A 144,179-nucleotide genomic window follows, 5' to 3' on the forward strand; every position below is an offset into this window, starting at 1 on the left:
ACATAAACTAACCACTGTGTCGTCTGGTATCTCACAGAAGGTACTTTAAATCCAGAATGTATTTTCAAGTAAACCAAAATGTTGCATTAAAATCTCATTAGCAGTACCGGTATATGTTCTAAGTATGTAAGCCTTATAGTCGTTACGTAATCGTGCAACTAACAAGCAAGAATGTACACACACAATAACACTGTGTCGTCTGTTCACAATAACAATGCATTCGTAATTTCTGTTTAAAAATGTTCCCTAGGTTCTAGGGTGGATAGTTAACTTCAAAACATTGTTGCAAAGCATACTAGTAATGTAAAGTGAAAATTTTTATATCAAAGACTAAGTTAAAACAACCGATTATCTCTCAATAAACGGTTTTACATGTGAAGTGTGGTGCAATCCTTTAACTCTTCCTAGTACGCAGAGTTTCAACTTCAACGCAATTATCATGCGATATACGTCGATAAAGAATACTGGAAGTTTTCTCAAGGTTAGCGTCTATGTTATTTTTCTCTGAGCCACCCGGCGCACGTGGCTGCCTACTGTGCGAGTCATTGTCTGTCTCTTTGTTGTCGCGCGTCGTTATTGGGATTTGGAGACCTAACTTCTACAAATTCACCTTGTCGAGAGTGCCCTGCTCTGTTTGAATCTCGCCAGTTCTGATGCAATTCAAGTCTGTCGTTACGATTATATCGTCTGTCGTCATGTCGGTAGTTCCTGTAGTTTCTTTCTTGTCGATTAAGTGGTGGAGAATTTCTCCCTGAATTATCACTGCACGGTGGACCGTTGCGTCTGAAGTTATTCTGTCTCCCGTGATAATAATAGTTCTGGTTGCCAAATTGTCTGTTTCTATGATTGTCTCTGTCATATTCATTACTATGGAAATGCGATCTTTCTCTGTAACTATTACTCTGCCAGTCGTTGTCATACGGGTGGTGTCTGTTTTGGTCACGATTTACGTTGTAAGAATAGCTTTGTCGTGTATTATTTCTGTCATCGTGGAATTGTGACAGATGTGACCTGTAATTGTTTTGCTCCTGTTTTCGCGTTCCGCGATTGTCAGTGTCAATTTCTAATTCTTGTAAGAGTCCCTGAAAAGCTTCAATGTCGTCTTTGCAACGTCCTGCCAAAATAATATGTCGTAAATGTTCAGGTAATTTGATTAAGCAAATGCGGATGTGTTCTGAGGGGCTGTATGGGTTTGACAGGTACTGATTCTTGTGCAACATGTCTTCAAAATATTTCACAAGACTGGAAAATTCAGATTGTTCGAAATGTTTCATCATTATGATGCTATGTTTTACTCGGTCTTGTGTAGCTTGAGACCAATATGCTGAGAGGAAGGCATGATAAAATTCTCCTTCACTGTGGCAATCGTGAATGAGCGATCGCATTCTTACAGCTGGTTCATTCTCTAAATAGCCACACATAAATTCTAATCTATGCTCTAATGACCAGATTGGAGGAAAACAATGAGAGAATTGATGGAGCCACGCTTGTGGATGAATGTCGTTGCCAGAATTCTTAAATGTTATGAATTTACGTGTAGTAATGAACAGCTTATAGTCAAAATCATCATGTCGGCGAGTCGCATGTCGGTCATTGTTACGTCGTTTCGGCGGTTCCATTTCAAAATTCGGTGCACCTTGCCAATTTCTTTCATAATTTCCGAAATGCGCTGTGTTATTATTTTGTGGCTGCTCCGTATTTCTATGTCCCTCTTCCCGTATTGGGGTGCGAGTGTCCTCTGAAATACGTAATTCTTGTATTACCTGTGTCAGCTGATCTTGTACTTCCCGGATTTCTCTTTGGTGTTGCGTATTAATTTGATTCTGATTTTGTTTGAATTTCCTAATTTGTTCGCACTCTTCTGTGTCATTAAAGACTACCGGTTTTGTGTCATTCAGATTATCATCTACCTTCCTAGATAAATTATTTAGCTAATCCGAAAGTTCAACTACTTTCTCTGATAATGAACTAATTTCCTCCATGTGTCTTTCTGAACCAATTTTCAGAGTATCTACTGTGTCCTTTAAGTTTTCCTGAGTTTTTGCAAGTTGCGTAACCAAATCGGTAGATGCAACTGAGTCAATTTTAGCTTGCAAGGTCTCATGATTTTCATGAACAATAGTTTGCAGTTCTTTTATGGCTGCTTCGTGATTCTGTAATGCATTTTCATGCCGCGAAAAAATAGGTTGAAAATGCTCACAAATTTGTGTTTTTACGTCATTACAGACTTTTTGACATTTCGATTCAATGTTATGTAACCCAGTAGTTAAATCTTCACGTGTTTGTTCAAGCGTGGTGTCTAACTTCCGAAGATTTTGTTCCATTGTGTCTAACTTTTGAAGCTTTTGCTGTGTTTGTCTCTGCTTTTGTTCCACTGTGTCTAACTTTTGAAGATTTTGTTCCATTGTGTCTAACTGTTGCTGTGTTTGTCTCTGGTGTTGTTCCATTGTGTCTAACTTTTGAAGCTTTTGTCCCATTTGTTGCATTAATTGTAATAACAATGCACTGGTGTCTGAAACATGTTCCTCAGTGCTATTCGACAATGCATCTGAACCGGCAATATTCGCATTTTGAAATGCAGGAAATGTGTCTTGACTTATTTGAGAAAACGGCGAGGACGCAAAACCTGAATCTACAGTATTTGTAGGATTGTGTCCTGTCATTTCGGATTCCTGAGGTAAGCTGTTGCCGACTGATCGATCGATAATGCTTCCCTGTTCACTAATTGTTTCACTGCCTACACCATTATTTGCAGCCCACTCCATTTCCCTATGCACAATTACCAAATTACTACTTTGAACATTAGTTAATTCATTACACAGTGGCGCTAACACACTGCTTTCGTCTTCTCTGTCATTTCTCAGTTTACTTTGGAGCCTAGTATTACGTTTTTCACACTCCATTATTGTCACAATATTTCACACGATAACACAGAAAAGCACAATTTGAAGGGCAAAAATAAGAGAACACATTAACGTAGCACTGAAAATAGTATCTCGTTAATTGCAAGCGCAGCTGCGAAATACTTGGTGCAAATCTACATGCATGCCAGAACTGTTTTACTGTACAAGAATGAAAAACTACAACTACAAAGGAAATTCTCTCTACAATTACGCGCTAGCAATAAACAAAGGCTGCACTAATTGCACAAACTACAAGAAAAAAATCAGAAGATTCCAGTGAGGTAACCTGGCAGGGTCGCGATATGAAAAGTCCCCTTAGAACAATTATACAAGACTGTGCTTAAACCGACACACAATATTTTTAGCGCAACGCAATTTGACTTTCAAAAATCCCTACAAAAAAATGGCCCTAACTAACATTAACCTATACGTTTCACAAATCGCTTACCTCACAAAAATCTTGGTTACTCGAACTACTGCAATATAGCGAGCGCCACTACTGCCAGCTAAATAAAAGATTCAAACTACGGAAGGCACTAACTACTGATAGGGATAGTTAGCAAATGAAAGATTTTAATAGAGAACAAACAATGTATTTACCTTAATATCATCAAAAGTCATAATATATATAGCAGTTCATGACATCCAGTCTTACAAATTTCAAAACTCCGCCATTTCTTTCCCCACATCCACGACTGCTGGCGGCTCACCTCCAACTGCGCAACGCTACGCGCTGTTCACATCCAGCTGCCGCTGCCCAACACTACAATGGCAGACAACAATGCAAACTAGCCACAGACTGCACACAGCACAGCCAGTGATTTTCATACAGAGCGCTACGTAACGTTACCAATAAGAAAACCTAAACAGCCTACTTACACAGTGAGTTCGTGCAAGGTACCATTACGGCCAAGGAGTATCGTACACTGGTTTTAGACTACATACACCCCTTCATGGCTATGATGTTTCCCTATGGCAATGTTTCAGCAAGACAATATGTCGTGTCACAAGGCCAGGAGAGTGATGGAGTGGTTCGAGCAACACAGTGGTGAGTTCCAATTGATGTGATGGCTCCAAAACTCGCCAGATTTGAAACTGATCAAACACATCTGGGATGTGATTGAATGTGTCGTCAGAGCTCATCCCCCTCTCCCTGTAATTTACGGGAACCTTAGTAGTGAATCGTGTGTGAAGATGTGGTGCTAACTCCCTCCAACGACCCACCAAGGCCTTATTGCTTCCGTGACACGACGAGTCGTCACTATTATCGGTGTCAGAGTTGGACATACCAGCTATTCGGTAGGTGGTCATAATGTCCTGGCTGATCAGTGTATTACTGTCTCTGTAACTACTTTTGTTTTTTCACTGAGCAAGAGAAATACAGTCTTAACAAGCTCTCAAACGTTAGTTGACGTTTATGAATGCGGTTCTTGTTAGCAGCAGATCATTATAAAACGCGGCTGAGAACCGCCGCGGGCCGCACGAACACTTGATTCGTACCGCATGCGGCCTGCGGGCTGCAGTTTGACGACCACTGATTTAAGTCCTGAATTTAAGAGAGAGATCTTTTAATCTGACCCTGTGCAAGGTAACGCTAACTAGGTACAGCCGCAGTTAGATGCATTATAGATATTTGCAGGTAACTGATACTTTTCTTATTTGTACCACCGACTACAGCTGCATGGGACAGGAAAGCTGGCAATTTAAAGGAACCGTTGCAAACCTCAACATTCATTGACATTTGCTTGACCAATTGACATCGAATTTCACAAAAAAAGAATTGAAAATTACTTTATCTAATTGTCCCGTCTCTATTCGGAATTGAGTGACAACCAAGTTGGAGGAAGTGCAGCATGAGGCGTACTCTGTGCAATGAGAAAGCGGATACTACATTGGAGGGTATGCCAATCACGCAAGCACGAGACACGCTTCGCTAAAGGAATCTATTGAATCCGAATGCTGACACTGATACGTTAGCAAAGAAAGCTACATAGCATGTACTAGACAAGTTAGAGCTTCACTAATTAAATCTTCAATAGTTAATAACAGGAGGGACCATTCGGAACCAAGTCTTTCTGTAAGAACAAACCAGACGCCCACCCGAACATTCTAAATTATGTCATTATCTCACTATTCTGCAACAGAGGAAAGATGAAATACTGATAAAGCTGTCAATTAATCTGGGTTCCACAACGTGTCGCTAACCACACTTACATTTACACGTTTCTTACCATTTCAGCCTGCAGGCTGCAGCAGCTCCGTATGACAGCAACTTCTGCGGTCTTCCGTCATTCATCTACTACATCCAACAACGATCTGATATGCGCAGCGCCCAAAGCTTATCTGATAACTTCAGCACTGAATTTACTCCCAGCTACTCCCCGTGTTTACCTGTGTCGAGCAACGAAGTTTTTCTTCATAATATCTATATTCCCAACGCAGTCTGACCGAATTTGATACAGTTAAACAATTATCTGACTACACTCTCAGCAACCCCGAAACTATCTCGATTCTCGACTGTAGTCCTCGCGCCCCCAAAGCTGTCTGCCTACACTACGGCGACCAAGATGGCACGTTGCCCACGTTTTTTTCACGGTCTTCACCGAGCAATCCTCCGTTTCACTTTCCTGCGCGACGGTACAGATCAATCAGACTCCGAGAAGAGCGCGTAGGAATACATCTTATTTTGAGCTCTTCTGCCGAGAGAAAGCTACCAGAAGCCCTACAAGCATTTCCCGTGGAATCTGACGAGTCAATGAAACACGTCTCCCGAAAATTTGGCTGGAACGTCAGTTTCTCCAGGGACACATGCCCTGCGAGCCACGTAGGCCGCACAGGAGTTTGCCGTTGGGTGCTCCTCCAGTTTTTTTAGCTGTTCTTTCCGCTGTTCTGCCACGAAAGCTAACAGAAACTCCCTCCCTTCCTTCATCAAGGCAGAGTAGAAATTAGTTCTAACACTCAGCTAAACGTACATTCTTTTGCACTGCTGTGAGCGGTACAGTATTGGAATTTGTTTTTTAGAAAGGGCACTTAAAAATTAAAATGAAACGCACGTTACGCTGATACTTCCTCAAGGCATCGGTTTATCCCACAGCATTGAAAAACAGGCAGAAACATAAAATGATAATACATTAATAATCCTAGAATCGATGAAAGAGATGTAAAGGCAACGTACGTCTTATAGCGTGAAACCCAATCCGCACGTTTCTCATGTGACATATTGAAAGCTATGGATCAAAGCGGTCAGGTACATTTCGTATTATTCGATTTTCGAAAACAATTTACAATACCTACGCATTGTATCAAAACTACGTTCGCACTGGTGTATCAAAATTTGTGACTGGGCTGAGTATTTCTTGGTAGGGAGTACGCAACATATTATCTAGGATGGAGAGTTGTCGACAGATGTAAAAGTAAGTTCAGGTATGCCGCAGGGAAGTGTATTGGGTCATTGTTGTCCATATTGTGCATTAACGACGTGCAGACAATATTAACAGTAACGTCAGACATTTAGCAGACAAGGCATTACTGCGATGAGATACTGTCTGAAAAAAGAAGCACAAACGTTCTCTAGGTCCTTGATAAGATTTCAAAGTGGTGCAAAGATTAGCAACTTGCTGTAAAAATGGCTCAGAGCACTATGGGACTTAACTACTGTGATCATCAGTCCCATAGAACTTAGAACTACTTAAACCTAACTAACCTAAGGACATCACACACATCCATGCCCGACGCAGGATTCGAACCTGCGACCGTAGCAGTCGCGCGGTTCCGGTTTGCGCGCCTAGAACCGCTAGACCACCACGGCCGACAACTTGCTGTAAGTGTTTATTAATGTACACTGAGGTGACAAAAATTTTGGAATATCTCTTAATACACTACTGGCCACTAAAATTGCTACACCACGAAGATGTGCTACAGACGCGCAATTTAACCGACAGGAAGAAGATGCTGTGATACGCAAATGATTACCTTTTCAGAGCATTCACACAAGGTTGGCGCCGGTGGCGACACCTACAACGTTCTGACACGAGGAAAGTTTCCAACCGATTTCTCATACACAAAAAGCAGTTGACCGGCGTTGCCTGGTGAAACGATGTTGTGATGCCTCGTGTAAGGAGGAGAAATGCGTTTCCCACTTTGATACAGGTCGGATTGTAATCTATTGCGATTGCGGTTTATCGTATCGCGACATTGCTGCTCGCGTTAGCCGAGATCCAATGACTGTTAGAAGCATATGGAATCGGTGGATTCAGGAGGGTAATACGGAACGCCGTGCTGGATCCCAACGGCCTCGTATTACTAGCAGTAGAGATGACAGGCGTCTTATTCGCATGGTTGTAACGGATCGTGCAGCCACGTCTCGATCCCTGAGTCAACAGATGGGGACGTCTGCAAGACAACAACCATCTTTACGAACAGTTCGACGACGTTTGCAGCAGCATGGACTATCATCTCGGAGACCGTGGCTACGGCTACCCTTGACGCTGCATCACAGACAAGAGCGCCTGCGATGGTGTAGTTAACGATGAAACTGTGTGCACGAATGGCAAAACGTCATTTTTTCGGATGAATCCAGGTTCTGTTTACAGTATCATGATGGTCGCATCCGTGTTTGGCGACATCGCGGTGAATGCACGTTGGAAGCGTGTATTCGTCATCGCCATACTGCCGTATCACCCGGCGTGATGGTATGGGGTGCCATTGGTTACACGTCTCGGGCACCTCTTCTTCGCACTGAGGCACTTTGAACAGTCGATGTTACATTTCAGATGTGTTAAGACCAGTGGTTCTAGCCTTCATTCGATCCCTGCGAAACCGTACATTTCAGCAGGATAATGCACGACCGCATGTTGCAGGTCGTGTACGGGCCTTTCTGGATACAGAAAATGTTTGAGTGCTGCCCTGGCCAGCACGTCCTCCAGATCTCTCACCAACTGAAAACGTCTGGTCAATGGTGGCCGAGCAACTGGCTCGTCACAATACGCTAGTCACTACTCTTGATGAACTGTGGTATCGTGTTGAAGCTGCATGGGCAGCTGTACCTGTACACGCCATCCAAGCTCTGTTTGACTCAATGCCCAGGCGTATCAAGGCCGTTATTACGGCCAGAGGTGGTTGTTCTGGGTACTGATTTCTCAGGATCTATGCACCCAAATTGCGTGAAAATGTAATCACATCTCAGTTGTGGTATAATATATTTGTCCAATGAATACCCGTTTATCATCTGCTTTTCTTCTTGGTGTAGTAATTTTAATGGCCAGTACGCAATACTACCGCCATCTGTGTTTGTGCCTATTGCTACCCCATGACTTTTGTCACCTCAGTGGAAAATCATCACTTCACAAAACGAAAAAACACTCTATGAATACAGTATCAATTGCATTCTGTCAATTCATCCAAATTAGTGGTTGTTGCTGTTTGTAAGGACTAGAAACGGAAAGATCACATAAGCTCGGACGTAGGTAAAGCAGCTGGCAGATTTCGGCTTAGTCCCAGCTATAAGTGAATTTGCGGGAAGCGAGTGAATCTCAGCACTGCCGGAGAGCTCACACACTACTCAGAGGACGACGGTGGCGACGCAGTGGGACGGAGAGGTGCCGGCGCACAGACTGCGGCCACCACTGGCGGGACTTGAGTCGCTGTTTTAATTAAGTCTGTTTGGCTGCGCGTTGTGTTAATTAACGGCCAGCGGACCCCTTGTGATCAGCGTCCGACTCCCACCCTCTCCCCGCTACAACGGACTCTGCTTGCTCGTGACCGAAGCGCGAGGGGCGCTAGATTGCCGTCGGTCACCACAGACGTGAGAACAATACTAGCCCACATGGCTGGAGGGAGACAGCGTCGTAACAATATCGTCTCACAAAACCGCAAGAATAAGAAACAACTCTTACACACTGCGAGCGGGGCATGTACATACAGCGACGACGGCGTTTGCGAACTAAAGCACCATTCCTGTGTGCAGCTTCCAGTGGCACGTTAGTCTACTGCAGTGCCCATCGCATTTCATTCCTATACTAAGTCTAGCCTGTCACCAGTGGTCGTTTTCGTTTACGCGTCGGCGACAAAATTTTCCTGAGTTGTGAGACCTGTCTGCTGTGCAGTCTGGTACCAGCACGGTTACAATAATAATAATAGTCGGTATGCACGCGGGATTTTCCCTTGGTCATACCTCACCTTCTGTTGTTGATAGAAAGGTAGGGTCAAGTGTTTTGGATAGCGATTGGACTAGGGACCGTTTGTGTACTCGTCAGAGGAATCGTCTTAGTGTCACTATCCTACAGTACAGGGTCAAAGTACGAGGGTGAGTCAAATGAAAATCTTAAGTTTGTAATAACAAATCGAAATTTCGCGCCGTTATCCTGTAAGTTGGTAAGCGTGCTACAAACAGCGTGCATAATGGCCTGTAGGTGGCAGCATAGTGCAAATGCACACATACCGTCGCAGTATCAGGGAAGAACAGCGTTCTGTTATTCCGTTTTTGCATAGTGGAGATGTGAAACCTATTGAAATTCATCAACGAATGGAGGTTCAGTACAGTGAAGCATGTTTGTCACAGCAGCAAGTCTACGAATGGAGTAGGAAGTTCGCAAATGGTGTGACTTCAGTGGAAGATGCTCCTCGTCCAGGTCAGGCACAACGAGTTGTGACCCCCCAGTATATTGCAGCAGTTGAAGCCATAGTGAAGGAAAACCACGGGTGACACTGAATGATATTGCAGCATGTTTACAGATTAGTCATGGGTCAGCACACCACACTGTGCATGATGTGCTTCAGTTTCACAAAGTGTCTGCAACATGGGTGCCAAGGCAGCTGACTCCTGAAATGAGAGAACGACGTGCTGATGTTTGTGAAGAACTTCTTCGAGGCTTTGAACGAGAAGGTGATGGCTTTCTTGCAAGAATCGTTACTGGGGACGAAACCTGGGTTCAATTCCACCAACCAGAAACGAAGAGAGCGAGCAAGGAATGGCGCCATTCCTCATCACCAAAACGAAAGAAGTTTCGAACAGAACCATCAGCAGGGAAGGTTATGCTGACTCTCTTTTGGGACGAAAAAGGCGTCATTTTGGAACATTGCATGCCTAGAGGGACCATATGTTTGCACCACTCAAAGACGCAATGGGAGGAAAGAAGTTCCGTTCTGATGAAGAGGTACGCCACGCGCTACATGAGTGGTTGCGCGGACTACCAAATGAATTTTTTTCTAAAGGAATTTATGCGCGTTGTAAGCGCTGGAGGACTTGCATTGAGCGTGGGGGAGATTATGTTGAAAAGTGATACAGCTTTGTACCACTTCCGCACGATAAATAATATTTAAAAAAATATTTAAGGTTTTCATTTGGCCGGCCGGAGTGGCCGTGCGGTTCTGGGCGCTACAGTCTGGAGCCGAGCGACCGCTCCCGTCGCAGGTTCGAAACCTGCCTCGGGCATGGATGTGTGTGATGTCCTTAGGTTAGTTAGGTTTAATTAGTTCTAAGTTCTAGGCAACTGATGACCTCAGAAGTTAAGGCGAATAGTGCTCAGAACCATTTGAACCATTTTTTTTTTCATTTGACTCACCCTCGTATAAATATCACGCACTTCGTGCTGATTAAGCAAATGAAGCAAATATGGTTCAAATGGCTCTGAGCACTATGGGACTCAACTGCTGAGGTCATTAGTCCCCTAGAACTTAGAACTAGTTAAACCTAACTAACCTAAGGACATCACAAACATCCATGCCCAAGGCAGGATTCGAACCTGCGACCGTAGCGGTCTTGCGGTTCCAGACTGCAGCGCCTTTAACCGCACGGCCACTTCGGCCGGCCTGAAGCAAATAGGTTGGTTCTTCTTGCGTTTCATGTGCTCTACGGTGTACGTGATGGGACTTATGGAGGCACCACTAGTTCATGGGCGGTTCCTCGGGAAACATCAAGAAAATGATTTTTTTACTATATTTTCGTCGTGACTAGCGGACCAAGACACAGCCGTGGATTCGGATGCGGCTATGCACAGCAAATGGCCGAAATTTGTATGATACATTCCTAAGATTCCGATGTCGAACAACCTTGAAAATATTCTTGATATCTTTATCCGTTTCCAAGATACAGAGGTTCAAAGTTACCCTACTTCTAAATGTAAAATCCGGTATGACCCGAAATATAAATAATAAATAACGGCAGCAAGTTGCTCAAATTTTAACGGTGTATTCTGTAGGCATTTATGGAGAAGAAACATCTCAGCATTTTCAAAAATCTTTATCGGTTATCGTTAAACACCGCAAAAATTTGCTTTTTGGGTACCAAAATCTAGCCATGGATTCTGAGACGGCTATGCTCGGCAAATATCTGTAATTTTTACGATGCAATTCTCGAACGACCTTAAAAATTTTCTTCATATCTTCATCCGTTTAAGAGATACAGATATTCAAATTTACCCTACTTATACACGTAAAATACGCACGTAAAACCTGGCGTGAGGTGATAATGTAGTTTATAAAGTGACGTACAACAGAGAAATATGCTGTAAAGTGCCTCCGTTGCCATCTGAAAAGCCCACGTTGTAGTACTGATGCGCATGCAAAATGTTTTTGCCCGTAAAATCATTTGTGAGGTGTAAAATTGGTTTTGCGTTATTTAAATTTCACTTAGAGTAGATCGGGGGAAGGAATTACGAGTTTACATTCGACAGTAAATTGGTGTTCACTGAGGGGCCTTTTCTGTGTACAGGTGAGTTGGTATCATGCTGCCGGCCGCGGTGGTCTCGCGGTTCTAGGCGCGCAGTCCGGAACCATGCAACTGCTACGGTCGCAGGTTCGAATCCTCCCTCGGGCATGGATGTGTGTGATGTCCTTAGGTAAGTTAGGTTTAAGTAGTTCTAAGTTCTAGGGGACTGATGACCAAAGAAGTTAAGTCCCATAGTGCTCAGAGTCATTTGAACAATTTTTTTTGGTATCATGCTACTATTACTAATCACATGTGTTTTGAATTTTCTTATGACTAATGTAATTTAGGCAGCTCACCTTGGGCATTGGGGTGAGATGGCAGCCCCCAGCGCTATTTTTTGAATTTATGATACAATGTAGTTAAATACACAATTCGGAAAGCAAAGTTAATAGACTGCAAAGAGGATTTAGGAACCTAGTAAATAGCATGATTGCTTCCACATTAAATCAGCGTTTTTTACACAATTGTTTCACACATTTTCTTCTGTTGTACAAGTTTCACGCAACCGCTTTCTGCACACGACACACTGAATCAAGTCTACTTGTGGTCCATTTTTATCGTAATAGGTCATGGCACACCGACCACAATAGTTACAACCGAGCGAAGTAGCGCAGTGGTTAGCCCATTGGACTCCCTCTGGGGAGGCCGATTTTTCAAACCCGCGTCCGGCCATCCTGCTTTAAGTTTTCCGTCATTTCCCTAAATCGCTTCTGGAAAATGCTGGCATGGTTCCTTTGAAAGGGCACAGACGCCTTCCTTCCCTAATCCGATGGGACTGATGACCTCGCTGTTTGGTTCCTTCTCCAAACTCACCAACCAACAATAATCATTGTGATTTTGTGACCTGCTTGTTTCGCTAATCCTAAATTGCTTTTAGACCTTATTCTCTGTCACCTAGCTCTTGCCTCTTCAGTTCGACTTTTTCTGTGAGAACTTCAGTTTCTTTTCTTCGAACTTCACCAGACTTTGTTTCAGAGTTTTGTATGGGATGCCACATTCTTGGGGAGACCAAAAACTATTCATTCCAACAGTCATTACATGCTCCATAGCGTAGGGGTTCTTCAGGCCACAGACCATTATTTTATGTTCTTTCGTACGTTCGAGGCATTTGCTATGAAAAATGAGGGATAAAATTCGTCATGTTGCCCCTATAAAACAGTCGCATCTCTCCCAAGGATCGGGTTGAGATGCCACTTTCCGTAAGTAGCACTATATGTCCATCGCATGGAAACTGCGGATGGGAACATACACTATAAAGTAGCCGCTATGCCCAACATGCCTAACATTTGCTTCTTCTGCCTTATTCAGACTCTCGGAAGCACTTGAAAATATCTGTGCACCATTAAGAAACAGCCCGCTTTAGCTCTTACCTTGTGTTTGTTGGTTTAAAATGGGAGAAACAATAAACACAGCGACATACGCAGCTGCCTTCCCGTCACACTATAGTTGTGACAGCTTTAGGCATGTCGCCCCGGCCGGCCGGAGTGGCCGTGCGGTTCTATGCGCTACAGTCTGGAACCGAGGGACCGCTACGGTCGCAGGTTCGAATCCTGCCTCGGGCATGGATGTGTGTGGTGTCCTTTGGTTAGTTAGGTTTAATTAGTTCTAAGTTCTAGGAGACTGTTGACCTCAGAAGTTAAGTCGCATAGTGCTCAGAGCCATTTGAACCATGTCGCCCCGGTAGGCATCTGCCCCCGATCCACTCGAAGTAAACTGTAAAAATTTTACTGACCATTACAGTTCTTTTCATATGAGTTACATGTCTTGCTACAATGGCGAAAAGAAGTGTCCCTGCCGAAGCAAAAACAAAATTCGAATATATTTCTTTTTATTAAAAGACTTACTGAAAGGTGGAGTATCAGCTGCCTCATTCTACCTTCCTCAGTACCTGTAAAAATTTTCCCAGAAATTTTGCCATGCAAATATATTCGTGATTAGAATGAAATTTTCACTATACAGCAGAGTGTGCGCTGATATGAAACATCCTGGCAGATTAAAACTGGGTTCCGGACCGAGACACGAACTCGGGACCCCTGCCTTTCGCGGGCAAGTGCTCTACCAACTGAGGTACCCAAGCAAAAGTCCTGAGTTCGAGTCTCGGTCCGGCACACAGGTTTAATCTGCCAGGAAGTTTCATATTCGGGATTTTTTATGCTAAGAGAGACGAAGACAGCGGCAGTGGGAAAGAGACGGAGAATTAATTAATACCGGAAGACAGTAGACATTTGTTTCTTTTATAGAAATAGCAAAGGAGACAACAATGGCAGTGTGAGAGAAAGAGAAGGATAGGGGGGGGGGGGAGGGTGAATAAAGAGAAAGTGGAAGTGGATGACAGACAGTGGTAATGAATTACAGAGGGTGTGACAATGACATCAGGTAAGAGAGTGATAGTAACAGTGAGAAGAGACAGCAGCAGTAGGAAGAGAGGAATGAGATATTAGCAGTAAGAGAGAGCAAGAGGAAGGCAATGAGAGTGAGAGGAGTCAGTAGCAGTAGGACAGAAAGTGAAAATTGTAAAACTCTTGAAGTTAAAAAAAGTTTCTGTTTTGTAAAAATTCTCGCGAGAAATGGGAGCTATGAATGTGGGCGTTGCGAGCCAATTGGACAAGTCTGCTTTTAGCTTCTGATCGGTAAAGATACCATGGCAGTTAGTCTTTGATTAACTTGCTACTTGAAAGATAATATGCGACTGTTCTGAAGATGTTTGTCGTCTGAGTCACGTGCCTGCAGTTGTGTCGTGAATAGCTGATCTTATGTTGATAAACGACGAAAAAGAGGAAGAAATTTGGTTCAATCATCACATAACAAACCGGATCTTAGACAACGAGCTGGGAATGAGAGAGAACGGTAAATGAAACGTATTTTGTTAGTAATGACTTTCTCTCAGTGGCAACTAACGAGGAGAACACGACAAGTGCAATAACCCGATTTCCCAGAAACTTCGCTCAATGGAAGAGAAGCCAGAACAAGCGAATACGTCTCTCGCCTTACGCATATATGCTCGACCGTTTCTGAGAAAACGACCACCAAAGTTTTCGGTGTAATTTAGATACCTTTTTGCGCACCACAAGCTCTGCCCAGTTGGTGGCATAGTGGCTAGTGTCGCAACCTCCCAGTTCTGCGTCCCGTGTTTGAAACCCGATTACTGTATTTCTCATCACGTTGGAAGTATATATATATATATATATATATATATATATATATATATTTATATTTATATATATATATATATATATGTGTGTGTGGGGGGGGGTATTTTCAGGGGGCACAATCTTTTTCAATTCTCCTATTCTTATGTTTCATTCTTATATCAGTTATTAAATCTTACAGTTTACTCTTATGCATATTTTTCAGGAAGATTTGGTGCTTTCCCTTGGATTTTACCGATCGTGGAAACATTCGAAACATAGAAATTCCGAACACCACGAGCAGTGCGCGAAGGCAGATCTGTCACAGCGGCATTTCTTCGTATGCATCTCACTCGGGAAGGAAACATCGTTGACACTGCTAAAGATTTCATGCGTTTGCAATAATTTTCGCTGCAAACTACGTAGAACGAATCATTTTTCCGAAAATTGGTACTGGAAATTAATTATTAATCAAGATACACTATAGGAATTCCACCGAAAACAATTTCATATAATTTTTCCACTTTTTTTTAAAAATTCATTCACCTGAGATACAATTAGTAGACGCGTAAGGACAATGTTATTTCAATACACACTGGAAAACATTCGTGCAGTAATCTTTTTCGGGCGTAGGTAGATAAATGAAAAACAAAAATAAAAATAATAATCGGGTCTCGAACACGGGGCGCAAATGTGGCAGATCGCGAGGCTGGTTGCTGAGAACCAAACTTCCAGATGTCAGACACTCAGATCGGTAGCAGATACAGAGGGGTCAAAAAAAATGCATCCACTGTTTAAAAGTCCATAACTGGTAAACTAATTGACGGAGTTGTCTCATCTTTGGTAGTGAAATAGTTTGTAGTTCCGGCAATCGCCACGCAAGCGTTGTATTGCGTTGTTTTGTTTTGTCAGATGACAGTCGCCAGATAGTCAGTGTTTTGTTCTTAGTTGCACCTAGTTACTCGAGTAAACATGGATGGCGCAAGGCTTACATTCGATGAAAGGAAGTCAGTTTTGAAGTGGTGTTTTAAGTACCAAAACATTAATGAGGTTCAACGGCAATGGCGAAATGAGTATCAAACAGTGCCACCGACACGTTTAACGATTCGTCGCATTCGAGACAAATTTGAAGCCGAAGGCTGTGTTAAAGATGTACACAAACAACGATCTGGACGACCTGTAACAGTAACAACTCCAGCTAAGTCCCGTACTGTGTTACAACAACTCACTCGCTCACCACGGAAGTCTGTGAAACAGTGTGCCCATGAAACTGGAGTGAGTCGCTCAAGTGTTCGACTGTTGTGCGCCCTAAAACACTAATCATCATCATCATCAAGTGTTCGGCGAATTTTGAAGACAGCTAAGTGGAAGTGCTACATCCCACGACTGCTGCACGCAATGAACGAGAACGACCCAAATCGTAGAATGGAGTACTGCGAGTGGTTTACTAACATGGTGCGCAACGATGAAGAGTTTGCAGAGATGCTTGTGTGGTCTGATGAGGCACAGTTCAAACTCAATGGTACAGTAAATCGCCACAATTGCATCTATTGCGCCGCCGAAAATCCGAACGTCCATGGAGACAAAGCCGTGAATTTGCCAGGAGTAAATGTGTGGTGTGGGTTATCTTACCGGGGCTTGATTGGGACATTCTTCCTTGACGGCACAGTTACCGGTGAGGTGTACCTTCAGACATCCATTTTACCGGCCATCCGAGACTTGCATGGAGACGGAAGAGTTTACTTTCAACAAGATGGTGCCCACTACGAAAATCGTGTTAGGGCATATCTCGACGAAAATCTACCAGGGATATGCCGTAGAGGTGCTGTGGAATATCCACCACGTTCCCCAGACCTAACTCCTCTGGACTTTTACCTGTGGGGAACACGTCGTTTATCGACAAAAGCCACGCACATTGGATGAAATTCGAGAATCCATCGTACATTCATGTGAAAATATCCAACTGAACACGTTGCAGTCAGTACTTCGTGCTGCAGTTCGGCGGCATCGTTTGTGTGTGGATGTTAATGGCGACCATTTCGAACACCTACAGTAATATCTTTAAGTTGGACTTTAAGCTGCACTTTCACCAAAAATGAGACAACTCCGTCAATTAGTTTGCAAGTTACTGACTTTTAAACAGTGGATACATTTTTATAGTATCAACCAAAACTCCGATTAAGTTCGCACTACGTACTGTCGTTCCGCATAAAGGCCGCGAACGTCAATTAAAAGTAACACTAGAACTACGGAGCACAGAAAAGACATAACTGTGAGTAACTAATACGTATGGCTTCCGTGGGGAAGTTAGATTATCGCTTCAAGAGTCTTGGGTTCATACCCCAATGATGACAGTTGTTTTACTGCGTTATGCATGAATGTATTATGTGGGAACACGTGTTTATGATATATAAAACGGTGGTTTAGAGTTAACAGCAATGTTATTTTGGCGGTCTGCTTTCGCTTTGTTTCTTTGAAAGTAGTAAACCCACAGAGTAGAGTTATAGATTCACAGACTATACAATCAGAACAGAAAAACAAAGACACAATTGCACCACACACGCTGAAGAAATAGTAATGACAATAACAGTAATAATAGCGGTTGTCAAATGAAGGTTGTGTTTGCTGGAATTATGTGAACTGTGATTTTGTCATCTGGTAGGTTCTTTCGTACGTGCAGGTCACGAAGAGCACTCGATTATTATTAGTAGTAGTAATACTTACGTACGTGTGACGCAATTGTTTATTCTACTCTTCCGATTGTTTATGTTTATTCTACAAATGCACTAGCGTGCTAATCACGAGTGGTATCTGTTCTGTCGCACATGTCCGATAGAATACCACATATATTTATAAAAATATACTCTGTAGATTTGCTACTTTCAACTAACGAAGCGAAAGCAGACTGCCAAAAGAACATTGCTACAAACTCCGGAAAGTCCTTTTACATATCGGGAAAATGTTCTCCCATACAACAGTTTAACGCGTAGACAGTTAAACAAAAATCAACGTTTTTTTATTTATCTCATTTTGTTCGTTTTCGTTCATTGTATCTGCTCGGGGCGGACGTCGCAAGACACCCATTTCAGTTCGTCGTTGATTCATTAATTCAGTTTTTTTATCACAGAGGTCAACTATCCCTCTTCTTTTTTTTTCGATATAGTTCGTTGCGTTTGGTCTGGGCGGACGTCACAAGACATCCGTTCAAGTTGATCTTTGATGACTTGACTCAGTTTTTTATTACAGAGAGCACGCAGCCCTCTGACCGAACACGCTGAGCTACCGTGCCGGCTCCCTCTAACCGAACACGCTGAGTTACCGTGCGGCCACTCTACCCACTGCACCAACTGTACAGCGTTCGAGCGCGTGACATTTGATATAACGACCTCTCGCTGTACCAACTCACCCACGCAAGACCTACACAATACTTGAATGAGATTTTCACTCTGGAGCAGAGTGTACGCTGATATGAAACTTCCCAGCAGATTAAAACTGTGTGCCGGAACGAGACTCGAACTCTGGACCTTTGCCTTTCGCGGGCAAGTGCTCTACCAACTGAGCTACCCAACCACGACTCACATCCCTTCCTCACAGCTTTACTTGCACCAGTACCTTCCTCGTCTCCTACCTTCCAAATTTAACAGAAGCTCTCCTGCGAACCTTGGAGGACTCGCATTCCTGAAAGAAAGGATATTGCGGAGACATGGATTAGACACAGCCTGGGGGATGTTTCCAGAACGAGATTTTCACTTTGCAGCGGAGTGTGCGCTGATATGAAACTTCCTGGCAGATTAAAACTGTGTGCCAGATGGAGACTCGAACTCTGGACCTTCGCCTTTCGCGGGTATGTGCTCTACCAACTGAGCTACCCAAGCACGACTCACGCCCCTTTCTCACAGCTTTACTTTCGCCAGAACCTTCCTCGTCTCCCACATTCCAAACTTTACAGAACCTCTCTTGCGAACCTTGTAGGACTAGCACGCCTTAAAGAAAGGATATTGCGGAGACATGCCTTAGCCACAGCCTGGGGGATGCTTCCCGAATGAGATTTTCAATCTGTAGCTGAGTGTGCGCTGATATGAAACTTCCTGGCAGATTAAAACTGTGTGCCGGACCAAGACTCGAACTCGGGACCGGTAGAGCACTTGCCCGCGAAAGGTAAAGGTCCCGAGTTCGAGTCTCGGTCCGGCACTCAGTTTTAATCTGCCAGGAAGTTTCTACACAATACTTATTCACAGATACGCTTTTCCTTTGATGTGTAGATCTGGTGTTACATTTAATTACCGTTTAGCATGTTCTACTGGGTGACAGCACATAGCACGAACTAAATAGATGTTTTGGTTCATACTCTATCTACATACAAAATTTGGTACCGATCTGAGTATCTATCTGGAGGTTTGGGTGTGATCCACCTCTTCGACTGAACTAGTCGTTCGCTCAAGAAGCATATAGAGTACCTCAGAAACTTTGGCCATCGTTTTCTCAGAAACGTCGAATATATATGTGGTGTCACCGCCACACACCACACTTGCTAGGTGGTAGCCTTTAAATCGGCCGCGGTCCGTAGTATACGTCGGACCCGCGTGTCGCCACTATCAGTGATTGCAGACCGAGCGCCGCCACATGGCAGGTCTAGTCTAGAGAGACTTCCTAGCACTCGCCGCAGTTGTACAGCCGACTTTGCTAGCGATGGTTCACTGTCTACATACGCTCTCATTTGCAGAGACGACAGTTTAGCATAGCCTTCAGCTACGTCATTTGCTACGACCTAGCAAGGCGCCATATTCATTTACTATGTATGGAGTGTATTTTGAACAGATAATATTGTGAATAATGTACCGTCAAGAGCGACGTTCATCATTAATGGATTAAAGTTAAGTGTCAAACTAATTACGTCCGCTTTCTGAATTCTCATTCCTTGTCATGTTCCAGACCTCACGTCAGTATAGTTCTTCCCTCCTCACGCCAGCCTGCGTGAGCTAAAACGCGTGCATTTCGGCCTCCTCTAGTAACACGGCGTTGGCTCTTCTGCCAACACAACAATATATATATAAGTCGAGACACACGTTTTGGCTTATTTTGACCCTTCTTCCACTGGTACAAGTTTCTGGGAAATCAGGTTATGCCATTTGCCATGTTCTACTCGCAAGTAATGAAAGAATGGTGCGTACTTACACGTAAAATGCACTTACGCACTTATAGCTTTGTCGCATACTGATTGGGATCAAATATTTCAGTGCTTGTGAGTATAAAAGAATGGCAGTGTCTCTTTATAACTGACGATGTTACTGATTTTACCTTTCTGTATAATTATAAAAAAGCTGGAAGATAAGAAAAACGAAACAGTGTAGCTCTAATAAAACAGGTCGGGGTTGGTCATTCGTAGCAGGAGTCACAAAACACGCTTCCTAATTAGATATTGGAGTCGGCTGTACATTTAAGTAAACAAATGTGGAACACGTGTGTATTTAAGGTGTGTGGACAGTTAAACGTCGCGGAAATCGGTGATGGTACGCACGCACGCGCGGAAGTGGGAAGAGCAGAAGTGGTTTAAGCGAGAGGCCGGCGGAGAGACGCGTCCGTAATTTTCATAAGAGCGCCGGCGTCTGGTAGCGCGGCGCGGCGCGGCGTCGCGTCGGGGGAACTGTCAATTTGCTCGAATCAAACGGGGCTCGCAGCGGACGCGCGCCGCGCCGCGCCGGGCCGCTATTCTGCGGAGAGTCCGGGGAGGGTAGGGAGGTGTAAGTGGAGGCACAGGCGGGCGCAGAGGGAAGCCGGTAATCTCCATCCGCACCGATGGACCACAATTCTGCGCTAAAGAGCCCGCCAGGCTGTCCGACCGCCGCCCCACCCTCCGCTCTGCACGCAGACTACTCGCTCGCCCGTGCGGCGCGCTGCCACACCTCCACCTCCGTCTGTACCTACAGCCGACCTCTCACGCCGGAGGCGCTCGCTCCACTTTACACCTGTCTTTCTTATAGGTTCAACTCCTAAACGCACTTTACTTTTGGTACACCACAGTAACTGTCGGGACTTTCCTTTTTTAAACCATTTGATGGGCAAGTCTTTTAGGTGTCATGAGAGTCAAAGGCTTTTGACTGTGTGAATCACAGCATTCTTTTAAGTAAATTAAAATATTATGGCGTGACTGGTAGTGCAGCAAAGTGTTTTCAGTCATATCTTACGAAATTGCGCGTCATTTATGACGGCGGTCCAGTTTAGGTTCGTTCTGCGCATCTGAAGTCACAAAACACAGTCAGCCAATGAACAGAGAACGACGTTGCCAGAGATCGACTGCAGTGCAGAGCAAGGACGAGTGTCTTCAGTTTTAGAAATGTTCAGTCGTAAATAAAGTAATTGAACAAAAGCAATGTCTTGATAGCAGACTTTCTTTTATAGAAAGTTTGGAAAAAGCATTCTTTATACCAATTGCTTCATAGTCTATTAATTAATTAAACCAAACAAGCAATAAGCCTCCTAATTCAGGTGATAGCAAGGAAAAGTGTTTGTATCATTCTCACTAACCGCTTTTTCGCAATAAAGAACAGCGGTAATTGTTATTTCCTATTGTACTTCGACGAAACGTGAGTAATTCATAGTCATACCAACAGTGTTTGTCGGTATTTTGCGTGACATTTTAAAGTCCTCTGTGAATTCTGTTGAATGACGAGCTGCGTTAGTGTAATGATTAAAGTAAGTGGCTGCTAAGCGAAACCTTGTTTGGAGCTTAATATTTTCTTTATTTAAAAACAATGTCGAAGTGTCTTACTTCATGAATTTTATTTGTTTGAATGTAATTTTTTGAAATTTCTAGTGGCAACTAAAATCGACCATATGGAAAGTATACGCTATGGACTTTTACCTCTGCAAACTCTTCAAAATTTCGTGCAATGGTTTACTACATCTAATGCTGCACAATAACTGCGTTGAACATCGAAACAAAATTAAGTCATTTATGGGGGAAGGTATCAGCCAAGAAGATGAGTAAAAATCAAATTTTTGGGCCAAATAGTTTTTATGAAATCGAATGATAAAGTGTGTCAAAGCAGTCGAAACACCATGTGTCTGCACAGGCGAGCAATGCAATGATGACAAAATCGCGCACATCGCGGAATGCGGGGAGCACGTCTCTGTAGCAGCGAAAGGGTTAATGCGGCCTTGGTGGCTTTACTTCATAAACTGCGCGCTCCCCCCTAAACGTAAGTTTGCGAATTATACTATGGCGCTGCTTCTCTTGGCGCGTACAACTGGCAACGCAGCAATCTCCCGCGTCTGGGCGGGCATGCGCGAACCGCCAAGATAAAAGAATTGAACTATAATAGAAAAAAAGGGTGTCATTACGTAACACTTCATCAGTAGCCAATCAGACATCATTTGACTGGGAAGAAATTACATGTGGTGTTCCCCAAGGTTCCATACTATCTCCACTACTGTTTCTTGTGTATATTAATGACCTGTCATCTGTTACATTACCAGATGCCAAGTTTGTCTTACTTGCAGATGATACAAACATTGCAATAAATAGTAAATGAAATATAAATTTAGAAAGGGCAGCTAATCACTTTTTACTGACATTAATAAGTGGTTCATAGCCAATTCACTGTCATTAAACTTTGAAAAGACGCACTATATGCAGTTCAGAACTTCCAAGAGATTTCCTTCTTGTGTGTGTATAAGATATGATGACATGGAAATAGGAGAAGTTGAGAGTGTAAAATCCTTGGGATTACAACTTGTAACCTCCCCACAGAAAATGTTTAAATGAAAATGAAAATGGAGCCAAGCGTAAACTCCCCACAAAATATTGTTAAATGGAAATGTGCCAAGCGTAGCCTCGCCACAAAAAATAATAATTAAATGAATTTTAAATATTATGACCTCTGAAAAAAATTGGCTCCCATTTATTGTCTGTGTGCAGAAATGCATTCACATTTAATGTTACCACAAAATTCTTTTCTCATTTAATGTCAAGTTTGAAACAGAAAAATTCCTAAACACCAAAATAATAAAAAAGTTTTGTAACCTGATGAATTTTATGAGGACAGCAGCGCTGCCCTTCGGCCCTGTATTCTGAATAAAAAAGGCAAAAATTCTTACCTCAATAAAACTGCAATTATATCTGCTCTTAATTAATCATTTTTCGACACAGCTTCGTGCAATGCTGGCGTATATATCTTTTTTTTTTTTTTTTGATTCTTGGAAGCAGTGATAATGCATTGGAAATTCTTTAAATTGAAATGAATGCTTTTCTTTAAAAGAGTTACTTTATATTATAAAAATTATTATTGGGGCATTTGTTCTCAACAAATTAAATTACAATTAACATACATTATTAAATATGCGCAAGGCTGCTTCTTTACCTTCTACAACAATACTCATCCTCCAGAATCCTGACCAGAGTCGCGAGCAGAGCACACCGCCGACACATGCCGACTCCACCGGACTACTGATTACTACTGTCGACTCGCGCAGACAAGCGCAGACTAGCGACAAGCAACAACTAACGACAAACTACTCTCTGGTCAGAGATTCTGTCATGCCTTGCCCATCGCCGGCAAAGCATACGTCTTACAAACTTGATAATAAATTTGGAGCAACATACTAACGAACTGCTAAAGCGCCTAAACAAGTCTGTGTCTGCAATGCGAATGATGTCAGACATAGGAGATATAAATATAAAAAAACTGGCATATTTTGGTTATTTTCACTCCATTATGTCATATGGCATCATATTTTGGGGTAACTCCACAAACAGAGAAAAAATGTTTAGAGTACAGAAGCGTATAATAAGAGTAATGAGTAGTGTAAATCCAAGAACATCATGTCGAAACCTATTCAAAGAATTGGGCCTGAAGTTTGTTGTAAATAATACATCTCTTTTTCCAACTAACTGCTTAGTACACAGTATCAATAATAGGAATAAGAACAATATACATAAAGATTTAAAATCACTTACTCTTACCCAGAAAGGAATCCAGTATTCAGCAACGCATATTTTCAATAAGTTACCAGCAACCATTAAGAGTTTAGTTTCAGACAAGGCACAATCTAACCATAATTTAAAAGAATTTTTGGTGGCCAACTCCTTCTGTTCCATCCATAAGTTTCTCAACAAGTGCAGAAGACCATTTTAATGAAAATTTAGTATAATTTAATTTTTGACAATACTTGGTTGTAACAGCCAAGTAACTACCTACTGTGTGAATGATGAATGTTGCATGGGGGCTTAATTAAAATAAAATGCAAATAATTTTAATTTTTTGATTTAGTAGCTGTCTGTCCGATTACGAAGTCTCGTAAACGGTTGGCCCTGACTAGTATTATTACGCTATCTGACTGCATAGAACAACAACAAAGAATGAAATGGAAATTTTCATTAACACAATTAATTAATTAAGTCCCCAGCAACTATAATACCTACGAAACCAAAGCACAAGTATAACTGTTCTGTGTGTGGAAGTATGACTCAACGTACGCATCTGGCACGGTTCTTCTTCAACAACACAAGAAATTTTAAATATCATTTATACTGAATTAATTAAAGGAAATAGAAATACCATAATTACTCAAGAAAACCAGAATTATACTCTAATCCAAGAACACAAGTCAGATGCTTTGTTGACTGAACCTGTAATGACACATTATTTAAGACACTGAAATAATGAAAAAAAACACAGAATATTTTACCTTCATATATATTGACGAAAAGCACTCTGATCATTACAGTATTTCCATTCGAACCATCTGCTGTCTAGCCCATCAAACAACTGCATAAAACATGGAACAACATCTCGACAAACACTGCCCACTAGCACATCTCAACACACACTGACTACTACGAGTCCTCGACAAGCACTGACCACTACGACATCTCAATAATCACTGCCAGTGGAGGCGGCGGAACAATACTCTCTAGCGCGATCTCTGGCGCTGTGGCTCAGTGTAGCCACCTTTCATATGCCCTTCCTCCACAGGCTAGAATTTGATGGTATTTTTGCCAGCATTGGTTGTGAAAATACCACCAAATTCGTCAAAAAAATACAGACAAAAATAAAAGATAATATTAATACGTAAATATCACATACTAGATAAAATTTTGGCTTTGCACTGACCTTTCAATAACCTAATATATAAAATACAGTAAGCAATACAAATTCTTTCATACATGTGACTTTACATACCAGTTTACACAAGTATTATGTGGTTAAACAGTTCAATCAATAGCGTCAGCAATGACGAATATGTGCAGGTAAGAGTCTCATAACTTTTCACAAACAGTAATACACAAATAATCAGTTTATACAAATATTCACATAAACGCTTTCCATAGCTCAAGAATAAGCAGTTGACAGTTCCAGCAGTAGCACCCAGCAATGGTCAACAGGTGCAAAAACCAACAAGTGACATTTTTTCAGTAGAAACAGTCCATCAGTGTCACCCAGTAATGTTGAATAGGTGCAGACACCAACAAGTAACACCATTTCAGTACAAGCAGTTCCATTAGTGGCACCAGCAATGTTGAACAGGTGCAGACACCCACAAGTAACATCTTTTCAGTAGAAGCAGTCCATCAGTGGCACCCAGCAATGTTGAGCAGGTGCCGACACCAACAAGTGACATCATTTCGGTAGAAGCAGTCCATCAGTGGCACCCAGTAATGTTGAATAGGTGCAGACACCAACAAGTAACACCATTTCAGTATAAGCAGTTCCATTAGTGGCACCAGCAATGTTGAACAGGTGCAGACACCAACAAGTAACACCATTTCAGTATAAGCAGTTCCATTAGTGGCACCAGCAATGTTGAGCAGGTGCACACAGCAACAGGTGACATCTTTTCAGTAGAAGCATTTCCATTAGTGGCACCCAGCAATGTTGAGCAGGTGCAGACAGCAACAAGTGACAACATGTCAGTAGAAGCAGTTCATCAGTGGCACCCAGCAATGTTGAGCTGGTGCAGACAGCAAGAAGTAACATAATTTCAGTAGAAACAGTTCTATTAGTGGCACCCAGCAATGATGAACAGGTGCAGAGAGCAGTCCATAATATTCACTAACACTGATCACACTGTTCATCAGAGTTTATAAGCACAAATTAAACATGTCCTAGTGGCACCAATCATGTAGAAAAAGTACAAGTAACAGTCCATAATATTCACTATCCTAATCACATAGTTCATCAGCAGAAATTAATCATTTCTAAGTGGCACCCATTATGTTGAAAAAGTGCAAGTAACAGTTCATAATATTCACCATCACTAATCAGACAGTTCAGGCATGAACAAGTTTGAATACACATACAAATGCTTTTACACACTAAACATATAAATTCTAATAAACACAAAAATGATATCAGGTAGTTGTCATATTAACTATTACAATACACAAATAGCAGTAAACCTATAATATTTATGGATGTCAGTGCAAGCCAAAACAACAAGTAAAATAATATTTAGGAGATAGGTTGGTACCAATTTGGGATAGGGAAAGGAAAACACACAAAACACACTCACTCATCTTTCATCCACATTAGTGCTACTGTGTAATTGAATAGTGTTAACTGTGTAAATGCAATTCTGTCAAAATTTTATGTTCATCATGTGTATCAAGTAGTGGTGGCAGCAATGTATAACAGTCAATAATAGTTAGTCAACGTCATAGTCATCATGTCAAGACCAATGTTTGCCAAGCCAGATCAAATGTACGGTTGCTGAACAACTGTCAGTGTGCCAAGATATGCAAATGCTTATTGATTTAACAAAGTGTGTGTAGACAATCTTCCTTCTACTTAAGTGTTATAGTCTGCCATCTTCATCCTCCTTGTTCCATATAGACCAACAAAAAAAAATATGCTCCTCACTTACTTTACCTCTTATCCACCAAAACTCCAATAATCATCAGCATCGCATAATCTCAATACTTCAATAATACCTTTTACGTCTACATATAAACCTTATCAGCAATATCATCAACAATACATCTTCAATAGGTCGATACATATAAACCTCATTTACCTTACCTCTTGTCCATGAAAACTCCAATAATCATCAACTTCACACAATCTCAATACCTCAATAATACCACTTCAATACGTCGACACATATAAACCTTATCGCCAATATCATTTCACTTTCATAACAACTCTTTCCTCTAGTCAGTCTCTTCGAACAAGTACAGACAAAATCCTAGTGCAACTTCAATTCATCATCCCATACAATCCGAAGACACAATGTCAACACACAACCTCTGTGTAATCCATCTGACCCAAATCTTCTACTCATTATGAATCATAAAATATATTTTGGTTACTTTGTCCATCATTAAATAAAGGAAATGCATACATGACCTCTAAAAGCCTTTAGTTCGAATAACTCTCAGTAATTAAGTACGATTACGAAGTGTTAATGATCGTGATATTTCAGTGTGTACACCACTTCAAAAATTATGGCAAACCGAAGCAAACATGTGGAGTATTTCTTGTGTCAAGTATCAGTTCCTGTTTCAATTGCTCACGAAGAATGCAGTGTAATAACTGTCAATGGTCTAAACCTAGTGTTGGTATATCATGTCGTTAGCTTCCTTCCTATTAGCATAAATTTATACAGCTTCCATAAAACCTCCAGCTCATGTGACTTCTATGAAGTTTCTTGTACTAATGTCGTTCGTCGAATTATAGCAGTTCATTTTCCTATCTTAAAAATATAAGGCACTGAGCGTAAGCAAAACATGCAATAGCGCGACAATATACCAGTAGAGAACAGAATGTCAACAAGTGGATGGAGCACAATTCCTACAACGAGGCTCTGCCAAGCAAACAATCTATAATTAACACCATAGTGTGGCCTAAACTCCATGTACGTACACCTCATATCAGCATTTCTATACGCCAAATTAAAGAGTAGTTATGACAACAAAACAGAAATGTGTAAATATGCAATCCATACGCAAAGCAGCAAGTACATATCTTATATAATAAACAGGTCATTAGCATTATAGCATAGGCAAATAAATGTTCATATGTAATCTTAATAAGTAAACATGAAGGCGCAAGCAGATAAATCACAAAGTATAACCTACATACATAACCACAGTCAGCACAATTAATCAGTTGACAATTACAATTTAAATAAATAAGCACAGCAGGCACATAATAAAAAAATATGACATCAGTGAAAGAGCAGTGCAGCCAAGCGATGCATAATATATACAAATAACAAGCCTGTTCATTAATCAATAATTGTCAAAATCAGCAAATGTACACAAGCACGTCGCTTCACAAGTAAATTCATAGAACATGAAATTTAGCACAAAGTATGAATCACGTAATCGCGAGCAGCAAATTACATCTAAAGTACGTACCTAAGTGGAAATATGTTACCTGAAAAATAAACTCAATTAATAGTTACCCTTTTTTAGTTTATTACTTTTTTCTTCGAAATTACATTCTTCCTGAAATTTTCTCCAAAGCAAGTCGTCTTAACGTCGGACACGCACAGAATTTACCTGAAGGTCTTAAATATTTTACACAACCGTATCCTGAAAAATACTGAACGTTAATAACATAATTTATAAAGTCACCATAGCTTTATACTGAATTTAATCCGAGAAATTAGACTGTGTATTTGTTTACGTCTGTCAGTGCATTCGCACTGAGCGCTCGATCAGCTGTAGGCGCGTGACGTGGGAAGTGATTGTTTGCGGTCAACGACTGCCTTGTGCGGCGCGCAGACTTCACTGTTGCTTTGAGTATCTGCCGCCGCCGGAACACGGCGCGGTATCCTTGCATTCTCCGCATGTTTACGTAGCTGTTAGTTTCTCTAAAGTATGTCATTCCACAAAAATTTTTACGTTCGATATATGATGTATTCCCTTAGAGCGCCGAGATTTAAGAGTTTCTACTTCAACAGTGTTATCATGAATGATTTTGCGAACCCTATATGGACCGTTATAAAGCAGAAAAAATTTGCGACACAAGCCTATTCCTTTGTGAGACAAACGATGAGACTTAATTAACACCTTTTGACCAACTGACAAAATTTTTAAACGACCAGGACGTTTAGCTGATTTCTCTCTTCTTGCAGCCGCAGACGCAATATTTCGTAGAGCCAGGTTGACAACTTCAGAATGCCGCAGTTTCCGTGAAGGCGGAAAAGGAACGATTTCAGAAATGCGATTTGTCGGTGCTTTGTTTTTTAATATCAGTATAGGCGGTAAAGAAGTTGAGTCATTAGGAAGTTCATTCAGGATGTTTTGAAAAATATCATGATACTGATCCCATGTTCTGTGATTCTGATGACAATAAAGTCGACACAATTTATTGATTTCCTTCATCCATCTCTCTGAAGCATTAGATTGAGGTTGAAAAAGTGAAATAAAAATTGGTTTAATCTTACGACGCCGTAGAGTACGAAGCCAAATTTTACAGCGAAACTGTGATCCATTATCTGATATAGCTTTATCAACATGACCAACTTCCTTAAGAAAATGTTTGATGAAAGCATTAGATACTGAACGAGCTGTTGCTTTGCGTAAAGGTGTAAAACACACGTATTTTGATGTCAATTCCACTGCTACGAAAATGTACGCAAAACCATTAGTAGAATGAACCACTGGACCGAACAAATCGACTGCAGCCATGTCCTTATTTTCGCTGGAATGATAGGAAACAACGGTGCTCTTTGAGAAACAGTTGGCGGCTTAGCCTTTTGACATAATTTGCATTTGGCAAGTACAGATCGAATACGTTTTTCCATATTACTGAAGTAGTAATTTTCTCGTAATTTATGAAAGCATTTTCTGGGACCAAAATGTGCATAACTGAAATCTGTAAACGAGGTGTGGCCAAATCATCCAATCTAACAAAGCGTCTAAGAAAATTACAGACACCAAGGAAACTACGAACATCACGTTTTGTGGAAGGAACAGCATAATTACGAATAGCGTCTAGTTTCTCTGGATCAGGAAGAATACCTTCTGTAGAAATATGTGACCGAGAAATTTCACCTGAGAACGACCAAATTCAGATTTTTCCAAGTTCACTGTAATGCCAACTCTTGCAAAAATACGTAATAATGAATCCAAAATTTTGTTGTGCTCACTCCATTAACGTTTAGCAATAAGAATATCGTCAACATATGAAGTAATATTGTCACGAAGATAAACAGGTAAAATTTCATTTAAACTACGAATGAATGCTGCTGAAGATACAGTAAGTCCAAACGGTAATTTCCAAAGTCACTTTTGGGTAAAACAGTCAAATCCGGTTATTCTTTACCTACTGTCTAGATAGATGGATAGTAGAAGAATTGTTTTTTATAGATGCAAAGAATAGTGAAAGAGTAGGCAGCGGTGCAGAAAACTAAAAGGGAAATAGCACCACTACAGCTCGGGGCCCTGTGAACGCTACGCACATATTCACTTAGTGTAGTGAATCCCCTGAGGACATTAATAGCTGCACATAAATTTCAGTCTGTGACTTAGTGGCAAATTTGGCGGAAGTACGTACGTAAATTGATCTAACCATGCACATGGATGGATCTCATTCTTAGAATTACGAAAGATCTTCAATTTCCAAACAGTCAAAAAGTGTTTATAGTCAAAGTTTTCGCCTTGTGGCGACAAAGACCAACCGCGTTTGTCCCAGTTTGAATGTCGATTATTGTCAAGTTCGCGCGCCTGGCGCTCTCTTGTTGCTTCCCGTAAATGAAACAAATTATTTTCTTCAAAGCCCTCTGCTATATGTGATTCTAAATTTCTTCTGCTGTCTTTTCCTATAATTTCGCCTTCGATTTGTTTGACTTGCTTTCGTAATGCCTCAACTTCCCTTTTAACACGTTCATTAATTTTTTCCTGATTTTCAACATGCTTATTTATGTTCTGGTACTCTTCGGTTTCTGCAAATGGTAATGGAGCTGTATCATCTGAATCTCTATCCCCATTTAAACTAAGACTTGTCAATTTATCTGAAATCTCCTCAACTCTTTCCGATAAGTCACCTATTTTTTCTTTCTGTTTACCTACGTCTTCCATAAGTGTCGCGACTCGGGTTTCAGTGTTGACACATTTGGTAGTTAACTGTTCATATTGTTGTGTTAGGTTATTTAATCTGTCATTTGGTACGGATTCCTCGATTCTCTCAAATATTTCTTCCTTATCGTGTGCACGTTGTAAATTTAACTCTGAAAATTTTTGTACTATCACGCGATCTCTTTCTTCCTGTTCTCTATCTTGTTCCCTTTGTCTAACCTCTACTGCAATTAATCTATTATTGTGAGAATTCAAAATCGGTTGTACTTCTTCTCTAATTTCTTTCTTTAATTCATTTTTCATGTTTTTGAAACATGTCCCTATTCGTGAATCTAACCGTGTTTCCATTGTTTCCATCTCTGTCTCTAAACGTGTTGCCACTGTTTTTAATTCAGATCCTAACCGTGTTTCCATTGTTCCCATATCAGTTTTAATTGTTCCTATCTCTGTCTTAATTGTTCCCATTTGTGAGTCTAGTGAGTCGAACCGTGATCCCAAATTTAATATTGCACTCATCAACTGCTCCGTGTTAAGTGTTTCAAAATTCTTTTCGCCCCTAACATTTCCCGCAAAACCAGTTTCCTTCGTCATAGCTGTAAAGCTATCTGTGTTCGATACTATTCCAGAATCTTCTGTCGTTAATCTCGAATTCTGAAAATTTTCTGATTGAGAAAAATTTTGAAATGGTTCCGGACTATTTTCCCGACTTATTAAATTGTTTTCCACTTCATTATTCATCATACTATTCTCCTGTGTTGGCGAGATCGCCATGTCAACAATTTCATCATTCTGACTATCCATCATTTTTGCCTTTTTCATCGATCGCGTAATCATTTACAAAACATACAAAACTCGTCACTGTACGAAAATTACACACAATGGCTCTTTATCTCCAACAATATCATTCACACGAAATGCTTCCCTCAACCACGATTAACGAACAATTGAAATAATTGCACTAAATTATCAAACCCGTAGACAAGACAAAAAAAATAATAAATTTTGCAAAATACCATTAGAAGAATGTCAATTACCAAATCTACACATGCAATATAGACTACAATTACTAAACTACAAATTACTACAACAATCCTACTGTCTACTATTTCTATAATCAGAAGAATTCCAAGGGACGATCCTGGTAGGGTCGCCACGTGCATGGGGGCTTAATGAAAATAAAATGCAAATAATTTTAATTTTTTGATTTAGTAGCTGTCTGTCCGATTACGAAGTCTCGTAAACGGTTGGCCCTGACTAGTATTATTACGCTATCTGACTGCATAGAACAACAACAAAGAATGAAATGGAAATTTTCATTAACACAATTAATTAATTAAGTCCCCAGCAACTATAATACCTACGAAACCAAAGCACAAGTATAACTGTTCTGTGTGTGGAAGTATGACTCAACGTACGCATCTGGCACGGTTCTTCTTCAACAACACAAGAAATTTTAAATATCATTTATACTGAATTAATTAAAGGAAATAGAAATACCATAATTACTCAAGAAAACCAGAATTATACTCTAATCCAAGAACACAAGTCAGATGCTTTGTTGACTGAACCTGTAATGACACATTATTTAAGACACTGAAATAATGAAAAAAAACACAGAATATTTTACCTTCATATGTATTGACGAAAAGCACTCTGATCATTACAGTATTTCCATTCGAACCATCTGCTGTCTAGCCCATCAAACAACTGCATAAAACATGGAACAACATCTCGACAAACACTGCCCACTAGCACATCTCAACACACACTGACTACTACGAGTCCTCGACAGGCACTGACCACTACGACATCTCAATAATCACTGCCAGTGGAGGCGGCGGAACAATACTCTCTAGCGCGATCTCTGGCGCTGTGGCTCAGTGTAGCCACCTTTCAATGTATGGAAAGCAAATGTAAGTATTACACCTGTAAATATTAGAAGTTTAAATTTAATTCATGTACATAATTTTACTGTTTATTGACTGAGGATCATTAAAATTAATGAAACTAAAGTTTTCTAATTACATTTTTGTAATGCGTTTATCTGACATGTTCCACATCCAGGAAGATTCGCTCTTTTATGGGTCTATGGAATGAATAATTAATCTAATCTAAATCTAAACTAATCTTGCACAAGTTTACGTGTTTCGCCATTGCTACCGAGAAACCTTTTAAAAAAATGTTGCCAGAAAATGCGGGTTAATTAATAAAGCAGGAATGGCTAGGGAACAAATACAAACCTGTAGAAGTATGCATGATTAAGCGAGAGATAGATCCAGCTTGTAGGGAAATTAAACAACCTCTGCAGAAAAGAAAAAAGCTGAATGAACATGAAGAGCTCAGGTGGCAAGCCCATGCTAAGGCAAAGAAGGGAAATCAGATGAAATTGTATGGTTCCAGAGATATTTTCCTGTCTCAAACATCTATGGTCTATATATGCAGAGTGAAGCGCTGAATGAATATTTGTACCACAGCCGAGATTCCAACCCGCGTCTCCTGCTCACTAGACAGATGCGCTAACCACTACACCATCATGGCACAGTGACTATGCAAGAATGCACGGACTATCCTAACACGCCTCTGTGCTCAGTTCAAGCCTCAACGCACTTGGTACTCGTCCAAAACTGAACAACATTGCAGACGCTCTCCGACTGTATTGGAGTAGCACCTCAGTCTCGAACCAGAGACCCTGGTTAAAACCCAGGCATTGGTGTTTTAATCAAATGAAACTACACTGACGGGAAAAAATCGCAACACTAAGAAGAGCTGTGCGACCAAAACGTAAGTTGGTAGATGTGTTTTATAACGTCGCAGTCTGGCTAACTGGCGGTAGAGCTGTATATATTGACGTGATATAGGAAACCTATTTGGGTTGCGCTGAAATCCCACCGAGTGCGTATTATTTGTCTCGATCAGGTCAAGCAATTACGTACTCCCCGGCGTGTTTAAACACAGCCACGTAGGGATATATCTGTTCCTATTCCAGTATTAATCATAGCTTCAGTACATACACAACACCAATATCTCCACTAAAGTTTTTCAGTTTACTTGACCCTAGTAGTTCGTAACAGAGCGATAATTTGTTAATGCGGCAAAGAGTTCTTATGAACGCCACGTTTCTTGGACAATCAATGTCGTCGCACAGATAATTGTTTACTGAGTACACAATATTGAATGGATTAAAAGAAGTTATTAACGCAGCAATAACACTGAATGCTGGTTTACTGCATTATTTTCACATCCTAACATCGCCGTAAGGAAGTAGCTTTTCCTATCTGGGTGGAATTAATGGAATGTAGTCAAATTAAATCTGGTGATGCTGAGGGAATTAGATTAGGAAATGAGACACTTAAAGTAGTAAAGGAGTTTTGCTATTTAGGGAGTAAAATAACTGATGATGGTCGAAGTAGAGAGGATATAAAATGTAGACTGGCAATGGCAAGGAAATCGTTTCTGAAGAAGAGAAATTTGTTAACATCGAGTATAGATTTAAGTGTCAGGAAGTCGTTTCTGAAAGTATTTGTATGGAGTGTAGCCATGTATGGAAGTGAAACATGGACGATAACTAGTTTGGACAAGAAGAGAATAGAAGCTTTCGAAATGTGGTGCTACAGAAGAATGCTGAAGATAAGGTGGGTAGATCACGTAACTAATGAGGAGGTACTGAATAGGATTGGGGAGAAGAGAAGTTTGTGGCACAACTTGACTAGAAGAAGGAATCGGTTGGTAGGACATGTCCTGAGGCATCAAGGGATCACAAATTTAGCATTGGAGGGCAGCGTGGAGGGTAAAAATCGTAGAGGGAGACCAAGAGATGAATACACTAAGCAGATTCAGAAGGATGTAGGTTGCAGTAGGTACTGGGAGATGAAGAAGCTTGCACAGGATAGAGTAGCATGGAGAGCTGCATCAAACCAGTCTCAGGACTGAAGACCACAACAACAACAACAACTTCAGTCCAAGATATTATGCAAGTCCCAGAGTCCATTAGCTGATTTTACGAAAGTTAATTCTTCTCTCACAATTCGCTTTCAAAGTTTAGTCTCTATATCGGTCTCTATATCCATCATTAACAGTTTCTAACTTTGGGTAATGTCCAGTCTTTTATTGAAAATATTCAATTTGAGACAATTTCGAATCTTTCACTATTTGGATTCTACGTGATATCCTATTGAAGTTACTGATTTGCTTCTTACAAGTTCAGTGCGTCGTAGTAGATCGCAAATCTTTAGCGTTCAAAAAACAACCTCGTCGCGCCCACGTATACGAGCACACGCTGAGGTACGACTTGCTCCGGCAAACTCTCGTAACACAGTAACAATGCTTGGCTCTTTCTTAGGTATTACATACGATTCTCAAAGGGTACTCATAAGGAGTATTCTTTGAGATCGTTCGTCCTACTCCGTGATTTCTAATCACGGTACTTTGCGATCTACTATGATTTTATTTCGAAACTAATGGGCCGGCCGCGGTGGTCTAGCGGTTCAGGCGCTCAGTCCGGAACCGCGCGACTACTACGGTCGCAGGTTCGAATCCTGCCTCGGGCATGGATGTGTGTGATGTCCTTAGGTTAGTTAGGTTTAAGTAGTTCTAAGTTCTAGGGGACTGATGACCACAGATGTTAAGTCCCACAGTGCTCAGAGCCATTTGAAACTAATGGGATTCTGTCTTTTTTCTTTCTTTCTTTTTCAAAACACTAAGCGACTTGGTATTGAATTTCTTTTCTATCTACGTGCTATTATTCAAGCAACACTAAGATTGACGCGTTTCGGAATTCAAGCTTCCATCATCAGAATAATAAAAAGTAAAAGAACCTGTTAAAACTCGCTAAAATGGAACATGCACCAGGCACAATAAAATTGATAATAAAATTAAAACATCGTGGCTACTTCCCTTGTTGCAGCCGTGTCTTCCAAGGTGCATCTCCACATAGTCGTCAAAATATAAAAAACTCTAAAATGGTGTCGCCTATGGTGTTCAACATCTAACTACATGGCGCTCTCCTCTATCGTCGTAAACTGCCCGTGCGTCTTCGTTGATACCACACACCACGTAGCCAAACACGACACTGAAACGCGAGTGAGCTCACCCGCAAGTAAACAAGGAAGTCACAGAGATGTCTATACAAACAGATAACGTATACATGTTCCAAGGACCTCATGAAATGATGGTATCCTGCCAATTACTAAAAATGCGTCAATCTTAGTGTTTTACATTATAAACAAATGGTTGAGTCGATATATTTTTTAACATTGATTTTTGGGACTTTTGGGCTTTGGGGTACTATTTTTATATTCTTCATTTTTCGTCCAAGGGAAGCGGCGTTACAGTTTCTACATTACAAACTTGATGTCTATTCAACTTTCGCGCCACGTCGCATAACAGTAGGGCTAGTAGCGCTACTTAGAGGATACAGATCATGTTCGCTTTAAATAAAAGCTAGAACGGTCGTGAGAGTTAGATAGGTTTGAAATTGGACGTGGTGAATTGATGTTAGTGAAGATCGCCTTTCAGCCAACACCTCACTGAATTTGAACGAGTTCGTGTACTAGGGCTACGAGAACTTGGATGTTTCTTCTGCGATTCTGAAGAAAGACTTTGTAGAAATGTAGCCGCTGTACATGACTGCTGGCAGCTGTGGTCACCAGAATGTACGGTCGCAAGAAGACCGGGCTCCAGTCGGCCACTTGGCACTACAAAGAGAGACCATTGTGTTCGGTGTACGGTTCTGTCGCATTGTGCTGCATCTGCGGCAGCAATTTGAGGAGCAGGTGGCACCTCGATGACACAACGAACTGTTACAAGGTTACTTCAAGGACAGCTTCGACACAGACGCCCTATATGTACATTCCAACGGCCAGAAACCACTGTGACTTCAGTGACATCAAGTGAGAGATCATCGGAGGCAGTGTGCAGGTCTGTTGTTTTTCTCCGATGAAAACCGGGTATGCATCGGTGCCAATGATGACCGCGTGTTGGTTAGAAGGCAGTCAGTTGAGGGTCTGCAACGAACCAACTTCCATGCTAGAAACACTGGGCCTACATGAGCTGCTGCGTTTCTGGCGCCAGTTTCCATCGATCGTCATTTTGATCTCTGAGTCGACCTCGATGCTTATTTGTCTTTTGTTCATCTTTGGCGACGCGGATTTAACGGCAGCGCGTGCGCTCTGCTGCGGAGGTGTGTCGGTACAACACCGACTCAAAGGAAGGCCTCGGCGCTTGTTGGTGACGTCACGTCAGCTAGGCACGGCGAACGCCAGGTCTGTTGCAGGCAGAAACACCTGGGCGTGGTTATCACTATAAATCTCTTATTTTTGGGCAAAATGTTTGGTATTGTTTTGGATTCTGCAGTTTTATTTAGATTAAAGATTTTCTTACTATCGTAAAGTTACAAATGAAGATCATAATACTGTATTACTGAATCCTGTCGAAACAAACGTAGATCAATATGAGAAGATGCTTTGCCCCATTGCAAGCTTCGGAAATTTTACATCCAAGTAACTATATTTACTTGATCCATTTTGCTATCGAAACTTACCCCAACACCATTACAATGAACTCGTTTCTTTTATTTATTTATTTATTTTCATTTGACATCGTCACTGGAAATGTTAACTAATTTTCATGTGTAAATGTCCAACTGTTGCCAGTCATTAGATTACAGTCGTTTTCAACGAAAGGAATTCTAAACAGGAAACAAAATAGCTTCATACATCGAAAATACTGCTGAACTTAAACTTTTTAAAACATGCACATTAGAAAAGATAAATATTCCCCTCTTGCAACTGAAAGGAGAAACTTTATAGGATAAAAAAATTATTTGATAAAACAAGTATCTCTCTTTTGCCTCTTCTTCTGTCCCCCACCCCCTCCCCCAACGTGTACAATCGCAAGATATTTCATTAACATTCAGTGCTCCTCACCCCATAGTCAACCAAGATACCTAAAGAAGAGCACCAATATGTTCACAGTTTCTTGTAAAAGCAACCCAGAACAAACATAACTTCCTCAGATTTACAAATAAGGTAAAGAAGCACGAATTCTGTTGCTGCTGGACCATGAAGTTGTTTTCGTTCAGTAGTTCAGGAGTGCACTATTTGTTAAGAAGTGTAATGAATTGCACAATTAATTGATTGCAGAAATCTCTCAGAACAATGTGTGTTGGCCAACTACCGCCAATAGTTTCACATTTTCCTGTGTCAGAGAGGGAGACACTACCATTATGAGTATGCCTGCAACCGACCTGGCGTTCGCCGTGCCTAGCTGACGTGACGTCACGAACAAGCGCCGAGGCCTTCCTTTGAGTCGGTGTTGGTCGGTGTTGTGTACATAGTTCCGCGTAGTCAGCGTGTACACAACTTTCCCACTAGAGCGCGCCCCGCTAAGCACAACAGCGCAGGCGCAGCGCTCGTCCGTCTCCGCACTACGAGATGGTGCTGCCTTAGAGACGGACCAAATTCTGCTTCCGCCATCCGCGTATTAACATGTAATGCAGCCAATGAGATTGCTGCTAACGTAGAACCTTTTCTCCTCGCGGATCACACTCGCGCAGTGATACCTGAACGCGCGAGGTATTATAACGAGTGCCCAGACCTCCGATTAGTCTGTCTGCATTAGTCTGCATTAGACTGTAGTCAAGTTTCAGTCTGCGCCTAATAAGATTATCATATTCCTGTACATAGCCATGAAGAGAAATGTATAGACACTTTGTCAAGTATCAGAGATATGTGAGAATAAGATTAATGTACCAAGACCAAAGGAACTTCAGATTGTCAATTGTAAATAGCATCCAGAACCAAGTTAAGTTATTTTTATGCTTGTTATTATTTTAATAAATGTGTGCGAAACTTAATCAAGTTCTGTTTAAAGTTGGTCACTGTCAATCTGCTACTCTAAGCTTGCAAGTGGCATTTCTATCGCCTGACCTAACGGCACAAGATAAACACGCCACGATAAGACCACGAGACATATTGCTGACACTCGCCTACTTCGTTTGAGCGACAAGTCAAATAATCTGATGGTGTGTGTACCGAAGGTCTTACAGTAGGCTCACCACAGTCGGGATCGGCGGTGAGCGAGTCACGTGGGACTCTGTCCGTAGGCAGGACGGCAAGAGGACGAGTCGGACAACGAAGGAGCGTGGCCAGCGGCTAAGGCGTGTTGAGTTGTGAGTGCAGATCCACCGCCCATGGTGATTTGGTTTTCCTAGAGGTGGGAAGGACAAGCTCCTTCGAGTCTGTTATAATCTACGCCGGCCGATTGAATTGTAGTCGCCGAGTTGCTTCGGTGGGTTGCGTGCGACTTAATTGAATATGCCAGTATACTAAAAATCCTTTGGAATTGTTTTAGTTGTTTATCACTTACCTCGGTGTCGTGACTATCTTGACGGCAGTTGAGGAAGTGTGGCTACGCCCAACCAACCGACATGAAGCGTGGTTAAAGACGTAGCTAGAAGTGCAGCGAGTAGTAAGTCCGGCTCTGGCGTTTCAAGACACGCCGACATACGTCCTCTATTCTACCTTGTAGTTCATTTGGTAGTTTGGCGTGTAAATGTGCACCGAGATAATTCTTGTCATCTTAACATTAGGGCATGATTTTTAGTGAACTTATTAATAAAAGTTTAAGGGCTGGCACTGGCCAAGTAATTCACGGAGGCTAATTTGTTTCTATTCAGTTGTATTGATCACCTGTTCCCTAGATTCTTTTGTGTAGTTTATGTCTCAGAATATTGTATGCCGTTGATGTGTGTCGTGTTACAGGTAATTGACAGTGGTCGACGCGAGCATACTGGGAGCAGAGCACCACGGGGGCAGAGAGATATTTAAGGCCCTGTCCTCTCCTTTACATCTTGGGTTATGTTGTCACTGTTGCGCGATTCCATCTTTCCGGTTGAGAATTATAGCACCTGAAGTTCAATTGCAGTGCAAAGTTGAGTACATTTCTATATAATTTCCTGTCTCGTGAATCTCTCGTACTGATTTGAATCCTTGGTCTGCTCGCGTCTACCGCTAATTCACACGCAATATTGAAGCGACCTCATTTTAGGGGTATTGTCATATGGTCATGTTCTGGTTGTAAATCATTCTAAGAATACTGTTGATTAACCAACTAAGTAAATTTGAAGATTGGTTTGGTCAAAATTAAAGCACCTCCTTAATTGTTTTAGTCATTTGTATGTAGTTTGTTTAGGAAAGTTGGCTAGCCAAACCTTAAAAGATCTGTGTTCTTACCTTTCATCTATTCCTCAGCGGATTGGAAGTAATGAGAGTTCTGATAGGAATTGTATGGACATTTGTACTATTTAAGTAAAGCTTTACCAGAGTATATTTACCTAGTCATATTCAGATTTCACGTTTTATGGGTCTTGCTCCTGTTAAAGAAATTTATTTGTTTTCTGTCCAATGATCTGGCCTTGTAAGGCAGTCTCCTGTATTATTGTGATTGTGATTTTATAATGCTTTTGATTGTAATAAAATATGTAGCAACTACAATGGATTACTATTGTGATTTTGGTGTGTTACTACCATTACACATTCCAATACACCTGGAGCTATAATCTGGAGTGCGAATTCAAATGACAGCACAGGAGCACTCTCGAGGTTATCCCACGCAACATGAATACAGATCTGTAATGCGGTGTTGTGATTCGAGCTGTAGTGGTGAGATTCATGTGTAGGATTACAGGGGGTGTTTCCCAACAGGACAACGCTTACCCATATACCACTGTTATAACCTAACATGCTCTACAGAATGTCTAAATGTTTCCTGGCCTACTCTATCACCAGATCTGTCTCCAACCGAGCACATATGGGACATCATAGGACGACACCTCCAGCATCATTCATCAGCATCATTGATCAGTCAAGTGTAACAGGCGCGGAACTCTGTCTCACAAATTAACATCCGGCACCTGCAACACAATGCATGCGCGTTGGCATTCAACATTCTGGCGGTTACGGTTATTAATGTAACAGCATTTCACATTCTCAATGGCTGATCTCGCGCTTACATTAGCCTGTGATCTTGCAATGGTAATCACGTAAATATGTTACCTAGACAAACGTATTCCCGAAATTTCATTGCTCTACAGTAATTATCTTTTGGTATTGCGATTTTTTTCCGTCAGTGTATTTGGTTCCAGAGACCTTTCCAAGTCCCAGAACGTTATAATGTATATATGCTGACTGAAGGCAAGCTCCACTATTCCGTTCAATGCTGAGGTGCTATTCCAAAATATTTGGAGAGTCCCTGTAGTATAGAGTTTAGGTTCAAATGGTTCAAATGGCTCTGAGCACTATGGGACTCAACTGCTGAGGTCATTAGTCCCCTAGAACTTAGAACTACTTAAACCTAACTAACCTAAGTACATCACAAACATCCATGCCCGAGGCAGGATTCGAACCTGCGACCGTAGCGGTCTCGCGGTTCCAGACTGCAGCGCCTTTAACCGCACGGCCACTTCGGCCGGCATAGAGTTTAGGGGTAATGCCAAGTGGGCTAAGGCATAAATGGGAATATGGACTGAGAAGAGAGGCTTGATAAGGTGGTCCATGCAGTTGTGCAAATGCATTGTGCCAGGATGGTATAGTGGGTAGTGCATCGGCCTAGTGACTACGAGATTCAGGTCCGAATGCCATCGTTGGTACAAAGTATGATGGATCACTTCAGTCTGCATATATATATCAAAGAACAGAAAACTGAAAGCGGAAAGGAATATTTAGAAGGCCTTTAAAAGGGAAATAATCTTAGTATTTCAATGGGTTCACTACTTCTTTGAATTTCTTGAGGGGTGTCATTTTTCTGCGAAGGCTGTTTTATTTGAAACAGCCACTTTATTCTATTATTTAGGGAGTAGCTAGGTTCGTCCCAAAGAACAGATGTCATCTACATATCGTTAAGGCTAACCGGCTGATAACCTTCTTCAGTGCGGATGCACACGATTTACCTGAACTCTGACGGGACTCGGCGGATCATCTACCGCGAGTAATGGGTATAACGGCTGGGGCGCTACGAATGTAGTGTGTGGACTGTAAGTTGAGAACGTGGGTCTCACGGGGAGCGTGCCGGTGATAAATCCCTGCAGTCGCGCCAACCTCTGTAGCCTCGGTGGCTCAGATGGATAGAGGAGGAGATCCTGGGTTCGAGTCCCGGTCGGAAAAAAAGGTCCCGAGTTCGAATGTCGGTCCGGCACACAGTTTTAATCTGCCAGGAGGTTTCATGTCTGTATGTCCGTCCATCTGTTAAGACTCCTTTAGTCAGGAACGGTAGAGGTATCAAGTTCAGATTTATGTCACTCGCTAAGGCCGACAGACACTAACTGGTGTACCTACTTCAAGCTGCTAAATCAATGCAATCAAAACATACGGCCATTTGTGTCACATATTTTCATACAAACTCACTTAACAGAACATGTAGTGTACCTCTTAATGACCTAAAATCATGAAATTTGACAAGTACAAGTAAGGGAAAAAATTCTGATAATTTCTGGTATCAAATTTTTCGAGAAGCAAGGTTCATAGTGCAAGTAAATGGGGGGGGGGGGGGGAAATCCGAAAGTTGTTGATTTTTTAATTATATCATACGAAAAAATATTTTTTCATCATTTGTTATCAGCCTGTCTATCTACCTGTACATAAGCTTCTGAGTCAATTTAGTTCACATATTCTGATATTTGCAAAGTCACTCAGCAAAACATACAGGGCACTTCCAGGTGACATAGTATCACGAAATGTGGCAAGTAAGGTACAACTTCCTAAAAATGTTAACTTATCATGAAATTTAGCAAGAAGCAAGGCTCATAGTACAAATAAGAGAAAAACCCGAAAAGGGTTAATTCGTAATAATACCACACGAAAAAATATTTCTTTTGTCATTTGCAATCAGACTGTCTGTCTGTCCGGCCGTCTGTTAAGACACCTGTTTTGCAGGAATGGGTGGACGAATCAAGATGAAAATTTATGTCACATACTAAGATTTACGGTTCCGTAGCGATTAAAAAAACTTAGGCTTCTAAGTCAAGGCAATCAAAAGGTAAGGTCATTTATGTCGCATATTTTGACACAAACTCACTCATCAAACCTGTAGCCGGCCGAAGTGGCCGTGCGGTTAAAGGCGCTGCAGTCTGGAACCACAAGACCGCTACGGTCGCAGGTTCGAATCCTGCCTCGGGCATGGATGTTTGTGATGTCCTTAGGTTAGTTAGGTTTAAGTAGTTCTAAGTTCTAGGGGACTAATGACCTCAGCAGTTGAGTCCCATAGTGCTCAGAGCCATTTGAGCCATCAAACCTGTAGGGTACTTCCCGATGACATACACTGAAGCGCCAAAGAAACTGGCATAGGCATGCATATTGAAAAATAGAGATACGTAAACAGGCAGAATACTGCGCTGCGGTCGGCAACACCTACATAAGACAAGTGTCTGGCGCAGTTGTTAGATCGGTTACTCCTGCTACGAGGATTGAATGAAAAGTGTTGCCTCCACCTTCGTTGATTGGGTTTGGGAAGGAAATATTTTAATAATCCTTAGAATGTGATCTTTAATTACCAACATTCACTTTTCCATATAATCACCAGCCAATTGGATACATTTCTGCCAACGATGAACAGGTTTTCTGAGGCCGTCACGGAAGAAGTCGACACTCTGTTTCCGCAACCAACGTCGTCATCAGGAGCATAACGATGTCCCAGCAGATGGTCTTTCATGATCGGGAACAGATGGAAGTCAGACGGTGCTAAATCTGGACTGATCCTGGCAAATTTCAAGTCTGTGCTCTTTCATTTCAGGAGTCAGCATCCGGGGCACCAATCGTGCACATATCTTCCGATAACTAAGCAAAGCAATAATGTGACCCACACGTTCTTGTGAAATGCCGATTGTGCTTACAGTTTCTCTCTGAGTGATACGACTATCGTCTTGAATCAATCTGTCAACAATTTGCTTGTGAAACTTTGTGGTTGCTGTAACAGGACGTTCAACTCTTTGTTTGTCACGCAGGTCAGATGTTCCCGCCTCAACATCTTCAAACGTACTCGCCCAACGACGCACAGTACTCACATCAATACAATCACCATAAACTGCTTTCATTCTCCGACGAATCTTCTTTGGGGAGACACTTTCTGCTGTCAAGAATTCAATGGCTGCACGTTGCTTAAATCGCACTGGCCGACCGTCTGCGCAGGGTTCCATACTTTACACTGTAACAACACGACCGTTCAATCCTAAGGCTTCCTGCCAATTGGAGCTGTAGAGAAGAGGCTACGGAAGAACCCAGTACCTGCCGCATACCAGTGCTGCCAACTGTTGAAGAGTTACGAAGGTGGAGGCATTATTTTTCAGTCAGCCCCCGTACAATGGCAGGTTATCAAGATTTAAGTGAATCTGAATGTGGCCTTACATTCGGCGCACGAGCCATGGAGCAGCATCTCCGAGGTAGTGATGAAGTAAGGATTTTCCCGTACGAACATTTCACGAGTGTTCCGTGAATATCAGAAATCCGGTAAAACATCAAATCTCCGACATCGCTGCGGCCGGAAAATGATCCTACAAGAACGGGACCAACGACGACTGAAGAGAATCGTTCAAAGTGACGGTAGAGCAACCCTTCCGAAAATTGCTACAGATTTCAATGCTGGGACATCAGAAAGTGTCTCTTCGAGGCATACTGCATGTTGAATGAGAAGCGGTAAGAAGGTTCACTGTAAACAAGGTAAAACTTTGAAATCACTGGTAAGTGTACTTCAGTCATCTGGGAGGAAGTTAATATCTCACATGTATTAGAATGTATTTCCATCTTACTTTTAAAATGTACAAAAAATTGGTACTTTTAAATGTCTTTTTCAGCCGTGCCAAGTATATCTTGGCACCTTACAAATTTAGATTGTTGATGTCGAGTCGAGAAATGTAATGATATTACTACACTTTTCCTTCGAACACCAAGGACCCATGTATGCTCAACCTTTTGAAGTTTACATGCATTAGTGCTTATTCAGTTGTTTGGCAATTGCACTTTTAAAGAAGAAGACTCATAACACACAACGGCAAACACAGAAATAAGCTGTCTATGTGCTGTTCGCGACGAATCTGAATTTAATCTCAACAGAGTCAGGAAATGCACATGATTGGGATCTGTTATTAATGCCAGAACGTTGTATATAAATTTCGTTTATTGGTTTTCAAGAATGAATGTGCCTAACTATGCCGTCTATGCCATCACATATGTAATCCATAATTTGTCTTCTTCGCCGGGCCTGTAGCTTATTCTGCGTCTATGTAATAACACTTTGAGATTTTAATCTCATAGTATACTTACGTATAGCTGGGGTGGCGTCCATAAAACATTTTGGAACATAATGTCTTTTATTTATAGCGTTGTTAATATGCGTCATGTATTTACCTTCTAGCCGGCCATTTGAACCATTTACCTTCTATAGAAATTTCGTGTAACTTTTTGACAGTTGTCAAATGACACATCGTTCCCTTGGTGCATTATGGCTCTGAGCACTATGGGACTTAACATCGGAGGTCATCAGTCCCCTAGAACTTAGAACTACTTAAACCTAACTAACCTAAGGACATCACACACATCCATGCCCCAGGCAGTATTCGAACCTGCTACCGTAGCGGTCGCGCGGTTCCAGACTGAAGCGCCTAGAACCGCTCGGCCACTCCGGCCGGCGGTGCATTATGTTTACAAGGAAATTATATCTTAGGTAATCAGAGATACTTTTTGCCAGAGGTATTTTGAATTTTGATCGAACATCTACATAATGCAGAATACATGGAGGTAAAAAATGAAGGGAGATGTTTGGAGTCAGAGTGGGCGGGGTCTGCCGCCATCTTCAATGGCCCAAACGGTAGCAGACTACTGTTTACGATAGCTTCTTGTTCATTATTTTTGTAGTGTGCACGCATCCGCCGTTTTAAATACGCTAATTTCGAACTTTTTCTGTTCCTGAATACGTATATGCTCTAGTAATGCAACACATTTGGCCTCATTAATGGAACTTGTTTTTTGTTGACATGTTTCGACTAATCGAGAAGAGAAGGATATGATATGAAAAGGAAGCTTTCATAATGCATTAAATTTCATTTTTTCTGTATTTGTACAAATGAAGCTGTAAATCCGAAAACAACGCTTGTTTGCTTACTGGTACTGCTTCTTGTTCGTTACATATTCAGCTTTCAACTTGGATGCACAGCATTTTTAACGTTCATGTTTGCAAAGAAACTTAAAAGTGTGCAACGAGGAAAAACGCAAAGCATGCTATCGTATCTTCTGGACGTCAACAAAGTGAACGATTATAGAAATGTCAAAGAAACAGAACTGCATAGAGGTATACCTCCATGCAGAATAGAATTCTTGTTTTATTACATTTTGTGCATTTGTTTCACTGTAGTTTACATATCTTCTCATTTTGAAATCCTACCTATGAAGCGTCATTCAGTGTGCGACCAGTAATAGCAATTTACAGGACAAAAAAACCATTACAATAAAGGTAAAAACCACAACCATAATTCTTGTAAAGAAGAGAAAATGTAGCTTAAATGGCTCCAATAGCGAATGAAATGTGATTCCTTTAAATTTTAGATTACGATCGGATCTATTAGTACACCTGTAAACGACGCAAACTGGTATTTTTTATGAAACAACAACGTCTCCACACAATCAAACCACCGGATGCTATTTGGGATACGACCACGACAGACATCCCCTGCGGTCGAAACTGGGCACAGGCACGTCACAGTGACGTCAGGTGAAGTACCACTGCGGTGAACCTTGGAGGTATAAATGCGGTGAACCTAATGTTTTGAGCTGTAGCCTGTTCAAGTGCGTGACATAATGACAACTCCCTTCTTTTTTTTTTCACATCCAAGGCAAAATATCTGTAGACAAAATATCTCGGATTACCTAAGATATAATTTACTTACGTAATGCACCAATGGAACGATCTGTCAGTGCCTTTAGTGTGCCTGTCGATCGCTTCACGTCGCTCTTTTCATTCAAAGTGCAAAGTGATCACGTAGAAATGCCTAAAACAACAGTGTCTCCCGCCAAGTATGTGGATCTGGTGAGAGATTTCGCCTTAAGTTATGCAGTCCACATAACATAAATGTCATGCGTTTCTTTCTTCAGGACAATTTTCAGCTGCATTCTGCAGGGGCAATGAAGACGCTCCTGCAGCGTTTTCGATGGGAAGTGTTTGATCACAATTGGCTCCCTCCGTTGTTCATCTCCGCTCACATGGATCGCTGGCTACGAAAACAACATTTTTGGCACCAACAACGAAAGGCAGACCAGCGGTAGAGAATTGGCAGAAAGAGCAGGCGGCTGATTTCTGCGACGAGGGTACTGGAAAGTTTGTACAACACCACGACAAATGTCCAAGCGGAGCGAAAAAGGTGTAGCTAACTGGAGCGAATAAAAATTTTTGGTTTTCTCTATGGCTTTTATTTCGCGACCGATCGGACATTACTTTCCCAACATCACTCGTGTATGTTATTAATAATTAGTTTTCTCAGTAACATTAATGTGATGGATGTTACTAGTTCCTCACATACTCCACTCACTACACATACATGTTGTGCTTTGTCTTGTATATTGCTGATGATACAAGGGAGAAATATACGTAACAAATGCTAAATATCGCAAGAAAACGTCTTCTTCAAATTGTAGACAGTAGTTGCAGCAGTTCAGAAATTTCTTCATTACTCGCTTCGAAACAGATACATGAATTAATTGACAGCATGACACAGCAGTAACTACATAAGGCCTACTATAGTACTGTACTCACTAATCATCATCATCATCATCATCATCATCATCATTATTATTATTATTATTATCATTATCATTTCTTTACTTTCTCAGACGTTAAGTCTGGTTGAGAATGGAAAGTGACGCGGACCTTGATCAAGCGTCACTTCCTATTAACTGTACGGTATGTGTTATATTGCATTTAGGAACTTTCGGGTAATTGAACATGTATCAATAATTACGGATTTCTGTAGTTGTACATATATGTTTGGATGTACCTGTATTGCATTGATGTACTGGTGGATATTGTGTGGTATGACTCCTGTAGTTGATAGTATAATTGGTATGATGTCAACTTTATCCTGATGCCACATGTCCTTGACTTCCTCAGCCAGTTGGATGTATTTTTCAATTTTTTCTCCTGTTTTCTTTTGTATATTTGTTGTATTGGGTATGGATATTTCGATTAGTTGTGTTAATTTCTTCTTTTTATTGGTGAGTATGATGTCAGGTTTGTTATGTGGCGTTGTTTTATCTGTTATAATGGTTCTGTTCCAGTATAATTTGTATTCATCATTCTCCAGTACATTTTGTGGTGCATACTTGTATGTAGGAACTTGTTGTTTTAAAAGTTTATGTTGTAAGGCAAGCTGTTGATGTATTATTTTTGCGACATTGTCATGTCTTCTGGGGTATTCTGTATTTGCTAGTATTGTACATCCGCTTGTGATGTGATCTACTGTTTCTATTTGTTGTTTACAAAGTCTGCATTTATCTGTTGTGGTATTGGGATCTTTAATAATATGCTTGCTGTAATACCTGGTGTTTATTGTTTGATCCTGTATTGCAATCATGAATCCTTCTGTCTCACTGTATATATTGCCTTTTCTTAGCCATGTGTTGGATGCGTCTTGATCGATGTGTGGCTGTGTTAGATGATACGGGTGCTTGCCATGAAGTGTTTTCTTTTTCCAATTTACTTTCTTCGTATCTGTTGATGTTATGTGGTCTAAAGGGTTGTAGAGGTGGTTATGAAATTGTAGTGGTGTAGCTGATGTATTTATATGAGTGATTGCTTTGTGTATTTTGCTAGTTTCTGCTCGTTCTATAAAGAATTTTCTTAAATTGTCTACCTGTCCATAATGTAGGTTTTTTATATCGATAAATCCCCTTCCTCCTTCCTTTCTGCTTAATGTGAATCTTTCTGTTGCTGAATGTATGTGATGTATTCTATATTTGTGGCATTGTGAGCGTGTAAGTGTATTGAGTGCTTCTAGGTCTGTGTTACTCCATTTCACTACTCCAAATGAGTAGGTCAATATTGGTATGGCATAAGTATTTATAGCTTTTGTCTTGTTTCTTGCTGTCAATTCTGTTTTCAGTATTTTTGTTAGTCTTTGTCTATATTTTTCTTTTAGTTCTTCTTTAATATTTGTATTATCTATTCCTATTTTTTGTCTGTATCCTAGATATTTATAGGCATCCGTTTTTTCCATCGCTTCTATGCAGTCGCTGTGGTTATCCAATATGTAATCTTCTTGTTTAGTGTGTTTTCCCTTGACTATGCTATTTTTCTTACATTTGTCTGTTCCAAAAGCCATACTTATATCATTGCTGAATACTTCTGTTAGCTTTAGTAATTGGTTGAGTTGTTGATTTGTTGCTGCCAGTAGTTTTAGATCATCCATGTATAGCAAATGTGTGATTTTGTGTGGGTATGTTCCAGTAATATTGTATCCATAATTTGTATTATTTAGCATGTTGGATAGTGGGTTCAGAGCAAGGCAGAACCAGAAAGGACTTAATGAGTCTCCTTGGTATATTCCACGCTTAATCTGTATTGGCTGTGATGTGATATTATTTGCATTTGTTTGGATATTAAGTGTGGTTTTCCAATTTTTCATTACTATGTTTAGGAACTGTATCAATTTAGGATCTATTTTGTATATTTCCAATATTTGTAGTAACCATGAGTGGGGTACACTATCAAAAGCTTTTTGGTAATCAATGTATGCGTAGTGTAGCGACCTTTGTTTAGTTTTAGCTTGATATGTCACCTCTGCATCTATTATCAGTTGCTCTTTACATCCTCGTGCTCCTTTGCAACAGCCTTTTTGTTCTTCATTTATAATTTTGTTCTGTGTTGTATGTGTCATTAATTTCTGTTTAATGATTGAAGTTAATATTTTATATATTGTTGGTAGGCATGTTATGGGGCGATATTTAGCTGGGTTCGCTGTGTCTGCTTGATCTTTAGGTTTCAGATAAGTTATTCCATGTGTAAGTGTATCAGGGAATGTGTGTGGGTCTGCAATGTAACTGTTAAATAATTTAGTTAGATGTGAATGTGTTGATGTGAACTTCTTTAACCAGAAATTTGCTATTTTATCATTTCCAGGGGCTTTCCAATTGTGAGTAGAATTAATTGCTTGGGTGACTTCATGTTGCAAAATTATCACTTCAGGCATTTGTGGTATCATCTTGTATGTGTCTGTTTCTGTTTGTATCCACCGTGCATGCCTGTTATGTTGTACCGGGTTTGACCATATGTTGCTCCAGAAGTGTTCCATGTCTGTTATGTTTGGTGGATTGTTTATTTTAATGTGTGTGTTATCTATTGTCTGGTAAAATTTCTTTTGGTTTGTGTTGAATGTTTGGTTTTGTTTCCTTCTATTTTCACTTTTTTGTATCTTCTGAGTCGTTTGGCTAATGCTTGTAATTTCTGCTTCTTTTCGTCTAATTGCTCTGTCGCTTCTTGTTGTGAGATTTTACCTAACCTTTTTCGTTTTTTTTCCGAGATTTCATTTCTTATAAATTGTGTTAGCTGTCCGATGTCTTTTCTCAGTTTTTCTATTCTGATCTGTAGCCTGTGTTGCCATGCTGGTTTTGTGGGTTTCTTCTGTGTGTTGGTTGGTTCTGATCTCGGTCTAGTGTGTATATTTAGTGTAGTGAGTGCTCCTATATAAACCAGTAGTTGTAACTCTTCCATAGTTGTGTTTTCATTTATTTTGTTGTGTATGATTGTGTTGATAGTTTTTATTGTTGTTTCGACTTGTGGGTTATTTGGTGGTCTATGCAAGAATGGTCTAATGTCTGTATTTGTGTCTTTGTATTCTATATATGTTAGCTGAAATTTTTCTTCTATATCTAGCATCTGTGTCACTTCGTGTTCTATTTGTGCTTGTTCTGGTGGCTGTCTTAAGATTTCGTTTTCCTCTGATTGTTTAATTGGTGCGTGTTGTTCTTTGTTTGTTTGCTCTGGGATGTTTGAGTCCATTACTGTATTTTCTTCTTCTTCTGATTGCACATTATTTTGTTCCAGTATTTGTTGTACTTCTTGTTTGATGTTTTCTAATTCTGACTGGGGTATCCTGTTATTTCTGATTATTACACGGATCTGATCAGCTAGTCGTTGTTCTGTTAAAAATTTTAATTCTGGGTATCTGGTAATAAATGTTGTGTATACTTGTGATCTGTATCCAGTTGTGTTGGTTCCTAGGTTTGTTGCTTGGTAATAACAGAACATGAGGTGTCGATTAACTTCATCTGACCATCTCATCCTCTGTCTTTGTTTTCCTTCTAGGGTGGTTGCAGGAAGCATATCCTGCAAAACACCTCTATTTGGATTTAAATCATTTTCCAGTTGGCTAGCAGTGTCGTTACCATTGTGGGCGGGCATAGGGTTCAAGCGTCGTCCCCGACCATGACGGCGCTTGTCCGAGGCTTCTTTAGTTCTGTCCTGAACCAACTAATCACACTAAAAGGGGGGTTAGCCCTATTAGTGGTTTGTTCTTTTCGTCGCCTTTTACGACTGGCAGAACAATTATTATTATTATTATTATTATTATTATTACTGTTGTGGTCAGACACAAAGCATTAACAGCCTGAAGTCTTCCAGTTTCGCCAGTTCAGAAGTACGAAGTGTGGCAATAAAGCGATTTACGAGCAGTAAGTATAATGCACACATTTTACACTGAAGCGCCAAACAAACTAGTATAGGCATGCGTATTCAAATACAGAATGTGTAGACAGGCGGAATACGGCGCCACTTTCGGCAACGCCTATATAAGACAATAAGTGTCTGGCGCAGTTGTTAGATCGGTTACTGCTGCTACAATGGCAGGTTATCAAGATTTAAGTGAGTTTGAACGTGGCCTTATAGCCGGGGCACGAGCGACGCACCTCAACATCTGCCAGGGAGCGATGAAGTGGAGACTTTCCCGTACGACCATTTCACGGGTGTACCGTGAATATCAGGAATCCGGTAAGACATCAAACCTCCGATATCGCTGCGTCCGGAAAAAGATCGTGCAAGAACGGGACCAACGACGACTGAAGAGAATCGTTCAAAATGACAGAAGTGCACCCCTTCCGCAAATTGCTGCAAATTTCAATGCTGCTCCATCAGTGTCAGGGTGCAAACCATTCAACGAAACATCATCGATATGGGCTTTCGGAGCCGGAGGCCCAATAGTGTACGCTCGATGACTTACATAAAGCTTTGCGCCTCACCTGGGTCAGTCAACACCGACATTGGTCTGTTGATGACTGGAAACATGTTGCCTGGTCGGACGAGTCTCGTTTCAAATTGTATCGAGCGTATGGACGTGTACGGGTATGGAGACAACCTCATGAATACATGGACCCTGCGCCGGCCGATGTGGCCGAGCGGTTCTAGGCGCTACAGTCTGGAACCGCGCGACCGCTACGGTCGCAGGTTCAAATCCTACCTCGGGCTTGGATGGGTGTGATGTCCTTAGGCTGGTTAGGTTTAAGTAGTTCTTTTCTAGGGGACTGATTATCTCAGATGTTCAGTCCTATAGTGCTCAGAGTCATGGACCCTGCATGTCAGCAGGGGACTGTTCAAGCTGGTGGAGGCTATGTAATGGTGTGGGACGTGTGCAGTTGGAGAGATATGGGAGTCCTGATACGTCTAGCTGCGACTCTGACAGGTGACACGTAGATAAGCATCCTGTCTGATCACCTCCATCCATTCATGTCCATTGTGCATTCCGACGGACTCGGGCAATCCCAGCAGGTCATTGCAACACCCCACACGTCCACAATTTCTACAGACTGGATCCAGGAACTCTCTTCTGAGTTTAAACACATCCACTGGCGACCAAACTCCCCCGACATGAACATTATTGAGCATATCTGCGATGCGTTGCAACGTGCTGTTTCGAAGAGATCTTCACCGCCTCGTACTTTTACGGATTCGTGGACGGTCCTGCAGGATTTATGAATTCCCTCCATCACTACTGTTTCCCTGGCTTTTCAGTGTAACTTGGTTGTTTTTAAATAGGGTTGAAGTGTGTAGGTCAATGCAAGTACCCACAGTGGATAGGAGTAATGTAGGGGAAGTATGTTTTGTAACAAGTGTCTACCATTGCTGAGCAATGAACCACAAATTCCTTCGCCATCCATTCTAACACACACACACACACATTATTTTTAAATAAAAGTGTTCCACGAGAAGTCTTTCATTCAACAGTTATGTGCTAAAGCTGGTATTAATGTGAGAGAGGGGGGGGGGGCAACAGAGGAAAGGGGGAGGGGGGAAAGGACGGGTGTACTAGCTAATATCTAAGTGCACGCAGGGGTAATGGTCTAAGAAAGGTTGGGAGCCACTGCGCTAGAGCAACCCGTGGGTATGGACATCACTTTTGTATTTATACATTCGAATGTAAAATAGTGAACTGGGGGCTGATTTTTAATAACACTGAATTCGGTACATCGAGGAGAACATCCACGTCTCCTGTTTCGCAGTGACAGGGCGCAGTTACAGTCGGTGTTGATGTTCCGACGCCCCGTGCGCCTGACAGCAGAGACGGGAAAAACCGTCCGCGGAGGGAGGCTAACGGCCAGGGCAGCGAGGGGGGGGGGGGAGGGGAGGGCGATGTATTGGGGAGGGGGTGTCGGTGTTTGCGCTGTTTTTGCACCTTCTCACACAGGCGTCGGCTAGCACACAGGCACACACATATATGCGCTCGGAGCGGACGCGCCCGGCTGAAATACACGCTGACGCGAGCTCGATTGCCAGCGATTGATAGCGAAATAAAGTTACGGAGCGGAAATTTTCGGCGGTGCCCCGTTGAATTATGAACGTGAATGGGCGGTCGGCGGGCGGAGGTCGCACCGCTGCGTGCTGCGCCATCCTCTGCGCTGGTGTAACGTGCATACGTCCAGCCGCACAAACAGCGGCGCGCCGAGGCTGCTCGCAATCAGCGCCACGGTCTCGCGAAGAGGCTCAATGGGGGACGAGCCGTTCGTTTATACAGTGCACAGGTCGCTGGCAATAGATGCGCAGGTTTTAACACATTACAGTACATCGATACATTATACCATCGTCATAATCATGAGACGACTTTATTACAGCTGCTGCCCTTTTTCGCATCTCACAAGGGACCCCCCCCCCCCCCCCATCGCACCCCCCTCAGATTTAGTTATAAGTTGGCGCAGTGGATAGGCCTTGAAAAACTGAACAAAGATCAATCGAGAAAACAGGAAGAAGTTGTGTGGAACTATGAAGAAAATAAGCAAAATATACAAACGGAGTAGTCCAAGCGCAAGATAAGCAATATCAAGGAGCGTGTATGTTCAGGGGCGCTATGGTACCGTGGTTAGCGTGAGCAGCTGCGGAATGAGAAGTCCTTGGTTCAATTCTTCCCTCGAGTGAATTTTTTTTTTTTTATTTTCGCAAAGTTATGATCTATCCGTTCGTTCATTGACGTCTCTGTTCACTGTAATAAGTTTAGTGTCTGTGTGTTGCGACCGCACCGCAAAACCGTGCGATTAGTAGACGAAAGGACGTGCCTCTCCCATGGGAAGCGAAAACATTTGATCGCAAGGTCATAGGTCAACCGATTCCTCCACAGGAAAACTCGTCTGATATGTTCTATAGGACACTGGTGACGGCATGTGCGTCACATGACAGGAATATGTTGTCGGCCCACCTAACTTGTACACTTGGCGAATGGGTAAAAAGATTGCCCGATTAAGGTTTTCTTGTGGATGTAATAATCATAAATTAAATGAAACTTTTCACTCGAGGGAAGACTTGAAGTAATGACCTCTCATTCCGCAGCTGCTCACGCTAACCACGGGACCACGGCGCTCCAGAGCTTACACTATCCTTGATGTTGTCTATCTTGCGTATGGACTACTCAGTTTGTATATTTTGATTCTTTTTTTCATAGTTCTACACAACTTCTTCATGTTTTATCGATTGATCTGTGTTCAGTTTTTCAAGGCCTATCCACTGTGCCAACTTATATCTGAGGGGGGTGCGATGGGGAGGCTCCCTTGTCAGTAGCCAGTTTTGCCGGTCTTTCCCTCCTGCCAAGACGTCTTGAACTTCCATAGACCAACGCCATCTAACTAATTTCTCTCTCTCTTTTTCATTCTTTTTGCGGTGTCGCCCACTACCTCTCAAAGGCAGTTAGCAGTCCAGTATCTTATGACGGTAGTGACCAAATTTCCGAAGCATATCTTGTCACTACAGTTGCGCTCTACCGATACTCCATTCTGCTCTAATTCGGTAGTTTTTGTACAATACATAAATAACGTAGTAAATGATGCGATACCGGCAGCATTGGTAGGGAATGAAATATAAATGAATGTGTGACAGAGAAACTGGGAGCCCAGTACGTCTCGTTTTTTGTTTGTTTGCTTTTTTTGCGCATAATTAGGACCGCATATCGTTTAGTGTTAGTTCACTGGGTATTTATATCCTTAAAAAATTAATTGATAGCATAATCATTACGCTTTTATGTAAGCAAAGGAGCTACTTTTGATGCATGCACAATTTACATGCACAAACATAAAAGAATGAATATAATTTTAGTTATTTTGTACTCAATAGAACGTTCTTCATCATAATCGAAGGCAAAGATTTCCCACTATTGCGATACTAGTGCGAAAGCTGTTTGTGAATAACAGTAACATGTTTTATAGAAGCTCGACGAAGTAGTGAAGCGATGTTTGATATGCTTTTGTTTAGCATTTATTTTTGTATTTTGCCTTCTTTTAGGAAACTGCGTTTTCCGGCGCTAGATGAAAACTCTGTACTTTTTTAAATTTTCGCTACAATAGCCCTCTTTTTCATTGTGCAACTCAATTCCGGCGCTAGATGAAAACTCTGTACTTTTTTAAATTTTCGCTACAATAGCCCTCTTTTTCATTGTGCAACTCAACAATTTTCGAACGAAACCAGAACTAAACATTAACACCTTCAATTTTGCTATGAATACGGTTTATTTTTAAGTAACTGACGGAACTGACTGTGTAGAACAATAATGTTCTGCAGCCCTTTATACACTCTGTAATGAAAAGTATCCGGACACCCCGAAAACCATAAGCTTTTCATATTAGGTGCATTGTGGTGCCACCTGCTGTCAGGTATTCCATATCAGCGACCTCAGTAGTCATTAGACATCGTAAGAGAGCGGAATGGGTCGCTCCGCGGAATTCACGGACTTAGAACGTGGTCACGTGATTGGGTGTCACTTGTGTCATTCATCCTTACGCGAGATTTTCACACTCCTAAACATCCATACGTCCACTGCTTCCAGTTTGATAGTGAAGTGGAAACGTGAAGGGAGACGTACATCACAAAATCGTACAGGCCGACCTCGGATGTTGACTGACAGAGACCGCCGACACTTGAAGAGGGTCGTAATGTGTAATAGGGGGACATTTATTCAAACCATCACATTCCAAACTGCATCAGGATCCAGTGCAAGTACTATGGCAGGCGGGAGGTGGCAAAACTTGGATTTCATGGTCGAGTGGCTGCTCATAATCGGAGTGGTTACACGGCAATAACATCCCTGTAGTGAGCTGGCCTGCAGAGAGTCCTGACCTGAATCCTACCGAACACCTTTGGAACGTTTTGGAACGCCGACTTCGTGCCAGGCCTCACCGACCGACATCGATACCTCTCCTCAGTGTAGCACTCCGTGAAGAATGGGCTGCCATTCCCCTAGAAACCTTCCAGCCCCTGATTGAAGATATGCCTGCGAGAGTGGAAGCTGTCATCAAGGCTAAGGGTGGACCAACACCATAGTGAATTCCAGCATTACCGATGCAGGGCACCACGAACTTGTAAGTCATTTTCAGCCATGTGTCCGGATACTTTTGATCACATAGTGTAGTTTATTCGAGTATAGTGCAAAAATTGGAAGTGAAGTGCTAAAGACCTTTTCGAGACTTTTGGAAAAGATATTTCCCTTTTGTATCTAACGTACATATTTATATATTTTATGTATTCAAAAAATGTATAGCCTACGTCTCTCCAAACGTTCATTGAAGTATCATGCAAAAATTTTAAATAAATCATCAAGAACTTCTCGAGGTTTTTGGTAAAACATTCCCCCTTTTATATATTACATTTGTATTCATATATCATATATAGTAAAAATATACAGCCTACGTCCGTCCGAATGTTCATTTGAGCATCGTGCAAAATTTTGAAGTAAATCGGTCTGGAACTTCTCGAGATTTTTGTTTAACAATGTTAAACAACGAATTGTGTTTATGCAGTAGTACTCATTTAAACCGCTTCGCTACGCCGAGGACATCTAATTTTAAGTTATTCCTGTTGGCAGATGTTCATTCGAATTCTGGAATATGTACTTCATCTTCTTTGATGAAGGTGTTTCGAAAAGTGGCAATGTCAGTGGTAACATTACCACTGCTGTCATGTGGTAAGAGTATTGACTGTTCCCATCTCAATCAATTGTTCAGATAGACAGATCTTTGTATATAGTGTACAGCTCATACCTGTACGAGGGCTATTCCGAAAGTAAGGTCCGATCAGTCACGAAATGAAAACCACTGTGAAAATAAAAAATATTTTATTTTGAACAGTTAGCTACATCTTCCAGCTATTTTACATAGTCCGACTTAGACATTTGTCGTAGAGTTGTACCAACTTTTCAATACCGTCGTCACAGAAGGCAGCCGCCTGTGCTTTCCGCCAATTCTCTACGCTGATCTACTTCTCGTTATGTGTGCCAAAATGCTGTCTTCATAGCCAGCCGTTCATGCGAGCAGGGATGAAAGGTAGAACCAATTCCGAGCTGTATGGGCGTGATCAAACACTTTTCATCGTAAACGATGCAGGAGATCTTCATTTTTCCCTTGGAATATGATAAATTTAGTGAGGGTTCTGGATGGCTTACCGCGACTATCGTTCGCTGTGGAGGTATTGAGAGTGTTGGTGGCCTTGAAAGTTTTAATAACCGTGACGTCATTACTTACCATACTTTTAGTATTGGTGAAGTCTTTAATGAGGATATTGGTACGTCTTATTTTTATTGTACGATGCCTTTTGTATTGAGAAATCGTGGACTTATTGCCCCTGCAGAGTGCGGCCGAGAATTGTCATGAAAAAGGAAAAGCATGACAGTTACGTTAAGTGAGCTGCATGACATTGGGCGAAATTTCTCTCCAGGCCTTCATATTTAGCTGGAGACACAATTTTGTAGGCATCTTTACGTGCTCACTGTGCGTCCAGAACTGAAAAGAGCGACATGTCGCGATTGACGGGCGTAACAGAGACACTGTCTAACACATCTGTGCAGAGCACTTTCGGAATTTTGCTGTGGTTTCCATTTCGCTTCTGATTGAATCTTACTTTCCGAATAGACATTGTACCTCCCAGTTTCCTTTTTCACAGTTTGGGCCAATGATGCTTTCCTCTGAAAGGCATCTAGCATTCCAATACCTTTTGCCTTTAATCACCAAGTTTCCGAGGCAAAGAGATACGCTGGCGTGCCTCATTTCTAACGTTGCCTCAGAGAAGGTCGTGAGGGACGCAGATACGCAGAATAGGAGAACGAGCTTTTATAGATCAGTGCAGATACTCTCTTATATCGATGACACAGACATAGTCGCAACAACTAGGATGGGGGTGGTGATATTGATCGCACTTTACCAGGTTGGTACGAATGATCAACCAAAATATTGATCGCACTTGACCAGGTCAGCAGGAATATAGGGCTGGATGTCAACCAGCAGAAAACAATATATAAGGCTGCTGAGAAAGCATGAAAGGAGAACATGGCATCCTCAATGACGTTGGGCAGTTATACTTTTGACAGAGTCAAGAAGTTTAAATATCTGGTACCGACAGTCACTCACCCATATGACACCTCTTATAAAATCAAACACAGATTAATAATGGACAATAGACCTACTTTCTATTAAAAAGCTATTTTCCTCAGTGGTCTCAGCGATTCACAAAACTCTTAAATGGCCATTGACAACTAGAGCTGTATAATTGCCATGGGCTACCGTCGTTTTTCGTAAGTCAGGGTACATTACGGTAGTTTTCCCAGTAGCTTTAAGGTGTAACCGTGATACCTCTTCATGAGGTGTGTTGCATATGTATTGGGCATTACCACATTGCGATCACTTTGTTTGCATGTGTGATCAGTCTCTTATTAGGTTCCCCTAGAAACCGGTAGTGGTCAACCGTCTAGCAGCTGATGAGGATATACACTATGTGATCAAAAGTATCCGGACACATCACTGAAAATGACTTACAAGTTCGTGGCGACCTCCATCGGCAATGCTGGAATTCAATATAGTGTTTGCCCACTCTTAGCCTTGATGACAGCTTTCACTCTCGCAGGCATACTTTTAGCCAGGTGCTCGAAGTTTTCTTGGGGAATGGCAGCCCATTCTTCACGGAGTGCTGCACTGAGGAGAGGTATCCATGTCGGTCAGTGAGGCCTGGCATGAAGTCGACGTTCCAAAACATCCCAAAGGTGTTTTATAGGATCCCTTACACGGATGTTATTGTCGTGTAACCACTACGAGACGGGCCGTGCATTATGAAAAGGTGCTCCATCGTGTTGAAAGATGCAATCACCATCCCTGGATTGCTCTTCAACAGTGGAAAGCAAGAAGGTGCTTAAAACATCAGTGTAGGCCTGTGCTGTGATAGTGCCACGCAAAACAAAAAGGAGCGCAAGCCTCCTCCATGAAAAACACGACCGCACCATAACACCACCGCCTCCGAATTTTACTGTTGGCACTGCACGCGCTGGTAGATGACGTTCACAGGGCATTCACTATATCCACACCCTGCCATCGGATCGCCACATTGTGTTCCGGGATTTGTCCCTCCACACAACGTTTTTCCAGTGTTCAGTCGTCCAATGTTTACGCTCCTTACACCAAGCGCGGCGTGATGTGTGGCTTATGAGCAGCCGCTCGACCATGAAATCCAAGTTTTCTCACCTCCCGCCTAACTGTCATAATACTTGCAGTGGATCCTGATGGAGTTTGGAATTTCTTTGTGATATATGGATATATGTCTGCCTATTACTCATTCGGCGGTCTCTGTCAGTCAACAGACGAGGTCGGTCTGTACGCTTTTGTGCTGTACGTGTCGTTCAAGTTTCCACTTCACTATAACATCGGAAACAGTGATCCTAGGGATGTTTAGGAGAGTGGAAATCTCGCACAAGACGTATGACACAAGTGACACCCAATCATCTGACCACGTTATAAGTCCGTGAGTTCCGCCGAGCGCCCCATTCTGCTCTCTCACGATGTCTAATGACTACTGAGATCGTAGATGTGTAGTACCTGGCAGCAGGTGGCAGCAAAATACACCTAACGTGAAAAACGTATGGTTTTGGAGGTGTCCGGATAATTAAGATCACAGAGCGTATCACGCAGATGTAGCGTATATATTTTTTAAACAGTAATGTACTGGTCTTCTGCTAAACCAAATTGTGAGGAAGAAAATGTTGTGCTGTGCTGTAAAAGTGTGTGATTTCTATTTCTTTCCCGCAATCAGTTTCCAATCCAATAGCAGAGCATGTAAACCATTAGATAAATTGTTTCTAATTCCTTGTCAATGTTTCGTTTGCAGTAACAATACACTAGGCTCTACATCAGAGAGAGGGGTGGGAGGACAGGGAGGGGGAGAGAGAAGATGTGGGGGCGGGGGAGGGGGATTAGCAGAAGGACTCAGTTGGGAGGAGGCTGAGGAGGAGGAGGAGGAGGAGGAGCAGATGGGCAGAAGGACCGAGGGAAAAGAGTTTGCGGTACTCATCCAATTCCCATACATATTGAGCAATCGTGATGCATTCCCGGGTTTACTAGTCACTCAATAAAGGCAATTCTTGAGGTCCACACTCTAAACCCACTAGGTTCTTTTCAGGTGTGCTGATATAATACACTCCTGGAAATGGAAAAAAGAACACATTGACACCGGTGTGTCAGACCCACCATACTTGCTCCGGACACTGCGAGAGGGCTGTACAAGCAATGATCACACGCACGGCACAGCGGACACACCAGGAACCGCGGTGTTGGCCGTCGAATGGCGCTAGCTGCGCAGCATTTGTGCACCGCCGCCGTCAGTGTCAGCCAGTTTGCCGTGGCATACGGAGCTCCATCGCAGTCTTTAACACTGGTAGCATGCCGCGACAGCGTGGACGTGAACCGTATGTGCAGTTGACGGACTTTGAGCGAGGGCGTATAGTGGGCATGCGGGAGGCCGGGTGGACGTACCGCCGAATTGCTCAACACGTGGGGCGTGAGGTCTCCACAGTACATCGATGTTGTCGCCAGTGGTCGGCGGAAGGTGCACGTGCCCATCGACCTGGGACCGGACCGCAGCGACGCACGGATGCACGCCAAGACCGTAGGATCCTACGCAGTGCCGTAGGGGACCGCACCGCCACTTCCCAGCAAATTAGGGACACTGTTGCTCCTGGGGTATCGGCGAGGACCATTCGCAACCGTCTCCATGAAGCTGGGCTACGGTCCCGCACACCGTTAGGCCGTCTTCCGCTCACGCCCCAACATCGTGCAGCCCGCCTCCAGTGGTGTCGCGACAGGCGTGAATGGAGGGACGAATGGAGACGTGTCGTCTTCAGCGATGAGAGTCGCTACTGCCTTGGTGCCAATGATGGTCGTATGCGTGTTTGGCGCCGTGCAGGTGAGCGCCACAATCAGGACTGCATACGACCGAGGCACACAGGGCCAACACCCGGCATCATGGTGTGGGGAGCGATCTCCGACACTGGCCGTACACCACTGGTGATCGTCGAGGGGACACTGAATAGTGCACGGTACATCCAAACCGTCATCGAACCCATCGTTCTACCATTCCTAGACCGGCAAGGGAACTTGCTGTTCCAACAGGACAATGCACGTCCGCATGTATCCCGTGCCACCCAACGTGCTCTAGAAGGTGTAAGTCAACTACCCTGGCCAGCAAGATCTCCGGATCTGTCCCCCATTGAGCATGTTTGGGACTGGATGAAGCGTCGTCTCACTCGGTCTGCACGTCCAGCACGAACGCTGGTCCAACTGAGGCGCCAGGTGGAAATGGCATGGCAAGCCGTTCCACAGGACTACATCCAGCATTACGATCGTCTCCATGGGAGAATAGCAGCCTGCATTGCTGCGAAAGGTGGATATACACTGTACTAGTGCCGACATTGTGCATGCTCTGTTGCCTGTGTCTATGTGCCTGTGGTTCTGTCAGTGTGATCATGTGATGTATCTGACCCCAGGAATGTGTCAATAAAGTTTCCCCTTCCTGGGACAATGAATTCACGGTGTTCTTATTTCAATTTCCAGGAGTGTAGTTCGATTCTTATCAATCATATAGGGGAAGGCGGGGCAAGACGGGGAGGTGGGGTAAGCCGGGGAAGGGCCTACAGTTAGCTACAGTTAGAGTGCTGCCATCTGTGGATAGCTACGTCAACATCATCAATACACAGGATCCAGTGTGTTGACATTGCTGAACCGTAGTTTCGCAGCAGTTTCTGTCAACTTTGCAAGGTACGTACAATTGTGATACTAATTTGCAATGTTTTACACCGAGGTCCTAAAACATGTGTTTCGTGAATATTTGTCCAGACTGTATATATGGCACTGAATAGTTCGTCTTATTAACAGTAAACTGCTGTGTCAGTAGTCAACGTTCACTAAATAGTGTTCATGTAGGCGTAACATAACCTGACAGTATGGTAGGGGGCAAGACAGGGTGGGGCAAGATGGGGAGCTTCCCCGTCTCGCCCCTACTATTTGTCCAACCATTACGTTCTTATCGCCTCATGTGTTTACCTCGCTGCGGGTTTTGAACACGTACATTATACGTTGAATACAATTGAAAATGAATGGTATTCGTTATTCCAACGTTACCTAATTAATTACAAAGTATGCCTTAGGCTATATGGTGAATAAAAATACACAAAACGTGCAAAGTCAGTATTCTTGCTATGCTTTAACGACTAACTATTGGAAATATGGTATTTATAGTATAGATTACCGAGAATGATCTGACTCAATAGTACTGTTCCACGGGTTTTTTTCAGATGTTTCGCAAGTATCGGCGACAAACGTGTAGGTAAGATTGGTCATTGGAGTCAATGGAAGGCGCTGTAAACGCTTTTATAGAAGGTCATATGGGTTCTTTCAGGGTTGCTCGACAGTTCAACGTGCCACAGACAACGATTGAACGACATGTGGCAAACAAACGTGCTAATTCTGGCTATACAGTTGTGAAAAGGTTAGGACCAATCACTAGTGTGTTTACCCCGGAACAAGTGGCAGAACTTAAAGATTACTTAACACAGATGGAAGGACAGTATTTTGGCCTAACACTTAAAGAACTTTGTGAACTTGCTTTTCAGCTAGCTGAACGAAACAACATCAAACATCCATTTAATACTGCAGCCAAATCTGCTGGAAGAGATTGGTTAAATGGGTTTCTTGCACGAAATCCTACCTTAACAATACAAAAACCAGAGGACACATCAATCGCACGAGCAACGGGGTTTAATCGAGTTGCTGTAAGTTATATCGGTTTTTCGATCGGTTAGAAAGTCAATTAGACAGATTCAAGTTTACGGGTGACAGAATTTTCAATTGCGATGAGACTGGTTTAACAGCCATTCCAAAAGGTCACACAAAGGTGGTTGCTTTGAAAGGGCGCAGACAGGTGGGAGCAGTTACTTCAGCAGAAAGAGGCCAGACTGTGACTGCAGAAACCTGTGTTTCAGCGTCGGGGTGCTACGTACCACCTATGTTAATTTATCCTCGAAAACGAATGCAACTAGCGTTTGAGACTGGCCTGCCCCCTGGTTCCTGAGCAGAAGTGCAAGAAACTGGTTATATGACGAAAGAACTATTTTTGACTTGGTTTAAAAAGTTTATTGCATTTACTGGAGCGTCAAAGGAAAGACCAATACTTCTCATATTGGACGGCCAGAAAACGCAAACCAACAATTTAGAACTGATGGATGTGGCCCGCGAAAATGAGGTTGTCTTGCTGTGTTCGCCACCACACTGCTTACACCGTCTTCAACCATTGGACGTGGCATTTATGAAATCTCTCAGTAAATTTTACGAAGATGAAGTGAGGTCGTGGCTTCGCACCCATCCTGGAAAAGTTGTTACGCTGCATCAGATCGCAAGTTTATTCGGCAAAGCCTTCATTCATTCAGCTACAATGTCCACAGCAGTGAACGGTTTTCGGAAAACAGGCATTTGGCCTGTAAACATAAATGTGTTTCAAGAAAGTGATTACCTTCCCTGCTCAACTACAAACATTCATCAAGCTTACACATCTGAAGTTACAGAAACGGAAGACCAAATACCAGAGATGTTGTCAAGATGTAAAACACCTGAACAATTATCAACTGACGATCAAGCATCTGTTTCGTCTAACTTTCAGGTTACCAGCCCTGAAATGGTGTTAGCTATTCCAAAGGTGGATAAAAAACCAAAAGGAAACCATCTGACAGGCGTGGAAAGCCCGTTGTTTTAACCGAATCTCCTTATAGGAGTGAACTATCTAAAGAAATTTAAAGAAAAGGAGTCCCTAAACGTGCTGCATGTAAACGAAACCTCTTCTCAAAGCCGTTTAATAAACAAGGGATACCGCCAAAAGGCCATAATGACAACGAAGAAGTGACGAACGTTACTGACGTCTTAACCACCCAAAAAAAGTGTGTGAAATCTTATGGGACTTAACTGCTAAGGTCAGCAGTCCCTAGGCTTACACACTACTTAATGTAAATTATCCTAAGGACAAACACACACACCCACGCCCGAGGGAGGACTCGAACCTCCGCCAGGATTAGCTGCACAGTCCATGACTGCAGCGCCCTAAACCGCTCGGCTAGTCCCGCGCGACTCTTAACCACCCCTTCATGCTCAAGGGATAATAAACTGAGGTCGAATGACATCGAGGAAGAGAGTGAAGAATGTTTATACTGCTATGACTTCTCTGAAGGAGGCTGGATACGGTGTATTAGCTGCGGACGCTGGGCCCACGACACTTGTGCAGGGATAGGAAGTGACGATGACGAGGCTATCCACACTTGTGTACTATGTGAAAGTAAGAGGCCTAAATAAAACGTAATACCTGATTCTACAATTCGCAGAACCATGTTTCTAAACCTTATCGTCACATGATTTCGTTATTCCAGTCCTTATTTAAGCTTTAGAGATGAATTCATGCTAGTTCCCCATCTTACCCCGCATACGGGGCAAGACGGGGAATTAGTAGTTTATGTTTCAAATCGAAATATTTCTAACTAAATGTAACAAGTTTGCAGGTTTCTTTGTATGCTATTGTAACTCAGTGGTTAAGTAAACAACTGATAATCAAACCTACCTGAATTTGTTTATTCTTGTCCCTTTTGTAAGGGTTTAAAGTTTGCTTCCCCAGCTTGCCCCGCCTTCCCCTACAATCGGTCGGCGAAAGATTCGTACCTAAAAGCCAGTAAGTTGCACAGATCACACCAATATTCAAGACAGGAAATATGAATTATTCGCTGAATTACGGACCCATATCACTGACATCGCTCTGCAATCGAATTATTGAACATATGAATTACCTCGAAAAAAAAAAGAAAATCAGCACGGATTCAGAAAATATCGTTCTTGTGGAAAAGAGCAAGCCTTCTATTCACATTAAGTAATTAGTGCTATCGACAGGGGTCTCAAAGAAATTCCATATTTACAGATAGCTTTCGACACCTTTCCTCTCAAGCGACTTCTAAGCAAATTGTGTAGCTATGGAGCATCGTTTTAGTTTCCTGTTAAAAAGTTCACAGTTCGTAGTAATTTATGGAAACTCATCGAGTAAAACAGAAGCGATGTCTCGCGCCCCTCAGTTGTTTCTAATCTATATGACGGATTCTGAGAAGACCTCTTAGATTGTTTGATGTTGTCATTTGTAAGTAGGCTGTTTAGGTTTTTATGTTGGTAACGCCACGTAGCGCTCTGTATGAAAATCACTGACTGTGCTGTGTGCAGTATGTGGCTGGTTGGCATTGTTGGAATATTCGCTATTGTAGTGTTGGACAGTTGGATGTGAACAGCGTTGGAGGTGAGCCGCCAGAGTGGTGGTTGTGGGAAGAGAGATGGCAGTTTTGAGAGCGGACGATCAGGACGTGTGTCCGTCAGAGAAACGAAATTTGTAAGACTGGATGTCATGATATATATATATATATATATATATATATATATATATATATATATATATATATATATATATATAATGACTTTTGAACACTATTAAGGTAAATATATTGTTTGTTGCTAACCATGCCTAACAGTAGTTAGTGCCTTCAGTAGTTAGAATCCTTTATTTAGCTGGCAGTATTGGCGCTCACTGTATTGCAGTAGTTCTAGTAACGAAGATTTTTGTGAGGTAAGTGATTCATGAAAGGTATAGGTTATTGTTAGTCAGGGCCATTGCGTTGCGCTAAAAATATCGTGTGTCAGTTTAGTGATGATCGGAATAAGTAAAGAGAGAAATGTCTGAGTACGTTCAGTTTTGCTCAGCTGTTTGAAAACCAAATAACGTAAGGAGTTTACCAGCACAGTAATTCATAAATTTTTCTAAGGGGAGGTTCCACATTTACCGTCTAGTAAAGTCGTCAAAAGAGCAAAACCAATTGCAAAATTATTTAGACAAGATATTTGTACGGTACGAAAAGTGGCAGTTGACACTAAATAATGAAAAGTGTGAGGTCATCCACATGTTTACCAAAAGGTATCTTCCGTTACACGTTGCGGCGAGATCTTTTCGCAAAATTTCAGTCACCACCTTCCTCCTCCGAATTCGAAATTACATGCCTAATGGGTGTATATGCAACTAAATACTTAAGGATTACAATTACAAACAATATATATTTGAACGATCTCATGCGTAACGTTGTTGGGAAAACGAACCAAAGACTGTGATCTATTGACAGAAAATGCAACAGGTGTAGTAAAGAAACTGCCTAAACCACGTTTGTGCGAGTTCTTATGGAGTATTGCTGCGTGGTGTGAGATCTATATCAGTTAGGATTGACGGAGGACAATCGAAAAATTTCAGAGTATCAGCTGCTTTTGTATTATCACGATATAAGAGACAGAGTGTACCGTATATGATACGCGAGTTGGGGCGGCAATTATTAAAACAATAGCATTTTTCGTTGCGGCGAGATCTTTTCGCGAAATTTCAATCACCACCTTCCTCCTCCGAATTCGAAATTACTTACGTGGGGAGAAATGATTATTGTATTGTAAAAAATAAGTGAAATAAGAACTCACAGGGAAAGATGTAAGTGTTCGTTTCTTCCGTGCGCTGTTCGAGACCTGAACGGTGGAGAAACAGCTTGAAGGTGGTTCAATGAACTCTCTGCCAGGTACTCAATTGTGAATTGCAGAGTAATCATGTAGATGTAGATACAGATGCATATGAAGATGGCACGAATGAATGGCACGGAAGTAACCAAACGAATAGTAGATGGAAATCCTGGGAGTCAAAGATGTCGGGGTCCAGAAGGAAAAATAAATGGAGTCATGGGTGATATGCTGAAAATGGGCTGTAGGCGTTGGCTCGCGATAACCGGCAGAGAAGTCTTGAAGAGGTCAAGGGCCACAATGAACTGAACAGCCATAGAAGAAGAAACAGAACAAGAAGAAGGTGTCACCTCCATCATTCTGTAAGCCCGCTCACCGAGCGAGTTGATACTGTGATGCACTCATATTCGGTTCAAATGCCCATCTTGGCAACCACATTTACGTTCCGCAGTTTCTCTAAATCCTTTTAAGATAAATGCCGGGACAGTTCTTTCAAAAAGGATAGGGCTAATTTCCTTTCCTATTTCCTTCACTCGGAACAGACTAGGGGTAGTTACAAAGTTTTAGTTGTCACCTTGGAAAGTAAAGTGACATTACAATTTTTTGTTTTTTTCGAGATATTTGTCTTCACTCCTTTTAGATATTGAAATCACCGCGCCGCAGTGCCATATAATGTCGCTAGAGGAGCCAAAAGAACATGGTGCAGCCCAATCAGACAAAACATTAATTACGTATCTGATTTTTCGAGGTGATCATTATAACTTCACGAATGCCCCACGTATACTCCAACTCAATGACCTCGTTGTTGATGGGAGCTTAAACCACAACATTTTTCCTGGGCCGTCTATTCAGCGACAGTCTCTAAATGTGTCCAAATGGCGGCAGAATAAACGGTGAGAGAAGAACGAGCTTCTGTGCTGCTTTCCTCGTGATGCGCGTATAGATTTAGAGGACGATGGACTGACGACGAAAAGGAAGAAGCAGAAGAAAGTTGGGTGCAAAAAGTTGAACATTGTAACTTGTGAAGAAGCGTGGAAGAGGCCTGGCCTGTATCAGCAATGGATAATAAATGACAAGTGACGACGATGATGATGTGGTTGTTTTATGTAATAGTTTCTTGGTGTTATTCGTTACATCTTTTGTCCCTGTTCTGACCAAATTGTTCATTGATTCCCCTTCAGTTGGTACTGACACTCACATTTGTCTACCTTTTTTTAGCTTCTTGGCCTATCACGGAGTCATTGGCAATAATTACAATTACGACGTATTTAGCATTGTTTACGCAGTTCTTGTTGTTTCCTTTTTCTTAAAATCCACTTTAGCAGAAAATCGTAAGAATTATTTTTTAATGCTAAATCAGTAAACGGATCAAAGCCACCTGTACACACATTTTGTGATCATAATGGCATCAAATCGGAGGATGACACAGAGAAAACCGAAGTACGAAATGTCTGTTTCCAAAATATTCACTGAGGCAGATCAATTTATACTCCCTTCCTTAAACAGTCGCACGAACGTCAAAATGACAGATATCGAAATAAGTGGCAACGGGATAGAAAACAACTGAAAACGCTCAACAGGCCACTGGACTAGACGGTATGATACGTTTCTGCATGGAAAGTGCGGAAGAACTTGCAGTTCTGGCAGCGGTGTACCGTAGGTCGCTGTAGATGCGAAACCTTCCTAATGATTGGAGAAAAGTGCAGAGCATTCCCGTTCCCAAGAAAGGTCGTTGAACAGATGATCAAACCTGTAGACCTGTTTTATGCTAGTGCGTTATGACATTTCAGGAGACTGAAAATTACATCGATCGTATGACACCTAGTCGTATGAAACATAGCTCGCCTTGTTTGTCCACGAGATCCAAAAGCCCAAATTGATGCAATGTTGACTGAGTTTTGGAAGCCGTACCATACAGTTCCACACTGCCACCTAATGAACAAAATACCAGCGTACAGAAAAGCACACGATCTATGTGACTGGGCTGAAGAGTTTCTACCAAATAGCACAGAATGTTACTGTCAACGAAGAGAAATCTCCAGGTGTAAAAGAAAACTTAGCGCATACCTCGGGGGAGTGTTATGACCATTACTTTTCACCATATATATATAAATGATCTAATCAATAATGTCGGAAATTTCATGAGTTTTTTCGTGGATGATGCTGTTATATACTCAGAAGTCGCAACGCTAAAAAGTTGTAGCGAAATGCAGGAAGGCTGCATAAGGTCGACGCATGGTGTGGGGATTGAAAAATGAATGGTTCAAATGGCTCTGAGCACTATGGGACTCAACTGCTGTGGTCATCAGTCCCCTAGAACTTATAACTACTTAAACCTAACTAACCTAAGGACATCACACACATCCATGCCCGAGGCAGGATTCAAACCTGCGACCGTAGCAGTCGCACGGTTCCGGACTGCGCGCCTAGAACCGCGAGACCACCGCGGCCGGCTTGAAAAATGAACCTCAACATAAACACACGGAACGTACTGCACACAAATAGAAATAGGTACAGAGGCGCATTATTGTATGATTACAACATTGCAGAACAATCCCTCAAATATCTAGGAGTACGCCTACAAGGCGATTTAAAGTAGAACGACAACATGAGACGAATCGCAGCTAAGGCAAATACCAGATAGATTCATTGGAAGATCCTCAGGAAGTACAGTCCATTCAGAAACGAGGTAGCTTACAAAATACTCGTTCGATATATAATAGAGGAAACAGATGATCCAAAGAAGAGCAGCGCATTTCATTACAGGTTCACTTAGCACGCGCGAAAGCATCATACTGATGCTCAGCCACCTCCAATGACAGACGTTGCGAGGTTCTGGTTCACGGTGTGTTTTATTGTTAAAGTTTCAAGAGCGCACATTCCTGGAATAGTCAACCAATATATTGCTTCCTCATGGCGGAAAAAACCACGAAGGTAACAGCTTAGAGATTCGCATGGAGGCATCCCAGCGAGTCTTCTTCCCGCGAATCATCCCCGACTGGAACAGGAATAGTGAGAAGTGACCCTTTGTCGCGGTCTGGGCGACTCCCCCCGTCGGAGGTTCGAGACCTCCCTCGGGTATGGGTGTGTGTGTTGTCCTTAGTGTAAGTTACTTTAAGTTAGATTAAGTAGTGTGTAGGCTTAGGGACCGATAACCTTAGCAGTTTGGTCCCATAAGACCTTCCCACAAATTTCCAAAATTTGAGAAGTGACAATGACACACAAAGCGCCCTCCGCCACACACTGTAACGTGACTTGCGGAGTATAGATGTAGATATCACCTTCATCTGATACTGTGATCGTCAGACCATTGGTAAACTGCAGCCTATAGAGTAAGCTTTCTTCAGCAGTTATTCCAGCATCACAAACTGGCAGGACGTTTTGCCCTTAGATCTTAAAGATTGTTTCTGATATACCGCATCCTTGTCGTAATGCTTTAGTGATTTGTATTTGCGTAAGAAATCCAGTTCTTCCCCTTTTCTGTTCTTTTCTGGGGTTTGTTGGTGTTATGATTCTCGTCGTCAGTTGTTATGATGACAGGTGGCCAATGCAAAATAGAAACATATATTGCAGGTTTTGCAGAGAAGTCGGTAAGGAGCTGGCTGCATAGTCGGTATCTGAAATAAGTAGTAGTCGTTGGTATAAAATAATATACATTGTACTTAACTTTTGTTACACGCTTCTTCATATGCTGCGTACGTTTAATTACAAACATATATAGAGAGGCATTACTTATGCCGTACTTGACTAAGCACCTTGTTAGAGGTTGTTTCCTATCAGCTGAAGGTTACGCTACATTCCTAGTTGACGTCCCGAACAAGAGTGAACGAGAGCTCGCTAGATACTTGTCACAAGCCGCAGAGAGGCGCTAACGGTGCTAGTCGCGACTATTACTGACCGCGGCCGATATCCGCAACCCCTAACAAGTGTGGTATCGAATCTTGATACCGCAGTTTGTTTATTTGCAATACGTTCCATTACAACTTTCTGCAATACCTCACGTATGTGTTTTGTGTATGTGTGGTGTGTGTGTGTGTGTGTGTGTGTGTGTGTGTGGAGCGTAGTGTAATGTTTGTGTTGTAATGACGATAGAAAGGAGACCGTGAAAGCAGGTGCTGGCACATTGCATACTCCTCGCGTCTCCATCCGATGGACGGATCACCATCACCAATGACACGTGCCCTCACTTCATGAAACACTGCAGAGAGATTTGGTATTTAAACGAGGGCATTGGAGCAAAGTCTGATGATCAAGAACATTACACCACCTCTCCGCTCCTTGCTGGCCAAATACTGGCAGTGAAAATTGTTTCCACCACCAGGATTCGAACTGACCTACGCCCAGGTCGAGCACCACCGCAGAGATGTTCGTTAGCGACCTTTTTCTTTACTATGGAAGCCCGAGGGAAGGGTCGGGGGCAAAGCGGCCAGGGCTTGCCACAATGTACCGATCCCGCCCTCCTAGAACCAATGAAGGAAAGGGGGCTTACAGGATCAAGAGATTTTTATGTGGACAAGTTGAATTTTTTTTATCCGCCGGATACCACTACCGCCATCTGAAGCTTCTGCGTCATCTTCTCGCAAATTAATGGTGGGGGTCTTCCTCTAAACCGTTTCCTCGGACGATCAAGCAAGTTCCGTTAGTCGTCTTCAAGTGTGCCTTCTCTTATTTGGAACGCCACAATGGACAGGAAGATCCTCGACTAACGCACATAAATAATTCGCTAGTCATGTCCGGTACAATTCAGGGCGGTAAGCGCCTTGTGAGTCGTCGCCAGGTGAAACCACAAGTCGAGAGCGCTGTCGGGCGCGGCTTGCAAACGTAATACAGCGCCACACCCTTCAGCCAGTTGACAACAGTTCTTGTGAAGGAGACGTCATGTGTCTTGCAGTGCCAGATCCTGCATGAGTGCCTGTAGTGTGAGCAGGTAGACTAAACTGGCGTTTGGTCCATGGGATCCAGGACGCTACTAAACTCACCGCCTATGACATAGTGATCTGCATTCCGATGAAGGAGCAGAGAGATATCGTCGGAATAAAAGATCACTGCAGCGAGGCGTCCCAGAGGGTGCACGGACGTTAGCAATACGGAATGCACTGCAATGGCCAGGCGTCGTGCAGATGGGAGATACGCGACGTCTGACTTCTCGATGCCATCGCGTAAGAGGATTTCGGTTCCTCCAGCACCATCACTAGATGGAATGTTGCTGCAGGCCGTGTACCCATAAATGTCCAATCGCAGCTCTCGAAGAAGGGTGATATCCAGGTCCCCCACCCAAAGCATGTCATGGAACACGTGTGTTTTGATGATGGAGTGTATGCTGTTGACGTTGACCATACCCCAATGGTAGGATTCGAACATCTTAGGGCGGAAAATAAAGGTGCAAGTGGTGGACCTTCAAGGGTAACTGGGCTGCTTGGCTGCCAACCCTTGCGGCGTTCATGTTCAACGCAGGTCTTCTGCGGGTGTCAGACTCCCCACAAGTGGTGCGCCAGCCCCGTGTGGCGGAGGAGCGTCAATGCTGTGTGGTGCATCTTCTACCTTCATTTCAGCAGCCCACTCATCTACATCTACATGGATACTCTGCAAATCACATTCAAGTGCCTGGCAGAGGATTCATCGAACCACATTCACAATTTTCTATTATTCCAATCTCGTATAGCGCGCGGAATGAATGAACACCTAGATCTTTCCGTACGAGCTCTGATTTCCCTCATTTTATCGTGGTGATCGTCCCTCCCTATGTAGGTCGGTGTCAACAAAATATTTTCGCATTCGGAGGAGAAAGTTGGTGCTTGGAATTTCGTGAGAAGATTCCGTCGCAACGAAAAACGCCTTTCTTTTAACGATTTCCAGCCCAAATCCTGTATCATTTCTGTGACACTCTCTCCCATATTTCGCGATAATACAAAACGTGCTGACTTTCTTTGAATTTTTTCGATGTACTCCGTTAGTCCTATCTGGAAAGGATCCCACACCGCGCACCAGTATTGTAAAAGAGGATGGACAAGCGTAGTGTAGGCAGTCTCCTTAGTAGGTCTGTAACATTTTCTAAGTGTCCTGCCAATAAAACGTAGCCTTTGGTTAGGCTTTCTCACAAGATTTTCTGTGTGTTCTTTCCAATTTACGTTGTTCGTAATTGTAATACCTAGGTATTTAGTTGAATTTACGGCTTTTAGATTAGACTGATTTATCGTGTAACCGAAGTTTAACGAGTTCCTTTTAGCACTCATGTGGATGACCTCACATTTTTCGTTATTTAGGGTCAACTGCCACTTTTCTCACCATTCAGATATTTTTTCTAAATCGGTTTGCAGTTTGTTTTGACCTTATGATGACTTTATTAGTCGATGAACGACAGCGTCATCTGCAAACAACCGAAGACGGCTGTTCAGATTGTCTCCCAAATCGTTTATATTGATAAGGAACAGCAAAGGGCCTATAACACTACCTTGGGGAACGCCGGAAATCACTTCTGTTTTGAAACTTCCTGGCAGATTAAAACTGTGTGTCCGACTGAGACTCGAACTCGGGACCTTTGCCTTTCGCGGGCAAGTGCTCTACCAACTGAGCTACCGAAGCACGACTCACGCCCGGTACTCACAGCTTTACTTCTGCCAGTACCTCGTCTCCTACCTTCCAAACGCAGGAGAGCTTCTGTAAAGTTTGGAAGGTAGGAGACGAGGTACTGGCAGAAGTAAAGCTGTGAGTACCGGGCGTGAGTCGTGCTTCGGTAGCTCAGTTGGTAGAGCACTTGCCCGCGAAAGGCAAAGGTCCCGAGTTCGAGTCTCGGTCGGGCACACAGTTTTAATCTGCCAGGAAGTTTCATATCAGCGCACACTCCGCTGCAGAGTGAAAATCTCATTCTGGCACTTCTGTTCTACTAGATGACTTTCTGTCAATTACTACGAACTGTGACCTCTCTGACAGGAAATCGCAAATCCAGTCACATAACTGAGACGATATTCCGTACGTACGCAATTTCACTACCAGCCGCCTGTGTCCTACAGTGCCAAAAGCCTTCCGGAAATCCAGAAATACGGAATCGATCTGAAATCCCTTGTCAGTTCCACACAGCACTTCATGTGACTAAAGAGCTAGTTGTGTTTCACAAGCAAGAAAGAAGGGATCGGTGATGACGTGTCATTGTGGGGAAAGGGCTTCATTGCCTGATCTTGAACCTCAGCCATAGGGTTGTCCAGGCCGTCATCTTGTCTGCGGCGTCAGATACCTGGCTTTGTGTAGTACTGGTAGCGTCCATTGGCAATGGCGTCAGCACGTTCGGCCGCGAGGCCGATGTCCGGAACCGGTGCCCTTGGTACGACGAGAGTTGTATGATGGAGGGCGTCGTGTCCTTCAAGGGCGCCTCTTCGTGTGGCGCCGCTGTCACGGCGTCATCGGCGGCTCAGCCCGTTCCGCGTGAGGGTGCGCCGTGGGTGCAGCCTCTGTGCGTATCGGCTGCATCGCTTCCACGCACGTAAGCGTCAACACTGTCGGTACCGCTGTCTGTACTGCTTCCGCACGTGACAGTTGGACGAGGTGGGGCTGTAGGCAGTCTGATCGGACGTGGCCTTCCTCTCCACAGCCGGAACATGTCCTCGATTGTCTGTCATGGATAATGATGGCGGCCGGCCGAAGTGGCCGTGCGGTTAAAGGCGCTGCAGTCTGGAACCGCAAGACCGCTACGGTCGCAGGTTCGACTCCTGCCTTGGGCATGGATGTTTGTGATGTCCTTAGGTTAGTTAGGTTTAACTAGTTCTAAAGTTCTAGGGGACTAATGACCTCAGCAGTTGAGTCCCATAGTGCTCAGAGCCGTAATGATGGCTCGGCAACCGCCGATGAACACGTGCGACAGTACGTGTTTGCGTAGCTCAGCGCGAACCTGTCGGACCTCTTTGAGAACGTGATTGTTTCAGAGGTGTTCCACTTCTCTTCTATGCAGCTTAAGACCGTGCCATACAGCCGTATCACGTCAGTGACGAGCGCGGCAGTGACTTCGACGGGCAGTTCGAGTATGCGAACCGTTTGCACTCCTATACTTGCATGGTCCACAGTTACAGTGCTGACTTCACCGCCAGCATGGGAAAAGGGGCAGCCGTTGGTGGAACGACTAGGTTGGCACACGCCTCTTTGTTCTTCATCTTGCGGTGGACTGTAATGGAAGTGATAGACAGATGGATGCCTACCAGCCCGTGAGGATCGACATTTGTGTCGTCTCTCAAATACCGTTGGATTTCATAAGTTTTTGGACGCTCTTAAGGCCTGGCCAGACAGAATGCGGCCTGTGGCCTTGAACCGCAGCCGGCAGGCCGCACTGTTGAATCGCTCGTTATTCTACAGGGTGATTCAAAAAGAATACCACAACTTTAAAAATGTGTATTTAATGAAAGAAACATAATATAACCTTCTGTTATACATCATTACAAAGAGTATTTAAAAAGGTTTTTTTTCACTCAAAAACAAGTTCAGAGATGTCCAATATGGCCCCCTCCAGACACTCGAGCAGTATCAACCCGATACTCCAACTCGTTCCACACTCTCTGTAGCATATCTGGCGTAACAGTTTGGATAGCTGCTGTTATTTCTCGTTTCAAATCATCAATGGTGGCTGGGAGAGGTGGCCGAAACACCATATCCTTAACATACCCCCATAAGAAAAAATCGCAGGGGGGTAAGATCAGGGCTTCTTGGAGGCCAGTGATGAAGTGCTCTGTCACGGGCTGCCTGGCGGCCGATCCATCGCCTCGGGTAGTTGACGTTCAGGTAGTTACGGACAGATAAGTGCCAATGTGGTGGCGCTCCATCCTGCTGAAATATGAATTGTTGTGCTTCTTGTTCGAGCTGAGGGAACAGCCAATTCTCTAACATCTCCAGATACTGTAGTCCAGTTACAGTAGCACCTTCGAAGAAAAAGGGACCAAAAACGTTATTGGCTGAAATGGCACAGAAAACGTTCACCTTAGGCGAGTCACGTTCATACTGAGTTGTTTCCCGCGGATTCTCAGTGCCCCATATACAGGCATTGTGATGGTTGACTTTCCCGTTAGTGTGGAAAGTTGCTTCATCACCAAACACAATCTTTGAAACGAAAGATTCATCTGTTTCCATTTGAGCAAGGATAAAATCACAGAAATCGATCCTTTTAATCTTATCAGCTGCAGACAGTGCTTGAACCAATTTCAGACGATAAGGTTTCATAACTAACCTTTTTCGTAGGACTCTCCATACAGTTGATTGTGGAATTTGCAGCTCTCTGCTAGCTCTGCGAGTCGATTTTCCTGGGCTGCAAACAAATGCTTGCTGGATGCGTGCTACATTTTCATCACTCGTTCTCGGCCGTCCAGAACTTTTCCCTTTGCACAAACACCCATTCTCTGTAAACTGTTTATACCAACGTTTAATACACCACCTATCAGGAGGTTTAACACCATACTTCGTTCGAAATGCACGCTGAACAACTGTCGTCGATTCACTTCTGCCGTACTCAATAACACAAAAAGCTTTCTGTTGAGCGGTCGCCATCTTAGCATCAACTGACGCTGACGCCTAGTCAACAGCGCCTCAAGCGAACAAATGTACAACTAAATGAAACTTTATAGCTCCCTTAATTCGCCGACAGATGGTGCTTAGCTCTGCCTTTTGTCGTTGCAGAGTTTTAAATTCCTAAAGTTGTGGTATTCTTTTTGAATCACCCTGTATAGCGGCGGTCACACAGAGTGCGGCTTTGACGCATCGGCAACCGGCCTGCCGCACCGGCGGTCGCCGAGTTGTCACAGATTACAGATTCGCCGCAAGCCGGAGCGGCTGCTTGCCTGTGTTGGCGCACTGAACTGCTCTGCTGTCACACTGGAAGCAAAGGCGTGAGGCGGTTTTTGTCTTGCAGCTCGTAGTGCATGCATCATGCGCACATAAAGACTTATAGAGGAGGTGAGACAATATAACTTTTTGTATGATACACGCGATCCTGATTTGGAGGTAGAATACTTTTTCCCTCGATATACTCTTGATAGAAAGCTGAATTCTCAGAAATAGTGTTATCACTGTGACGTCCATAACTTCCAATCTCAACTACTGTAAGCTCGGTAGTATGGATCAACGATCGCCAGGAGAACCAGCGAAAAGAATTGTTTGCAACAGAAGAACTGGGATCCACTATCCTTCGGGCATTTTAACCTGATAGGCTTTCCGTCTATGCTTCCAGGGCAGTCCGGACACCCCCAAAGTTCTAGAAATCCTTCTTCAGATTTCTTCCACATCTCTGTTGTAGGAGTAGGTAAATACTTGGGCTGTAGAACAGTCCATATTTCCTGGCACACTTGTTTAACAATTTCTGAGACTGTTGAACGTCCTAACCGAAAAGAAACAGCTATGGTCTGGTGACTGTCGCCTCTAGTCAAGTATCTGGAAAAGATTAAAGTCAGTTATGCCGATAGAACAAATACATAAGTTAACGATCAAAGATATGTTTGTTTAAATTCAATGACAATGCTATGAATACAATGAAACAAAACAATCTATTAAGTAGAAAGTTCTCTCTAGCGGGACATACGGAACTAGATGTTACTATCGTTTGCTGTATTCGTAAACACTGCAGATAAATTTATCACTCCACTCGTAACTACGTTGTGGGATAGCACTTTCTTCCTCCGAACCTTTCACATGATACAGCAAAAGTGAAATGGAATAATTTATATGACTTCTATTTGAAGCCCAAAGAGGCCACAAACGGTAAAACTTACCTCAAACAAATGGCTAGCCTGTGCCTTGTATCAATTGGCTTTCTCGAAACATTCTCGCGACATACGAAAATATTTGAAGAACCTGTCTTCGTCAGACTCTAGATCAATACACAGACGATGGTATTCTCCTAAGCTTTCTCTCTTGCTATTAATGCCGTGCACCCAACATCTTTTCCTTGGTGCCATTTCTTATCGCTAGTGCGAATAGCAGCAGAAAATGGTATAACAGGTGTAGGATTCGTTATGAATAGGAAGGTAGGGCAGAGGGTGTGTTACTGTGAACAGTTCAGTGACCGGGTTGTTCTAACCAGAATCGAGAGCAGACCAACACCGACAACGATAGTTCAGGTATACATGCCGACGTCGCAAGCTAAAGATGAACAGATAGAGAAAGTGTATGAGGATATTGAAAGGGTAATGCAGTATTTAAAGGGGGACGAAAATCTAATAGTCATGGGCAACTGGAATGCAGTTGTAGGGGAAGGAGTAGAAGAAAAGGTTACAGGAGAATATGGGCTTGGGACAAGGAATGAAAGAGGAGAAAGACTAATTGAGTTCTGTAACAAGTTTCAGCTAGTAATAGCGAATACCCTGTTCAAGAATCACAAGAGGAGGAGGTACACTTGGAAAAGGCCGGGAGATACGGGAAGATTTCAATTAGATTACATCATGGTCAGACAGAGATTCCGAAATCAGATATTGGATTGTAAGGCGTACCCAGGAGCAGATATAGACTCAGATCACAATATAGCAGTGATAAAGAGTAGGTTGAAGTTCAAGACATTAGTCAGGAAGAATCAATACGCAAAGAAGTGGGATACGGAAGTACTAAGGAATGACGAGATACGTTTGAAGTTCTCTAACGCTATAGATACAGCAATAAGGAATAGCGCAGTAGGCAGTACAGTTGAAGAGGAATGGACGTCTCTAAAAAGGGCCATCACAGAAGTTGGGAAGGAAAACATAGGTACAAAGAAGGTAGCTGCGAAGAAACCATGGGTAACAGAAGAAATACTTCAGTTGATTGATGAAAGGAGGAAGTACAAACATGTTCCGGGAAAATCAGGAATACAGAAATACAAGTCGCTGAGGAATGAAATAAATAGGAAGTGCAGGGAAGCTAAGACGAAATGGCTGCAGGAAAAATATGAAGACATCGAAAAAGATACGATTGACGGAAGGACAGACTCTGCATAAAGGAAGGCAAAACAACCTTTGGTGACATTAAAAGCAACGGTGGTAACATTAAGAGTGCAACGGGAATTCCACTGTTAAATGCAGAGGAGAGAGCAGATAGGTGGAAAGAATACACTGAAAGCCTCTATGAGGGTGAAGATTTGTCTGATGTGATAGAAGATAGGGGATCCAGTATTAGAATCGGAATTTAAAAGAGCTTTGGAGGACTTACGGTCAAATAAGGCAGAAGGGCGACATACCATCTGAATTTCGGAAAAGCATCATCCACACAATTCCGAAGACGCCAAGAGCTGACAAGTGCGAGTATTATCGCACAATCAGCTTAACAGCTCATGCATCGAAGCTGCTTACAAGAATAATATACAGAAGAATGGAAAAGAAAATTGAGAATGCGCTAGGTGACGATCAGTTTGGCTTTAGGAACAGTAAAGGGACGAGAGAGGCAATTCTGACGTGACGGCTAATAATGGAAGCAAGGCTAAAGAAAAATCAAGACACTTTCATAGGATTTGTCGACCTGGAAAAAGCGTTCGACAATATAAAATGGTGCAAGCTGTTCGATATTCTGAAAAAAGTAGGGGTAAGCTATAGGGAGAGACGGGTCATATACAATATGTACAACAACCAAGAGGGAATAATAAGAGTGGACGACCAAGAACGAAGTGCTCGTATTAAGAAGGGTGTAAGACAAGGCTGTAGCATTTCGCCCCTACTCTTCAATGTGTACATCGAGGAAGCAATGATGGAAATAAAAGAAAGGTTCAGGAGTGGAATTAAAATACAAGGTGAAAGGATATCAATGATAGGATTCGCTGATGACATTGCTCTCCTGAGTGAAAGTGAAGAAGAATTAAATGATCTGCTGAACGGAATGAACAGTCTAATAAGTACACAGTATGGTTTGAGAGTACATCGGAGAAAGACGAAGGTAATGAGAAGTAGTAGAAATGAGAACAGTGAGAAACTTAACATCAGGATTGATGGTCACGAAGTCAATGAAGTTAAGGAATTCTGCTACCTAGGCAGTAAAATAACCAATGACGGACGGAGCAAGGAGGACATCAAAAGCAGACTCGCTATGGCAAAAAAGGCATTTCTGGCCAAGAGAAGTCTACTAATATCAAATACCGGGCTTAATTTGAGGAAGAAATTTCTGAGGATGTACGTCTGGAGTACAGCATTGTATGGTAGTGAAACATGGACTGTGGGAAAACCGGAACAGAAGAGAATCGAAGCATTTGAGATGTGATGCTATAGACGAATGTTGAAAATTAGGTGGACTGATAAGGTAAGGAATGAGGAGGTTCTGCGCAGAATCGGGGAGGAAAGGAATATGTGGAAAATACTGATAAGGAGAAGGGACAGGATGATAGGACATCTGCTAAGACATGAGGGAATGACTTCCATGGTACTAGAGGGAGCTGTAGAGGGCAAAAACTGTAGAGGAAGACAGAGATTGGAATACGTCAAGCAAATAATTGAGGACGTAGGTTGCAAGTGCTACTCTGAGATGAAGAGGTTAGCACAGGAAAGGAATTCGTGGCGGGCCGCATCAAACCAGTCAGTAGACTGATGACGAAAAAAAAAAGTGCGAACTACTCCCGCGTGAAGATTACAAATCTTCTAACGCCAAGACAATCGCGCTATACATGCAAGCTTAATAATGAGGTTCGGCCCCCTTCCACAGTGTTAACAGGTGACGCATCAAGAGTGGCTGCGGCCGGCCGTTGCCTGTGTGCCGTCCCTGGCCGCTGACTGGTCCGGCCTCCCGCTGCGCCGTCCATGCAGCGGCAGGCCGGATTCTGTCTGGCCAGGCCTTTGGGAATCGTCGAACGTGAGTTTCACCGCCGCCTAACGGTAACAGATCGCCATGTCTAGTGAGAGCCCTAACTCACAACACGAACTTAGTACCTCGCGCAAGTCAGTAATCAAACACACGTGTGGGGCACTGCTGGGGGCACCGGGCGTCCGAACCGTGTCGCGGCTGAAAATCTTAGGCTACGCAAGCTGGTCACCTGCTGGGGTGTATTGGTGCAAGGTCTGTACAGCTGTTTAGAAACAACACCTCATGTGACTCCGTTGCATTCCATACCGAAAGCCACTGCTGGACAGTATCATATGTCTTTTGTAGGTCCCCCGAAAACCAGTCGGGTCTTCCTTACTTCTGAGGATTCATTTTTCAGTCGGCAGCTTCAGACAAAATATGTTGTCAACGCATTACCTTCCAACTTGAAATACACTCTGCTGTTCTGTTTCCTGAATCTGCTGGAATGGATTCTGTTTTTGAGAATTTTTCCATACATCCGTTATTATATAATTTCATTCGTATGTCTGCCTCCGTAGCGTAGCGGTAGCGTTACCGCCTGCCACGCAGGGGGCCCGGGTTCGATTGCCGGCAGGGGACTGGGTGTTGTGTGTCCTTAATCATCATTGACTCGCAAGTCGCCGATGTGGCGTAACCTAAAAAGGACTTGCAATAAGGGGGCCGAACTCCCAAATGGGGCCTCCCGGCCAACAATGCCATACGATCATTTCATTTTTTTCATTCATTTCTTTGCTTTCCATTCTTATAGCACTTGGATGTCTGTAATATACATATTCCAAATGAAATAGCTTCATCAACATTTCAAACAGTCCAATTTTTAAATATTGAGAGTGTTAGTTCCATAGAACAACAGGAGAAGATCATCGAGGATACGATACATGTCACAAAACGAAGATAAATAACATATATTTTCAATATATTTTTTTTAGACAGGTCGTATGTCATATGGTCTTCAAGAAATGGAAATTTTTTTCACTCACACGTTAATTAAAAACTTAATCATAAAAACTTTTATGTATAGATACCGAAAAAACATTAGTTCAAGGCCATTATACCCAAGCTTGATATAAAAGAACTGAGCAAGGATCATTTACACAGATTACTTTCACAGATCGCTTACTGCACTGAATCTCTGTGGGGTCAAATACACTCCTGGAAATGGAAAAAAGAACACATTGACACAGGTGAGTCAGACCCACCATACTTGCTCCGGACACTGCGAGAAGGCTGTACAAGCAATGATCACACGCACGGCACAGCGGACACACCAGGAACCGCGGTGTTGGCCGTCGAATGGCGCTAGCTGCGCAGCATTTGTGCACCGCCGCCGTCAGTGTCAGCCAGTTTGTCGTGGCATACGGAGCTCCATCGCAGTCTTTAACACTGGTAGCATGCCGCGACAGCGTGGACGTGAACCGTATGTGCAGTTGACAGACTTTGAGCGAGGGCGTATAGTGGGCATGCGGGAGGCCGGGTGGACGTACCGCCGAATTGCTCAACACGTGGGGCGTGAGGTCTCCACAGTACATCGATGTTGTCGCCAGTGGTCGGCGGAAGGTGCACGTGCCCGTCGACCTGGGACCGGACCGCAGCGATGCACGGATGCACGCCAAGACCGTAGGATCCTACGCAGTGCCGTAGGGGACCGCACCGCCACTTCCCAGCAAATTAGGGACACTGTTGCTCCTGGGGTATCGGCGAGGACCATTCGCAACCGTCTCCATGAAGCTGGGCTACGGTCCCGCACACCGTTAGGCCGTCTTCCGCTCACGCCCCAACATCGTGCAGCCCGCCTCCAGTGGTGTCGCTACAGGCGTGAATGGAGGGACGAATGGAGACGTGTCGTCTTCAGCGATGAGAGTCGCTTCTGCCTTGGTGCCAATGATGGTCGTATGCGTGTTTGACGCCGTGCAGGTGAGCGCCACAATCAGGACTGCATACGACCGAGGCACACAGGGCCAACACCCGGCATCATGGTGTGGGGAGCGATCTCCTACACTGGCCGTACACCACTGGTGATCGTCGAGGGGACACTGAATAGTGCACGGTACATCCAAACCGTCATCGAACCCATCGTTCTACCATTCCTAGACCGGCAAGGGAACTTGCTGTTCCAACAGGACAATGCACGTCCGCATGTATCCCGTGCCACCCAACGTGCTCTAGAAGGTGTAAGTCAACTACCCTGGCCAGCAAGATCTCCGGATCTGTCCCCCATTGAGCATGTTTGGGACTGGATGAAGCGTCGTCTCACGCGGTCTGCACGTCCAGCACGAACGCTGGTCCAACTGAGGCGCCAGGTGGAAATGGCATGGCAAGCCGTTCCACAGGACTACATCCAGCATCTCTACGATCGTCTCCATGGGAGAATAGCAGCCTGCATTGCTGCGAAAGGTGGATATACACTGTACTAGTGCCGACATTGTGCATGCTCTGTTGCCTGTGTCTATGTGCCTGTGGTTCTGTCAGTGTGATCATGTGATGTATCTGACCCCAGGAATGTGTCAATAAAGTTTCCCCTTCCTGGGACAATGAATTCACGGTGTTCTTATTTCAATTTCCCGGAGTGTATTACACAGCATTCAAGTTATGTTATGAACAAGATACTAATGTATACAGCAATAGTTTTTGATAAGTTTAGCAGAGCGGAAGATGGCCACTAATGAAGCCTTCAGGATCCTCTTAAATCATCCTTTATTAGCAGCAAAATTTTTTGTGGTTGTTCACAAGTTTCTGAAAATGAATGTTCCTGACTAATGATACTTTCTTTTTATGAAGAATTATCTTCTTACTGGTACTGATTCCCGTAAAAGGGGTTGTTGATTTGAATAATTTCATTATGGAACCGGTACACCAAGAAGTAATAGCAGGCGTCACTGCAGAATAGGTCATTCTGTTGTAAGTTTTCGTCTAAATTTTGTGGCCATTTCTACCTCTATGTGGAACAAAATTCCTTGATTTTTGTGATTTTTGTGGCAACCTTGCATTTCTGTTAGAACGTCAGGGAAAATATTGTTACAGAAATTAGTTCATTCATAAAAACTATAGAAGATGGCATTACAGTGTTAAGAGGAAGACATAGGAGTCACTGGACATAAGCTATGGAGTTGGGGAAAATGTTCTTTTAATCTCGCCGGATTGTAACAGCGAATCTGAGTTACCGTTTCGTCTGGGATTAATAGATGTCAACGATATGTATACTACCAGTCCTTGAGAAACAAGGTACTCATTTAGCTTATTTTATTAAACTGAAGAATGTTACTGGTACATCTCCAGGATGTCAACGATATGTATACTACCAGTCCTTGAGAAACAAGGTACTCATTTAGCTTATTTTATTAAACTGAAGAATGTTACTGGTACATCTCCAGGATGTCAACGATATGCATACTACCAGTCCTTGAGAAACAAGGTACTCATTTAGCTTATTTTATTAAACTTAGGAATGTTACTGGTACATCTCCAGGATAATGATGGGAAAAAAATACGGCCAGATGCGAATAGGACTCGCACATTGAGGGCTGCGTACAAACTAATTATGTGTATAGATAGCTCATCCATCCCGGGAATCGAGAGTTCCCACGATTTTTGTCTGTTATCGGGATTGATACTGACAAGATATCGGTCCCGGGAATTCCAGGTCTCTCGAGAATGTTCCAAGTTTGATGTTGGATAATATCGCGGCCGCTAATGATTTTTGTGTGACCCGCCAAGACAGTTAGACTCTTAATGTAACAATTTTTATCTTTCATGCAATGCAAAGTTAACTACGAGTATTAACTAAGGCTTGCAATCGTTTTAAAATGTACGGCCCTCCGCTGACATAGTGGCAACCGAGTGACATAGTGGCACCCGAGTCGGAACTATTGCCCACGCTTGGCCTTCGTCAACGGGAAGTACGCTGTAGGTTTTGATGAGTTTGTGAGCATCAAAATACGTGACATATGTACCCGTAGCTTTTGCTTGCAATTACTTAGAAGTTTCACTTTTGTGCAGCATCAAGGGACCGTAGACCTTAAATTTCAACTTAATAGGTCTACTCGTTCCTGAGAATAAGACGTCTTAATAGACGGATGGACAGAGAAATAGATATAATTAGAAAATTTTCCCTCTACATGTACTATGAAGCTTTTCTTCTTGCCAAATGGTTTTTGATTAGTTAGTTGCGAGTGTCAAAAACTGTTACATAAATGGCCGTATCTTTTTATTGAATTGACTTAGAGGCTTACGTTTGTTACATCACCATGGAACTTCAGACTTTGGTATGTGTCAGAAATTTCAGCTTGATATGTCGACTCGCTCCTGAGAAAAAGGGGTATTAACAAACGTACATACAGACACACAGTCGGGTAACAAATGACAATTATTTTTTCGTGGAATATAACTGCAGATTAACAATTTTCGGATTTTTCTCTTTGGTTGTATTGTGCAAACTTGCTTCTTACCAAATTTCATGATTCTAGATCAGCGGGAAGTACAATACAGGATTTGATGATTGAGTTTGGGAGTATCAAATTATGTTACATAAGTGGCCATATCTTTTGATTGTACTGACGTAGAAGCTTCAGTTTGTTACAGCGCCAAAAGGATAGTAGATATTAGTATGATACACAAATTTCGACTTGCCACGTCTACGTCTTGCCAAATAGGAGGAACAAAGTTAGAACAGGTGGACGGTTTCAAGTACTTAGGATGCATATTCTCACAGGATGGCAACATAGTGAAAGAACTGGAAGCGAGGTGTAACAAAGCTAATGCAGTGAGCGCTCAGCTACGATCTACTCACTTCTGCAAGAAGGAAGTCAGTACCAAGACTAAGTTATCTGTGCACCGTTCAATCTTTCGACCAACTTTGTTATATGGGAGCGAAAGCTGGGTGGATTCAGGTTACCTTATCAACAAGGTTGAGGTTACGGCTATGAAAGTAGCTAGGATGATTGCAGATACTAGTAGATGGGAACAATGGCAGGAGGGTGTCCACAATGAGGAAATCAAAGAAAAACTGGGAATGAACTCTATAGATGTAGCAGTCAGGGCGAACAGGCTTAGATGGTGGGGTCATGTTACACGCATGGGAGAAGCAAGGTTACCCAAGAGACTCATGGGTTCAGCAGTAGAGGGTAGGAGGAGTCGGGGCAGACCAAGGAGAAGGTACCTGGATTCGGTTAAGAATGATTTTGAAGTAATAGGTTTAACATCAGAAGAGGCACCAATGTTAGCACTGAATAGGGGATCATGGAGGAATTTTACAAGGGGGGCTATGCTCCAGACTGAACGCTGAAAGGCAAAATCAGTCTTAAATGATGATGATGATGATGATGATACGTCTACCTATCCCTAGAAAAAAGGTATTCTATCGTCCGGACAGACAGATAGACGGACGGACGGATAACAAACTGACACTGTAAGGGTTTCGTTTTTAGGATTCACGTACGGACCATAAAAATTGATAAAGGAGACATGCAAGAAGATGACTTATGACTGCAACTATTCTCAGAGAGAAAGTTTTGTGATTTCTAAAATGGAAAAACGAAAGAACAAGTCTTAATGCAGCATACCTCAACCACGTTCATTTTGGAGAGCAGGTTGTAGTGTTTCTCCTTCCTCCTCGTCTTAAGTGCGTCGTCCTCTAGGAACGTTGACGATCAGTAGCATGGTATGTTGTTTGTCCACGGATTTTCTGAACAGCAGTCGAAACCACTGTTTTCAGTTCTTTAGCCAGGATAATCTTCTGCGTCCTGGTCACATCTCACACCAATCATTCCTCGACAGACTAGTTGCAACAGGTTATATTTATTGTTGTGCATTATATGGCCAAAGTATTCGAATTTTCTCCTGTTAATGGTATTGTTCATACGCCGCAGTACTAACAAATTTGTGATTTTTTTCTGTCCTTGGCATTCTTAATATCCTTCGATGGGTCCGAATTTCAAATACCTCCAATTTCGTACCTAATACTGCGGTAAGTGTCTATGACTACACTCCAGAGAGTAGGATACTAAACACATAGCATCGTAGTAATGGGTTTCAAGTGTCTACTTACGTCACGACTAGTCAGAACTTTCTTCGTTTCTTGGAAAGAATTTCTGGTCTGTTCAATTCTACAACGAATTTTTATTGAGAGAACTCATAGTTACCATTGATTTGATACCCCAAATATTAGTATGAGGAAATCTTTTCGATCCTATCATTAGTAAGTACGAGAGTGCCCTATAGTTCATTCCCACGGGCCCATGTGCTTTTATTAAAACGTATCACGCGGTGGATAACTATTTGATGGAAGGGGGGGGGGGGGGCGGTGGGGTGAGGGGAATAGCAAACATGAGACATGTATGTTGCATCTTACAAAAAATGACGGGTATAAGAAATTATTGAGGTTCCATTCGCTCTTAAGAAATGCATAGAACACAAAAATGACGACAGTTGACATGGGACAGTAGTAATCTAAGACCTAAAGGTCCCGGAGAAGATAGGATAATTTAGCTGAATGGGATAAAAATTTAATCTACTACAAATTCACAGCGAATACACTGTGATTGCTTGAATCCATCAGAAGAACGAAAAACCATCACATAAAAATTTTATAACGTCACTGATCGAGTCTAGAATGATCATTTAGTCACTCGAGAAAAGCATCGATAGTTGATCCTAACAACACGCCTATAAACGTTCAGTAATTCTCACACCCTGCTCGCTCAAACTGGAACTTCTAACCATGTTCCACACTCAGTAGTGTGGACATTTGTGAATGCCATGTTCTATTGCAGGCTGCAATACACTAGCTGCTGATTACTATGACAGCTCTTCTCTAAACCTGTAGACGCTGTCCTCTCTCCCATGTTGCCGGACCAAGCGTCTTGTTTCTTCCGAGACTCCAGACGAAGTATATCAAGGCGCACCTCCGGAGGAAGAGTTCTATACCGTTACAGAGTCATTTCTCTTCTCTATAACTACACGCAATTCTCGTACGCCACTGAAAAAGGCTCTGTAAAATGCTGGCAAAAGATGTTTTCTTGACAAGATAACAGTACCCTCCGCTCCCCAACATTAACGAACCGTTTCACTCGGGTGTACACATTTCTTAAACAATTACGAGTTGTCCTCACACTCCTCAGCTAAATTTTCTACTTCAGCCAATACGTTCATCTCCACATCTGCATTTCTCTAAACTGGCAACTTCACTCCCACTTCTCCGCTATTTTGTTAATATTAATCAATGAGAACACCTCTTACAACTTTTTAGACATGAGCATGTTCATCCCATATAAAGCGGTGCCAGAAAGTTGGGCCAACGCTTCATAAAGAGAAAAGAATTTGTCCACAGTGCAGCTCTGTCACTTCTCATGGAATCCAGAGACTGCTATCTGTTATTGACTTCCCTCTGCACAGTATTCTCGGAAGGCGACCATCAGCAGAAATCAGTATGTCTTTGGATTGTGTTTTGGTCAGAGGCCATTGCCTGTAATAAGTTAAGAATCTGCATTCACGTCAGTGTTCATTACGCTACGTTTTACAACTTCTGTCAACTTAGGTGTGGAACAGTACTGGGCAGTGTGCGTTATGCGAAAAACTGCAAGAACGTGACTTCGTGACACCCTTGTTAAACAATTCCAGGGCTGTCGTGTGGTACCTGCCACAGACGGTCATTTCACCTCGTCTCATTGGTTTCTCCTCTACAAGCCGAGTCACAGTTCACAGGGGGAAACGTCTGGACACCATGTCACTGTCCAGGACGTCTATGCAACTGCAGAGAAACCTGCATAATAGCCACAACGAAAGAGAGGGAGTTAATATAAAAGTGGACGGCTTAATTTGGAAATAACATGCATTACTAATTAAAAGCATTAAGTATTTTACTAAGTGCCAAAAAAAGAATTAAGATAGTAATGACTTTAAATCAATTACAAATAACACACGAGACGTGCCAGTCTGGCAACGAACCGACGCATATCAACAGGTTTCCAGTCAGTCGGATGTCACAAACATCTAGCTCCAGTTCACCTAAGATAATGCATCAGTTTGTCATGATGAACAGTGTCAAAGGGTTCCTCGTAATCGATGGAACAAGCATGAACAGGGACGTAAGCATCAATTTTACTAGTGCAGATAAATTGCAACAACTAATGGACTAACTGAATATAGAAAGTTTTAAAGTAGGCCTGAAAAGGAATTTTAATGGGACTGATACTAGCACGCTTGGTATCCCAAGATGGATGGTCAATATTCAGCAAAAAAGTCTAGTCAACCTTGGCTCTAAAATGCATACATTAAGAGGTATGAGCACTTGTTCATCTTCGCTACTGTGAAACACATCTCCTCTACTGAACAAGATCTCATAACTCTTAAGCTACGCATTTTAGAGCCCATTGCTACTAGACTTCTGGCTTCGAGTGATAGTTCGTGTTCTATATATTGACCATCGCTTCTGGGACATCCTGTGTGGAAAGGGACATAGGACAGATTGACGATAAACTGATGCAACCAATTTATGAGTTTTTGCATGCAGGCAGATGAAAAATTCGACTGGATGGACAGGGAAATAAATAAACAGAAAAGCAGAACTCGTCAGGGAATTGACATTTTGCAATGAAGCGTGGTATTTTCAAGTGATAAACATTCGAAAACTAAGTGCTGATCAGCAAGAAAACAAGTGACACGTGTTGGGAATTGCTTGGAGGGACAAGCAAACAAACAAATGCGTCAGGAACAGACGGGAGTGGATGATGTAATTAAGATTGCAGTAAAATCCAGTGGGGTTGGTTAGAAAATATTACCAGACAAATGGCTGGCTTCTTGACGAAAAATGTTTGTTTTTATATTGGAAGAAATAAGAAAAGAACGAGGGAACTACCTGTATCTACTGGAAGGTAGGAAAATGAGATTCTATAAAATGCTTGAGCAAAATTGACGCCTGTGTGTATAATATGTTAAAACGCGCAAAAGTCTACAGTACTATACGCTTTGTACATTGTAACCTCCCCGCAAAATTTCGAAAGACAATATTTAAATGTTAATGAGAATAGAACCAAGTGTAACCTCCCAGCAAATATAAATGAAAATGTCAATAATTTAAATGTGAATGGAAATAGTGTTCAACGCAACCTCCCAGCAAAAATAAAAGAAAAGCCTATGATAATGAAAACGTGCGAAAAGTTATTTCCCCACAAGATTACTGAATAATAATGACCCAAATGTTGTTGAGCTCCCACAAAAATGTAAGTCAATTCAATGATAATGAAATCTCAGTCACAATGAAAACGCAAATAGACCGAAATGTCGATCTTAGGCCCTGTTCACTAATTAAACTCAAATTCTTACCTCAGTAAAACTGCATCTGCTCTTATTTTTCGCCATAGCTTGGAGGAAATGCATTGCAAATATTCTTTGAATTTAAGTGAAACTTTTCTTTAAGGAAATGCATGCGAAACTTTCTTTCAATTCAAATGATTGTTTTCTTAAAAAATTGCTTTGAAAACAAAATTATTATTGGGGCGATTCTTGGACAAATTAATTACAGTTAAGATACATTACATTATCAGATGTGCGCAATGCTGCTTCATTACCTTATTTAAAAAATATACCTCGTCCTGAATCTTGACCAGAGGGCCATGTCGACGCCCGCCGACTCCTCACACACAACTCCGACTGTCTCGCGCGTGCTACTAGCACTGACTCAGTGCAACTAGCAACTACATGCTCTCGCGACTCGCTACGTACAACTACTCTCTCGCAATTCGACCGCAACTGCACTGAACTCTCGCGCGGTCAAGCGCAGACTAGCAACGATAAATAACTCTCTGGTCAGAGATTCTGTCATGCCTCGCCATCGCTGTACTGAATACATACGCGTTTCATAACCCTCCACTGGGGGAGCAAAAATTTGGCAGCGATGGTGAGTCATTTGGACTTGCCATGAGCAACAAATTTTTTCTTAATTAATTAATTAGAACATGAATTAAATGTGGTGCACATGCACCGAGGACAAAACATTTCAGATAATGACAATGAGTACAGAACATATGACATGAGTGCACAGTTACTGACGTTCAGCACAAAACATATTAACACATGACATAAGTGCACATGCACTGAAGAATTCTTCAACGTTTTCATAGCAAAAAAATCATCAAATCACAAAATGTATATACAATATAAATGACAAGAGTGCACATATACTGTACTTCAGAATATATCAACAAATCAAAAGAAATGTACATATAATGGGTAGAAATCATGTTACAAAAATGACAAAAGTGCACATGCACTGAAAAACTCTTTAGCATTTTCATAACAAATAAACGCAATGGTAAAAATCATGTTGACAAGTGACATAAGTGCACATGCACTGCAGTTGAGAATATATCAGCAAATCACAAAATGAGTACAGATCATATTAACAAGTGGTATAGAGTGCACACGCACTGTAATAGTCTCTAGTATTTTTCTACAACAAACAAACAAATCAAGGAGTGTAATAAGGTGCACATGCACTATAGAAGTCTTAAGTAATTTCAGGATAACTGATCTTATTAACAAATGAAAGCAAGTGCACACGCACTGTATATGACTTTTTCATTTTACAAGAATTAGGGAAGGAATAGGAAGGATTGCGTCATGGTTGTAGCACTTAGGTTGCACGCAGCTGCACTGAAAGTCCATATCTTTCCACAGAAGTACAACACCAAGTGAGACAATCTGAAGTTCTTTTCCCAGAAGTATTTATCAGCGTAGCCAAGACACTGAAATGTCGTAGTAATATTCCATGTTATCATTGTGGCAGTACATCAGGTACACCAAACAGTGGGACCATAATAATGTCTCCATCGCTCACGGTGGTGGACAGCATGTCGTGTCAACACCACGCTCTTACATGCCACACCAACGTAGAATTAGTGCAAAAACCAAATATAGTGCTCCATGATCATGAGGATGGACAGGAGAAATGGATATTGCAGTAATTCAGGGTAGTTAGCTCAGAAGGTGAAGGACATTAAGTCACATAGTAGTCTTCATTGAGAAAGAATTACAGTAGTAGTTTGCGGCATTCATAGCCCAGTTATTGATCATTTCTGTACCATGTATTTAGTATTACAGAATAATGTTCATAAAATTAACTGAATATAGCAATTATTGGCATCATGGGTAATCGTATTACAATAAACAGTGGCAGTCCTTGGCCAGTTACAAAGCATATTTAGTATGACAGAATAATGTTCATAAAATTAACTGATTATAGTGAACATTGGCACTTATTGGCCGGTTATAAACCATGAGAAGTCATCATTGAAAAGGAGAGTCAATTATTGGCATAGCATTAACATAATTCATTTAGTTATACTAATTATTGGCACTCATTCGCCAGTTACAAAACATCAAAAGTCATCATTGAAAATAGGAGCTAATGAATGGCATAGTATTAACATAATTCATTTAGTTAAACTAATTATTGACACTCATTCGACAGTTACAAACATCAAAAGTCATCATTGAAAACAGGAGCTAATGAATGGCATAGTATTAACATAATTCATTTAGTTATACTAATTATTGGCACTCATTGGCCAGCAAGTATTGAATAGTACAAAACATTGTTCATCATTCAGTATTATTCAGAACTCTCTTAAATGGGTAGCATTATTTGGAACTGGTGATACATTTTTTTTTATTAGCAATGCATTGCTTTGGGTAATTATAAGGGAAAGCAAGAAGAGAAAAAGAAAAAAAAATTGCTTCTGGGTTGTTCCTGTAAATGAAAAATGTGTAACGTCATTCGTCATGAGTCAGCTGTAGCAAGGTTATGAAACAAGGAAGTATATGTGATCACATTTATAAATGATAGACAGAACTGGGTAAAAAAATGCAAGTACTAGTACAGGTTTAATAAGTAACAGGTTTAGTAAGTATCATGAAAAGCTTCTCCTGGAAAAAAAACACAAAATGGATTATTGAGCTGAAAGAAGAAACGCATACTATGCTGAAAAGTAGTGAACTTCGAATTAACAGGTAGTGAAATGTGTTTAAAAAATGTGTTCCATAGCTGTCCTTTCCAAAACCTTCAGTCATTATACTATGCAATATAACACCTGCTGTCAAAGCGAACTGCAACAAATACTTAAATAACTACAGAGCAGAAATACATAAACTTCAACATCATCCTCATCTGTAAAGAAAAAACTTCATTATCCATCACTTCATTATCCATATTATCATAACTTCATTATTATCATCACCTGTAAAGAAAAACTTCATTATTCATAGTAGCATATTCTTCATCATTACTCTTCATCAGCATTCATTATCATCTGCAAAAAATCACTTCATTACTCATTACACAACTATTCCTTATCTCTAGCATATTTCATCACTAAAACTAAGATGTGTAGTTCTGTCTGACAGCCTGCATCAATCGCCTTGTATTCTGAAAGAAAAAATTAGTTAAGACTGCTATTCAACGATGTGTATAGTATATTCTTGTTAATGCTTGTTAATCCTGATCCATTTACTCTTCCTCACGAGGTTTGCATCTTCTTTCGATCATTCCGAAGGTGAAATTCCATTTCTGTTTAATTTATTCCTTTCACGCATCATTTCTTTCTGAAATTGATGAACAGAGATTAATGTCTTGCATTTAAATCATATACTCATTAAATAATGACTGGTTTATGGTAACATAATTAAGTATACAGCATAACATGACACAAAACGTAACATGTGAAAAACATAGGTAGTGTTCAGAAGCAAAAAATGTACACAGAATATCACAATGCAGCAGCAAAAAAAAAAAAAAAAAAAATGTAAAACAGTCACGATGTTGAGATATCATATGGCAAAAAAAATATGTCAAAGTCAACTGGTGTTTGTTATATCTTAACCATTTCATAGTGCATACAAACAAAACATGAAAACAATCGTACATATATAAACAAATGATGACAACTTGCCAAGAAAAAATACGATAATCATCAATAGGTAGTCATGCGAATATAATTGCATAAGTGGTCATAAAATGTGTAAGTTCATCTGGAAAAATGTGCGCGGTCTGATGTGTAACGACAAGAAAAGCAACCTGCTTACCTTACCTTGCCGAGCACTTGCCAAGAAAAAATACGATAGTCATCAATAAGTAGTCACATAATTATAATTGCATAGGCGGTCATAAAAATTAGTAAATGGCATCATAGCATGTTAAATCATAAAGTGGTTTCATTCAATAAAGGGTTTAATGTTCGACACATGGTGGTTGCCCTTACTTTTCCTGGTTCTCAAAGTTTCGACGTGTACAACAATGGGGTGAGGAATGCTGCGAATCCGGTATGGACCTGCGTATAGAAGTTCAAATTTACTGCACTTACCTTTTATTCTGCTGGATAGATAGTGTGTACGTACTAATATCTTCTGTCCAATGTGAAAGTCACGGCGTATACAAACCTGTTTTTGCTGTCTTCTCCGGCGCTCTGCTTCATGTTTGATGTTGTTCAGCGCAATGTTAATTATTTCGTGGTGTCGTAATCGACGAGATGTAGGAAAGTTTACTAATTCTTTAATTTTGTTAGGTGGTTCAGCATTTTTCAGTATAACAGACGGAGATAGCATAGTGGATTCATTTGGTATGGAATTAATTACATCTTGGAATGAGAATATGTGTGTGTCCCAGTCAATATGTCTTTTGTGGCAGTATATTCTACACAGTTTACCAATTTCTTTCATTAATCGTTCACAAGGGTTCGAAGAAGCATGGTACCTGGATATATAGATCGGAGAAATGTTTCTAGCTCGTAACATGCGTGTCCACATAGCAGAACGAAATTGTGATCCATTATCAGAAATTACTTTCAACTCATGCCCTACATGAAATAGAAAATGTTTTACAAATGCTCTCGAAACGGTTTTAGCAATAGCTTTGCGTAACGGAGTGAAAGTAACAAATTTTGAAGTGAGTTCAACAGCGACAAAGATGTAGCAAAAACCTCTGTTAGTTCTCGGAATTGGACCAAAAATGTCTACAGCGGCCATATGTCTTAATTTAACAGGTACAATGGGATATAATGGAGGAATATGTGAAGTTGTGTCTGACTTAGCTTTCTGGCAAATTTTACATGACGCTAAAACTCGTCGTATACGTTTCTCCATGTTGGTAAAATAACAGTTCTGTCTCAGTATAAGAAAACATTTTCTGGCTCCGTAATGTGCATAACTTAAATGAGTGTACCAGATTAATTTGTTAACCAGTTCGTCAGGAATGCATAGTAGCCAGGATGAGAGCGGCGAAATACAATGTCATTGCGTACAGTGTAATGGTTTCTAATCGTAACATTATTCTTATTTTGCCAGAGGTGTTTAATTTCTTTCCACACATTGTCTTTACTTTGCTCTTTTGCTATGTCCTGTAATGACGACGAAATAAAATTTTCAAATGCAACTTGCTGAATGTACATAACGCTGAAATTTGCTTTGCAGAAGTTGGTTGCGATGTCATGGTGATTGTTGCTGAGAGAACGAGATAGTGCGTCTGCTATAACATTTTGTGTGCCGGGAATGTGAACTATTGTAAAATTAAATTACTGTAAATAAAGTTTCCATCTGCTTAATCTGTCGTGAGTGAATTTAGCCGAAAGTAAAAATTGTATCGCTCTGTGATCTGTGTAAACGGTGGTATGTTTGCCATAAAGAAAGTGCCGAAATCTCGTAAAAGCCCATACAACACATGATGTTTCCAGTTCTGTAACGGAATAATTTCGTTCAGCAGGCGACAAGATGCGGCTTGCAAATGCGATGTTTTTAATTACTGTAGACCCATCTTCTTCAATTTCCTGGAAAATATGTACGCCTAAAGCGGTGTTAGAACTGTCGGTGGCAATAGAAAAATTTCTGGTAAGATCTGGGTGCGATAAAAGTGGAGCATTCAACAAAGCATGTTTCAGGTTCATAAATTCAGAATGTGCTTGCTTATCCCATGACCAAATAGTGTTTTTACCTGTTAATTGGCATAATCTAGGTGTGTCTAAAGCAGAGTGATCAATAAATTTACGAAAAAAGTTAATTAAGCCCCAAAAGCTGCGTAATTGTTTTTTCGTTGCAGGAATAGTAATGTCACGTAAAGCTTGAAGTTTTTCCGGATAAGGCGCAATGCCTTCTGCTGAAATTACGTGTCCAAGAAATTTTATGGAAGTTTTGCCAAAGTGCGATTTACTGAGATTAACTGTGAGTCCTTGTGCATGAAAAGTTTGTAACAGACGTTCTAAAATCAGATTGTGTTCAGACCAGTTAGCTTCTGCAATAAGAATGTCGTCTACGTACGTCGTGATTCTGTCTTTAAGTTCTGTCGGAAGTATTGTATTCAAACCGCGAATAAAAGCTGCAGAAGAAATAGTTAAGCCGAATGGTAGTTTGCAAAATTGTTAACAGTCGCCAAAACAAAGAAATGCTGTGTACTTTCTGCAGTTCGGATGAAGCTGAATTTGCCAAAATCCCGATTTCAAATCTAGTGTGGAATAAATAGCAGTACCGTGAAATTTCTGTAGTAGTTCCTCTAATGTCTGTGGTCGATGTGTTTCATTAATAATAATGTCATTAATGTGACGCGAATCAAGTACGAGGCGAAGTGAGCCATCTTTTTTCTTAACAATATGTAGCGGGTTTATGTACGGACTAACTGCTGGTTCAATAATTCCTTGGTCGAGCATATCTTGCAATTCCTTTTTAACTTGTTCTCTGTGGATATATATTGAATGGGATAATGTTTTGCTTTAAATGTGTCGTGCTGTTTGACTTGAAATTCATACATAAATCCGGACATAGTACCAGGAATGTTGTCAAAAACTGAAGCTTGCTGTAAAAGAATTTTGCGTAGTTGCGTGCGTTCGTCGTCTGTATTTGCACTGCTCTGTTTAACTTTATCAGAAATCATCTGTATTACGTCGTAGTCAGCTTCGTCTGGAGTATTATAGTTATGTACGTACGTATCTGTGAACAATGTTGAATTACAGTCTATGTTACGTGTTGCGGAAATGACCTCTGTGCGATTAATTGTTTGTTCTTCAGCAGATAATGAGTGCTGAAATTCTAAAGCCAATTGCACATTTTCGTCGTTCAACATTAAATAAGAATTCTGAAAATCAACCACTGCGTCGTGTTGTACGAGAAAATTAGTACCTAAAATGACGTCTGTTGTCAATAAAGGAACAATCCAAAAATTTGAGTGAAATGTGTGACCTGCAATACAAAATGATAAATGTGTCTGTAATTTAACGTCTACTCCTTTACACGATACTGCTCCTTTCACTTTCGTTTTGCCTAAAGGTAATGTAGGATAGGTATTCTCTTTGTTACACTCGTTAAAAGTTTCTTCATTTATTACTCATAGGTGATCCGGAATCGATTACTGCTGAAAATTTCGATGAACCTATTTTAATTTCGATGACAGGGTGTGAAATGATTTTCTGAACAACTGGTCTTTCCTGTAAAAGAGTGTCTCTGATATCGTCAAAAGTAATTACATTTTCGTAAACAACATTCTGCGTGTCAACACTAGTGCTTGTGTTACTGGAAGATACGACCTGTACAGTATCTAGTCAAATTCTATCTGACGTGTTCTTATTATCTGGAGGATGTTGTGGCATTTCTACTATTTGAACTGTTCTATTACTTCTTCCAGACGTATTACACTCTGGATGATACCTACTGTCGGGTTCATTCACAAGAATATGTTGTTGTTGATCATTTTGTTGCTGGTAAGACCGACTGTTATTATACGTACGCTGATAATTGTGCTCATTATTTTTACGTCTGTCGTAATAGTCATTCCTATACGGTGCATTGCGATAGGAATTGAAATACTGTGTTTTCTGTACGTAGTTATTTCTTTGCTGCCGTGCGTTACTATTTGTTGTACCAGGGACTATACGTGCACGCGGCGAAACATTAAAGCCTTGTTGACCTTGTGCATGACATTGTTGGTTAGGTATGCTAACCGGCTGGTTTTGTTGCTGTTGTTGTGAAAAACCTCTATTGTTACTAAAATATGGTTCCTGCTGCCGATAATTTTGACGGTATTGATAATTGGAATTTTGTCTGTTATTAAAATTCTGGTGGTTGTCATTCCTAAAGTGTCTGTTACTTTTACTATTGAAATTACGTGGTTGATCGTAATTACTGTAAGTTTGTTGGCCATGGTTATAATATGAAAAATTTTTGTTTACAAAAAAATAATCAGATTGTTGTACTTCCAAGAGCTGTAACAGATCTCTGAATGCTGAAATATTTTCTTTTTGTTGACCCGTTAGAAGTGAAACTCTTAATGACCGTGGTAATTTAGAGATACATAATTGTATGAGTGCAGATTCACTATAAGGTTCACTTAAATACTGGTTTTGTTGCACCATGTGCTCAAAAAATTGCGTCACACTGGGAAAATTTGAGTTCTCATAATTTGGTAAGCTAATTAACTGATCTTTAATTCCGCGCTGTGTCGTCTTCGACCAATACGCTGACAGAAAAGCATTCTGAAATTCTTCTACTGAATAACATTGTCTCGTGATCGGTCTCATACGAGTTGCCGGTTCGCCTTCCAAAAAACTGCAAATAAATTCAAGTTTGTGCGTTACAGGCCAAGTCGGTGGAAAAGCAAAGCTAAATTGTTGTATCCAATCTAGCGGATGAATCTGTGTTCTGTCATTTTTAAACACTTTAAATTTTCTCACTGACAGAAAATGTTTGTAATCGAAATTATCGTCTCTGTATGACGGAACAGGTTCATGATTGTAAGAGAATCTATTTGTCTGTGTCTGTTCTGAATCTAAGTCCCATACTCTCTGTTGATTACCTAAATTATACGCACTGCGTGAGTCTGACAAATGTTCACAAAGTGGCGTCTGTTGTGATATGTTGTTAACTGAAATATTTTTCATCTCTGTTACTTCTTGCTGTAAACATGACAATTTTCTGCGTAAGGTGTTATTAGATGAATCGATCTCATTAACTGTCTGCTGTAAATTTTGAAATTCAGGTGTTTGATTAAATGAAACTGGTGAGGTATGGTCTGATTTATTGTCATTAGTACTTTCGATAACATCAATACGACTGGCCAATTCATCACATTTTTCAGTCAGTATTTTTACCTGATCATCGGTTTTAGTATCAGAGGCATTAATCTGTTTTTGCAATTTACGTGTAGTTTCGTTCAGTTTTTTAACGTCAGCTTTGACGACATCAGGTTCCTGTGTTAGTTCTAATTGTTCGAGTCTGTCGGTCACTGTCTGAATATCTGCTGTGTGTGTATCTGTTTTTGATTTAAGATCAGAAATTTCATCACGTAATTCCGCGTTCAACTGTTCAATGGTATTAATTTTGTCGGACACTGTAGCAATATTGTTGTCTACGTATGTTTTTGCTTTCGCAAACATTTTACGTTTGTCTTCTTGTCTCTGTGCAGTGTTTGTTTCCATTACTTGACGTTTTACTTTATTTTGATCCTGAATAAATTTGCGGAAACGCGTATCACTGTTTTGTATGTGAAGATTAAAGCGTTCGTCAATTTGAGTGTTCTGTTGTTCGAATTTCGCGTCTATCTTTGCATCCATTGTACGCGAAAGTTCTGCTGTCATTGCTTTAAATTCGTCGCGTAATTGTGTAGCTTTTTCAGAGCGTTGTTTAGCGACTGCGCTAATTTCGTTTCTAAGTGTTTCTGTTGTAGCTGTTTGCATATCCCTTAATTCTTGAGCAACAGATCTAATTTCTTCGCTACTTTTTCTTGAACAAGCCTCAATTTCCGCGTGTAACTGTTCCTTAGTGTCATGGCACTGCGCGGCAACGGCTCTAATTTGTTCACTAAGCTGCCTGGAATTGTTGTCTAATTTTTCATTTAACTGTTTGGAATTGTTGTCTAATTTTTCATTAAAGTGTTGTTTGAGATTTTCGTTCTGTTGTTTGGAATCTTCCTTATTTTGTAGCAATATTGCCATAATTTGACCCAATGTAACATTATCTACTCCATTCTCTGTACTGTTTGACAGTGTATTTGCAATTGTCGCGTTTTGTGTGACCATTTGGTCATTCTGTACTTTACAAAAAGGTTTATCAGTCGGATGTACACTGTCAGACATTATTTCGGAATTAAATAAATCCGTCGTACTTTGTGTATCCTGTTAATTTTCATTAGACAAATTTGTGTGTTCGTCACGTGAATTTAGTAAACCGGTTGTGTTAAGCTGGGCAGCGCTCATTGCGATAGAGCGTCCCGCGTCATCGATTGTCGTCAAATCAACAGAGGACATAACCGAGTTCGTTTGTTCATCATTAAGACAAAAATCATCATTAGTGGTTGGAATGCATTGATTGTCAGTGAATGCAGGATTGTCATCATTACACTGCCTGTCACAAGTACTATCAGTGAAGTTGCTTAAGTCGGTAACTTCATTCATAATACCTCGCGATACACTATTCACAGTCTTTCGCGGCATTTTTTACTATAGTCACAATTATTCACAAATAAAATAAGCACAATGCAAAAAGCAACAAACACAAATACAACAGAGCAACGAATTGCCGATGATCTGAGGAAAGAAAGTCACAAAATTAGTAAAAGCGTTGCGCCAAAAGCTAATTATATTTTAGTAAATAACAGCAGATATCTGGCTACGTTTCAGAAGATTCTCAACGAAATACGATCCTGGACCGGATGTCACCAAGTGTAACCTCCCCGCAAATATAAATGAAAATGTCAATAATTTAAATGTGAATGGAAATAGTGTTCAACGCAACCTCCCAGCAAAAATAAAAGAAAAGCCTATGATAATGAAAACGTGCGAAAAGTTATTTCCCCACAAGATTACTGAATAATAATGACCCAAATGTTGTTGAGCTCCCACAAAAATGTAAGTCAATTCAATGATAATGAAATCTCAGTCACAATGAAAACGCAAATAGACCGAAATGTCGATCTTAGGCCCTGTTTACTAATTAAACTCAAATTCTTACCTCAGTAAAACTGCATCTGCTCTTATTTTTCGCCATAGCTTGGAGGAAATGCATTGCAAATATTCTTTGAATTTAAGTGAAACTTTTCTTTAAGGAAATGCATGCGAAACTTTCTTTCAATTCAAATGATTGTTTTCTTAAAAAATTGCTTTGAAAACAAAATTATTATTGGGGCGATTCTTGGACAAATTAATTACAGTTAAGATACATTACATTATCAGATGTGCGCAATGCTGCTTCATTACCTTATTTAAAAAATATACCTCGTCCTGAATCTTGACCAGAGGGCCATGTCGACGCCCGCCGACTCCTCACACACAACTCCGACTGTCTCGCGCGTGCTACTAGCACTGACTCAGTGCAACTAGCAACTACATGCTCTCGCGACTCGCTACGTACAACTACTCTCTCGCAACTCGACCGCAACTGCACTGAACTCTCGCGCGGTCAAGCGCAGACTAGCAACGATAAATAACTCTCTGGTTAGAGATTCTGTCATGCCTCGCCATCGCTGTACTGAATACATACGCGTTTCAACATTTGTGAAAACTTAAATTATCGTTGTCATATACTGACACGTAACACATCTATGAATCTTGTATTTGTTAAAGACAAGTATGTGTACAATAGATTTGTGAAATATATCAAATATTTAAAATTTAAATTCATAAACTACTTTACATTTTGTAAAACTAGGATCACAAATTGCTTAAAATTTATCGGAGAGGAACATGATACTAAGTACTAGTATCAAATGATGTTTCACAGGGATGAATACGTTTGACGACAAAACACCCTTTCTACCCCCTGACTATGTAAAGGTACTGGTGTACACGAATTACTCCACGAAATTAAAAAAAAGAATTGTCGGAAAAAGGATTAAATGCATCGGAGACAGATATCGTTGAAAACTTCCGCAAATGACACACCGTTCCTGGTTAGATTTTTAGTTTAGATTTTTTGCAGTTTCCGTGAATCATATTCACAGCTCGTCGTGACGAGGAAAGTGTCGGTAAGTTCATAAATAAGATATATATACTCAGGCACCTTCAAAACTGGAATTTTTTTGTTTTAATCTTAATCTATGACAAAATTTTATGAAAGTAACTCAATGACATACATACGATTTACGTAGAAATTCATGTCTAGAGTACAAGGAGTTGTCAAGTAAAAATAATTTCAGTTTGTTTTTAAACTTTTCATTATATGCGAGCACATTTAATTCACAAGCGAGGTGGTCAAATATTTTTATGGCAGCATACTTTGCTCCTTCCTACGCAAGAGTAGGATTAAGTCGTGTTTAATTATGAATCCTATTACTATTTTTAAATGATGCCTGAGTCTTCACAGTAATCATCACAAGAGGGTGAACGTAAGGTGAGGCGGTTGCTGGTATGCATAATTATTCAAATTGTTGTCTATGTGAAATTTGAGGATGGACATCAGATATTATCCTCACACCTCGTTTCAGTGCAGTGAATACTTTGTTTCTATGTGTAGAATTTTACCGGAAAATTATTCCATATGATATCAAGAATGGAAGTATGCAAAGTTAGCTGATTGTTTGATGCTTTCATAGCCAAAATCAGCAGTTACATGTAAAGTAAATGTACCTGAACTCGAGCACTTGAGACTATCTGCAATATGTGATTTCCAGTCAAGATCCTTTTAACGTGAACATGCGGGAATTCTGAACCATAAATTTTACTTGTCGACAGGAATGGACAGAACATGGTCAAAGAATAAACAATGTCAAGAAGGAAGTTATAAAGAGTCTTAGAAACAAAATTATCAACGGCTTCAGAATGCAGAAGACAATGGCAACCGCTATATTAAAGACCATGAAGTCTGTTCACAGGACATGTGACCTGAAATTGAAACCATTGTCATGATGATCTTTTCATTGGCAAAGATTCCGGATTAGTGCAGCATTCGGATCTCTGTGACGGGACTGCCAAGGGACAGGCGACAATGAGAAAAAGATAGAATAACCAATGACGGGATAATATTCTAGGAGTTGGAGTATGGAATGTCGGAAGTTTGAACGTAGTAGGAAAGCTAGAAAATCTGAAAAGAGGCATATCTATACATAGTGGGTGTCAGTGATATGAAATGTAAAGATGGTAAGGATTTCTCGTCAGACGAATATAGAATAATATCTACAGCAACAGAAAATGATATAACGGGAATAAGGTTCGTAATGAATAGAAAGGCAGTGCAGAGAGTGAGCAGCTGTGAACAGTTCAGTGACAAGATTGTTCTCATCAGTTTCACCAGCAAATCGGCACGTACAGCGGTAGTTCAAGTGTACATGCCAACATCGCAAGCAGGAGACGAAGAGACAGAGAATGCAAGTGAGGATATTGAACGGGTAATTCAGTATGTAAAGGAAAATAAAAATCTAATAATCAGGGGAGAATGGAACATAGTTGTAGGTGAAGTGATAGAAGTACACGTTACGAGAGGGTGTGGGCTTGGAACTGGGAATGAGAGAGGAGAAAGACTGACTGAATTCTGTAATAAATTTCAGATTGTAGGTGCGAGTACAAATATTTTGTTCAAGAGTCACAAGAGAAGTTGGGGTACTTGGAGAAGACTCAGACATACGGGAAGTTACCAGCTGGGTTACATCATTCTCAGGCAGAGATTCTGAAATCAAATATTGAATTGTGAGGCCTAACCAGGTGCAAATATAGACTCAGATCACCGTTTAGTAACGAAGAAGAGTAGGCAGAAGTTTAAGAGAATGAGCCAGAAGAATCAGTGCGGAAGAAAGTGGTGTAATGAAGTACTGAGGAATGCTGAGGCACGCTTGTAGTTCGCTAAGGTTGTGGTTACCGCGGTAATACCAGAGTAGGCAGTTCCGTTGAAGAGGAGTAGACATCTCTAAAAAGGTGTCTAAGATATTGAGCAAGCAAACATACATACAAGGAAGGTAACTGTGAAGAAACCTTGGGTAACAGAAGAAACATTTCAGTTGAAAGAAGAATGTACCAAACAGTTCAGCGAAAGATAGGAATACAGTATGATAGATTCCTTAGGAATGAAATAAGTAGGAGCTACTGGGCAGCGAAGGCGAAATGGCTGCAGGAAGGAAGTGAAGAAATCGAAAAAGAAATTACTGTCGGAAAGATTGACTCAGCATATACAAAAAGCAAAACAACTATCGGTGGAATTAAAAGCAACGGTGGTAACAAGGAATATATTGGGAATTTTATTCTTAAAAGCAGAGGAGAAAGCGGATGGGTGTGAAAGTACATTCAGGGCTTCTAAAAGGACTTGTATGATCACGTGATAGAAGAGAAAATTGAATATGAAAGAACTCTGAAAGACTGAAGATAAAATAAGGCAGCATGGATAGATAATATTCCACTGAAATTTCTAAAATCACTGAGGGGAGTGCCATCAAATAAAAATGGTTCAAATGGCTCTGAGCACTATGGGACTCAACATCGGTGGTCATCAGTCCCCTAGAACTCAGAACTACTTAAACCTAACTAACCTAAGGACACCACACACATCCATGCCCGAGGCAGGATTCGAACCTGCGACCATAACGGTCACGCGGTTCCAGACTGACGCGCCTAGAACCGCACGGCCACACCGGCCGGCTGGAGTGCCATCCACCAGATATTCAAGTTGGTGTGTAGAATCTGTGAAACTGACGACATACTAGACATTCAGAAAAATATCATCCGCACAATTCCGAAGGTAACAAGTGTAAAAACTATTGCAAAATCAGTGTAAAATCTCATTCATCCTAACTGTTGATAAGGATAATGTACAGAGGAATGAGAAAGAAAATAGAGACTCCGTTAGATGACGATTGGTTTGAAACTTCCTGGCAGATTAGGAGCGTGTGCCGGACCGAGATATGTACTCGGGACCTTTGTCTTTTGTGGGCAAGTGCTCTATCCTTTCTTCCAGGAGTGCTAGTTCAGCAAGGTTCGCAGAAGAGCTTCTGTGAAATTTGGAAGGTAGGAGATGAGGTACTGGCAGAATTGAAGCTGTGAGGATGGGTCGTGAGTTGTGCTTGGGTAGCTCAGTTGGTAGAGTTCTTGCCGGGAAAAGACAAAGGTCCTGAGTTCGAATCTCGGTCCGGCACACAGTTTTAATCTGCCAGGAAGTATCATATCGGCGCACATTCCGCTGCAGAGTGAAAATATGATTCTGGACAATTAGTTTGGATTTAGGAAAGGTAAAGGCACGAAGAAGTCAGGTCTGACGTTGTGACTGAAAATGGTAACAAAACTGAAGAGAAATTAAGACACACAAATAGAATTTGTTGACCTAGAAAAAGCGTTCGACAATGTAAAATGATGCAAAAGTTGGAAAATTTAAAATAGGCGTAAGCTACAGGGAAAGATGGGCGATATACAATATGTATAAGAAGACAAGGAATGAATTGGATTAAAAAGAGTTTAAGACAGGGACGCAGTGTTCTACCTGTGCTGTTTGAGTTATGCATCGAAGAGACGATGATGGAAATACAAGAAAGTGTGACTAAAAAAATTGTTCAAATGGCTCTGAGCACTATAGGAGTTAACATCTGAGGTCATCAGTCCCCTAGAACTTAGAACTACTTAAACCTAACTAACCTAAGGACATCACACACATCCAAGCCCGAGGCAGAATTCGAACCTGCGACCGTAACGGTCGCGCGGTTCCAGAATGAAGCACCTAGAACCGCTCGGCAACAATGGCCGGCAAAGTGGGATTAAGATTCAGGCTGAAGAGATATAAAAGATAAGATTCACTGATGGCATTGCTATCCTCAAAGAAAGTGAAATAGAATTACAGGATCTGTTAAAAGGAGTTACAGAACATGGAAAGGAATTACAGGATATGGAATGAGAGAAAACAGAAATAACCAAAGTAATGAGAAGTCACAGAAAACAAACACAAAGAAACTTAACATCAGAGGTGATGCAGATGGTAGAAGCAAAATAAATCATGACAGATGAAGCAAGGAGGACATAAAAAGCATAGACAAAGTGGGCAGAGAAGTCTAGTGGTAGCAAATATAGGCTTTAATTTGAGGACGAAAATTGTGAGAATGTACGTTTGGAGCACAGCATTGTATGATAATGAATCAAGGACACTAAGAAAACTAGAACAGAAGAGAATCAGTTTGTTTGACATGTTGTGAGCAGTAGTGTTATAGCAACTCTGATGCAGCTAGATACCTCTTAGATTCACTACATCACCTTGAACTCAGTCATTGACGTCTAATCCCGCGTCCGGCCATCCTGATTTAGGTTTTCCGTGATTTCCCTAAATCACTCCAGGCAAATGCCGGGATGTTCCTCTGAAAGGGCACGGCCGACTTCCTTCCCAATCCTTCCCTAATCTGATGAGACCGATGACCACGCTTTCTGGTCTCCTTCCCCAAACCAACCAACCAACCAACCATTGACGTCTAAGTTCATGCATGAAGTCACTGATGATCTTGAACTCATTATATCATCAATCAATAAAATCAGTCAACAAATAACTGGAAATGAAAAACCCCCTCATCCCCAACACTTCCCTGACAACTGTACCCAACTATTTATAACAAATTGTGGTTCAGTATTAAAAATCGAAGATGGTGAAAATCACCACATCGTGTTGGTGGAAAAAATTTAAAATATCTCCTCTCCCCTATTTCCAACCAATCACAGCCCAATAATCCTTATCATCAACCAAGGGAGAGCTATGTTAAAAGTCAAAGATGTTGGAAACAGACCAGTTGTGTGCTTTATAGCCCACACACCCTCCTTTCGATCTCCAAACAGTCAGAGCATAGTGTAAAAATGGTGTTAGATTATATTATTTATGTACAGGCCAGTTGCGTGCTTTATATCCCTGCTCTCCACTTTCTCCACTCTTTCAGAGCATAGTGTATTTTGTGCCCTTTGCCCCCTTCTAGTAAACGCTAAATGGCAAACAATAAACGCTTAATGGTAAAGAATAAACACTTAATGGTAAACAATAAACATTTAATGGTAAATGCTAAAAGCAAACGCTACATGCTAAATGGTAAATCATATAAGATAAACGCTATATAGTAAATGCATGACACTTAACGCATAATGCTTGCTTATCACTGATTGTAACTGATCACTGACTGTCTTGTTCACTGACTATCATTAATAATTGACTGTCCTTGATCAATGACCATCATAGATCATTGACTGTCATTGATCATTTTCCATCATTGATCACTCCAATTATAATTAGGGACTCTACAAAAAATTATGATGGTGTCAAGTTAAATTATTTCTGCAAAAATCAGGGATTATTGTGTACATAAACATACTTCTGGCATAATAGCAAATACGATTTCAAGGTTCAAAAAATGTGCATAATTTATATACACACATATTTCTATTTATTACATCAAAATTAATGTACTCACCTATGTTGTTGAGTAATCATTTCGTATCTCACACTTACACGATTGTATCAAAATTACTTTCAAAAAATAATACTTTGGAAATATAGAAATTTAAAGGTCATTTGACATCGTCCACCAAACTTTTTTGAGCATCGTCTATTTCAGTGAGTAATTTCTTACATTATGAGTAAATATTTTAAAGAAAATCCGTTAGAGAATCGAGATTTCACCGCTGCTTCTGCATTAATGAAATCGAAATGGCGATGAATAGCATTCTATCGGCAAAGTGTGTTAATTATGAATATATATTTTAAATGTAAGTACTGGCCAATTTCTTACAGTAGTATTGTCTAGTAAATTCACTCATACCTACTATACACTTCAAAAACAACGATGTTTTCAGAAATGGTGAAGCACTCTCTCAGCAGCGATTGTATTATTCGCTCATTGACTTCTATCAATGCTTTTAAGTCACCAGTGACTTTATATGTCAGAGCTAAACACTATTTCAAATAAAATAACAGTTTTCTTTTAGAGATCTAGATGATTTCTGTTTAAAGGAACAGAGTAACGGTAATTTATGTAATGATGTAAAAGCTACTGGTATTGATACTTTGGAAGAAGGAATTTACACGTTTCTAGTCACGAATAAAGGCGAAGCGAAACTTATTGATGAATGTGTGGATCTAAACGTTTGTCAGAGTATGAATGTGAGAATGTATGTAAAGTAGGATCGGGGGTTAATCTGGATGAAAAGTGTGTGGAAATGACAGTGTGTGCTGATTTTTGTCCAATCACAGCGGAATGTAGCAAGTCTGGAAGTCCCAAAATTGTAGGAGAAGGTAGTCGCAATTTGTGTAATGTAGCGGTGGAGGATAAAGTTGTGTACGATTCACGTAAAGTTAATTTGTTGGTGGAGAAAAGTAAGATTTCTGATGTGAATTTATGTAGTGAGTTAAATGGTGTATCAGCATATAAGGTTGCTGAGATGAATATTTATGGTGATGGTGATGGCTTACGTATTGATGTATTATTTCAGGAAGATAAGGTGTTTAACAGTAAATTGATGTGTAACTTTGTTGAAGCTGCAAGTGTCGATATTTTGGAGGGGAAAAACAGGAAAGTTGTGCATACTGTGGGTAGTGAATTGGTGAAATGTGTGGAAGAACTAACAGAAAATTTAAAGAGGGCTGAAGTGAATAGTGTGGATGGGGATAGTTTGAGTAATGAAGTTCGTACAAATTGGTATATAAAGGAGGAGTGTGATTCTATTGAGACTGATTGGCGTTGGTTCGGTAGAACGTTATGGTCGCTGCTGCCGCGAATGTGGAAATGAGAGAAGTTTAAAATTGCTAAGGGTTTATAGAGAAATGGCAGAATTTTAAAGCTGTTTTAATTTGTAATTAGTGGTAGTAATTTTGGAGAGATAATTTTGTATGTTTTATTTGGGGATTCATTAGTAATTTGTTAGTTTATTGTGACACTGTACGTGTGCAAAAGGGGGAAGTTTGGGCACTGAGGGTGTGTGGAGGTCAGTGACCTCGTGGATTTAAGTAAAATATGTATTGATTTATGCTTTGTATAAGAGTGTGGCAAAGAATTTAGTGGTCAATTTGAAGGGTATTAAAATTGTAATTGTATGTGCACACAATTTTTGGTGCGTGGAGCTAAGACGAATTTATTAAAGTCAGTTAAATAGAAATTGTGGGAATTTGAGCTTACTGTGTTTCAGTAGTTTGCCTTGTGACTTCCTTCCTAAAGTATCGTTTTCCGCTGGAGGGAATCTTTAGCGAGGATCCTGGTTGGTTTTAGGAAATGGTTTGTTGAGGGGTTTCTACTTTTGGTTTTTGTTGTAGAAAAATTTGTCACGATAAATGGGGGAGCTCGGAATTCAGAGGCAGACAAGATTTCTGCAAGGCACTTGGTCAAAAGACTGATGTGAGTTGATCAATACTTTATGCGAAAATCCTTGTGAGCGTATGTAGTGTGACGGAAAAAATTAATGCAAGAAGGCGCCTTAGCGCTGAGTGAGTGGCACAAGAAGTGCTTACAAAATCGCACATACGTGAAAGTGCATTTTAAAATTTTATTTCTTGTCCAAAAAATTGTTTATGCATAACTGAAATGCAGGCATTTATTTAATATGCCGTTTCGTTCATAATTTGTGTTAGTTTATGTTTATTTCGAATTTAATGCTGCTCCCACACCACTACAAAAATCTTGTAAACACTATTGGCTTGGGGTATTAATCGTTTAATTCTGTTCTTTGTAATTTGTTTTATATGTACTTGTATGAACTCAAGGGTGCTACTTCTGAACATTCTGGCAAGGCAGAATGTTAGCGGAAGGTGTGTGAGGTAACGGGCGAGTTGTGGCGCCCTGAAAATATTCGGAGTTAGCGTGGCTGCGCTGCGGCCTCTCGGCGGGCCGCGTGGTGCCGAATGTTAGCCGGGGTCCAGGCCGACCATGTGGCTGGGGATTCATTGTGACACTGTGTCAATGAAAGAGACTTGTATGCCGAGAGTGCCAAAGGTGGCGGACATTGTGAAACCATCATGGCAGACATTTCACAGTTCGTATAGAAATTCATAATAGCCAGAGGAATCATGATATGGTGTAATCAGATTTTCAATATCTTTATTAGTTTAAAGTTTAGTATCTGACTGTAAATTATACAAGTAACACCCAGCAATGAATATCCAAAAATCCTGCATATTTCAGTCGTTCGTACGCTTCTCAACAATAGATTCGGTGACCGATGGATTGGTAGAGGCGGACCAATTTCATGGCCTCCACGCTCTCCTGACCTCAACCCTCTTGACTTTCATTTATGGGGGCAGTTGAAAGCTCTTGTCTACGCAACCCCGGTACCAAATGTAGAGACTCTTCGTGCTCGTATTGTGGACGGCTGTGATACAATACGCCATTCTCCAAGGCTGTATCAGCGCATCAGGGATTCCATGCGACGGAGGGTGGATGCATGTATCCTCGCTAACGGAGGACATTTTGAACATTTCCTGTAACAAAGTGTTTCAAGTCACGCTGGTACGTTCTGTTGCTGTGTGTTTCCATTCGATGATTAATGTGATTTGAAGAGAAGTAATAAAACGAGCGTTTCCGGACACATGTCCACATAACATATTTTATTTCTTTGTGTGTGAGGAATGTTTCCTGAAAGTTTGGCCGTACCTTTTTGTAGCACCCTGTATAAACCCAAAATTGTACTATACCCGGAAACCGAGCGAGGTGGCGCAGTGGTTAGCACACTGGACTCGCATTCGGGAGGACGGCGGTTCAATCCCGTCTCCGGCCATCCTGATTTAGGTTTTCCGTGATTTCCCTAAATCGTTTCAGGCAAATGCCGGGATGGTTCCTTTGAAAGGGCACGGCCGATTTCCTTCCCAATCCTTCTCTAACCCGAGCTTGCGCTCCGTCTCTAATGACCTCTTTGTCGACGGGACGTTAAACACTAACCACCACCACAAATACCCGGAAGGCTGTGGTTTTTGCCCCTGGCGACGATGGCGGAGACAGCCATCTAAAGATCAAAAATTTTATTCGGACTGATGCGGCTAGAAAACAGAGAAGATTTTATTCACAAATATCGTCGCCAGAGACTACGAGGATACGTATATTTTCTCTACGGTGAGGACGTAATGCACAGTGTGATTCTGCTGGGAAGACTGCGGAGAAAGAAATGACATCTGCTGCCTTCTTTAGCATTTTTGCAATGCTTCCGGGACAAGGAGGTGATTCCTCGCTTTGTTATATTAACCATCGCAATCGGACTGCTGCAGTGAACAGAATTTTGAAGAGGACACTGGACGCCATAGTGAGACCGGATACGTGGTGTTTCCATATTTTTGTCCAACCCCGGTATCTGGGAGTTTGTTTGCGCGTGGTAGCAGGCCGCACTGGTCTGGCGCATTTATTGTCTGTAGTACGATTCGTATTACATGTAGGGCTGCCTGTGTGATAGCGGCACAGTCTTTAAAAAATTAATAACTGTCAAAATTGAACGTTTCGTGGAAATGAACCGCAACTGATAAAATAAACGTGGTCTTCGATTCGCGTTTTACGACTGCTGTATTACCCGCGATCATCAAAGATGTTTTCTGAAATTGGCAAAACAGAATCGTACCATCAATTGAAGTTGTAAGATCTCTTACACACACACACACACATTATATATATATATATATATATATATATATATATATATATATATATATATATATATAATCCTGGAAATGGAAATAAGAACACCGTGAATTCATTGTCCCAGGAAGGGGAAACTTTATTGACACATTCGTGGGGTCAGATACATCACATGATCACACTGACAGAACCACAGGCACATAGACACAGGCAACAGAGCATGCACAATGTCGGAACTAGTACAGTGTATATCCACCTTTCGCCGCAATGCAGGCTGCTATTCCCCCATGGAGACGATCGTAGAGATGCTGAATGTAGTCCTGTGGAACGGCTTGCCATGCCATTTCCACCTGGCGCCTCAGTTGGACCAGCGTTCGTGCTGGACGTGCAGACCGCGTGAGACGACGCTTCATCCAGTCCCAAACATGCTCAATGGGGGACAGATCCGGAGATCTTGCTGGCCAGGGTAGTTGACTTACACCTTCTAGAGCACGTTGGGTGGCACGGGATACATGCGGACGTGCATTGTCCTGTTGGAACAGCAAGTTCCCTTGCCGGTCTAGGAATGGTAGAACGATGGGTTCGATGACGGTTTGGATGTACCGTGCACTATTCAGTGTCCCCTCGACGATCACCAGTGGTGTACGGCCAGTGTAGGAGATCGCTCCCACACCATGATGCCGGGTGTTGGCCCTGTGTGCCTCGGTCGTATGCAGTCCTGATTGTGGCGCTCACCTGCACGGCGCCAAACACGCATACGACCATCACTGGCACCGAGGCAGAAGCGACTCTCGTCGCTGAAGATGACACGTCTCCATTCGTCCCTCCATTCACGCCTGTCGCGACACCACTGGAGGCGGGCTGCACGATGTTGGGGCGTGAGCGGAAGACGGCCTAACGGTGTGCGGGACCGTAGCCCAGCTTCATGGAGACGGTTGCGAATGGTCCTCGCCGATAGCCCAGGAGCAACAGTGTCCCTAATTTGCTGGGAAGAGGCGGTGCGGTCACCTACGGCACTGCGTAGGATCCTACGGTCTTGGCGTGCATCCGTGCGTCGCTGCGGTCCGGTCCCAGGTCGACGGGCACGTGCACCTTCCGCCGACCACTGGCGACAACATCGATGTACTGTGGAGACCTCACGCCCCACGTGTTGAGCAATTCGGCGGTACGTCCACCCGGCCTCCCGCATGCCCACTATACGCCCTCGCTCAAAGTCCGTCAACTGCACATACGGTTCACGTCCACGCTGTCGCGGCATGCTACCAGTGTTAAAGACTGCGATGGAGCTCCGTATGCCACGGCAAACTGGCTGACACTGACGGCGGCGGTGCACAAATGCTGCGCAGCTAGCGCCATTCGACGGCCAACACCGCGGTTCCTGGTGTGTCCGCTGTGCCGTGCGTGTGATCATTGCTTGTACAGCCCTCTCGCAGTGTCCGGAGCAAGTATGGTGGGTCTGACACACCGGTGTCAATGTGTTCTTTTTTCCATTTCCAGGAATATATATATATATATATATATATATATATATATATATATATATATATATATATATAGAGAGAGAGAGAGAGAGAGAGAGAGAGAGAGAGAGAGAGCATAAAAGCCTGCTGATGATCCTAGCTTGCGGTTTGCACGGACTGTGAGCTCGCAAACTAACTGATGGTAGGACGCTGTACTGCCAGGTTCAGAAAAGGTCACTGACGGTCGCAGTTTAACAAAGAAGTCGACAATACGGACCGATGGCCACGTTTATTTTAACAGTTCCGTTTTATTTCCACAAACCATCCATTGTCAGAGTCATTATTTTGTGTTATAGACCAGATGCAGCTTTCACACAGACTTCCCTACGCATACACAGACCACAAATGCAGTAGACCATTGCTGCCTGCTACGAAGTGCGAACAACCTCCCAATCATGCGTCTGCACAACGACTTCTTCTCATACACCGCGCCAAACAAGGCTCATTACTAATGCCTGGAAAAAAAATCGAAATGTGATATTTAAATTTACACTAGAGAATGCAATTTAGAATACTTATCAAAATCCCATATTACAGGTAAATTACCCAATAAAATCACACGAAATTAACACTTGGGACGTCCATATATTCGTTCTTATACATCTGGCAAATGCTACATCTCTAAATTTTACTTGTTTAACCAAAAAAATCCACTATCATATGAATGGGTGTAAGGAGACAACAGAAATTTATAAACACGACAAGAATTTAATGGAAAAGAAGAGAGACCTAATGCAGTTAAATGTGAATGCTGACTTGCACAAAGAGTGAATTTGTAACGATGAATCACTCACATTCGAGAATAATGTCCAGTGAAGTTTGACATTATACAAACTGGAGCATGCGATCTCTTTGGAGTACGCTCTTTTCTCCATGATCTCATTTAGTGCATTTATGACAATGAACTGGTTTCTACTCTGATGACTGATCATCAGAACTAAAAATGCAGAAAAGAATAATGCGAAATGGATATTAAATTAAATAAACGACTTATGTTTTAATTTCGTAACAAACATAAATTTTAATTTTCCTCTCTACCTTGCGCTTTAATAATTTGTAGCCGGCCGAAGTGGCCGTGCGGTTAAAGGCGCTGCAGTCTGGAACCGCAAGACCGCTACGGTCGCAGGTTCGAATCCTGCCTCGGGCATGGATGTTTGTGATGTCCTTAGGTTAGTTAGGTTTAACTAGTTCTCAGTTCTAGGGGACTAACGACCTCAGCAGTTGAGTCCCATAGTGCTCAGAGCCAATAATTTGTATCGGTTTGTATTTAACAGTAATATCGCAATTTCGTTTCTCTTGATCTTTAGTTCTGATGATGCCTCATGAGAGATGGAAGAGAGTAACTGTCATAAATGTAAATGCGATCATAACGTTTACATCATCAGATGAATTAAGGTGTTCTCTACATCTACCAGAAATCCCAAGCGCGTTTTTTTTAAAAGCAGGGGTTTCCAAACGTTTCCTTTGAGAATCCTGATACAATGTTTATTCTATGGGTTAATAATATTTTGAAAAATGAGGAAAACTGGCTTTATTCAGTGACTTTTTAAATTTTAGACGATAAGCAATAACACAGAAATCATAACAAAATTTAAAAAAATGGTGAGTATCGTCAAAATTCGAAATTTTCAAATGTGCGTGAATTCCTAAGGGACCATACTTCTGAGGTCGTCGGTCCCTAGACTTACACACTACTTAAACTAACTTACGCTACGAACAAGACACACACCCATGCCCGAGTGAGAACTCGAACCTCCGCCGGGACGAAAAAGTCGAAAGAAAACCGTCATGTCACCAATAGTGTTCCGCGAAATACACTGGGGAAGAATGCTTTAAAGAATCGAGCTCTCGTGTGTAAGACAGCTTGATGCTGAAGTTTTACTGCACGAATAACGAACATTTAATATACCTAAACCGTTTCCCATTCATTATTTTATAGGCCTACAAGCGAGAAAAACTTCGAAATTATGTTTTTTGATAGTCGCTAAGTTCTATCAATGTCAAACACTGGGTGAGTATAGTCTGGGTAAGTGTCGCTCCGCTTAAAGAAAAAGGTAGTTTTCACGCATCTCAGGTTTTATGACGTCATATCTCGTGGACTCTTTGTCATTCAGAGATTTAACTTTGGTGATACATTCGGTGGTATATGTGCATATTGTTTGCAAAAATGTGTTGCAAATAGAGTTGGTAGTAAGGAAGTAATAGATTAGAACGTCACGCTAGACGCTGACATTTCACTGCATGAACAGCGGAACATAATTTTACGCGGACGTCACTGAGAAAAAGTTTCCAAAAAGATTTGAAAATATGTGTAAAATTTGGTTGTAAGTCGCCAAGTGCTCTTATTTTCAAACACCGTGTGGATATGGCCTCGGTTATTTTCATTACGTTAGTTACGTTGCCTCAAGATGTATACAGTTTTACCTTTAATACTTTACTGTGTTAAACCTTTGCGTTAGGAGCCTAGTATGAAGAGACTATGACAGGTTTTAAATTTTTGAATTCGGTCTGTAATTATATGAAGTAATGAAAATCAAATATTTGTTGCCCCTGGAAGCCTGTAGACAGTCAATCCGCAAATGTCGCCGTTTAGTAATACAGAAAACGCTCATTGACCTTTCCAAAGAGTTGCCAATGTTCCATCTCTGAAGAGCGTCCCTGAATTTGTGATGAAACCTTAGTGAATAGTTTTATGTATCGCCCTCAACCTATCAGCTTGGAAGTTTTAACAGAAGTAAACTACGGCCCTGAAAGCCTTAAGTTTGTAGATGGTTACTTTGTGAGTTCGGAGGACACGCATTCCGTAATAGTCCACGAGAAATACCTTTATCTTGATCACAATATAAAGGAACAGTCAGATATCCAATTTCATTTGTGTACAGATATCTTCAGGTCTGTGTAATGAGAGGAATGGTTATCAGTAAGGAAAATCACATCCGAGAAAGCACAAAAAATTAACTAAAAAAGAATAAGAAAGTAAGACGAGATAACGTAACATACCTCCAAATGCAGTTGTTTTACCATCAGCACATTGTGAGACGTAACCAATAAGGGTGCACTGCGAACATCAGATTGTGAAGGCCCTCAAAATGTGACCAATGCACTGCCAGCATGATAGACAACTAGCACAACTCTAACCGTTGATTATGAAAGCGCCTTATGCAGGCCTGGAAGGACGCATAACGGTCTGTCTTGTGAGTCGCTGAGTATCGTGGACGTTTACAAATGGTTCAAATGGTTATGCACTGTGGGACTTAACATCTGAGGTCATCAGTCCCCTAGAACAGAACTACTTAAACCCAACCAACCTAAGGACATCACACACATCCATGCCCGAGGCAAGATTCGAACCTGCGACCGGAGGGACGTTTACAATATGCTGTTCGCAGCTTATGCTTATTATTTACATATCACAATGTGTTCATGATAAAACAGTTACGTTTAGAGCTTTGGTGCGTTATCTCGTCTTAATTTTTGAATGTCAAAAATTTTCCAATTAATTATGGCTAGAGGTTAATCAACGTAATTTCTCTTACTGATTTGCGTATTTCTCTAGTTTTGGTAGGTATGAAGATGGCTGCACATCAGCTGGAACCTGTTATTCAACTCATTCTTAATATTTCGATCAAGATGAATGTGTTACAAATTTTAACAAATGTCTCTGAGCACTATGGGACTCAACTGCTGAGGTCATTAGTCGCCTAGAACTTAGAACTAGTTAAACCTAACTAACCTAAGGACATCACAAACATCCATGCCCGAGGCAGGATTCGAACCTGCGACCGTAGCGGTCTTGCGGTTCCAGACTGCAGCGCCTTTAACCGCACGGCCACTTCGGCCGGCAAATTTTAACAGTCTTGTCGGCAATCCAGTCAGTAGTAACTACACAAACGGGCTCAGTTGCCCAACAACTGTTTTTAGATCTACCATAAGTTACTGCCTTTGCGTAACCTTCGACCTTCGAGGTAAGGAGAATCCAACAGTGGATACTCACCTCGAAGTTCTGGTGTTACGACAAGACAGCGACTCCTCGCTGGTCTGGGGATCTGTTTGTCAACCGAAATTTGTTATCTGGCTATTGGCTATTGCGATCAGTAGCATTGAAACCTCTAATAAAGAATACAGATCACTGTGCCTCCTTCGCATGACGACGTCATATGTACATATGAAAAAGTAGTTGACAAACCCGGCATTGTCCGGTTATTCATGTTGCCATTTTTCTATCAGAAACGAACACAAAAAATAACTGTTGTGAAATGTCGAAAAAATTTCATTTCCACCCTTGAAATAATGAAGCAGTCATACAAAGAAATATGCCTTATGTACAAATATATAAGTGCAGTATCACGAACAGTTACTGTACACTGGGAAAAGATGCTTCGCGTTTTTACGATGCGGTTTTGTAAAACTCTGTGGAAACGCATCTTCAAAGCTCTAACGTCTGTTATTTTCGCCTACAGCCCTCTTTGATTCGCAGCTGTCGAAAGCGCTGTCACGTGTAAGGGATTTCCTGAAGTCGAGTCGACTGTAGTAGTGTCTCAGTAGTAAAGAATAAACGTATTAACACCTCATGTACAATACGGCATTTCTTCACGTATCTCAGTGTGTATGACGTCATATCCTTTGAACTATGAATCAGACAATGATATAATTCTGTAGGTACATTGAGTGGCATATGCGGGTACTCACTACAAAAAATGTTGCGAAAACAGTTGGTAGGAAAGAAGAAATAAATTTAAACGTCATACGCAATGTGGCAGTTTCTCAGGCATCTCAATGGTTACGTCACATCCCCTGAACTATGTGTGGTACCGTGATATAATTGAATAGGTGCAATTAGCGGTATATATGGACACTGTCTGCGAAATGTATTGCGAATAGAGGTAGTACGACAGAATTAATAAATTTAAACGTCTGGAGTGATGTGGCAATTTTTTATACGTCTCATTGTTAATAACGAAATGGTAGGTAGGTATATAGTTCTTACCTCAACAGCTGTTGTTAGCTGACAGTAAGAGGCATGTGTACCGAGTTTGTTTGAAATCGGTCCATTGGTTTAGGAAGAGATGTAGTACGTACACACACACACACACACACACACACACACACACACACACACACACACATCCATATATCACATAGTGTCTGTATAAATATGTATATACTATGTGATGAAAAGTATCCGGATACTCCCAAAAACATACGTTTTTCATATTATGTGCATTTTGCTGTCACCTACTGCCAGTTACTCCATATCAGCAACCTCAGTAGTCATTAGAAATCATGAGAGCAGAATGGGGTGCTCTGCGGAACTCACGGTCTTAGAATGTGGTCAGGTGATTGGGTGTCACTTGTGTCATTTGTCTGTACGAGATTTTCACACTCCTTAACATCCCTAGGTCCACTGTTTCTGGTTTGATAGTGAAATGGAAACGTGAAGGGACACGTACAGCACAAACGCGTAGCGGCCGACCTCGTCTGTTGACTGACAGAGACCGCCGACAGTTGAAAAGTGTCGTAATGTGTAATAGGCAGACATCTATCCAGACTATCACACAGGAATTCCTAACTGCATCAGGATCCACTGCAAGCACTATGACAGTTAGGCGGGAGGTGATAAAACTTGGATTTCATGGTCGAGCGGCTGCTCATAAGCCACACATCAAACCGAGAAATGCCAAAAGACTCCTCGCTTGGTGTAAGGAGCGTAAACATTGGGCGATTGAACAGTGGAAAAACGTTGTGTGGAATAACGAATCACGGTACACAATGTCGCGATCCGATGGCAGGGTGTGGGTATGGCAAATGCCAGTTGAACGTCATCTACCAGCGCGTGTAGTGCCAACAGTAAAATTCGGAGGCGGTGGTGTTATGGTGTGGTTGTGTTTTGCATGGAGGGTGCTTGCGCCCCTTGTTGTTTTGCGTGGCACTATCACACTAATGTACGGCCTGTGGCGGAGTGGTTACTCGACAATAACATCCCTGAAATGGACTGGCCTGCACAGAGACCTGACCTGAATCATATAGAACACCTTTGGGATGTTTTGGAAACCCGATTTCGTGCCAGGCCTCACCGACAGACTTCGATACCTCTCATCAGTGCAGCACTTGATGAAGAATGGGCTGCCATTCCCCAATAAACCTTCCAGCAGCTGATTGAACGTATGCCTGCGAGAGTGGAAGCTGTTATCAAGGCTAAGGGTGGGCCAACACCGTACTGCATTCCAGCATCACCGATGGAGGGCGCCACGAACGTGTAAGTCATTTTCAGCCAAGTGTCCGGATACTTTTGATCACATATATATATATATATATATATATATATATATATATATATATATATATATAAATATATAAGCGTAGATATTTTTGTACATGGTACTTTAATATGTACACACATCCGTGGGTTGGTTGTTTCTTCTCTGGACATCTCACAAACTTCATGGGCTGGTGTTTTCTGCATGGCTGTTATGGAACCACTAAGTGGATTACCCCCCCCCCCCCTCCCCTGAACCATGGACCTTGCCGTCGGTGGGGAGGCTTTCGTGCCTCAGCGATACAGATGGCCGTACCGTAGGTGCAACCACAACGGAGGGGTATCTGTTGAGAGGACAGACAAACATGTGGTTCCTGAAGAGGGGCAGCAGCCTTTTCAGTAGTTGCAGGGGCAACAGTCTGGATGATTGACTGATCTGGCCTTGTAACACTAACCAAAACGGCCTTGCTGTGCTGGTACTGCGAACGGCTGAAAGCAAGGGCAAACTACAGCCGTAATTTTTCCCGAGGACATGCAGCTTTACTGTATGATTAAATGATGATGGCGTCCTCTTGGGTAAAATATTCCGGAGGTAAAATAGTCCCCCATTCGGATCTCCGGGCGGGGACTACTCAAGGGGACGTCATTATCAGGAGAAAGAAAACTGGCGTTCTACGGATCGGAGCGTGGAATGTCAGATCCCTTAATCGGGCAGGTAGGTTAGAAAATTTAAAAAGGGAAATGGATAGGTTAAAGTTAGATATAGGGGGAATTAGTGAAGTTCGGTGGCAGGAGGAACAAGACTTTTGGTCAGGTGAATACAGGGTTATAAATACAAAATCAAATAGGGGTAATGCAGGAGTAGGTTTCATAATGAATAAAAAAATAGGAGTGCGGGTTAGCTACTATAAGCAGCATAGTGAACGCATTATTGTGGCCAAGATAGCCACAAAGCCCATGCCTACTACAGTAGTACAAGTTTATATGCCAACTAGCTCTGCAGATGATGAAGAAATTGATGAAATGTATGATGAGATAAAAGAAATTATTCAAATAGTGAAGGGAGACGAAAATTTAATAGTCATGGGTGACTGGAATTCGTCAGTAGGAAAAGGGAGAGAAGGAAACATAGTAGGTGAATATGGATTGGGGGGAAGAAATGGAAGAGGAAGCCGCCTTGTAGAATTTTGCACAGAGCATAACTTAATCATAGCTAACACTTGGTTCAAGAATCATAAAAGAAGGTTGTATACCTGGAAGAATCCTGGAGATACTAAAAGGTATCAGATAGATTATATAATGGTAAGACAGAGATTTAGGAATCAGGTTTTAAATTGTAAGACATTTCCAGGGGCAGATGTGGATTCTGACCACAATCTATTGGTTATGAACTGCAGATTGAAACTGAAGAAACTGCAAAAAGGTGGGAATTTAAGGAGATGGGACCGGGATGAACTGAAAGAACCAGAGGTTGTAGAGAGTTTCAGGGAGAGCATAAGGGAACAATTGACAGGAATGGGGGAAAGAAATACAGTAGAAGAAGAATGGGTAGCTCTGAGGGATGAAGTAGTGAAGGCAGCAGACGATCAAGTAGGTAAAAAGACGAGGGCTAATAGAAATCCTTGGGTAACAGAAGAAATATTGAATTTAATTGATGAAAGGAGGAAATATAAAAATGCAGTGAATGAAGCAGGCAAAACGGAATACAAACGTCTCAAAAATGAGATCGACAGGAAGTGCAAAATGGCTAAGCAGGGATGGCTACAGGACAAATGTAAGGATATAGAGGCTTGACTCACTAGGGGTAAGATAGATACTGCCTACAGGAAAATTAAAGAAACCTTTGGAGAGAAGAGAACCACTTGTATGAATATTAAGAGCTCAGATGGCAACCCAGTTCTAAGCAAAGAAGGGAAGGCAGAAAGGTGGAAGGAGTATATAGAGGGTTTATACAAGGGCGATGTACTTGAGGACAATATTATGGAAATGGAAGAGGATGTAGACGAAGACGAAATGGGAGATAAGATACTGCGTGAAGAGTTTGACAGAGCACTGAAAGACCTGAGTCGAAACAAGGCCCCGGGAGTAGACAACATTCCATTAGAACTACTGATGGCCTTGGGAGAGCCAGTCATGACAAAACTCTACCATCTGGTGAGCAGGATGTATGAGACAGGCGAAATACCCTCAGACTTCAAGAAGAATATAATAATTCCAATCCCAAAGAAAGCAGGTGTTGACAGATGTGAAAATTACCGAACTATCAGTTTAATAAGTCACAGCTGCAAAATACTAACGCGAATTCTTTACAGACGAATGGAAAAACTGATAGAAGCGGACCTCGGGGAAGATCAGTTTGGATTCCGAAAGAAATGTTGGAACACGTGAGGCAATACTAACCTTACGACTTATCTTAGAAGAAAGATTATGAGAAGGCAAACCTACGTTACTAGCATTTGTAGACTTAAAGAAAGCTTTTGACAATGTTGACTGGAATACTCTCTTTCAAATTCTAAAGGTGGCAGGGGTAAAATACAGGGAGCGAAAGGCTATTTACAATTTGTACAGAAACCAGATGGCAGTTATAAGAGTCGAGGGACATGAAAGGGAAGCAGTGGTTGGGAAAGGAGTGAGACAGGGTTGTAGCCTCTCCCCGATGTTATTCAATCTGTATATTGAGCAAGCAGTAAAGGAAACAAAAGAAAAATTCGGAGTAGGTATTAAAATTCATGGAGAAGAAGTAAAAACTTTGAGGTTTGCCGATGGCATTGTAATTCTGTCAGAGACAGCAAAGGACTTGGAAAAGCAATTGAACGGAATGGACAGTGTATTGAAAGGAGGATATAAGATGAACATCAACAAAAGCAAAACGAGGATAATGGAATGTAGTCAAATTAAATCGGGTGATGCTGAAGGAATTAGATTAGGAAATGAGACACTTAAAGTAGTAAAGGAGTTTTGCTATTTAGGGAGTAAAATAACTGATGATGGTCGAAGTAGAGAGGATATAAAATGTAGACTGGCAATGGCAAGGAAATCGTTTCTGAAGAAGAGAAATTTGTTAACATCGGGTATAGATTTAAGTGTCAGGAAGTCGTTTCTGAAAGTATTTGTATGGAGTGTAGCCATGTATGGAAGTGAAACATGGACGATAACTAGTTTGGACAAGAAGAGAATAGAAGCTTTCGAAATGTGGTGCTACAGAAGAATGCTGAAGATAAGGTGGGTAGATCACGTAACTAATGAGGAGGTATTGAATAGGATTGGGGAGAAGAGAAGTTTGTGGCACAACTTGACTAGAAGAAGGGATCGGTTGGTAGAACATGTTTTGAGGCATTAAGGGATCACAAATTGGGCATTGGAGGGCAGTGTGGAGGGTAAAAATCGTAGAGGGAGACCAAGAGATCAATACACTAAGCAGATTCAGAAGGATGTAGGTTGCAGTAGGTACTGGGAGATGAAGAAGCTTGCACAGGATAGAGTAGCATGGAGAGCTGCATCAAACCAGTCTGAGGACTGAAGACCACAACAACAACAACAACAAGTGGATTACGCCCGTCGGTATAGCCTCACCGTTTTGCGTCCAAAACCCCACACCTCAACACGTGACGTGCTCTTGTCGCATGTACTAGGAACTACTAACGAACCTAAAAACATGCTACTCCTTGTACTTTAAGTTAGTCTTAAAATGAAGTAAATACTGACGTAATGTTGTTCAGTATACTGTCCTCTATTACCAATAGAAATATCTTCTGCACTTATACTTGTTGTATTCGGTATGTGTGTATTTATATACATATATCTTGATGACTAAAGACAGTCTGCTGAACAACATTACATCAGTATTTACTCTGTTAGCAGGCTAATAATTACTATATGATTGTTACATAATAATTATTACGATAAGTATGTTTTTAGGTTGGGTAGTATTTCCTAGTACGCATGGCACATGTACACCATTAATGTTTATTTTTCTCTGGGCAGTAGGTCAGGCATTGAAGTGAGAACATGACGACACAAAATGGTCTGTCTATACTGATAGGCATAGTCACTTCGAAGCGCAGTTACGACTGTACAGAAAACATCTGATGTTAGATTATGTGATGTGTCTGTGAGAAATCTGTTAGACCCAGAGAAAAAACAACTGTTACACAGAAACTTGTACATTGTAAGATACCAATGACAACAATGCTTTTCCAATGGTGCAAATGGCTCTGAGCAGTATGGGACTTAACATCTGCGATCATCAATCCCCTAGAACTTAAGGGGCTCCGGAATGCCCTATACTTGCAACGTTAAAATAACGCTTATAAATTACATCTTTCCTCACAAAGTATTTGAGGTAGGAAGTTGAACTTTTTACAGATTATTTATTGGAATATGGGCTACAACTTAACACAGGGATTTTACAAAATTTTAGTTCAGTTATTAAAGATGATTTTTTTTCAATTGTAATGAAAATTCACAACATTTTTATGCAATTTTTTATTTATATATTCAAAAATATACAGTTTTTTGGAAAAAGGCTGTGTTAAATTAAGCAGAAGGTGCTGTGTAACATTTACTGAAAGTTTGAAACAAATATGTTTGGAAGATCCTTAGAAAACATGTAATTAGTATGAGAAAATAAAAGTTTTGGGAATCGAGCGACAAAGATTGGATTAACTTTTTAGTGCATTCCAGGTCGATAGGATGGATTATCTTCATCCTCTGCAAACTCCTCCTCCAGCTTCCTCTTGTTCTTCCTCCTGTTTACTCTTGCTTGTATTTCTAGACTCTTTACAGCCCTGTCTGCAGCCCGAAGGCGTTCCTTGTCTAAAGCAAGCATCGCTCGTACCATGTTAGAACCTATCTTCATTCCAATATTTCTAAATACCTTGCACCTTACAATGTTGCCATCATTGAAAGTCGCAACAGCATCATACACACCAAAGGGAAGTGTTTCTATTCCAACAAATACAGTCTTGGGGATTCTCGACCATATAACACTATTTACACTTTCATTGGGGTTTTGAGTTTTTCCGTGAATACACTTTTTCAACAGTTCAGGTGCTGCTAAGTCTCTGAAAACAAGGTTAGCCACAACACATACTTTATCTCACATCACTAAAATGTACCTGATGAACACGGACGTTAATAATAACACCATTTGACAGCAGTTTAACAGCGCCACAGTGGGGCACGCCCATGTAGAACACATTTCAAAAAAATTTTAAAAATAGTTGTTGTCTTCGGAATTGAATAAATTATATATCTATTAAAAGGTAATAGTCTGCAGATTCAGAAAACGCAAAAAAGTAAAAATTGAACTTTTCATGATTTTGAGCCTTTCCGGAGCCCCTTAAACCTAACTAACCTAAGGACATCACACACATCCATGTCCGAGGCAGGATTCGAACCTGCCACCATAGCCGTCTCGCGGTTCCGGACTGAAGCGCCTAGAGCCTCTCGGCCACCGCGGCCGGCAAACAATGCCTTTACCTGTACCCCTAACACCCTGCTTATGACAGGTCTATGTCCGTCTGAGCTTTTCGAGATCATTGCTAACAGTGTTCTCCTCTATAAATTACATATAAATTTAAATGTTAGATGTATTGTAAAACATATAGCCTGAATTTGAAGTAAATCTGTCAAGCGCTTTTAGAGAGTTTTGGTAACAATTTTTCCCATTTACGTATTACATAAATATTTATATAATTTATATGTTATAAATTTATAGCCTACGTCCGTTTGAATGTTTTGTCAGATTATCATGTAAAAACCGGTAATAAAGTGGTCAAATACTTTTCGAGATTTTTGGTAACAACATTAAATAAGGACTTCGCTTTATGTAGCCTTGTACATTACAGTTACTGACTAGTGACAACGCTGGACTACAAATGTTCTTAAAGAAAAGAACCAACATCTGAAAAGCGTCTCATCGCCTAACCACAGTGTACGGTAAAATGTATAAAGTGATTGGTCTCAGATACCTTGGTGAAATAGTACGGCTGAAAAGTAGCGAAACAGACTTCAACCACAGCAGGAGAGGCCAGACTGCACCTGCTTTTCGTAAGATGTATGTCTATACGAGATGAATGCATTCTCAAAAGTTCGACGTGAGGAACTACAGCACATCGAACTGGCCTAAATTTACAATTCCCCACAGACAAAGGCAAGAATGTTTATACTACGATATTATCTCACTTAAGCATGTTAATTATTATCTAATAATGTTGGCATCCAGTTTTTCACCTTTACTGTCATGTGAGATGATAATCCTTGAGGAATCTAAAATACCTCAGTGTCGGCACTTTATCGGTTTCCTTGACTTTCTGACTTGTGTTTACGTGTTGTAAGTGTATAACTACTTGCAAGGATCTAGGTTAAACGCAGTCCAAAAAAGTAATATATCTTTTATTAGCATAATAGTTGTCGTCTATTTTAGTAGCTTTTATTCTCCTTTTGATGGACAGGTCGACATTACAATTATAAGGGACGTTCAAAAAAGAAACGAGCCGGAGGCATAATTACAGAAACCAGTACCTGTATGTTAGAAGTATTGACCCTGGCTGTTGAGACGCCTGTCCCACTGTGACACAACGCAGTGAATGGCTGTCTCATAAAATTCCTGGGGCTCCGATGTTAACCAGTTCCGCACGTACAGTGGACGTCGTCGTCTACACGAGTGTAGGATAGGTTATGCTGACGTTCTTGTTTGACTAAGATTCTGATTCACTTCCTGCAGCACGGGACAACAGTAAATGGCCAGCGTTACTCGCGAACCTTGACCACCCTTCGCCAAGCGATCAAATCAAAACGACCAGGCAATCTCGCCTGTGGGGTCCTTCTGCTCCACGACATACGGCCTCATACGGCCAACACAGTCGCGGCACTCTTGCAGAAATTCAAATGGGAGGTTCTAGGCCACCCTCCATACAGCCCGGACCTCTCTCCCTGTGATTACGACACTTTTGGTCCCCTTCAAAAGGCTCTGAGGGGCAAACGATTCGCCTCGGACGACGACGTCCAGCTGTACGTGCGGAACTACATAGTTAACGTCGCAGTCCCGGGAATTTTATGAGACAGCCATTCACTGCGTTGTGTCACAGTGGGACAAGTGTCTCAACAGCCAGGATCAATAATTCTAACATACAGGTACTGGTTTCTGTAATTATGCCTCTGGATCGTTTCTTTTTGAACGCCCCTTGTAATTCTAGCTCATGACAATCCAGTCCACGTAGCGCAGATCAGTATTTTGTTATGTTTCGGTGCCTTTTAGATTAAAATGTCATCCTATTCTAGTATAAAATGTTGCGCAACGATAGTGGAGAGTGTCATGCACGCACTCATTGTAAATGTTTCGTAATTCGAAATGTAAACTTTTGTCGACATTACTAGACGATAGTTCAGATGTGTAAGTTAGGTACTATCAGTGCATAATTGTTTCTGCCTACGATTATGTCAAATTGTCACTTTATACATAATTTGACATGAACATAAAGATATTTCGATCAAAATAGATCAAGGAATTTATAAAATATATATAACAAATAAAGCTGTTGTAAAAAGTTTTTGTTTATTTTTTGACGCACTCACATTCGTATGACACAGTCACAATCGGTTTCGACCATACAATGACTATCTTCAGATTCTAAAGGCGGCATACACTGAACACACTTTCATGAGTTGTCAAACTAGCTAGTTTGTAATTTATTATATTTTAATTAAGTAATTAATTTATTTAAGAAATTTGTTTATGAAAATTCTCTGCTTATTTATTTTTGTTATTTTTAGTTATGATTTCCAGTGGTTTTATTTAGGTTTTAGCTGCAGTCTTTTAAAAGCTAAAGAATATAAGTCTCTGGTTTTAAATAGCACAGGAGAACTAGATGTATGTCCCGCAGCGTCGGTCTCGCTGATACTCCTCGTCGGTACTGCTCCACCTGAAACCTGTGAACTGTTTATTTCGCTACGAAGATCTTTCGGCACAACTAGGTGCTATGTTGTATGATGCGTATGGATTGATGTGTCCAGCTTTTTTATCAACGAAAAGTTTATAGCTTCTCTCGAAGAATATTGACCGTGAAAAGATGCTCGCTTGCACTAGTTTGACAACGCATGAACCTGTGTTCAGTGTATGCCGCCTTTGAAGATGGTCATTGTATAGCCGAAACCGGTTATGACTGTGTCATAAGAATGTGAGTGCGTCTATAAATACACAAAAAATTTTTACAAAATAATCAATCACTCATTCCATTGGTAAGCTGTTATATTGTGAATGTACTGGCTAAATGTTTTTATTGTGAACAGCTGTATCTGAGGATGTAGCTGGTAGCTCGAAAATCGATCTGGCACAATAGAAACTGAAGATCATTTTTGCAGTCTGAGGGAAATTTATTTCTACGCTCAGCTTATATCTGAAGTGATCTCTAATGGCCCTAAACGAAAGAAAAATCGGCGAGTAACTGGTTCTCCCTGAACTGCGCCGAAATTCCGCACTGTACTCCAGGCGGCACGCTACGCTCCCAGACGCAGTGGCTAACTCGGCGCGGGTGACGGGGCGTCAAGTTGAGCGACGCGAGGCTGTAAGACGACAGACGATCGCCGGGGGAAGACGAACAGCGGGAGGAGTCGCTTAATAGAGAGGCGACAGATGTCGCGACGGCGCGGGGCTTCCCCTACCCCCTACCACGCAGCACTTGTCACGGCGGCAGCAGCCATCAACAGCGTCGCGCGCCTCACCGCCGAGCGTCGGCGCCGGAGGGGTGGCGAGGGGGTGGGGAGGACGCCGGCGTCGCGGTCGCCGCGAGGGGAGGCGGGGTGGCGCGCGAGGGGGGAGAGACGCGCGGAGGGGCGAGCGGGAGGGGAGGGGAGGGGGGTCGGAATCTGCGCAGATTGCCCCGATCATCTGGCGTCGCCCCGTCTCCCGCCGCCTATCCACCCCCACCGCGGCGAGCTGACGGTTCGCGCGCCGCCGACGATTATGATCTCATTTGCACACGGTGGCGGCTGCGGCGCTGATCGCTACGCCGCTACTGCTGCCCGCTGCCGCCGCTGCTGCAGTACACAGTCCGCCGGCGGCGCCCTGAAGACGACGACATCGACGACGGGTGCGAAGGGGCGCGCTGCCCGCGGTGAGCGACGCCGCGACGCTCCTCCGACTTAGACGCCGACGCCGCTCTCCGTGGTGGTTCCGACCTCACCGACGACGCCAGCAGCTGGGCCAGTGAGCGGAGGGCAGCTGCCAGTCGCAGGTAGGCGTCGACGCACTTTACAACTATCCTAACTCGGCCTTTACCTCGCAAATACGCGACGCTTACTTCGCCGTTTTTGATCGGGCTCGTTGCTGCGACAGGCGGAGTGCCTGTGTTGATCGATGAGTTGCGCGGGTTGAGGCGGCGGGCACTGTGTGCACGTAGCGGCCAGTATCGCTTCCGCCACGTGGCAGCGCGAGCTGCGCTGCGGGGAGCCTACGTGCAGGGGAGGGGATGCACGCGTCTGCCCGCCTCGCGCCAAACTCTCGCTAACACAGCACTCTTCGCGTCAGCCACAGTAAGCTACAAAATGTTAACGCAACCCCGGTAAACCGTCCTAGACTTCGGCATCTGTTATATCGTCAGTCACTCAGTCACGACCGCTGTATATCTTTAACTGGGATCTCACTTCGTGGAAACTATACACCGGCTTCATTGTTAGATCGTGTGTAATACATGCAAGTGCAAGTGAGTTGCGTTTCTCAGCTTGTAAAGCAAAGAGTCCCACATGCTCTGGCAATCGAAATTATATATATCAAGAAAAGATCACCAGCAGGCGGTCACGCTGTGGACGAGTATTTTTCCGTACGGACATGACTCGTCAATTTTTGGCGATTTATTTAGATACAACATGCAACCACTCGCTTTTTTAGAATTTTTTATGCATTCATTTTCTGTGTCATCAGTGTTTACTTGCTGCGAATTGGTGTGAAACCAAGAGCAGCCAAATGCTCTTTATATTTGTGTATAACCTTCAAAAAGTGCATTATTAGGACAGATTTGCCACCTACACATCGAGACAGTGCAGTCACCACGACCACAGCGTCTAACTGGTCGAGAAGATAATGTATCTGTAACACTTCCTTCTGATGATGAGCGTGCAGTGGCTGCAGAAGATAAATTGTATAAAAATTTAAAAAAGAAGGAGTTGGTTGCATATTATACCTAAGTAAATCGTCAGTTCAAATCGCACTTGTGGTTTCCCATCCAGAATACATGTAACGAAATGGTCACTGTCTTATCTGAGAGAGTGATCACTCATGATAAAAAGAAGCACCAAATAATTTTATAAGGGCCTTCGGAAACTCTTCAATAGAACACTGTAGTGATATGACAATGTTTCTTAATTTTCAGTGAAACTGTCTCTAAAATTTTGTGTTGAATGTGCTAAACGCATAAGAAGACCCTTTCAACAACGCATCTTCATTTGATTTGCCATGTAAACGTCGAGAAATCAAACGAAAAATATGCCTTCGAAATGCTGAATTATTTGTGAAATATTAAGGTTATCTTAAGCTGCAAAATGTTGACTAAATGTTGGTAAACTCCTCTACAGTTCTGCATCTATTCAATAATCAGTCTCGAGCACTATATTTCATTCATTGTGATATCACTCTGTGGAAAATGTTGACTGTATTATACTTCGCCATGTTTCAGCATACGTAGTTAGAATGCAATTACACGTTTTTCGTGTTACAGGTTGTAATACAAAGTGTCTCAGATGCGTTGACTAGACTTTGGGGCACCTACTGAATCGGCAGTCATGAACGCTGTATTTCTTTTATTGTGATATCACTGAGCGGAAACTATTGACTGTATTTATATTTCATTCTTGGTCAACGCATCTTTATTATATCCAGCTACACGTGCTTTACCCGTTTGATCTTCTAATACAAGGTATCAAAGACACATTGACAGATATTGAAGATGTCGGGGAAAGAGCTCCGATGAGCGATTATGCACTCGCTATGGTCAACACGCGTGGCTTTTTTATCTGAGATGTAACACTCACACTTTTTTTAAAAAAAAGAGCGAAATAATTTTCATAACAGTTATAGGGAAGTCTTCAAAAGAACGATATGCCGTATGATGTGTTTTAATTTGTAATGAAACTGTTCGCAAAACGTTGTGATGAATGCGCCAAACACGTAGGGCGAGGCTCTAGAACAATATATCTTCAGCTGATTTGCCATGTGCACAGCAAGAAACTGTTAAAAAACTATGCTACGCAATTTTGAGTTATTTGTGAAAAGTTAGGCTTGTCTTGACATTTATATTGGACTCCGTTTAATTCCGCGCTCATCATGATAGCTTAAGCTCTAAAATGCTAATGATATATTGATGAACTGGTCTGCACTTCACCGCCTATTGAATTATCAGTCAAGAGAGTAATATTTGTTTTATTGTGCTATCACTGAGCAGAAACTGTTGACTGCATTTCGACTTCACTGTCAGCTGGCGCATCTAGAGCATACACCGCTACACGCGCGTTAATCGTATCAGCTTGTAATATAATGAATCTGACGAGTGATACGCAAAGACATGGAGCATTTTTCTATAAGTGATAGACTTGTCACTTCTTTTTTACCTCTGGTAACGAAACACCTACGCTTTTTAATCATGTAACTATATAATTTTATGACGACTTTCGAGAATCATTGAAAAGGACAATATAGCAGTAAGACGTATTTTAATTTGCAGTGATAATTCTCTTTAAAGTTTGTGTTGAATGTGTTATACACAGCAACGAATCTTAACCTGATCTGCCATGTAAACATCAAGGATTAAAACTAAAAATATAGTTTCGAAATTTTGAATTATTTGTGAAATATTAATGTTTTCGAACAGTCTCCATCCATGGTCTTCCTTCATAAAGAATGCGAAAGATATTTTTGTTGAATGTATTACATAACGATTAGTTGAATGACTACTCAAACCTTCTCTGGTATGTAACAAACGACAATACTCGAGAAAACTTGCTACATTAGTACTCTGAGCGTTGTGTAAAACTGACGTTTCTTCAACTTCAGACGTCTTCTGAACACCCCCAACAGACTACATCACATTTGGTTGATATTTCACTTACTCATCCGCAGAAAATACAAACTGTGTTTGTATCTGTTCTATCAACAACAACTTAATCCGCACTTGACCAATGTTTGAACTTTCTGTGCACCACACTGTCAAGAGAAATTATAGCTTAAGACGCTGCTTCGAGAGTTCAAAATGTTTTTATATTTTGAATTAATTTTATAGCATTCTGTGCTAGAAAATATTAAAACCTATTAAGGAAGCGAAATTTATGACTATATTTTCCGCTGAACTAAAAATGCAGTCACGAAAAAGAATAAAAGTCTCAGGCGAACTGGCTAATGAACGGTGATCTATTGATTTCTATTAGACTTATGAGATAGGTTGTCAATTATTTATTATTTTGGAGAAATTTTTTAAAACTCTGCATGAATCAAAATGATACGAAAATTCGCACCAATTCTATTTACGAGGATCGCCATTCTAAATGACACACGATGAATTTCTTTTCGTCTTTATTTCTTGCTTATATCACGACATTTTATAAAGGTACATGCTCCACCAACCTTCTTTTCATTTTGCTATAAACTCAGTAATTCTTAACCGTAGATCGCCGAGTCACGGATTTCTCATTTCGCTGTCTCACGCTATAGCGTACACACTTTGAAATTGCGCACTCCTTAAACCGTTGAATTTCGTCCTAAGCTACGATTCCGACAAGAGGCACGACAGCATCTCTTGTGTCAATCGTCTGTCTTTTGGACCACAGTAAACTGGTGTATCTTCGCTCTTTGGGTTATTCCTTGGACTTAGAAAGAAAACATATTTCCGTACTTACAATAAAACCACCTATTTAAAACTCAGCGAAAAACTACATAATTTGATTATAGTCATAAAATTTACATCGGGCATAAATCAGACAATATTATGTAAGAAATACTTTCCGAATACACATTCACTGTTGTTTTTAAAATTCTATCATCAAAATGACAGATATGACACTGAATGTATAGGTAGCGAACAAGACAGAAAATTTGATAGCATTATTTAGCGAATCACTGGAAGACATGAAAGAATATCAAATGGAACTGCATGAATCAAGGAGTGATGTGTTGTAAAAAAATCATTACGTGTGAATATTTGTAAAAATGTTTTTTCTTGTCAGACTGGAAATCTTTCATGTAACACAAGGGAAAGAGTATGGAAGTGCAAAGGAGGGGTTGTAGTTTTGCTGAGAAATCCTTGTTCTTTCGCACTGTTTGTCGTTATACATAACATTTCAAGCTTCTTTTCATACTACTTCAAGATGTTTCCATGGAAGCGTAAAACTTCAGAATCTGAGTTTTAGAAATTCCAATTTAGTTCTTCCAAATCGCGATTTTATTTTTCGCGATGTTTAAATTGGCAGAAAAATGTATCGATCTTCATTCCGATGGTTCCCAGTATATGATCTTGTCCTATTATTAGGTAATACAAACATTGTGAAGCAGAGACTTGGACAACTGATGTACGACATAAGAAAACTAACATTCTGCAGTTTCCTCTTACTGTATAGCTTTACGTAATTTTCACAATTGGGTACAATATAGTATTTTACAATTTCAGCAGGCGCTAGCGGTGAATAAATACTAATTTATTAAAAAACTACGCGACATGTGGCTATTTGAGACATACTCTTTTTACTAAAGAAGCAGGTGCACTTACATCTTGTCTGTTGGTTTACAACTGGCATATCTAATGAGGAAGGCACATAGACAGCGTTATACCACGTCTCAAAGTTTCTTCAAAAATGGATTATTTCAGGTGTCATCGTGATTGAATGCTGTGTAAAAAAGAAGAGTGCTCTGACCTTCAGATCGTCATTCGACTGTATGGAAGACAAGAGTTAAATAAATAAATGTATCATGAAGAAAACCGAACGTTGGATTTGGTGAGGTAACTGTTTCGCCACTCACAGCATTCATCATGCTAAACCTGTTTTCTGAAATTGTCATATTTCGCAAAAAGTAGATAAATCAAAAAGTTAACACCACACAGAACAAAGAAAAGAAGAAATATTAGTGGGTAGGAGCGAATATTTGTTTACGTCAATCTTAAATTCGTCTCGCGAATGGCTGATCCGGAGTGGAGCAAGCCTGTAGCTGTGTGTGGACGAGTTTGACCTGATCGAGGTGGGCTTCTCTCTGTAATGAGTGTAGTTGGAATAAGAGGTAAATGTTCAACAAGGTAGCGTACTTGGTCCGTAAATTCTCCATACGTTGTTTCTCAGACGCTAAAAAGTTGAAATGTTATGATACGCCTCTATTGTGTGTTATCTCGGACTCTTGAATGGGTGTCACTTTCCTGCAACAATTAAATTACTTCTAGCTAAATTGCTAATTGGTTGTTCGTTCACGCAGCATAAGAGATAATGTTCGTAGAATTATGAGTTACATGAGTAATGTCGTTTGCTGTATTCGCAAACTTAATGCGAAAAACTTTCTCTTGGGTCTTTACCAGCTATCGGGAATGTGAATACAGATTACAAATTGAAAAGCTGTTACTGTCGGGAAAATAGCAGATGTATAAGTGGACATAAAAAAAAGTTTTTATTTGGAATGTAGTATTTGAATTGAAACGTCTTAATCGCTCACTTCCGTGTCGTATTATGATTGTAATTATCAGACGCTATACGAAAATATTCTTTGAAATTTCATTCGCACACTCACAAGGTCTAAAAAATACGTATCTCCATTGGTACACTTTCAGTTAATGTTTTATTATTTACCAGTTTTTATTGTTTGTGTCAAGACTGCCTCAAAAACGTAATTGAATCCTTCATGTTAAGAGAACGTCCTGTATAAACTGCATTTCTCTCTCTTCATTACTTTGAGGCTCACCGGTACATAATACTCGATGTCTCGAAACTTTCTCCTCGCGTAGCTGAGCATTTAAGTGGGTGATAGCAGGGAAGGCAACACAACAGTTGCAGCTTCTCAGCGATCAAGACGTTTCTATGAATTACAACATGCCAAGTCTGTATGATCTCGTACCTTATGAATGGAGGATTTCATAAATCAAATGAAAGAAAGTTTCATACGCCAGGAAAGAAACTTGAAGAAGCATATTATTTAATTTACGAACTCAAAAAATGTAGAAAAATAGTCTAAGGAAGTGCTGAACGTTAATTAGAATCACGTGGGATGTAAAAGAAAGGCTTGTGATATCCTGTTTATATGGTTACGGGTCTGCTGCTGTAACTTTCTCGCATTCCACACTTCTCATCCACAACTTCTGTAGTTGTCTTTGCAGCTGCTTTTTGTTTCGAGAAGAATCCACAGAGCCTAAGTAAGATCAAAACTGGATAGCTCCTTCGACCTTTTCCGGAGTATTTGTCGGTTAAGATTGAATCTGTAATTTGGCTTTAGCATTGAATGCCTTTTTATAGTTTGCAGGTAATGTCATTCATTCCCGCAGACAGTGTAGGAGATAAAGAAATGTAGCCTAAGCAACCATGACTTTTGGCCAGACAAGGCTCGAGATAGTTGTATGCCAAGCATCATTAGAGCGGGTGCAGCTGTTGTTTTGCCTTCCCTGCTACAAGACACTCAAATTTCCAGACATCGAGTATTACATCCCAATTAGCCTCAAAATAACGCAGAGGGAGAAATACAATTTATAGAGGATGTTCTCTTTAGATGAAGTGTGCAGTTACATTTTTCTAGGCAGTCTTGACACAAATAATAAAAAAATTAAAAGATATCAAAAATTACTGGAAGTGCACCAATTGAGGTACGTATTTTATATTCCAAATTGTGCGAAGTGAACTTTTCCAGTGATATTTTTGTACGGGGTCTCAGTAATTACAGTTACACTGCCACGTCTATAAGGTATTACAATCCAAATTCGTAGCGGCAATCGTTCTTAACAGATATTCGTCATGGATATCGACCAACGCTTTATGTGGATACGTGCTGGCAATAAAGAGCAAAGTCAGACAGGACAACAGTATTTAATTTTTAGTTTTAATAACACGTCGGAATATTATGTAAAACGTATTTTGAACTTTGGTTGGTCTAGAACGCCTCTCCTCGGATGCCATATAGGAAAGGGAAAGAAAGTGTTGGTTTCATGCATAAGTTCGTAGCGTTGTTTCATAAGTTTAATAAACACAAGACATACAAGGAACAGAGACTTTAGTCATCAATATTATATCCTCCTTCACTATTTACAACAGTCTGCTGATGCCGGGGCAACTTTTCTACTCCGCGACTGTAGAAATATTGTGGTTTTGAAGCGAGGAATTCCTCGGGCCAGATTCGCACCGCATTTTCATCCGGGAAGGGAGTCCCTTGAAGGTCGTTCGACAGAGAGCGGTAGAGGTGAAAATCTGAGGGTGCAAGGTCAGGTGAAAAAGATGGGTACAGAATGACTTCCCAACCGAGCTTCTGTATAGTGCTTCTTGTCAATCTAGCAGAATGCGGGCGAACGTTATTGTGGAGTAGCATCACTGCACGCAGGCTTCCTGGTCGTTGTTCTTGGACCGCGTCTGCAAGACGTCGCAGTTGTCCACATCAAATGTCCGCAGTGACGGCTACACCTCAGGGAAGCAATTCTTCGTACACCACACCGTCGCTGTTCCACCAGATGCGTAACATAATCTTCTGTGGATGCGCGCAGGTCTTTGAGCGGCGAGCTGCTGCTTAGTATGGGCTCAGCCATTCCTTTCTTTTTCTTAGCTTAGCATTAAGACACAGTTTCTCGTCACCATTAACTGTACAGTACTGGAATGGCCGGTGTTGTTCACGAGCTGAATGATGACGAGCAAGCAGAGACGCACATATGGCGACCTGCTAATTTTTGTGATTTTGGCTTGGAGCATGAGGTGCCCATCCACCCGCGTTTTGAACCTTCTGCACTGCATGCTAATGTCACATGTTGGTGGAATGACCACAGTTTATCACATGTGCCATTTCTCGAGTACGATGACTTGGATAACAATGGGTTAATGCTATTAAATGATCGTCATCAAACACTGAAGGTCTTCCTGAACGTGAAGAAAAAATGGTACAAATGACTCTGAGCACTATGGGACTTAACATCTGAGGTCATCAGTCCCCTAGAACTTAGAACTACTTAAACCTAACTAACCTAAGGAGATCGCACACATCAATGCCCGAGGCAGGATTCGAACCTGCGACCGTAGCGGTCGCGCGGTTCCAGACTGAAGCCCCTAGAACCGCTCCGCCACATCGGTCGGCGAACGTGAAGAGTCACTAATGTTAGAACGATCCTCCTTAAAACGATGAAATCATGCTCTGTCCAGTTGCAGTATCCCCATACACGGTGCAAATGTTTCTGGCTGCGTCCGTTGCTGTCACCCCTCTACTGAAATCAAACAGATGAATACGCCGGAAAGATTCCGACTTCTGTACGTGCCACTCCATTTCCTAGCGTCCACAGCTCCGACACTATCTCCAAATGACAATATGAAGATATATAAACTCACACAGCAATAGTGAACTCAAAAAAATGACAATCGATAAATAAACCCATAGCAACCGGAATACCATTGTGCAAAATGAAAGCACTACGAACTTATGCACCAACCTAGTGACTCGTTGACAAGTATCTTCAGGAAAGAATCTCTCACTATATCGTTCATAGATATCAAACGCGTACTGACTGTTGAGATTTGAGTCATAGACTGATTTTACAGACTTCTGGTTGGTTACTTGACTTCTTTGCATGCACGAGTTACTTGTGCTCAAAGTTTTTTATTATTATTTGTTTAAAGACCTGTATACATCATTTTCGTTTCACCTGTGGTAGGAACCTGAGAAAGGGGAGATGGAAGAAATGCCGTTAGGATTAAATGTTCCGTTCGCACTATCTTTTGGTTCTTCACATACTTAAATGCCTCTTTGTGTGCTGAACAAGCAAAGAATCTGAATTTTCCAAGCAAGAAGTAGAACCTCAACGCGAAGATATTGATTAGGATTGCTGCTACATATCTAGAAGAATGGCATGATTAGTATAGTCTGTCTATAAATTTTGATGACAATCGAAGCGTATTTCACAGAGGATTATGTGATCCAAAATGAGAATCTGTGACTGCTTTCGCTTTGATTTATTATTGGGTTTCAATAATCTAAATTTGTAGCCGCTATTGGGGACCATAGTCAACGAGTGCAGGAAGTAGCGCCCATATTTCTGGTAAACTTGCAGTTTGTGATCACTCTTACGTTCACCGTGCCGAAGCGCTGTATTATCTGCTGTCACCTCTCGTTAACTTCTGCATGAGTATGAGAAATAGCGCAGAATTGTGTAACTTTCAACAATAACAGAAAAGGCAGGCAGCCTTCAGTAGTGAAGCAGAGGGTGAGCATGGAGTCTTTCCCTGAATACAAAAATTTATTTCTCAGGAACTATGCGACATACAGCTATGCGGTTTGTTGCAAATGGTAGCTTAACCCATAACTTTTATTTTTGTGGTTACATTTCCACATACCTGTGTGGGTTTTTCTAAATGGTAGCGTAACTCATGACATTTTATGAATACAGCTCTACATGTGCACGTTGCACCTCAATTACAGGAAAGTCAACCATGAGTAGTGTTTCAGTAAGATGGTGGAACGCCACACTAGGAGTTATTTGTTCGCTAATTCTTGGAAGAAACCTTCCCAGACATATGGACCGGTAGAGACGGTTCATCATCATGACCACCACGTTCACCAGACATAAGTCTTCTATTTTTGTGGGGTAAAGTTAAACATAAGTGTTCAGTTCACCAGTTGCTAATGTGAAAATTCCTAGGGACGAGTAAGAACAAATTCATGGAGACAAATCGAGTATCAACTAGACATTCTACGCCACCAAACTGAGCACATGCACAAGTTTATCCATAAAAAATTGTAAGAGTTAAATTGCCAATATTTTTCGCAAATATACACTACCGCTCATTAATTTCAATACACCCTGGTATTTCAGATTTACAACACAAATCAAACGTTATTTCTCACAAAATATAATTATATCAACTTCCACAGATATAATACCATGACAATCATTATATTTTACTTTCATCAGAGTATCCTGCTTTGGATTTAATGACTGTCTCACAAACTCGAGGTATGCGGTCAATCAGTTTTTGTAGGTATCGTGACTTATATGATTCCACACATCCTTAACAGTATTCCAGGTATGTTCCTTGCTGAATATGTTAACTTCCCTGATACGTCTGTCCACTTAATCCCATTTCAATGGGATTACAATCGTGGCTTTGGGACGGCCATACCATGATATTCAGTACTTTCTGTTTTTCCTTTGATGCAATGTATTTGGTACAGTATGCCGACCGATGTTTTGGGTCATTATCCAGTTGTAAGGTGAACCCTTTCCCTATTAAGCGCAATCCACTTCGAACTGCATGATACTGAAGTATGCGGTGGTACTGCTTCCGATCCATACATCCTTCTATTTTCACAATGTCGCCAACTCTATCTCCGGCAAAACATCCCCAAACTATAATAGAACCTCCACCGTATTTAACTGTAGGTAGAACATATTCCTTGGCTACACTTTTCCCCACAAGTAGGCGAACAAATATTTTACTTCTGGTTCCAAAAACCTCGAACTTCGATTCATCGGTGGATATCACCTTAGTCCACTCTTCCGATGTCCAATTACTATGTTTCCTAGCCCATTCAAGTCTCTTCTGTTTATTTATGGGCCTTAGAAGGGGTTTTCTTGCTGTGACACACCCTTTCAAGTCGGCTTCAGTCAGTCTCGTTTTCACTGTTGCAACAGATATTGTTGTCGTGTTCATCTCTACCAAATATGCACGAATTTGGGGCGCTGTTTTGAATCTATTTCTCTTACTGGTAATTCTGATGTATTTATCATCACTTTTATTTGTTTTACGAGGTCGTCCTGGTCGTGGTATGTCCTTATTGCTACCTATTGTCCCCTGCCGGTGAAGGGTGTATTACACTCCCCCTATAGACACACTATACTGTTTCGCAATTTGGCGAATAGATAAACCTGCTTGGAGAAGTGCTACAATTGCAGCACGTTTCTCTATGGATATCTCCACCTTTGGAGCCATACTAGCGATGTGCACACTTCAATGCCACGAAGGAACTGACGTGCAGGAACCACATGTTATGTATCGTAGCAGTGCTTGCCGTACGCTGCGGACACCACATCATTACAGAGAGCAACACAGGCACACCAAATGCGGTTCCGTCGGCAAATAGGTAAAAAAACATATCAGATAGGTACATGACGTTTATGTACACAACATAGTTTGTTGGATACTATTGTATCTCGATGACCACAAATAAAAATCATGACGTGTGTACAACTGTTGTACTGTTCCTTTGCTTCCTCAACCGTACCCACGGTATTAGACCTTATCTGCAGAGAATTAGATGTCATTTATTGGGTGGATTGAAATAAATTAGCGGTAGTGTATATATGCTATTTCTCAAAATAGTTAGAAATTTATAGACTTCTGCATTCGTTGGGACCATTCTCATCTTGGAATGTTAAATCCTGGTTTTACAAGGATTCAAAAGGTTCTGGAGAATGAGACAGACAGTTTTCTTTTGACTGAAACGAAAAGAAGTCGTTAGATGTTAATACGGGTGAATGTGGGCAATGTGACATTAATCCCATGTTTTCCTACGTCAAATAACCAAATATTTGACGTTTCTGTGTAACATCTAGCATTGTCATTATGAACACTGATGCGATTTTTTTGTACTGTTTTTCCTGATATCACCGATGACTTTGATAGTCTGCCCTACACTCGTTTCGATTTACCTGAGAGTCCATATCCTTTATGACTGCAGTGCCCTGAAAATACTCCCCTACTGTATAAAATTTGACGCATGATTGAACAATAACGCGATCTGAATACTATTAATGACTATATAGTAGAGAGTGGACTATCATAGCGCAAAGGATTATACTGGATGTTCGGAAATTTCCGTTACAGACTTCTAGGGCTTGTAGAGGGGATTGAGAACATGATATTTTGAACAGGAACCCTTGTCCAGAAACGCAACCTTTCCGTTCTACGATAGCTTCAGTTTAGATGTTTAACTCATCCGCTAATGCTTGAGGAATTGAATTGGGCGTGAGGCAGTACAGTTACTAGGTAACATAACGAAACATCCATTTATCACTTAAGCACATTTGTTTGTATTAACAGCACAACATTACGAATTTACATTATTCCAAAACAAAAAAGTACTCAGCATACCATACGTACTGTTCAGTACTGATGAATGACAACATCAGCTCGATGGGGCGACCACAAACGTTGTTAAAGACATTGTACCTTCGAAGCACGCTCTGGTACACATTCTTCATCCCATCTGGTGTCTCTTAAGTTTCTTGTGCGGCAGCCAGAACTCGGGCCGGCAGATCTTCCTCTGTCTCTACAGGAGTCTCGTAAATTGAACTTCGCGTATGACTCCACAGGAAGTAGTCCACAGGAGCCCATTGCACACCGTGCTAACCAACTCTTAGATTTTTCTTTCCCTCAGCAGACGTAGACGCGTTACACATCTGAACTGAAACTGTCGTAGAACAGAAACGGTACATTGCCGAACATGGGTTCCTATTCAAAATATTACGTACTCACTTTTTTCTATAAGTCCTAGAAGTCTGTAACGGGAATTTCCGAACGCCCTGTATAAAAACGGCCATTTAATATGTGTTAAAGTGGGACAAAGCTCCACCCCAATTGCTTTGACAGTCCAAATACAGCCTGTAGGTGTGAGACCGTCTTTCCTTATGGGAAAGATGCGTACAGTACAGATGGGATTACCTTTCGTATGGCCTATTGTGTAGCAAAAGGAAGAATGACTTACTGAAACGTAAAGTTCGATGTCTCCATGGCTGCAGCAGGTGTCTTGAAGCTCGCTGCAGCTAGAGGCTTACCTTAATTGGTTTCAAAATTGTCTAGAAAACTAGTAAGTTCTTCCTCTGCTGAAGGCCATTCATTGTGGTACTAATTGTCCCGAAGGCGGACTCTTGATAATTACGTTGTGTTCGCGCCTGCTACAACTGAAAATAAGGACTAATCGAACGCATGTTCCTGACTCTAATAGTCCGTAAAATTGAAGGTGGGTTTCAGGGAGAAACCAGTTTATGACAGATATTAAATTGAACTAAATTATTATTAAAAAGAACTATGAAAATTCCTAAACATTAGATACAAATGTCCGTAAACGGACAAATAACACGCATTCGCAAAAACAGAAAAGAAACTCATACTTCCAAATACCCGTGATATTATTTAGTGAGCAGAAAGTAACCTGAAAGGCTACCTGTATCCACGTATGACTTGATGGAAGATCGATATTAATCCTTGCACATTCAGACAAAGACGCGGTCGAACTTTGCACACACGGGCACGTAATTGCATCTAAAAGTCGGGTAGGTGTTAAAATATAACGAAGCCACTGTATGGCAAGCTCTCACCAAGACTCCTGGAAGGTGCGGTGTAGAAATGCTCAAATCAAGTCATTCACAAGACAAAACGCCTGAACTTTATGAAGTCGCCAGAGTGTAGCATGATGTAAACAGCGCCTTAGTGGCTCCAAACGTAGGAAGGGAATGTGCAGTATGACTGACTATCAATGCTGCACCATCGAAACTCCTCGCCAAGCCACCTGATCGGTGGACGAGGCTTCGAATTCAAGGTATTGCTTGCAGTCAGTCTGTTTAACGAAAGATGAGACTACACTAGCAGACGAAAGCTTTGCTGCCTACAAGTGACTCGCAATTCGAGGGCTTATACATTAGATGAAAAACGTTTCTAACAGACTGGTTTCAGTGCGTAACAAAAAAGTTGTTGAAAATCATTGAGCATTACCCTTCTTCCATCTTCTAAAGCAATTGTCTGTCGCTGCTTGTCCAGTGTAACCAAAGAAAGATGCGGTCATTATTTTGGAATGGCTTCGACCAAAACAACATCTCTTGGTTCCAGTCCATCTTGGAACACACAAAACTGTGATTTTTGCTTAGTTCACAGGTGGTACGATTGTACCCAAATATTGTTTCATGTTACAACGCTGATACGAATTTTACGTTTTCACGGTCGAATTGGTTGAGCAGTTCCTTACGCCATGTGACATGAGCTTCGATCACATTGCGGATAATCAGTCAGGAACTGTTCTCTTTCGCAGCTAAAACAGTTAAATGTTTATACAGAATCGCATGTAATGGAGCCCTCGATATGTCTACGGGCGTCGTGCCGATCCTCTGCAGTCGAAATGCAGGCAGCGTCGAAGTTTTTTGGAACAACTCAGATTTTGGTCAGCCATAACGAAATTCATCGATTGCGAAAGCACAACCTGAATGAAATTCTGCAAACCAATTTCAGAAGGTGAGTTGTTACTGAAAGTTGAACGAAACGACTAGACGCGTTGTTGTTCTTAAGCGTTTACGGAAAATCGTAAAAAATCGTTCAGCGGAAATATTCTCGCGACATTTACATTTTTTCACAACTCTGTTTCTTTAAATTCTCACTATAAACAAATTACTCGGACAGTTTCTAATCTAGCAATAAAAATATAGTAAATTACAAATTACTGTCAGATCTCAATAGTGCTCCTTATAGCATTACACTGTAAGAGTTCCACGACAACGGTCTTACGCGTTAGAGGTACAAATTTTCCCGCAATTTATGCGTTAATGGGTAAACTGAATCGATGACTATTAATATTGTTATCATTTGCTCCGTGCGAAATAAATTATCCTCATTTTGTTTCATTTGTTAACATTTAAATTTTATGGGGCGAAAGCGAAACAAGTCTCTCTCTGTCACACAATTCTCCTTTCCCATCCCAACCCCTCTCCCTTTTCCTGTCTGTTTTCACACACACACACAAACACACACACACAGACACAGACATAATTACACTAAATTTTAAGTGTTCAGGGAACAATTTCTTATTAAACAGGTAATTATTCTTACTACGTAAATATATGTGAAATGAAATATTGCAATGTTTCGGTTACAAAGGCAGGACAGTCTATGATGAAATCGATAATATTTATAAATTCGAACCTTCCTTATCTTTTTTAGGGTGATGGAGTATATATATTTCTGTAAATATAATATATAAATATGAATATTTGTTTCTTCGTCTTCTGTGCGATTCATTACGATTCAGTTAATTACGATGAAACTTTCGTGAGTTCTTGTGCAAACTTATCACCAATAGCGATGGGGTATAAAGGTGGCATAGAAGCTTGTCTCAGTGACGTCTGGACCATTTTCAGTCAAATTTTGTATATACATGACTCATATGTGTTTAAAAATATTATGGGAGTAATATAACCCGACTACCGCTAGAGGTGGGCGTGGTAAGACGTGACATGTAGAAGTATCCAATCCATAGTTTTCCGGCTCGATAAACTTATTGGTGAGGGTCACGATAACGCTTCACTCCTAGAATTGGGGGAGGGGTCTGCGTGTGCAAAGACAATGACATATCAGAAAATGTATAACGCCTGAATGAATTACCATCCCATCTGGTACACATATCGCTATCTGGAAAAAAAAATACTGTGACACCCCTATGGGGTGAAAAGGGTGATGTAAAGGCATAACTCAGGACGCTTGGAGAAATTTTAACCAAATTTGGAATTTTTAATGAAAATATTGTGGGAGTAAGTTACCCCAACTACTGCAAGGAAAAGGGGGGGGGGATGAGAAGAGGAGGCGCGCAGAAACGTCCGAAGATGACTTTGTTGGTATTTATTTCCCGCAATTAGCCGACTTGGAATACTCTAAAAGTAAGAAGCGCCGACCGTGTCTCATTTGGGTTGTTCAGTATATGAATGAGCACTGCACCAAGCCAATAACTTTGCCAGCGTGTTTGGGAGCGGAAGATCATGTCACACGACGCAGTACCTCAGATACATTTAACGTCCACTCTAGATTCACGA

Source organism: Schistocerca nitens, chromosome 8 (genome assembly GCF_023898315.1).
Source record: "Schistocerca nitens isolate TAMUIC-IGC-003100 chromosome 8, iqSchNite1.1, whole genome shotgun sequence".
Classification (NCBI taxonomy): domain Eukaryota; kingdom Metazoa; phylum Arthropoda; class Insecta; order Orthoptera; family Acrididae; genus Schistocerca; species Schistocerca nitens.